Below are 144,179 nucleotides of genomic sequence, written 5' to 3'. Positions count from 1 at the left end.
CCAACAGATAACCTCCCAATTATACTCCACGCAGGAGTGCATCGGGTAATTGCAGCGGAGCAAAGAAAAGAAAAGCTCCAAACGCTCCACATCCATTTGTAGGGAGGAATACCTCCTGCTACTAAAGCGAGGAAGATCCTAAAAGGAATTCTTAAATTAAAAAAAAAAAACAAGAGAGAACGCTATAATCGAGTTCCCCGAATATCTGATACCCGCTTCTTAGCTAGTGTAAGTGTAAAAAGTAACACTTTTTTGGCTGTTTGTGGGCGTTAGAGTGAGCGTGGCAAACAGAACAAATATGTGAAAAAATATTTAAACTTTTTTCAAAAGTGTAGACATGGCAGTTTTTGGCGGTTTGCGGGTGCTAGGGTGGGCCTGGCAAAAAGTTACAGGCCTCTAATGGGCAAAGTGCGTCGGACCGACGGCCGGTAAAACCTAACCTAACCTAACCCTAATTATGAAAATTATTCTATCAAACCTTAAAAATCTATGATGTTTGCTTATCGATAACCTTCTTATCGTCACCTTCCGAAAGTGACTGGCGTCCATGCACTGTTTTCAGACCCGCAAACTGAAACTCCATTTTCTCGAAACCATTTTTTTAAAATAACAAATAAAATACTGAACCGATTTCCACCATCTAGCAATCATTTTTAAGAGCATAAAAAATCTTTTAGACAGCAATTACAACGGCATTTTTTGTGAAAATCTCGAACTATACAAAGCTTGCTTGTTTGAGAGGGTTAGTTTTCGAATTTCGAAAAGCTTTTAGTTCATAGACGACAAAAAATCCTCCTGAGTAGGAAAACATATGGTTTGCTGATTTCAGAATAAAAATTTGTCTAGCATCACTTACGCAATCGAAGATGTCACCGGCGATATGACGTACAAGAGCATTGAAAAACTTTTTAAATTACAATTTCATTTTTGTAAAAAAAATTTCGTTTTTCAATAAATAGAGTTAAAAAGAACTGTCTTCATTTCCCCTGAAAGCGATTGCAAAAAAAGGTTTTTTTGCAGCATCCATAGGTAGTTCCCCCTTATGCTTATTATGGTTTAATGGTTTGTGTCTTGGGAGAATTTTTATTATAAGGCTTTTGAAGAGTAAAGCCTTTCAAAAGATCGTTTTATGTTTTTCATTTGGAGAATGAACATGGGACTATATATATACGTTTATATAAAAAACGTGATGTTATTATACCCGTTAGAGTACAAGGGTATACTAGATTCGTTGAAAAGTATGTAACAGGCAGATAGAAGCGTTTCCGACCATAAAAAGTATATATATTATTGAGCAGGATCAATAGCCGAGCCGATCTGGCCATGTCTGTCCGTCTGTATGAACGTCGAGATCTCAGGAACTACAAAAGCTAGAAAGCATCGACCGATGCCTCAATCCTCCGCAGCCTAGCAAACATGGGTCCAATGACGGACCTAGACACATCGGACGAGGAGGGAGCCGATGCTATCGTGGCAGATGTCCGTAAGGCTTCTGCAAATAAACCTCTACCACAATAAGGCAGCTTACTGCTCCGCTGCTCTTCAACTCCATCTGGCTGAGGATGGAGTCGACATAGTCCTGATCCAGGAACCTTGGATAGTGGGAGGAAAGGTTTCAGGCTTAGGGACTAAGGAATATAAGCTTCTAACAGCTCCCAGCGAAGGTAAAGTAAGGGCCTGCATTTTGGTAAAAAAGCACCTTTCCATTTTTCTGCTCCATAATTACAGCGATGCAGATAACGCGGCAGTCACCGTGGAGAGTCAGCCATCTCCGTTACGAGTGCTGTCATCTTACATGGCCTACGAAAGGCAAAAACCGCCGGATGAACTGGTTAGGAGACAGGTAAAAGACAGCGAAAAGCAAAACATAGGCCTACTAATAGGCTGTGTTGCTAACGCCCACCATACACAATGGGAAAGTACAGACACAAACGACCGCGGTGAGTCTCTCTTGAACTTTATTTTTAGTATATGGTCTCTAGTATATTAGTCTCTTTATATGTAATAAAGGTAATGACCCCACCTTTATCATTAAGTACCGAAATAGTAATAGACCTAACGGATCCCCCTTCATATCCTTATACAATTTCTAGTCTAAACAAACTAGTATCAATTTTCACAGAAACCTGCAGCTACTAAAAAAGGCCTGCCCCAATAGCAAGCCCAAAAGAAAAAGAAAACGTCCCTGGTGGTCGGCAGAACTATCTCCCCTCCGAATGGACTGCAGAACCCGTTTTAACCGGGCCAAGGCAGGAAATTAGGAGGCCCTGTGGACCACCTACAAGATAGCCCTTACAAACTACAAAAAGGCCATCAGGAAAGCAAAGCGATTCTCGTGGCATTCTTTCTGCTCAGAAATTGAAAATACAGCTAAGGCAGCCAGACTTAGAAAAATCCTCTCCGAATCGGCCGCAACCTTAGGCTACCTGAAAAGAGCAGACGGCTCCTGGATCAGCACGAGTGAGGAATACCTAGAGATACTTCTAGACACTCACATTCCAGGAAACAGCCAAAACGCTCTCACCTCCCAACAAACAAACGCCACACTGGCAAGTATCGAACATGCGGGAAACACAACCAAAAACTGGCTTCTAGAAATTTTTAAAAGGTCCCTACTTCATGGACACCTACCGCAATCATGGCTAGAGTCCCAAATTTTCCCCAAAGCAGGGAAACAATCACACACGACCCCGTCATCTTTACACGAGATGACACAACAATTCGTAATCAGCCTTATATGGGTACCCGGACACAGGGACATAGAAGGCAACTCCATCGCAGATGAACTAGCTCGAGAAGGCACTACCGCGCCACTCGTACAAGAGATGCAGGGCATGAGTATGCCTTTAGCCACATGTAAACTACTACTTAGGGAAAACCTAAACCAAAACAAACAGACAATATGGAAAAATACCACACACTGTCGCCTAACACGCCAAATATGGCCAAAAATAAGCTTAAAAAGAACGTCAAAACTTCTAAGTTTGACCAGAGCAAACCTCAACACTGCTATGAGAGTCATCACAAGGCATCGGTTGATAGGCACCCATGCCAGAAGACTAAATGCCCCGAAAAACGATTTCTGCCGTAGCTGTAGGGTCGAAGAAGACGAAGAAACGGTAGATCATCTACTATGCCACTGCCCAGCACTGCAAGCGAAAAGACTTGCTCAACTAGGAAGCAGATTCCTGATAGACACGTCCGACCTGTCCGACACCGATCCATATCGGATACAAAAATTCACCAGCGCCTCTGGGCTGGGGAAACTGCTAACTTCACACTAACCTCGACGGGCAACGGGGAAAAACATACACAACATACACATATCACAAGGGACCTCTAAGGTCTAAGTGCGTCGGTCTCATCCGACGGCCGGCAAAGCCTAACCTAACCGAAAGCATTAGGTTTATTGTAGCCTTGTGATGCCTTTCAGCGAAAAAACGGAAAATACTGTCAGTGATATCGAAGCTGTTTGACCCCCTCGGCTTTCCGCGGTTCGTGCATGCCGACCCGTTATCACCGGTACAGTTACATGTCTTTGCCGACGCATCCATGAGAGCTTATTCGTAGAAAACCTGCCGAAGGTAATAAATGATCGTTGTTGACTTCAAAGTCGAAAGTAGCGCCGCTCGAAATCAAAGCGCTCCCAAGGCTTAAGGTATGTGCCGCTCGTCTTCTCACATATCTTTGCCTTAGAATCCAAACTCTTAGTAAAATTTTCTATCGTTCAATTTGTATACTGGTCGGATTCCGAAGTTACTCCTCACTGAACTCAATCCCATCTGTCTTCGCGTTCGACATTTGTTTCGAACAGGATAGCGGAGATTCAAGAATGGTCAGGAGAAGCTACATGGCAGAATGTTCCCACAAAGCAGAATCCAGCAGATATAATTTCTAGAGGTTGTGATGTCGCCGAAAATGGGCACTCGTTAACTGCACCACTATTTCTAAGGGGCGAAGGGCGCATTTTAAACTGGATGATAAAGTATTACGTCCGGAAAAAAGAAAGAGTGCGGTCGGACTGACCGCTAGATATTATAACCGTCAGTTACAGCGCTGTTGTCATTCCTTTTCAAAAATGGTATTTTATTGATCTTGTCATATCTGTAATCATAAAATCGTCTTTTTCCCTTTTTGTATGCGGCGTTTGACTGCAATAGACATAAAAGAGACGTAAAAGAGTATACTAGATTCGTTGAGAAGTATGTAACAGCCACAAGGAAGCGTTTCCGACCATATAAAGTATATATATTTTTGTCAGAATCAACAGACGAGTCGATAGGGCCATGCCCGTCTGTCCGTCCGTATGAACGCTGAGATCTCAGGAACTACAACAGCTAGAAAGTTGAGACTAAGCATACAGACTCCAGACACTTAGCACAGCGCAAGTTTGTTGATTCATGTTGCCACACCCACTCTAACGCCCACAAACCGCCCAAAACTGCCACGCCCACACTTTTGAAAAATGTTTTTTTTTTTTTTTTCATTTTTGTATTAGTATTCTAAATTTCTGTAGATTAGCCAAAAACCCCGCCCACACTTTTGAAAAAGGTTTTGATCTTTTTGCCACGCCCACTCTAACGTCCACAAACCGGCCCGCCTTCATCGTTTATTCAGCCGGAAGTGACAAACTAAAATGTCAATCGCTTGGATAGCTGGCAGCACATCGCCTATCTGGAACAGATCTTCTGATCCCTGGAAAATATGTAGTCGGCTGAATTGCTTTTGGGGTTCATGACGTCTCTTTTGTTTCTAGAATTCAAACTTTCTAACTTTTATTGACTAAGGACTGTAACAGAATTGAGGGCAACTATGCTTATCTTTGGAATTGTTGAAAAACAGTTTTGCTAATCGGCGTTTAGTTTTTCAGGCGCAAGTCACTCAGATTTTAGGGCTAAGGGTAATTCAGAGTTGTTCCGTTTCAATACTACTCGAGCTTTCGGAAAAATACAACGCCCATATTCGTGCTCTAAACGGATTAGTTACAACGGAACAAATTGCTGGATGCATTTCAGTCCAAGTACTTGTCCAAAAGCTGGATTCGGCTGGTCAGGCCAATTGGAAGGATCAATTGGAGAACGCAGCCTTCAAAAATATAATTCCATCGTGGGAATCCATGGCTTCATTTCTGGAACAGCGATGCAGGATTCTGGAGACTATGGATTTCGCCATGGCAAACTATGCGCCAGACGGCCAGGTGGGAAACCATCGTAATATGCGTAGATCCGTCTTTCTCGCCACAAACTGTGTTAGTGCCACCATCTTAGTGAAATACCTTTTGGGAACTTTTTTTCCTTGTCGTGCTGTACTCAACTTGGGCTCCCAGCAGCACTTGATAACTTCCCGATTTGCAAACTTGCTTAAACTTAAGAAAACAAAATCGTCTGCTTGTGTTACCGGAATATGTGACTCTAGTTTCAAGACAGATGGTTTGTCAGTTAACTTAACAATGCGATGTCGAACCTCCGAGTACTTGACTTCTATCACTGCTTCCAATATAAGAGAACATCAGCCCAACTTTACTGGAACATATCCCAAAACCGGTGTCTAGCCGTCTAGTTCACTTGCCTCGCTGTCACCAAGTTGGACTACTTCAAGTTTTTCTCGGTTGAAGAAGTTTTTGATGGATTTAAATGGCCGCCACCTAATCATCCTACAGAAGGATCACCCAGTTACTATGGCCATTATAATCACACTTTCCTCTCTGCCTTCTCAGCATAATTCAATCCCAATATTGGCCTATGGGGGAGAGGAAAACTGTAAACAGGGCAGTAAACAAGTGCGTCAGGTGTTTTTGAACGAAATCTCGCCTAATTGAGTTCATAATCTGCGAATGAGCGTCACGATGGATCTCATGCCTTTGAAGTCACTGGCACCGACTTCTGTGGACCCGCCTTCATCGTATATGGAGCCAGAGTTGACAAGCTTAAACTTCAATCGCTTGGATAGCTGACAGCTGTCGGGTCTTAACAAGCTTAAGCTTTAATCTCTTGGATAGTTGACAGCGCATCGCCTAACTGCAGCAAATTTTTTGGTCCCGATGGATGTCGGGTCTCCGACCATATAAAGTGTATATATTCTTGATCAGGATCAATAGCCAAGTTGATCTGGCCATTACGGTCTACCCGTCTGCCCATTCGTATGAAAGTCGAGATCTCAGGAACTATAAAAGCTAGAAAATTGAGATTCACCATACAGACTCCAGGGACATAGCCGTAGCGCAAGTTTGTTGACCCTTGCTGCCACGACCACTCTAACGTCCACAACCGCCTAAAGCTGCCACGCCCACACTTTTAAAAAGGTTTTGATATTTTTTTATTTTATTATTTACCATGTAAATGTATATCGACTTGCCAAAAAACTCTTTGCCACGCCCACACTTACGACTACTAACCGCCTAAAACTGCCACGCCCACACTTTTGAAAAAGGTTTTGATATTTTTTACCATTTTTGTTTTTCTTCTTTATTTCTCTCGATTTGCCAAAAAACTTTATGCCACGCCCACAAACCGCCAGATACTGTCAGTTTTGAAGTCTCTCCTTCGCACTTCCAATGATCTTCGAATATAGCGTTCTCTCTTGTTATACCCGTTACTCGTAGAGTAAAAGGGTATACTAGATTCGTTGAAAAGTATGTAACAGGCAGAAGGAAGCGTTTCCGACCATATAAAGTATATATATTCTTGATCAGGATCAATAGTCGAGTCGATCTGGCCATGTCCGTCTGTCCGTCCGTCTGTCTGTCCGTCTGTCCGTCTGTCCGTCCGTCCGTCTGTCCGTCTGTCTGTCTGTCCGTCCGTATGAACGCTGAGATCTCAGGAACTTCAAGAGCTAGATTAGGCATACAGACTCCAGAGACATAGGCGCAGCGCAAGTTTGTCGATTCATGTTGCCACGCCCACTCTAACGCCCACAAACCGCCCAAAACTGCCACGCCCACACTTTTGAAAAATGTTTTGAAATTTTTTCATTTTTGTATTGGTCTTGTAAATTCCTATCGATTTGCCAAAAAACGTTTTGCCACGCCCACTCTAACGCCCACAAACCGCCCGAAGCTGCCACGCCCACACTTTTAAAAAATGTTTAGATATTTTTTCATTTTTGTATTAGTCTTGTAAATTTCTATCGATTTGCCAAAAAACTTTTTGCCACGCCCACTCTAACGCGCACAAACCGCCAAAAGCTGTCAGTGTTGAAGACTCTCCTTCGCACTTCTACTAGCTGAGTAACGGGTATCAGATAGTCGGGGATCTCGACTATAGCGTTCTCTCTTGTTTTTAGTCTTAAACTGATCGTTGAACAACAAAGAATAAAAATCTAAACCGATTTCTTTTATTTGTCGTCCTAGTTTATAAAGAGCGTCCATTAAAAATACTTCAAAAATAATAAACGTAACTTTATAAATATACTAGAGGGGCCGATGTGCGCGTTGCCAACACATTCAATTCAGTATCAACACGAATATGAGTTGAGTAAATTGAAGGAGCGTTATTATGTAGGTATGACAAAGAACGCAATATAAATTACTGCTTCGTTCACGGGAACAAAACAACAACAACATTCGCGACTTTGCTCGCACGGGAGCGAACACAAAAATAAATGGCTCTCTTTGCAGTCGGTTCGAACTGTTTTTTCTAGCTCTCTTTCAGTTGCCCACGCTAAAATTGTGTATGTATGCGTACACACGCATTGAACGTTTTCAATGCTTGCTTAGCGAGCTTGCATTTAATGCAATTTAAATTTATGTTTTTTATTTTTTAAAATAGGTTGCAGGTGGAATTAAAAAATTAAAATACCCATACGAATATGGAATTTTTTTTTCTGATTTTTAAAAAAAAACTTCAAGTCTCTAAGACATGTAGTTTGGCCATGGCTGTGATATATCAGTCAGTCAGTGAGGACCAAGCATTTTATATATATATGTAGATATGTACATTTTTGGAGCCATGTAAAATCCCCACTGGCAAAATATGCAGTCCCTCCAAGAGGAATGTTGGAGCTGTGGGGAAGAACAAAGGACGATATACCCAAAATATGCCAAATCGTATAACGAAGCTAAAAAAATCAAATGGGCTGTGGACTTATTATTGAAATAATCGCAAATAAAATATTCGTTAAATATTTAACCCCAGTGCATAACTGTAACAATTGACTTTTTTTACATTTTGCTTCGGCATATTTATTCCAAATGATCAAATCGCTTCATATTTTCACAAGCGATAGTCAAATATAGTAGCAACAAAACAAGACTAAGATTATTATCGTACATAAAATAGGAGAGAAGATACTGACCGTTGAAGTTAGAATATGCAACTCGTGTTACAGTTTTGCTCGTCAGTGTATATATGTGTATATACATATATACTGATTTTTTGGGAACAATATTTTACAATTTTAAATCTTCTTGGGGTAAACGATTGTCCATAATCATGCAGGTTGCAACTTCCAGTCGCAATAGTGGATCTTTAATTATCTCAGCAGCACATGCGTGGTAAATGTTAGCTTGGCATTCCGTAGGTCCGTGCTGACATTCAAAAGTAATTTTACTGTTGTATCGTTTCGTTTTTGCCTTGGCATACGGTGCAAGTTTAACTTCCATAATTTACTTTGCGATCTTAAATGTTGGGAGCAGTTGCTTAGCAAGAAAATAGTACACAGTTACAATTACTTTCATTGGGACCCTTTTGCTAAGCTGATCCTATTAAAAAAGAACAAGGGAAAATGCTATATTCGATTGTATAGACAATTCAGTTGATATTCAGCTGGTGGAAGTGACTGGGAAAAATTGTGTGGGTAAGACTGGGCGTGGTGATCTTCTGATACCGAGATCTCGACGGTCAGACAGACGGACGGACGGACATGGATCCCAATCAATAATATATATACTTTTTAGGGTAGGGAAAGCGATCCCTTTTACCTCTTACTTTGTTGTAATGAACCGATTTTTATCTCCAGCATTCATTTAAAACAAAACATTTTTAGACCCTTTTTGACAGCAATTTTAACGTTAAAATTACGAATTTTGATTTTCGGAGCCTCTTTGACAGCGGTATTTTTCGAATTTGGAAAGTATTTTTGTTCGTCGATGACTAAAAACCTTCTCGAGTAAGGAAAGTTTTGGTTTGTTGACATTAGACTAAAATTTTGTCATCACTTACACAAAATATAAGGTCAGCGACATGACTTACAAGATCTTGTAAAATTTGTTGAAATACAATTTTCACTTTTGAAAAGCCATTTTTTTTATTACCTCAGGAATCTAAATAAATATTTTATGGATATAAAAGAATGGTCTTCATATCCCTACAAAGGAAATGCCAAAAAGACATTCTTTGTTATTCTTTGTTATTCATAACTAGTTTCCGATTAATTATTGATACATTTCTTACTACAAGTTTTATAATTAGATCTCTGTAACTGACAATAATAACACCTTGCGGATTTTTTTTCACTTTGAATACAATTAGGATGTCTTGTTCTATGCTGGATCCAGCAGTTTATACAGGTACTTTCACTGCCACTCGTAATTGGTGGCAATGAAGTGGGTTGTTTGGAGCTTATGGCGGCCCCGTTCTCAGACCAGGGTGCAGAGGTGGTGGGGTCTTGAGTCATCCGCTGAGGAATGCGATTCATACTATGATCAAGAACTTGCACAAATGCACAAAGTACAAGAGTTACTGGCAGCATGAGTACCATAATTTATTATAGAGGACAAAAAGTTCGGCTTTTACCTGATAAGATGCAAACAAAAAAAGAATGCTGTTCGTGGCAAAATCAGTTAACAAACTTGCACTGCGTCTATGTCTCAGGGATCTGCATTCCTAATCTTAACTTACTGGCCTTTATAGGTACTACGACGGACAAACAAGACTTTTTATACTTGGAAAAGCTTTTCATGTACAACCTTTATCTTTTCGAGTAACGAGTATTAAAATATGAAGATAAGAAATGGCTTTGCGCTTAGTATTAACGAAATTACAAAACTTTGGATCCTGTGCTAACTAGAACTTTAAGCGGTTTAAATAGTTTTTGTAACATTTAGCATTAAACAGAAAACAAAATTTAATCAAACACTTAAATATTTAGAAAAGATACACTGAGAAACCTTCCTAAAACTATCAATTGGTGCCTATTGGAAAACTTATTTTTGACTGTATGGATAACGGATTTTATTATTCTAGGAATTCTGCACCTCCTACGCCAGGAGGAACAAAAAGCGGCTTAAATTTCATTTAATTTTATTAATTTTTTCCCAATTTCTATAGATAATCTAGAAAAAAGTTTAAATTTCTCGTTCGGGCTTCAAGTAGCTGAAGAGCAGGTATTTGATAGTATCCTGTTTTTTCCACAATTTCTATCGATATGCCAGAAAACTCGTTCGGACTTCTATTAGCTTAGTGTTACTCAGTATCCGATAGTCTCGACTATAGCGTTTTTGCCGGTTTGAATTGGCTATAGGATCCCAAACTCATTTATACTGGTGCACAGCAACAATCCCAAGACCTTTTAATAATTCTACGAATCCCCATTATTGAGACTTACGAATTCGCCAGAAATTTATTAAAGTACAGTATTTCGGACGTAGTTGATGGAAGCCCTTTTTGGATCTTCTTGGAGTCCACTAGGACTAAAGATTAGATATAAGCTAATTGAATCGATGATCTCGGGCTGACGAATGACGCATTCTGTTACCTTAGTAAGTAAGAGTGACATCTCGCTGAACCGGCTTTCAGCATAATGCCTCATTTGCCTCCGTCCAAATAAAACTTAGCAAGTCTCTAAGTACGTTTGAGCCGCACACCGTTCGAGCCTTAGAGTCCGTCCTGGCTCTGAACACAGTTGCCCATGAAGCTCTGTGTCAACCCTCGCATGAACCTCACTGCTTGCATAGGGACCCATGGGGACGCTTGAGGACTACTGCACATATGCGGGGAGATAGCGGCCTAGAGTTTGGACCAACTCACACAAGATGATCAACATACAACGAAACAAGGACAATGAAGGAGACGTATTCAGGAAGAGCGGCCTTATGGCAAGAACACCGGACAACAACGTGACGACGAGACCCACCCAAGCCCTAACGATGTGGACGAGGACAAAACAGAGGCCGAAGGTGAAATAACCCCACCCGCCGCAACCGACTGCCCTGTTAACACAGACCTCGACGTCAAGCTCCACACGACGGGAGCTTATATATAAGATGCAGGCGTTAGAAAAGAAAGCCTTATAGCAATGCAAAGCCATTCTAAGGAAAATGAAGATAGCAATGCAGAAGCAACGGAACATCAGCATGAACGTCAAGAATGGCACCTCAGAAATGAGTGAGCTCTTTGATGTCATAGAAAATTACCGATCGAGCTGGAAAGCTGCTGAGCTAGACCGCTCAAAGGAATCGAGGAAGGCCAAAGAAAATACATCTGGCAATGTATTGAGCAAAACACCAGTATCGACACTCAAGAAGATGACGGCCATTAGCCCAGCTGCGCAAGTGCCGAGCAAGAAAGTTCGAAATAAGCAGGCAAATGACGGATTTCGAATGATCACATATAAGAAGGGGAAAAAGGAAAGTAACACTAAAGAAGCGGATGTAAGGCACAGTGGAGCTGAGAAAACAAAAAAAACAAGCCTAGCGCAAGAACGCGCACTCGCCCTAAAGTTGTGCTAGTCAGACCAGCAGAGGGAAAGAACTATGCCGAGCTGTTGTGCAACCTGCGAAAAAATCTGAAACGAGAGGATTCCGACAGTAATATACAGACGGTTAAAAAAACCAAGTCAGGTGATATGCTCTGACACTTTCAAAAGGAAGCAAAACGGATAAACTGTACGAACACATCAAGGGTACACACAAAGAGTGTACTACAGTGAAGACCATGAAGCAATTGGTCAATCTGAGACTTGGGGAAAACGTATAAAGGACGCAGAAGGATATAAAGACTGGACTCAAAATTAACATTTAGCTCACACATACAAGAGAGGAGGAAACGTGCAACCGCGACGACTAACTCGCTTCTGGCAAACGTGGGCGGCCCTCTACAATCAAGGCGGAAACTTTTGATGGAGGTGAATAACGCATTCATGTTGTACGGATGTGAGGTCTGGGCTAGCACCCTGAGCCGCTCTGTGTGCACAATTGTTCACGTTTTTATTCCTTAGGTCCATTACAACATTTTTACAATAGCGAAACTGTGTAGCCGGGAAATTAGCAATTAAGTCATGTTGGAAGCTTGCCAGGGTGGCTATGTCGCTGTGTATCCCATTTACGACCTCAGGGTTCACTGCTTCTTTCACTATTTTCAAAATTCTACTTTTGTCAGCGAAATTAATTATGTGCGAGTTTTGCAAAGCTTCGTGTTAGTTGGAAACGTGCTTCTTCTATAACGACTTGTTTTCTAAAGCAGTTTAATGGTTGGTCTGTCGCTTCGACCGTGTAGGTCAGTGATGGATTTTTGCATTATGATCGTCAATATAAGCTGTCCATCTGTTTATCTTCGGGTTTGGATTCCGATCGGACACCGCGAATGTCAAAGACTGATGATCAGGGTATCTGAGAACTACATCTTCGGAAGCCAAGACAACGCCAGCAACTGGGTAGACCCAACAATGACCTTAGCTCATATGGCATATGGCCGAAAGCAGATCGTAAGAAAAGTTAAATTTTTCCACATTTATATTATTGACTTCTGTTTTATCTTGTATAAAAGACAATCAGGCATGCTCCGGTAAACGTAAGATATTTTCGATTTCGATTTGGGCCAAATCGTACGATTTCGTTTTTAGGTGCTCTGGTTTTCGCAAAATTTTTTCTTGAGTAAAATCTTGAGTTGCCACCTTTTTCACAGTTTTAATTCCGATGTTCGCAATTACTTTTTAACCGCACTTTGACCATTTAAGTAATTGAATTATATAGCATTATTTAAAAAGAACACGTGTGGGCCTCCTTTTAATTAATTAATGAATTCTTTTATATTTTATAAGTACTTTTATCTGCCTGTCCACGAACAGTATGGCAACCTTCGGGATAGCTATTGCGACGTACTTCGACCCCTAACCAAATCGTAAATTGTTGTTGCCGACGGCAACATTTTGTTTGTCAAATCTGAGGTGTGGTCAGAAATATATTTTTTATAAAATAACTAAGTGGCAGAATGATTTTGTGGGGATGTGGAATTAACATCAATAGACCACTGAGTTATATATTTGTTTCCCTTAGTAAATAAGATCTGATTTGATATAAAAAAGGGCATTTGCTTTTCATTTCGGCCAGACAAAAGTGCCCGTTTTACAAATCGAAAAATTCTTACGATTTCGAAAACCGGAGCACCAATTTTACGATTTCAAATCGAAATCGTAAAAATCTTACGAATTCGATTACCGGAGCATGCCTGAATATCTATTTATGAGAGACAACAATTTAAAAAGTTCTTTTGCACAGATAAATTTATATTAAAATATAAATGGACTGGCAAGACATAAGAAATGAACATAAAGAAATTAAATTGCATTTCGACAAGTCGTACAAGTGCATGACACAAAATAGAGAAGTACAAAACAAGAAGTGAAACAAACATGCACATTTATTGGTAAGATGCTTTAATAAAGCACGCCAATTGATACATAAAAAGAGAAAGACTTTCAAAAAGTAATTTAACACAATCAGTAAAATTTCTAAACAGGACCCATGAGAACTTGTTAAACGTCAGATCCAGACACAACTTGAATTTAACTATTCCTACGATACTAAGCACACCTATAGTCGCTGATATCGGTGAGGATGTCGAAAGTTTAGGAGAATCTGAACTAGAAATCAAAGAAGAGGATCTGCACGATCTTTCAATTCCAGCGGTGATAACATTACCCGAATTGATAGATGAAAACTCAGATTCAAATAATTAAAGTCTGACAGAAAGAAGACACAAAATGACAGACTCGGTTGCAACGTCAAGGGAATATGTGCGAAAAATTTTGTCCACAATACCTGAGTTTGACGGCAAATTTAAATCGATTTCTCACCGCTGTCCGTTTAACAGATCTGACAAAAGGAAAATAACTGGTCCACTATCATACAAAGTTGAAAATGAAAGGACCATTATTAGTATAATAAGTGTATTGTAGTGTGCGCATATGTAATATTAAGAACAATAAGTATACAAACCCATGGCAACACTTTGTTGCTATGTTTATGTCAATAAGCCTCAAGACGAATGTAACATGATCGTTCACTTGAGGCTACAAACTATAAGTGCATGGTCAGCATTCCCACGCCGGCCAAGTGCACCATACATGTGTGCATAACTCACTCTCGCTATAAACATAAATATATAAGATATACATAAGAGAGAGCCGCTCCGCTGCTGGCGTAACCGGCAGCGCAGCTACGCGGTTTAGGTTTAGTTAAAATATTCTTAAGACGGAATGATCAGAGTCTTGTGAACCACTGAACGGGCAGAACCCTTTTCTGCCCAACCAAATCTCTCAATATTAATAAAGAATATCAAGAATTATAAACTTATATTCTGCCTTTTGATTTACCACGTTTGGTTATACAACAGTATTGAAGGCATCAGTTAAAGCCGAATCGCCTGATGTCATTAAAGCTGAACTGCTTAATACACAACAGCATCGCGAAACTACAGCGCAATATACAACTGAAATAAAAAACCTACCTAGGTCGCTTGACGCAGTCTACAGAGACATTGTCTAGATTCTCATAATGCAGACAAATTTGCTACTAAGGAGGTTATCTCTGCAATGACAACGAATTGTGAGCATGATAAGCTCAAGACCATAGTAGAAGCAGGAAATTTCTACACAATGAATAGTGTAAATGAATAACCGAGGAAATGACCAAAGCATGAATGAGGAAATTATAATATCTCTAATAATAATTATGATGGCCGAGGTGGTTATTGTGGAGGACACAGAGGACGCGCCGGTAACCAAAATAATAATAGAGGTGGATGTTACTCAAGAGGTAACCAAAACCAAAACAATGGTAATAGCGTCCGAAATATTCAAACGGAAAACCAACAAGTAAACAGTAAAACTGTATAAAATTAACCTCAATTTAAGAATTTTTATACAACTAAAGAATATGAGTACCAATTTACCGGTACACAGGCGCAGGAATTTCCCTGCTTAAATGCAGAAATAATAATCTAAACGATTTAAACAAACTGAATACAACTAGTATATCGGGAATAGGGCAAGGAAGAATTCAGTCTCTAGGTACTATAGATATAGAAATAGCATACCATATACCATCTCCTGGTATAATTGGTTTGGATTTCATTAAAAAATACCATTGTATTTTAGAATTCAACGACCAAGAAGATTGGTTCAATTTGAGGGCCGAAAATTTTAGGAAAATAAACATTCCTATAATACATTCACTAGATAATGAAATAGTTTTGGCAGCTAGAATGATTCTCCTAATATCTACTGACACACATGTTCTCATCCCCAATCAGGAATTAGTGCACTCGTAAACACTCAGAACGTGACAAAGATGCTATCGTTAAAAAAATAAAACATAAAAAACGAATCCAACGATACTATGATGTTTACAATGCAAATACAGAACATAGGGCACTAAGAACTTTAGAAGTATTAAAACTTCTAAATTTTCTATCGTTTTTTAAAAACGATTTAACAAAACTATGCACCGAATATGGGGCCTCGTAGTGTAGTGGATAGCGTAACTACCTGTCAAACACGAGGTTGTGGGTTTAAACCCCACACATGACGAGAGCATGGCCACACAAACTTTCCTCTCAAAAAAAGATACTTTTCTAGTTTTTAGAAAGTATTCTTCCATCCATAATGCCTAATACAACAACCTTCGGCAGCTTACTCTTGCCCAACCACTTCACCCCCTCTCCACGCTATATGGAGCAAAAACGGGGTCCTCCACATAGTTACCAAGTGCACCCTGTGTTCTGCGAACAGCAAAACACCACCCAGCAGGGCCTGACGCGCGTTACCAGACTGTTCGCTTTTCTACGACTAACAACATCAACGTAGACGCCACTCCCCGATGACGTTAGGTGGCAGGCAGCCATACTACTGGGATAAGCCACATCTGGCCAATCAGCAGATCGGTCGAAAATTTTAAACCGATTACCGAAACAGAAACTAGAGAATTAAACATAAACGGCCCCCCCAAATTCGATGACGACCATAGGCATATCAAAACGGACACGAATTGGACAATGGAATGTTAGAACTCTGAGAGAACCATCTAGATTAGCACAGTTCGAGGCGGAGATGGAGAGACTCCATATTGCCATAGCTGGAATCAGTGAGATGAGGTGTTTTGGCAGTGGGGAAACAATAACATCAAATAGCAATCTAGTCCTAAACAGTGGCAACAATGACGGCAGCAGATACGGGGTGGGGATTTATGTGTCCAAGCGCATAAAAAAGACACTGCACTCCTGGGAACCCATCTCTGATAGACTCATGACAGCCAGATTCAGTTATAGAGCTAGACATATAAACATCATACAATGCTAAGCCCCGACGGAAGACGCCAAAGACGACACCAAGGACGACTTCTACACTGCCGTCACAGCAACCCTCAGCAAGACGCGGCAAGGTGACATTAACATCCTCATGGGTGACTTTAATGCGAAATTAGGCCCCAACAACACCGGACTAAGTTCTGTCATGGGCCAACATGGAACTGGGACTCGCAATGACAACGGAGAGAGATTAGTGGAACTGTTCCAGCTATTCCAACTGGTCATCGGCGGCACAATATTCCCGCACAAATATGTCCACAAATACTCCTGGACATCTCCTAGTGGTAACACGCGCAACCAGATCGACCACATTTGCATTAGCAGGAAATGGAGACACTCACTACTGGACGTTCGGAACAAAAGGGGAGCATCTATAGACAGTGATCATGAGTTGGTCATTGGAGAACTTGAAATAAATTTGAACCGCAACTACTCAAGGAACACTGATAACAGCCAACACCGACGAGCGCCCCCCCTGAACCTGCACCTCCTTAGCGACTCCACTCTGAGGACGAGAATGACGTCCACATTGCGGGAACAACTGATCCCCCTGCTAAGGACCGCAGCTGAGCAAATAATTGGGATGCAACAACGTGGAAGAGCAGACTGGATATCTGAAGGGACCTGGGACCTGATTAGAAGAAGGAACAATCTGAAGCCTCTGGCGGACCAGCTCACACAGAATCGTGATGAATAGCGCGAACTGTGCAGAGCTGTGAAAAGAGCGGCCAGAAAGCACAAGCGAGCGCTACTGGATAGACATGCGCAGAACGAGCAGTCGGCGAGAACAACATGCGCTCGTTATACCAGCAGATTGCACGGATTGCCGGAACCCATCTCCATCCGGAGATGGCGCCAACACTTCATGGGAATTAGCCACACCACATCACCAAACGTGGCAACGGAAGCATTGCGCCACCAAGTGGGAATACCAAGATACCCTCTACACTCCCGCATATAAGAGAGATTGTGAATGCAGTAAAGAAGCTAATCCGCAACAGGGCAGCCGGCGAGGACAACATACCAGCCGAACTGCTTCAACCGCTGCATCCAAATTTCGCACGCATATGGGAAGGCGAGACTGTACCTGACTCCTGGAAAAGCGGAATCATCTTGAAGCTCCCCAAGAAAGGCGACCTTAGCGACTGCAACATCTGGAGAGGAATAACACTGCTCAACAGTAGCTATAAAATCCTAGCTACACTGCTGAACGAACGCCTCCAGGAAAAAATTAAGCCAACAATCCGAGACAAAAAGGCAGGCTTCAGACCACACAGGAGTTGCGTGGATCAGGCAAACACACTATGCATAATTACCGAGCAAACTGTGGAATGGAGAGCCCCGCTTGGGGCAGGAGATAGTTCATCGACTTCAAGAAGGCGTTCGACTCAGTTGGAAGGGCAGCAATATGGCGATCACTTGCAAGGAAAGGAGTACAAGCGAACCTCATCTCTTTCATCAAATCGATGTATGACGATGCCAACTTGGCGGTACTGCACAACGGGAAAACAAGTGAACCTTTCCAGACGAACACCGGAATTCGGCAAGGATGCCCCTATCACCTCTACTCTTCAACATCGTGGTCGACGAGTTAATGAGCGAAGTATGCTCGTCCAAGCGCGCAATTACGTGGAGCCTCACCAGACAACTTGAGGACTTGGACTATGCAGACGACATCTGTCTTATCTCTCATAGACTCGGCGATATACAGAAGAAAAGTGATGATCTCGCCAGGATAGCCAGCAGCGTTGGACTCGAGATAAACGAAGCAAAAACACAACCAAGGAAACATCATCATACATGGGAACCCAATCGAGTTCGTCAACAGTTTCCCATACCTTGGCATCATAATATCCAACAATGGTGGAGTTGATGATTATGTCTCGAGTCGCCTTGGCAAAGCCCGTTCAGCTTTTGCGAGACTATACCGCATTTGGAAAAACAAAGAAATAAGCCTGCGAACAAAGCTGTGAAATCCATACTGCTATACGGAAGTGAGACATGGCTCGCAACGAAGAAAGTAACGCAGAAACTGCAGGTCTTCAGCAACAAATGCCTGAGAATCATATGTGGGATATTCTGGCCAAACAGAGTAGCCAACACAGAGCTGTGGCGCGTTACGAGCGAGCCCCGATACACACCCAAATAAGGAAGATGAAATGGATGTGGTAAGGGCACGCTCTCAGGCGTTCCCTCCCCAAGGAAGCAGGAGGGTAGGAATGCCAAGAGCAACATGGAGAAGAACCGCTCAACAAGAACTGGCCCAAATAAACATCGCATGGGAAAATGCTAAACAGACAGCACAAAACAGAGTTAGATGGAAGGCTCTCGTAGAAGCCCTAAGTTCCCGAGAGGAATAAGAAGGAATTAAAAAAAAAAAAAAAAATGCACCGAAGGTTCTCTTGAAACAGAAACCATATCAGCTAATATCTTTTATAAGTAAAAATTTAGATTAAATGACATAACTCCAGTCTACATTAAAAACCATAGAATGCCAGAAAGTCAAAAGCCAGAAATTCAAAAACAAGTTCACAGACTAACAAGAGACGGGATTGTCGAGAATATAATATCCAACTTTTTTTGGTACCCAAGAAATTACTGCCTAACTTGCCAGAAAAAAGATGGCGGTTAGTAGTTGACTATCGTCAAATCAATAAGAAACCGTTAGCAGACAAATTCCCACTTCCAAGAATAGAATTTATTCTTGATAAATTAGGTCGAGCAAAATATTTCTCGTGCATAGACCAGATGTCATGATTTTATCAAATCGAATTAGACGAAAGGTCAAGAAATATAACATCATTCTCAAATTCAACAAGAGGATAATTCTCCGCACGCGATTACCATTTGGTTTAAAAATACTATATAAATATAAAAATTTATAAAAATAATATATATAATTAAATAATAATAAATAATCTAATACGTCTGTTTTTCGGGATTGCGAGTCCGAGCTTTGAACGTGGGAACGCAACGATGATGCGAGGGCTTAAGCATAGATTGTTTAAATTAGACAACGGATGTTTAGACTACCAGTGGGTGACTTATCAGGTATCTGGTATCTGTTGGGTACATCCAGAGTTGTGTAGGGTGTGTGGGTGTGTTTGGGTGTACATGTTGTATGTGTATTAGTGTGTAGGCATGTGCTTATGTTTTAGGGACTTATGGATATGTCACTCCCCCAATCATTGAATTTGGCCTGTCCTCAGGTCGTTAAATTTGGATATATTGACATTAGTTTCAAGGTGCGGATGTTCTTCTATTTGTTTACAGTATTTGACAATAATTTTCTTAGGTATATTTTTAAACTTATATGCTAAATACAGAGTCAAACTAATTATCATGATGACAAAAGTTATAATGCATATAATTTGGAAAAGGTTGTAGTGTTTTACATGCAATTTTATAATTTCTTTTGTTTCTAAGTGATATATTGGTTCTAAGCGTGTAACATTGTTGGTGATATAAATCGTTTGTCTAAAATCTGCTAAATTATTAGAAATTAGGAATTCATCTATTTGCATGGTACAATTTTTAATTTTAATGATGTTGTTTCCTGATATTAATATTTTGTTGTTTGTACAATCTTGGTTGACAACTGTTTCAGGAATATTCCATGTTAAAAGTATATTTGGTTCTATATAATTTATTTGGAAATTTCTTTGGGTTTTAATGTATTTGCATTGAGTTTGCTCTTGTTTAATAAGTCCAACAATACATTTGTCGAATATTAATTTATCTGTATCTTTATGAAATACTTGGTTATTGAATACATAAAACTTATCGAATATTTGCTCGATTAGAATATAGTTATGTTCATCTGGGTATGGAACTATTTGAAATATCGGAACTTTAGTGACCTCGCTAGGAACGTGGGATAGAATCAAAATTTCGTTCGTGTCTGTCTTGAGCCAAGTTGATGTTTTTATCTTTAGCATTTTCTCCGAATTTACGTGTTTCAAATAATAATGTTTTAGTAATTTTGGGTTAAAGATTCCTAATCTGGTTAATTGCATACCTAACTCGATGTCTTCTATGTATTCTGTAAGCTGCTGTAGGTTGAATATCAGTATCGCAATTTGTTGTTTCTGTTCTTTTTCCACCTTGAGCCTATTAACAATGTCTATACCGCTGTTGATTATGTCGATAACCATGTTTAGATCATGGGTTTTAACGGAGTCTTCTGACATGTTATTAATTTTTTCCTCTAACTCCTCCCTGTCGTCTTCATCTAATGTACCAAATAAGTATTTATATGGCTTCCCTACTACGTTCAAGAGACCTCTTTTGCTTCTGTTAATAATTCTTAATCCATTTATTTCCCGTTTTAGTTTATAGACTAAATATTGTATCTGAGGTACATTGGGGTAGTCATTTGCTTCAATTACTAGATTTTCGAACATAAGCATTGTCTTTGTTATGCTTATACTCAAATAGTGGTATTCGAAGCTTGTTGGAATTTCCATCGTTCCGGTTTGGAATATAAGGTATCCATTTTTCGCACTTATTGGGTTTACTTTGATGTTGCTGCATTTAACCATAGTGATAAGTGATAACATGCAACATGGTCTGGAAGTATCGTATTTGCTCTTATTAATCTTTTTTTGTTTCTTGAATTTTGATTTATAATGAACGATTTTCCTGCCGCGGTTTGTTTCCTCAAAATGTTTACTGTCTACTTGTTCAATCCTTCCTGTCCTTTTAAATGGATTGGTGATTTTACTCTTCACGAGTGGAGCCTGTCTATATTTTATATCAACTTCAAAATCATGCCTATTCTTATTAAGATATTCGATCTTATCAATTTTCTTTTGTTGTACATTAAAGTCTGGGCTGCCTGCATATAGAACAAGAGAGAACGCTATAGTCGAGTTCCCCGACTATCTGATACCCGTTACTCAGATAGTGGTGTAGTCTATCTTCCCCTTAATATGTAGAGTAGAGTTAATATGTAAGTAAAGTATATACATTGTGACACTTTGTCACATAAATTATAATAAACACAAATAATATCAAAAGACCACCAACACTTACATAAACACTCCAGCTCTTGAAATACGATCTAACGCTTATACATAAGCCGATCGCGGAGAGTGAGAATGCTGAGCATGCACTTTGCAGCTCAAGTGGTCAAGCTATGTATGCCCTCTGCATACACATGTATTTGTATATAATATAACAAACACATAGTCTTAAGCACACCATGTACGGGTAGCTGTACCCAAGAACAGCAATATGATTTCATTCGAATAAACCGATTCAAACAGAGCAGATGCTCTGAGCTCTGTCAACCAATTCTATTACGACTAAAAAGATATCACATGGCGACCGTGACTCGGTCTCGAGTCTGTCTCTGTGTTGTGTGTGTGTGGATAAAAATTATTGTGAATTAAAATGTACATTGTGAATTAAAATGTGCAAGTTGTTACTTGTTGGACGATTTAAATGCAAAATTAATGCACAACAACAAATGTTTTATTAGAACAAACAACGCACAGCCAAACGCACAAAAACACACAAAGCACACAGACACAAGCGGCAATTGATGGCAGACGAGCCACAATTGACCGAGGCGCAACCAGAGGTAAAAAGGGACCGGCCAACGCTGGAGGAAGCGCTGGAATTAAACCCCGCCGATGGACCACGCCCACTCACGATAGCTGAGTACCGGGCACGTCAGGAGAAGCGCCAACCCAGGAAACATAAACGCTCTGGACGTAGAGTGAAATTACTACAACAACGCCGACTGGTCAAGGAAATGACCCAGTTGGCCAAGGAGGAATCAGCCCGGCAACGCTACAAAGAGCGTTTGGAAATTATAGAAAAAGAACTTCGCCAAAGTGCGAAGACACGCAAACGGGCTGCTTAAATGAAAATGCCCCAATTTGCCATAGATTTAAACTAAACCCAAGCCGAGGCGGGAAACCGCTGCTTGGAAAAAACTAACAACAAAACTGTCAGGCTATATACTAACAAATGTGGTTGGAGATTTTTTTTAATTCTAATGAAATGTAAACTTTGACTTGTGAGCCAACCACATTAAAACTATCAAATTTCCATGTCTCTGGCACTTGTATATATTTAATACAAGTTGCAAATATTTAAGGTAAATTCATTAAATTTCAATATTCACTATAAAAACTTTTCAAACTTTATTTCCAATAAATTGAGAGATTAAACAGATTTCATTTTTTCTTTATTGCAAATTAATATTTCCAAAATGGGTTCTACTGAATCAAAAGTAGATCACCCTACAGCCAATGTAATTAATGAAGTAAGAATAATTGATCACAAAGATGAACTACAAAATATATCCATCTTGTTATTGATTATGACTGTCATATCAATTTTGAGTTTGACCCTTAAGATTTATCAGGAACATAATAAACGACTTAAGAAAAGATATCAGAGCCGTGCAGATGGCCTAGACAAGATATAAACTGTACTTACGAAATAAAACAATATAGATATGACTTAGAAGACTATACAGAATATAAACAACAGTATAGAATACCATTTTTATCAAGGAAAAACACAATAGGTAGACATCCTTCTTGTCAAATACATTTATATGATTCCGAATTCCACTTTAGTAGACAAAATTGTTGCGAATATAAAAGAAACTCCAAATGAGTTTTTCGCAGTGGGTACACCTGAAATGGCCCAAAATAGCAGCGTCAATAAACCATAATAAAGCAGTATTTGACAAATCATATAAATGTGTAAACAAAGAAGTACCTATTAATGTAGAGACTCTAGGAATACACATAAAGATAATAATAAAAGAATACAATAACATATGTAGAATAGTCACATCTATAGAAGATAGATTAACAGAAACACATAAGAAACATTGTCATAAAATGCTAAGATCTCTCAATAAAAGATTGATCAATATTAGCATCAGACATAATCTAGATCTTCAAATACCTGAAGATTTGCATTCATTGGTTAATATAAATGAAAACCAATTACAAAATCTTGAGGAGTCTAAAGGTAATATCGACATTGAAATCGAAAGCGATATTGAGTCGTTACCAGAAGACATTGAAATAAAAAACAACGAAACCAAAATGCCAGACCAAATTGAGAAAGATAGAGAATATGTTCGACAATTGTCGACAACAATACCGGAATTCGATGACAAAAAGTCATCATTGACACGCTTTATAACAGCGTTAAGAATAACAGATAGAACAAAGGGAACTCAGGAAGATCTAGCAGTAGAGATAATAAAATCAAAAATAATAGGACCAATTTTATACAAAGTAACAAATGAAACAACCATCAGAGGCATCATTGACATACTAAATAGTAATGTAAAAGGTGAATCAGCTGAAGTTGTAAAAGCAAAGTTACTAAATATTAAACAGAAAGGGAAGACAGCTTCCCAATACACCACTGAAATTGACAATTTGCGTAAGCAATTAGAAACAATATATATTGACTTAGGCCTTTCAGCCGAAATGGCGGATAACTTCGCAACTAAAGAGTCAATACAAGCAATGACCAAAAATTGTGAATACGAAAAGCTACGAATAATACTCGAAGCTGGTAATTACAATACATTCAGTGATGCAGCAGGAAAATACATACACTGCTCCACTGAAATGACAGGCAGTCCCAGTAGCGTCCTATATTTCAACAATGGACAACAAAACTACAGGGGAAATAACAACTATCGCGGCCATTACCGAGGCCGAGGCCGAGGTAACCGCGGTGGTTACAATACCAATTACAACAACAGAGGTAATTTCAGAGGAAATTACAGAGGAAACAACCGAGGAAGGAATAATTCCAACCGAGGTAATAGACAAAATCAAAATAACAACAATAACAATGTCCGAGCAATCGAAACTGCTAGTACATCACAAAATGCTACAGCTTCGGAAAACTAAATAAGACGGTTCACACAATCAATCTTAATTTCAACATTTTTATACATGTGCATAATAATAATACGAATACAAAATTAACATTTTTAATAGATACAGGAGCAGATATTTCACTTATCAAAAACAGCTCAGATAATTTCCAAGACATAGACCAAAATACAATAACAAACATTTTTGGAGTTGGAGAAGGTTCAACAACCTCTCTAGGTCTAGTAAACATAGAACTAGCAACAAATAATTACATAATTCCACATAATTTCCACATAGTTAATTCTAATTTCCCAATACCCACCGATGGAATCATCGGAATAGACTTTATAAAGAAATACAATTGCAAATTAGATTTTAATACAGAAGAAGACTGGTTAATTTTGCGACCAGACAATATCACCTGTCCAATAAACGTACCAATAACACATACAATAGGCAATAACTCAACGTTATTACCAGCCCGATCCGAAGTAGTCCGACTAATTAAATTAAATACATCCGATGAACAGATCCTCATTCCTAATCAAGAAATAGACACAGGCATCTTTATTGCAAATACAATACCGACTAGTAAAAACACAGTATTTCGTATAATAAACACAACCAAAAGAAACCAAATAATAAATATTGATAAGATACAATTTGAAAGTCTTAACAAATATGAAATAGTAAAAACAATAGATAACGGAAGAAATGAACATATTTTACAAAAATTAAACAAAAATTTCCCACCATTGTTTAAAAAACAACTAAATAAATTATGCACAAATTACACAGACATATTCGGACTTGAAACCGAATCTATAAGTACCAATAATTTTTACAAACAAAAATTAAGATTGAAAGATGATGAACCGATATACATCAAAAATTATAGAATACCAGAATCACAGAAAGAAGAAATACACAGACAAGTTAACAAATTAATTGATGATAAAATAGTAGAACCAGCCGTATCTGAATACAACAGCCCATTGCTACTAGTACCGAAGAAATCATTACCAGGTTCCGCAACAAAACGATGGCGACTGGTAATCGATTATAGACAAATTAATAAAAAGCTCTTATCAGACAAATTTCCACTTCCAAGAATAGACGATATTCTTGATCAATTAGGACGAGCAAGATACTTCTCGTGCCTAGACTTAATGTCAGGATTCCATCAAATAGAACTAGATGAAAACTCAAGAAACGCAACGTCATTTTCAACGAGCAACGGCTCCTTCGCTTCACGCGATTACCCTATGGTTTAAAAATTGGGCCCAATTCATTCCAAAGAATGATGACAATGGCATTTTCTGGATTAGAACCTTCACAGGCATTCCTGTATATGGATGACTTAATAGTCATCGGTTGTTCCGAAAATCATATGATCAAAAATTTGACTAACGTCTTTGACCTATGTAGGAAAAATAACCTAAAACTACACCCAGACAAATGTTCATTCTTCATGCAAGAAGTGACTTTTCTAGGTCATAAGTGTACTGATCGTGGTATTTTGCCAGATGATAAGAAATACGAAGTCATTGACAAATACCCCGTCCCTACGGACGCAGACAGCGCAAGAAGATTCATTGCATTTTGCAATTATTATAGACGTTTCATCAAAAATTTTTCTGACTACTCTCGTCACATAACAAGGTTATGTAAAAAGAATGTAAAATTCGAGTGGACTGCAGATTGCCAAAATGCATTCACATATCTCAAACAATCATTAATACAACCCACGTTATTACAATACCCAGATTTCAGCAAAGAATTTTACATAATAACAGATGCAAGTAAACAAGCTTGCGGGGCAGTATTAACACAAACATACGATGAGATACAACTACCAGTAGCATATGCCTCTCGCAGCTTCACTAAGGGAGAAAGTAACAAAAACACTACAGAGCAAGAATTAGCGGCAATACACTGGGCAATTAACTACTTCAGACCATTCATATATGGCAAACATTTCGTTGTAAAAACAGATCATAGGCCTTTAACATACCTCTTCTCAATGAGAAATCCTACTTCCAAACTCACTAGAATGAGACTTGATTTAGAAGAGTATGAGTTCACAGTAGAATATCTTAAAGGAAAGGATAATCATGTAGCCGATGCGTTATCAAGAATAACCATCGATGAATTAAAAAATATGCAAAAACAAGTCTTGAAAGTCACTACAAGACAACAGAGTAGACAAAACAACTGCGCAGTAAATGAAAAAGAACAAGAAATTTTGCCAAGGCAAATACTTGAAAACGCTTCTAAGCCCAACGTATATGAAGTCATCAATAATGACGATGTACGAAAAATAGTGACCTTGCATATAACTGACACATTATGTTTCTTTAAACATGGTAAGAAAATTATTGCAAGAATTGAGATTAGCGATCTATATACTAAGGGAACTCTCGACTTAGGTCAGTTTTTCCACAGGCTTGAAAAAGAAGCCGGTATACTTGGTATCAGCCAACTCAAAATGGCACCGAGCGGAAAGATCTTTGAATTAATTTCAACTGAAACTTTCAAAAATATGGGCAATGAATTTTTAAAACAAATAAGAGTAGCGCTACTCAAGCCGGTGACCACAATATCTGATGATATTGAAAAAGAAGCAATACTGTCTTCATTTCACAATGATCCTATTCAAGGAGGTCATACTGGCATTTCAAGAACGCTAGCGAAAATCAAAAGACATTACTATTGGAAAGGGATGATAAATTTCATATCTCAGTACATACGTAAATGTCCAGAATGTCAGAAAGCAAAAACAACAAAGCACATAAAGACCCCTTTGACAACTACAGACACACCAACTAAAGCATTTGACAAAGTCATTATTGACACAGTTGGACCATTACCCAAATCAGACAATGGTCATGAATACATAATTACTTTAATATGTGATCTGACCAAATACCTTGTTGCTATCCCTATAGCAAACAAAAGTGCTAGTACAGTAGCCAAGGCTATATTCCAATCATTCATTCTCAAATACGGTCCGATGAAGACGTTCATCACCGATATGGGAACAGAATATAGAAACACAATCATGAACGAACTTTGTAAGTATTTGAAAATAAACAATCTTACATCAACAGCTCACCACCATCAAACACTTGGTACGGTGTACGGTAGAGAGAAGCCACAGAACACTAAATGAATATCTACGTTCATACATATCAGTCGATAAAACTGATTGGGACGTATGGCTTAACTATTTCGTATACCACACCATCAATGGCACATAACTATTGTCCATATGAATTAGTATATAGTAAAACACCTAATTTACCTAGGGAATTAAGCATTAAAAATAACATAGACCCTATATACAACATAGATAATTACGCAATAGAATCTAGATACAGATTAGAAATGGCATACAAAAGAGCCAGAATAATGTTAGAAAACCATAAACGTAAAAATAAGGAATACTACGATAGGAAAGTACTAGATAAGGAAATAATAATTAACGATAAAGTTCTTTTAAGAAATGAAACAGGACATAAATTAGACAATAGATATTTAGGACAATATATAGTAGTAGGAATAGAAGAACCGAACAATATAATAATAAAAGACGATAAAAACAAAACTCAAAAGGTTCATAAGGATAGATTAAAAACTTTTAATGAATAACGTAATTTTTCATTTAATAACAAGTAAATACGAAACATTTAAACTCTCAATTTTATTCAAAAGAAAACACACAAATTATTCTTATCATCATCATGCAACCGATTGGTCTGATCAACCACATCAGCAGAATATGGTAATGATGACAATAATATACAAAAAATTAAAAAATACAAAAATTTCATGAATTTACGAATTTACAAAGAGACACAATATTTTTAAATCTACACAATACATATAATAAATAACAAATAAATAAATAAATAACAAATACAATCTTATATACACAAAAATAAAAATAAAAAAATTTTATAGGTATATTATATTATATTAAAAAAAAAAAAACAACACAAAAACAAAAATAGCAACAATATAAAATAATGAAAAAAAAAAAAAAAAATTTTAATGACTACATATATTACGTCATTTCTTTAAAAAGGGAGGTGTAGTGTATCTACCCTCAATATGTAGAGTAGAGTTAATATGTAAGTAAAGTATATACATTGTGACACTTTGTCACATAAATTATAATAAACACAAATAATATCAAAAGACCACCAACACTTACATAAACACTCCAGCTCTTGAAATACGATCTAACGCTTATACATAAGCCGATCGCGGAGCGTGAGAACGCTGAGCATGCACTTTGCAGCTCAAGTGGTCAAGCTATGTATGCCCTCTGCATACACATGTATATATATATAATATAACAAACACATAGTCTTAAGCACACCATGTACGGGTAGCTGTACCCAAGAACAGCAATATGATTTCTTTCGAATAAACCGATTCAAACAGAGCAGATGCTCTGAGCTCTGTCAACCAATTCTATTACGACTAAAAAGATATCACAGTGGAAGTCCGAAGGAGAGTCTTCAACACTGACAGTTTTTGGCGGTTTGTGGGCGTTAGAGTGGGCGTGGCAAAAAGTTTTTTTGGCAAATCGATAGAAATTTACAAGACTAATACAAAAATGAAAAAATATATAAACATTTTTCAAAAGTGTGGGCGTGGCAGCTTCGGGCGGTTTGTGGGCGTTAGAGTGATCGTGACAAAACGTTTTTTGGCAAATCGATAGAAATTTACAAGACCAATACAAAAATGAAAAAATATCAAAACATTTTGCAAAAGTGTGGGCGTGGCAGTTTTTGGCGGTTTGTGGGCGTTAGAGTGGGCGTGGCAACATGAGTCGACAAACTTGCGCTGCGTCTATGTCTCTGGAGTCTGTATGCCTAATTGTAACTTTCTAGCTCTTGTAGTTCCTGAGATCTCAGCGTTCATACGGACGGACAGACAGACAGACGGACAGACGGACAGACAGACGGACGGACAGACGGACATGGCCAGGTCGACTCGACTATTGATCCTGATCAAGAATATATATACTTTATATGGTCGGAAACGCTTCCTTCTGCCTGTTACATACTTTTCAACGAATCTAGTATACCCTTTTACTCTACGAGTAACGGGTATAAAAATGTCTGCCGGAGATCGGTTTGTACTATTATGTTTAGTTTTATGATTATAGACGTATAAGATTGTTTCGAACCTTGTAAACCTATCTTCGATATTTTGTTCGCTACCGATGATTCTTAGCTTTTCGTTTACGGTCTTGTGAAATCTTTCAATATCGGATACACCATTTTTGCTGGTTGTTACAGAAATTTGTACGCCTTCGGATCTTAACCAATTTTGCAAAGCTATGCACATAAAAGCTGAATCTTTGTCTGCTTTAATTTCTTGTGGCTTTCCCATATCATTGAATATTTTAGTAATGGCTCTTTTCGCTTCTAGCCAATCTCTACTTTTTACTTCAACTATTGATGCAAATTTTGAATAAATATCAATACTAGATAAGAAGATCTGGTTACCCGTGAGATAAAAATCTATCACGTATTTTTCCCTTGTGTTAAATATTTCTGGTGTTGTTTCAAATGTCAATTTTGTGTCTCGATGTTCTGTTTTTGCCAGATTACAGATTTCACATTCATTAATAATATTTTGAATTAGCTTTTGACTATTTGGGTAATAGTATTTTTCTTTAAACCAATTAATGTTTTTTTCTATACCTGGGTGTAAAACTTCCTTATGTCTTTTTAGGATTAAATCCTTAAATTCCGCATAAGTTAGTAAATCAATTAGCTTCGTGGTACATCTCAATAGTTTTGTGAAATTGTTAGGGCTTATGGTTTCGGTAAATGCCCTCTGGAAGATCAGAAAATCCTTATCATAAGGGAAGTAAATTGCGCTTTTCTTGGTGCACACATATTCCTTAATGAGGGTTTTGGCGAGTTCAAGTGTCATTTTTTTATAGATTATTTTATTTTTAACACATGTTGTGTCACTGTCGCCTTTTTCTATCTCTATTTGTCTAGAGAAGAAATTAATTGGTCTTTCCGTTATGGACATATAATTTAAATTATCTTCATTAGCACAATGTATAGTTGCGTCTGCGCTGTTTGCGTCTTCGCCAACCATGACTTCTTCTGTCTTTGTGCGGGAAAGAGCATCCGCGACATAGTTTTCTTTGCCTGGAAGATATTTTATTTTATAATCGAATTCATTAAGTTTGATTTTCCACCTTTGTAGTTGTCAGTTGTAAGAGAAAAAGGCTTTGAAAAATCGGGGTAGATTAATATCGGATCTGAAGTTATCAAAACCTTTAGTCTTTCAAATGATTCGATGTAGTCTTTAATTTTAATATCTATTACAGCACCTTTCTTTAGTTTGAGGGTCATGGGTATAACTATCTTGGCAAAGTTAGGAATGAACTTGCGATAGAACCCACATAATCCCAAAAATGATTTTATCTGTTTAGGTGTCTTAGGTAACAGAAAATTTGTGATTGCATTAGTTTTGTTTGGGTTTGGTTTAATTCCATTTATTGTGACAATATGTCCCAGGAATTCAGTTTCTTTTTTCATGAATTCACATTTGTCTAGCTGCAACTTCAAGTTGGCGTCTCTCAGTTTCTCAAAGACTTTCTTTAAAGATAAAATATGTTCCTCCAAGGATGTGGAGTAAACAATAATATCGTCCAAATAAACTAAACCATCTTTGTAGATCAAATCTTCCAAAAGATTATTCATACATCTCTGAAAAGTAGCTGGAGCATTCATTACGCCAAAAGGCATACGTGTATATTCGTAATGCCCATGTTTAGTTGGAAAAGCTGTTTTTGCAATAGAATTTTCGTCCATCTGGCTTTGGTGATCCAATATCACATCCATTCGAGGAATGGGGAATTTGTCATTAACTGTTATCTCGTTTAGATTCCTGTAATCAACTACCATCCTAAATTGTTGTTTCCCAGAGGCATCTGCCTTCTAAAGGACCACCCAAATAGGAGAACAATAAGGGGATAATCGATTTGCGAACGATCCCTTGCTCTATCATTTCTTTGATTTGTTTGTTGACTTCTTGGTCAACACTTTGGGGGTACTTTTAGGGTTTACGGTATACTGGATCCTCATGCTGAGTCTGGATGACATGTTTAATAGTACTGGTGAAGGTCAAATTTTCGCCTTCCTTGTACTGAATGTCTCTATATTCGTATAGAACTTTCTTTAAACATTCAATATTCTCTACATTTAGATGTTCGAGTCTGTACTCGTTACATTCGCGTAACTCATTGTTGATCGCGAAGTTGACTATATCGTTGTCAACGGACATGGGATCGAGATGTGTTACATCATTGTCCACTGTGTCACTAACAACTTTTGAAGTAAGGCATTTTGGTAATGCGGTCTGCTTCTTCTGTTGTTGATACTTTGGTTTAAGGCACTAAGGTGCGGTCTTAACCTTTTGCATCTTTGGATTGATTTCCTCCACTGGAGCAGAATCATCCTTTTGCTGTGGGTCGAGGCATTTAGATGCGGTCTCGCCCTTCTTTTCTCCATACACAAACTTAAAGGTTCTTGAACCTAAAGTTACCGTCTCGTTATCATAATCTATCTTAGCTTTCGTATCCTCTAGATACTTTCGACCTAACAGGAAATCATAATTGTCGGAAAATTTGAGGATATAGAATTTCTGAACAGACGGACATACTGAAGTGGGTTTCATTATCATGCTTTTCTTTAATTTTATTGCCCCTTTAATGGTATACACTGTTAGATCTTCTTTTTTTTTCTTCTTAATTTTCAAAATTTTCCCTTATGATATTGATGGATGAACCTGTGTCGATCATTCCCTTGTAAATTTTGTTATGATAACCTATTTTTACATGGGGACTGGTACGTCCTCCTGTGTCACTTGAGTGTCCGAGGCAGTTTGATGAAAATTTACATCCATTCTGCTTTGGTCACTTTGACTCTCTCGTTGTCTTTTTACCGGCATCTGACCGTTAGTATTATTTGAAGTTGAAGGTTGGAAATTAAGGGAATTGTTAAGAGGATTGTTTTGTTGGCCTTGTGTTAACTCCCTTCTAAACGTGTAATAATTTCCCCTTTGATTAACCGGTATGGGACGAGTGGAATACTGATTTTGATTTATTGTAGGTTGATTCGAATTTTGATGTTGCGTATTGTTATTCTGATTCGTTCCAGGATAATAATTGCTGTGATTGTAATTTCTATTATTGCAATATCTTTGATTATTGCTTTGACTATGATTTCCCCTGTTCCTGCGTCTGTTCTCTTCTGATCTATTAGAACTCTGATTTTCTGGTCATAGAGGCCTAGCTCCATTGAAGTTTGTTTTAATTTATAAATAACATCAATATCTTTGCGTGCCAATGACATATAAATTCTATCCGGCAGTTTTCGATCTATTACAGATTTAACAGTTCTTTTTAACATTTCAGTGTAATTTGATTTATCTACAGGGTCGCTTTCTAATTCTAACTTGTCAAACATAATCCAATATTGTGATTCGAGCTTCTCGATGAACTTACAGATGCTTCCGGGGTATGATGTATCCTCCAATTGTCTTATAAGTTTTATGTAGGGCCTGTGATCCTTGAATGCCATCGCCAGGACCGTCTTAGTATCTAGCCATGTGTTTACTCTTTCTTGGGTCACGACCTCCAATGCTGCATCCACTAGTAACCGTTTTACTGCTCCGTAGATAACGTGTGCTTGTCTGGCATCTTGGGTAGGGTATAAGTTGAGTAGCTGCTCGACCAGGTTAACAAACACAGACAGCTGGCCAGGTGTGCCATCGTAGTAGTTCAGTTCTTTAATTTCATTTAATAATTGATTTAGGTGGGTTTCCGAAAGTTGCGTAACTGCCATGGTGTATTTGTATAAGTTTCTGGATACACGGTGTTTATTTAAATTTTTTGTTTTAAGTTACGGAGTTCAAAATTTTAATTAATTTTGTTTCCGACCGCACGGGATTTTAAATTGTTTTGCAGATGTTACTGACCACACGGGATTTTTTCTTGAATACTATTTTCACGTAGATTCTTTTGCGGATCTCAAAATAATTTTAGAATCACTGTTTTAATTCGCCGATCCTGGATAGCTAGTTGTATAGCGTATCCTTCAATGGATCAGTACGGTACTAAAAGGACTCTTTATTTAACAGATCCTACCGACTTCGCCAATTAAATAATCGCAATACTCATATGTAAAAAAAATATAATTTTATTTTACTGAATGATTACAATATTTTTATTTGAGAAGAACACCGACCGATTATAATTAGGTCTCAAACTGAACTCTGATAATTACTCTGATTTGATAGACGTTCAAGCCTCGGTTTCGAGCTTTTCTAATATGGACTTTAGACTTTAGGGTTCTGATCAAATGAAGAGAGAAAGCTTTGGAGTTGCTGACTTTAATAGTCTTTGCGTTTCTCTTGGTGTATTCTAAAGTGTATTCGCTCTTGGATACAAGTGCTCTTAGATTCCTATAATTTTGTTTATTGAAATCTAATACTTCTGTTTTCGGGATTGCGAGTCCGAGCTTTGAACGTGGAAACGCAACGATGATGCGAGGGCTTAAGCATAGAGTGTTTAAATTAGACAACGGATGTGTAGTCTACCAGTGGGTGACTTATCAGGTATCTGGTATCTGTTGGGTACATCCAGAGTTGTGTAGGGTGTGTGGGTGTGTTTGGGTGTACATGTTGTATGTGTATTAGTGTGTAGGCATGTGCTTAAGTCTTAGGGACATTGATATGTCACTATATATATATTTTAAAATAACTACATATACCCACCCAGTACATACAACATAAATAAAAATATTTTTAATTTTTCTTTGTTAATTAATTATTAAACATTTTTGTATTTTTGAATATCAATATATATTACACTTAACAATAAAAAACAAGAGAGTGCAAAGGAGAGTCTTCAACACTCACAGTTTTTGCGGTTTGTGGGCGTTAGAGTGGGCGTGGCAAAAAGGTTTTGGCAAATCGATAGAAATTTACAAGACTAATACAAAAATAAAAAAATATTAAAACATTTTTCAAAAGTGTGGGCGTGGCAGCTTTGGGCGGTTTGTGGGCGTTAGAGTGGCGTGGCAAAACGTTTTTTTGCAAATCAATAGAAATTTACAAGACTAATACAAAAATGAAAAAATATTAAAACATTTTTCAAAAGTGTGGGCGTGGCTGTTGTAGGCGTTAGAGTGGGCGTGGCAACCTGAATCGACAAACTTGCGCTGCTTCTATGTCTCTGGAGTCTGTATGTTTAATCTCAACTTTCTAGCTTTTGTAGTTCCTGAGATCTCGACGTTCATACGGACGGACAGACGGACATGGCCAGATCGACTCGGCTATTGATCCTGATAAAAATACATATACTTTATATGGTCGGAAACGCTTTCTTCTGCCTGTTACATACTTTTCAACGAATCTAGTATACCCTTTTACTCTACGAGTAACGGGTATAAAAATGTATTATATTTAACAAAAAATACATATATAAATATAGTATATATATGTGTATTTGAAAATAACTTCATAATATTAAGTTATTTTTCAAAATGAGGGAGATATTGTATGCACATTAAACACATATAATAAACACATCTATAACATGCATACAGTCCTTGCACATTGTAAGACTTTGTTGCAATATAAGGCATAAAAGCCTGTTTATTGATATAGTTAGACTTGTTGTAGTAGTTAGTAGAATAGACTTAACAACTTGACAACTTGATGACGATTGATCCTCCGACACACCAACTTCTATGCTCGGACTTCTTTTACTACTTCACAACTTGACTCTATCTTCACAATCCTAATTTTCCAGCACATGTAGCTTGAAAAAATTGTATATACTTAGCGGAAACAGGGGCGACTACTGGATTTCAGCGCTCTTGAGGTGTTTCCGCACCCACCATCTGCATTTCACCATTTCCATTATCTCCATTTCAGTGAGTTCTGTTTGGCTTGACTAATGCCAACGCAATTCAGCTCAAGCCAAACTGTCAGCTGTAGTTAGCTTTCACATTAATATGTCGCCAAACCCATTCCTAGAAGCATCAGTATGTAGTTCGGTTTGTTGCTTCCCTGTTATACAACTGCAGGCCAGGTTTATTCGACAGTATATCCTTTAGCAGTTTGGCTTCAAAAATAAACTCGGTGTCTTTCTGTAACAAGTGTGTCAGCGGTTTGGCTATTATTGCATACCCTCCTACAAATTTTCGAAAATCCTGTTAATCCTAAGAACGCTTGGACATTTTAATGTTCTTGGGTCGGGTAAACTTCTTTTTTTCTTTTCTGGCCAGGTTTTGCCGTCCTCCACTGTGTGACGCAAAAAGATGATCCTCTTTACCAAGAAAGATAATTTGTTTCACTTAATGCGCAATCCATTTTTAACTCCCTCCTCCATGACTTTCTTTAACTGGACTATGCTGGACTATGTGCTTTGCAAAACTCAAATAAATCCTCCTTGGTTTTAAGAGCAGTGTAGCTACGACCTTGTTCGGCTACGGGGCCCGGACACCTCCAACTTCAATAGTTGGATATGCAGATCCTGGAGCTGGACCTCTCCTTCAAGGACTCTGTCCTGATATCCTCCCACGCACTCTTGCGTGTTACCCAATTGGGAGAGGATTTGCCGTAGCTGTGTCCTGACTAGCTGGGACCGTCTCATGAATCTGGATCCTCAGGGCTTCCGATGCTACGTTGCTCATGTTGATAGTTGGTTTCTGGTGCCATGTTCCGTGCTCCGCCCGTTATATATGGAGTTTCTGAACACGGTTGCAAATTCTTAGGAAACATATAGATCTTTTGCATGGAACACCCCGACGCTCTTGCCCTGAGCGTTACCCAGCTCATATAATGCTTTGCCCTTACGCTGTAGAATAACGCAGCGCACGCGATTTGGACCGAGCTTGGCATTATACCCTTCTGCCTTGTAACTCTGCCGGTAGTTTTTCCGATAAACAACTTGTTCAACGGAAAATTCTACTAGCTGACTGCTAGTGTTATATGACTTTTCCGCCCTTTCATAGGCTTTGTCGAGCCCCTGGCTAACTTTTTGACGGATAAGTTCCATCTTATCCGGTAGGCTTATTTCGGGGTCAGAGAATTGTATGCCTCCTAACCTCCTTAGAACCGTGTAAGCGGAACCGTGAGTGATCATTTGGACTCCGAACATGGCATAAAAAGGCTCCATCCCGATCGACTCATGATAGCCACAGCGTAGGGTACACTCAAGTCGGCTGAGTTGCAAATCCCAATTTTTTTGGTCGGTAGTAATGGCAGCCCGTAGAATTTGTAACACTGATCGGTTTACTCTTTCGGCGGCATTGGCTTGGGGGGAATACAATCCGGTTCTTATATGACTAATGTCGTAACGATCCATGAGGTCAGCAAATGTTTGCGAAACAAACTGTTTTCGTTGTCGGAGTGAATGAACTCGGGTACAACAAACTGATGAAAAATGTTCACATCGAGGAATTTGACCACTTTGGTGGCTACTGCCTGTTTCATAGGGTGTAGCCATACGAATTTTGAAAAATGATCAAGGCATACAAAAATGACAGAGTTTCCGGATTTAGTTCGGGGGTATGGTCCCATGAAATCTATAAAAAGCCTCTGGCCTGCCCGTTCCGTTACACACTGTTCTCCCATGGGTGGGCGTTTTTTTTGTTGGTTGTCTTGCTGACCTTACACACTTCGCAAGCCTTCACTAGTTTTTGAACATCCACCGACATTCCAGGCCAGTAGTAAAACTGTCGCAGTTTGGCTAAGGATTTGTGTAAACCCCCGTGTCCTGCTGTCATGGCATGATGTGCTCTCCAAGTTAGCTCTGATCGTAATTCTGCGGGCACCCTGAGCTTCCAGGCTCGGTCGTTGTTGATGGTGTCATTTTGGCAAAAACCCATTCGTTTGTAAACATACCCTTCGAAGGTCTGAATGTCTGGGCATTTATCGGCATTGGCTTCGGCAGCCTCTATTAGTGCCAGATATTCTGGGGCTTGGAAGAAAGGGGATTTAAGGTCGATGTGTAGGTCTGGCGTGGTGACCTGAACTTTTTGTATTGCATCCATATGAACCCTCGATAGTGCATCTGGAACTACGTTCAGGGACCCTCGACGATGTTCGATAGTGAAGCCGAAGGCCTGTAGTTTGAGGCTCCATCTTGCTAGCCTCCCCGATAGGTCTTTTTGGCCCATCAGCCATTTCAAGCTGGCATGGTCCGTTAATACTTTAAAAGGCATTCCCTCCACATAAGCTCGACATTTTGTGATGCTGAGGATCGCAGCGTAGCATTCCAGCTCAGTTATGCTGTAATTCATCTGTGCTTTGTTTAGTTTGGCGGACATGTATGCGATTGGGTGTTCGCCGCCTTCGTCATCATTTTGAAACAGTACTCCTCCAACGCCAGTGGTAGAGGCGTCACATTGAATAATGAATGGTTTCTTGAAATCTGGAGTGACAAGTACAGATGCTGCTGCCATGTCGGTTTTCAGCGGCTTAAAGGCCTGGATGGCCGCTTCGGATAGCTCGAATTTCTTGACGCGATCTTTCTTAAGGCAGTCATGAAGCGGGGAGGCAGTCTGAGCGTAATTCTGAATGAATCTCCGGTACCACCCTGTCATGCCGAGAAACCTACGCATTTGCTTAGCGGAACTTGACCTAGGGAACTCTTGTATTGCTTGTATCTTGGCATCATCTGTACGGATGCATCCTCCTCCTACAACGTATCCTAGGTATCTGGCCTGACTATAACAGAACTTACTCTTGTCGACATTGATGGTAAGTTGAGCCCGTTGTAAGAAATCACTCACCCGGCCTAAAATTACTAGGTGTTCTTCAAAGGTCGGGGAGCAGACCAATAAGTCGTCGAGGTAAACAAACACCTGCTCACGTAGTGCTGCTGGGACAACCTTATCCATTAGGCGGCACATTCGTTGTGCCACGTTACACAGGCCGAATGGCATAATGGTGAATTTATATAGTGGCCTGCCGGGAACTGTAAAAGCCGACTTCTCTCCACTTTTGGGTTCAAGCGGTATATGCCAAAAGGTATATTTTAAATCAATCGCGGAAATATAATAGGTTTCCTGCAGTCGACTCAGTAGACCGTCAATGTGTGGCAAAGGGTATGCGTCCTTAATGGTTCGAGCGTTGACTTTTCGAGCGTCTAGGCACAAGCGATTCTTAGTACCCTTCTGCACTAGGGTTACTGGGGAGCTCCAGCTGCTGTTGCTTTCTTCGATTACGCCCAGACCTAACATACGATCCAGTTCACCAACTTTTGTTTTGCCGGAGATATTGGATAATGGCGTTGCTTTATAGGTGTTTAGCTATTGAGCTTTTTCAATAGCTGTTGCGAAGAATAAATAGCCGAAGAAAGTTTGTTTATTTTGCGAATTGTTTACGGCAGCTAGGGCCGACAAAGCGCCGTACAGATAAATGCGTGCGAGAACAGCGGTTTGCACTATGGGCATCGCAACTGCTTCCACTGAATACTTCGGCTTACAATATTACGAGCACGAGATTAGTCTACTGCACAGTTTTGGCGGCTGCATGATCCAACATCCTCCCCCCGTTAGAAGCTTGGCTTCCAACAGAGTCCTCAAGGGGAAGCAGACACAGCTTGTTCACTGCCCGCCTTATTACTCCAGACGCGGTCCTCAATTCTGCAACTCGAGCGACGCCGTCTTTGCCAGGAATCAACTGCATGACTCTCGCCAAAGGCCATCTCATTGGGGGTAGATTCTCGTCCACTTGGAGCGCTGCTGGAGCAACGTCAAGTACTCTTCCTTCCATCGCGACCAAAATATTTGCTGAAGAAAGGAGATGCGCTGCCAAGAGTCAAGCCGATTATAGTTTTGACCCGTTATATCTGGCTCGTCAAACGACGAAGGCGGACCACTATTGAGAAAATGCGCCGGATTGAGGACGTCCAGATCGGCAAGGTTCTCTGAAATGGGAACTAAAGGTCTGGAGTTAATAACTGCCGAGATGTGGCACACCAGCGTCCTCAGCTCGCGAAGGTCAGAACCGCCGTACCCACAGCGCGGTAGAAATGATGTTTGGCCGTTTTCACCGCTGCTTTTTAAAGTCCACCGAAATGGGGCGACCGTCGAGGGAAAGGCAAAAATTCTGAACGGAGCCTTGACGCTCGCTGCTGAGAAATAACCTTCGAAGTTCCAGAAGTTCATTTTTGGCGCCGACAAAGTTGGTGGCGTTGTCTTACCAAATTTGATTCGGCTTCCGCCGGGTGCATATGAACCTCTTGAGTCCGCACAGAAACTGACGAGAGATCCTTGATCAGCTCCAGGTGCACTGCCTTGGTTGCAAAGCATATAAATACGCAGACGTAGCATTTAACCGCGGGCTTGTTGCGAGTATCCGACTTGTGAAAGAAGGGTCCACAGAAGTCAATACCAGCAACCTCAAAAGCGTGAGATCCTTCCAAGCGCTCCTTGGGTAGGTCCGCCATTATGTGCTCTATCAGCCGCGGCTTAATCCGAAAACTTCTGATGCATCTGTTTACGGCCTTGGTAACCGTCTTCCTCCCCCCAATAGGTCACCGGATGGGACCTTGGAAGGATTTTCGGGTGGCGGCCATCAAAGTCCAATGACGAATTCCGGAGGCGACCGCCTACTCTAAGAAGTCCAAATTGATCCAGGAACGGCGAAAGCGTGGATATGGCACTAGACGAGGAAACTCTTCCCAGCGTTTTTAGGGACTGCATGTCCTCCCGTAACTGCGCGCGCCGCACAAACCGCAGCACCATCTGAGTACCCTCTTGAATACGTGCGACGGTGAGCCCAGGATGACGAATTCCATTACAAAATTTGTAAATGTATGCAAACACTCGTTGCAGTGAGGGGTAGGAATTTGCAAATTTGGAGCTAGCAATCGCATCCACGTACGGCGACTTTACGATGAACACACTTCGACGAAGCTCAAGCACCGGTTTGCCATGACAAACAGCTGTTGGCCAATCTCTTTCAGGCTCCGTAAGATAGGCGGGTCCATGCGCCCAGAGTGACGATTCGCTAAGCTCAGACGGCAGGGATCCTCTGGATAAGATGTCAGCCGGATTTAACGCTGTTGGAACATAACGCCAAGCCGTGACATCTGTCAGCTCCTGAATGGCAGCAACCCTATTTGCCACAAATATGTTGAACCTGCCGGGCTCATCTCGGATCCAGGAAAGTGCCACCGTCGAGTCGCACCAACAATAGTAGCGTCCTTTAAATACTTTCAAGCCAACTATTTCCCTCATGATTTTAGCCAGAAGATCCGCACCACAAAGCTCCAGCTTTGGTACTGTTATGGTCTTCAACGGAGCTATGCGCGACCTCGATCAAAGCAAATGGCTAAAACTTTGATTCCCTTTAGAAACCACATAAACGCAGGCTCCATAGGCATCAATGCTTGCATCACAAAAACCATGCACCTCAAGACCAGACTCTGCGCTAAACACGAACCGAGGGAAACTAACATTACTTATTATTTCAAAACTGCGACATATATCAAGCCATTTCGTGTTATGAGTTTCCGGGAGGCTTTCATCCCAGGACAGCTTTTCCTTGCAGAGCTGCTGCAAAAAGATTTTACACCTTGTGATTACCGGACCGACCAGGCCGAGAGGATCGTAAAATTTATCAATCGCAGACAAAACAGAGCGCCTACAGGGTCTCGATGGCGACTGAAAGGCAGAGAACGAAAACAATAGCTGGTCGGAGGCGGAATCCCAAGCGAGACCTAAAGTTTTGCTGAAATCGCTACCATCTTCAAACTTCATGAATGACTCCTTGTCCTCGGCGGGCACACCCTCCAGCACAAGCGGAATGTTAGAGCACCATTGCCTTAGCTTGAGCTTGCCCTTCGCAAGAATGCCAGCCGTCTGCTGCATTATGCTGATAGCATCCTTTACCGTGCCGGAGCTGGAAATAAGATCATCCACGTAAAAATCGCGCAAAAGGATTTCTGAACCAATGGAACGATGCCTGCTCATCGATTGACAACTGCTGCATAGCCCTTACGGACAGGAAGGAAGGTGGTTTGGTGCCGTAGGTAACTGTGTCGAGTTTGTATACTTGAAGGTCATCGATCGGGGAGTCCCTCCATACAATGCACTGCAAATAGCTATCTTCTTGCGAGACCCTTACACATCGGTACATTTTACATATATCTCCTGTAACGGCAACTGGGTGTGATCGAAATCGAATTAGGATGTGAAATAGCTTGGACTGGATGACCAGGCCAGCTATTAACACATCGTTAAGCGAGTAACCAGTGGAAGTGGCAGCTGATCCGTCAAAGACAACGCGAAGCTTGGTGATAGTACTATCCTCCTTCATGACGCAGTGATGTGGTAAAAAATATCGGCACGAGCTGACCTCGGAGGCAGGCACAGGCGACATATGTCCCAGATCACGATATTCCTTTATGAACGCCGCATATTTAACCCTCAAGCCAGGGTGCTTTGTAAGCTTCCTTTCCAGCGACAGGAATCTCCGCAAAGCCTGAGGATAGGAATCTCCTAAAGAGTCCAGTTTTAGCGGCAACCGTACCGAGTAATCGCCAGCTGGCAGTCAGGTGTAATTTTTAACAAAGTGGGCCTCGCAATCTAGCTCCTCCTTAGTGGCTTGAACTATTGGGCCGGGACAATTTTCTACCTCCCAAAAGCGCTGCAGAAGTGAATCAAGTTCAACATCAATGTTGTTTTCCTTGCTGGCTGAAGAAGGAACGCGTGAAGCTATTAAGGCGCTACCGCAAGGGCGCGCGCAGCCTCCAGACACAACCCAGCCCAGACGAGTTATTTGAAGCAGTGGCAGTCCTCGCAACAACTTTATCTGACCTACGCACAGCAGCTCATAAAACAGGCTAGCTCCTATTAACAGGTCAACACGCTGAGCTTTATGAAATTCCGGGTCGGCGAGCTGCAGGTTTTCTGGAATCTTCCAGTCCCCAATGTCCAAATTAAAACTTGGCTGGCGATCCGTGATATTGGGAGCGATAACTGCTGTTATGCTCGTTGAGAAATCCGAAGTGACAGACCGCATCGCAATTCCTACCGAGAATCCATCAGTCGCGAAATTGGAATCCCCGATTCCAGTGACGGAGCCGGACGACCTCGACCTCTTAAGTTGCAGTTGATTTGCAAACCGAGAGGTGACCAAGTGCAGTTGAGAGCCAGAATCTAACGAAGCCCTGCAGGAAACGAACAGTCCCGACCGATTCTGCACTAGAACGGTTGCAGTGGCTAGCAGCACAAGGTCACTACCGAGATCCTGGGCAATTAGAGTAGAAGAAGTCGAAAGCGGGGCAGAAGGCTCAGCGTGGGAGCTTGAAGACACCGGAACATGTGGCTGCGAGGAAGGCGGACCATCTAGATGGAGCAGCGTATGATGCCTGATTCCACAGGTGCGATAGCGGCTCGAGCTACATTGCGGTAGCTGATGACCTGCCTTTAGTCAATTTAGGCAAAGTGCTAGTCTCTTTGCCTCGCGCAGACGATTTACTGGCGCTAAGTCTCTAAATTGCGGGCAATAATATATGGCATGCTTTGCACTATGGCAAAGCATGCAACCAAAAGAATTTTGGGTGGTAGCAACTAGCGTCGAACGATTTCTGCCCACCTGAACGCCTGGCGCATAGGTTGCCATGGCGCAATCCACGGCCTCCAGCACGAATGTGAGCGTTAAACTTGTCCGACAATTCCCGAAGCGATGCCACTGAACCATTCCGTACTACCTTTAGAGCCAGAATCTCGGTGACACGAGACGCCGATTATCAAACCTTTTTGAAGCAACTCTAGAGCCGCTTCGTAATTGCCGTTTGAGATCTCCAATGATCGGATAGTTTCCCTGAATCCCTCAAACATGACCGCAGATGTTGAAATTTCTCAATGTTGGAGAGGTCCGGATGGCTGTCGATTATGCTCGTGAACACGGAGTAAAAATCCGTTCAGTTTGCGAAGCCTCCGCCAAATGTTGGCAGCTGCACAGGCGGCAACGGCATCGGCCGCGGCTGCGTCTGATGACCATACACTGGTGGGGCACAACACCTTCCGCAAGCGTCGAGTGCAACTCGAAATGCACATTGCGTTTGGCTATTTCCGCGCGCACACTAGCCTTGAATTCTACGATGAATTCATCGAAACTCTCGCTCATTTCACTGCCAATTTCATCGAAATCGAATTCCTCCAGTTCTGTATGCAGAACATTGAAGGCACTTTACAGCTCATCAATCTGCTCCAGCCTCACCATAAGAGTGGGTTCGTCGTAACCGCTTAGCGTCTCATTAGACAGCGACGTTTGTAGCCTCTGCAACCTGCTGAACAACGCATTGGCTTTGCGCAATGTATGTATGTATATAATGCTAGCTCGCTTAAACACAGCCACTATCACATAAATCACCACCAACTTGTCCAACCGATTGGGTTTTAATATATTGATATATTTATTTATAAACGGGATAAGTGCATTAATTAATGCATACAAATTAACACTATCACGTCGGGGTCACCAAATGTTTAGCTATTGAGCTTTTTCAATAGCTGTTGCGAATAACAAATAGCCGAATATTTTCCGATACTGTTTATTTTGTTTATTATACTGGCAGCTAGGGCCGAACAAGAGATATATCGAAATCACAAGTTGAGTCTTTGCCGATTAACGAAGAAGTGACAATTGGCGGGACAGACAGCCGAAATGCAGCGCCCGAGCTTAATGTAGGTAGATAACAAAGAGAGAGTAGATAACAAAGATAGACAGATTGCGATGCACTATGGGCATCGCAACTCCTATTAATGACTATTTCGGCTTACAATATTAAGAGTATAAAATTAGTCTACAGCACAGTTTTAGCGGCTGCATGACCCAACAATTTTCTTTTATACATTTTAAATGGAATACCAAATGCAGCTTCTTGAAGATTATCCTGAAAATGCAATGGACATTGAGGCAGACATCGATGTTCTATGCCCAAATAATAATTTAAAACCAAAGATGAGCCTTCCCAGGTTTACTGGAAAACATGCTAAATTTAAAAACCTAATGAGTCTATTCGAGAGTTTAGTTCCAACGATTCTTCTTTAATTGAAATTCTCTAATAATTGACAAATTCAATTTTTTGATTTCATGTCTAAGTGATGATGTGTTAGGAAGTGTGTGTGTTTCAAATTTCAGACAAAAATTTTGAAAAGGCGCTGGCCAGTTTCAATAACGTTTTTGATAATAAATGTTTCATTTTTTCGAGACAATTTTACAATTATTTGATTCATATACAAAAGCCCTCTGCATCAGGTTTGAGATGCCCACTTCATCTAATTGATGAAATATCGGCTTTTTATGCATCCATACAGTCACTGGGAACTGAAGAGAATATAAATAATGCTTTTTTTATTCACATCGCAATGTCAAAAGTAGGTCATACCACCAAATCTCGGTTTAAAGAGCAGGTAGATTACAATAAGTTTCGTGTGACTAATCGACTAAGAATAATAAGAAGCCTACCCAAGTTTCAAATAAAGGCTATTCAAAATCGTCGTTTTCTTGCAGAACAAAAACAGATCTCCAGAACGAGTCGAAATGTAGATACTGCTCAGCGTCGAATCATAAGTTAGGCAGTTACCAAGCTTTCGCGGCTATTCCTGTGATTCAACGTTTCGATTTCGCCAAACACAATCGTTTGTGCATCAATTGTATAAATCAAGGACATACACTAAAAAAGTGCAAGGTAGCAAAATGTTGAGTTTGTTCGAAGACCCATAACAAACTTTTCACAGATAAGGGGTAGAACAACAACAAACTGTTTCGGGCTCAGTGTCTCAACTGCAATCACAAGAACAAGCAATAGCTTTTATGATGATCATAGCCATGCCATGTTACTAGTAGTGATCAAGTTATTCTTGCAACTGCAGTAGTAAAAGTAAGAGATCGCTTAGGATCGTTTCAACTAGCACGAGCAATCCTAGATTCTGGGTAAATCGTACTTAAATATTACCACTGCACATTGGGCCAGCGATCCGATTTTTCGACGAAAATTAAAATTTTTCATAGAAAGTAAACCTGTTTTAATAATAAAATTTGAACACTATATACTTCAACTAAAAAGAATCAAAAGATTTTAGTTGTTTTGATGCATCTCTGAAATTTTGGCAGCCCTTCTAAGTCAGCTGTTTGATTGCATGCGTGCGAAACTAAAAAGCGCAGGAAAAATTTGGTTGACTTGCGAGCGTGCCAACATTTTTGTGGTTTAACCAATTTTCACAAAAATTATGGAAAAGAAGGACCAAGGTATGTAGAATATTTGAATTAAAAAAATTTCGTTCATGTTTGTTAATGTGTTTTTTGTGTGCTTTTATTTGTGTTGTCCAAAAGTAGAAAAAAGCTAACCTGCTAACCCGTCTTTTGTGGAGTATAACTAATTTTGTGCCAAAAAGTAATTATGTGTCATTATAGTGCAAAGTGTATATAAACTAATTTTAAAAATCTTGTCTGCTCCTTTTTGCTCCGATGTGTATAATCCTTAATATAACAGCTGTGGTTAAGTTCGCCTATGAGCAACTGCTTGATATCTACATACAAAACAATCGTAGCGCATCTTCCGTTTCGAGTTGGATTTATGATAAACTGAAAGAATTCAACTTAAGCAAAGAGAAAAAGGTTGAAATCAACACCAATGTTGGGTCACGCAGCCGCCAAAACTGTGCAGTAGACTAATCTCATACTCTTTAATATTGTAAGCCGAAGTAGTCAGTGGTCGCAGTTGCGATGCCCATAGTGCAAACCGCTGTTCTCGCACGCATTTATCTGTGCGGCGCTCATTCCTTGTTCTCTTTGTTATCTACCTACGTTAAGCTTGGGCGCTGCATTTCGGCTGTCTGTCCCGCCAATTGTCACTTCTTCGTTTTTCGGCAAAGACTCAACTTGTGCATTTGAAATCGCTCTTTGTCGGCCCTAGCTGCCGTAATCAATTCGCAAAATAAACAGCATCAAAAAATAAACAAACTTTCTTCGGCTACTTATTATTCGCAACAGCTATTGAAAAAGCTCAATAGCTAAACAACCAAAGTGAGAAGCTTTCACCTTTTCATTCAAAAGAATTTGTCAAATTGTACTAGAAATATGGCCAGATTTAAGACAAAAAATACCAAATGGCTTTCGTCCAACATGGTTATAACAGTAAGTTCATTTTTGTCTTCAAATCCAAAGCTGTCTACATCAAGACGAGTTGGACGCCCACCTAAGCTACTAGCTGAAATTTTAGGTCTTGATGAATTCCTCATTGCATATCTTAGCAATATTTTAATTGCTATTTCTTGTGACCTACCAATTGATCCAACACAATTTAAAAAATATTACCAGAAAACCATAACTCAATAGATGTCCTTGTATCTATGATTTCCAACAACGGCAACGGTCCATAAAGTGTTAATAAACAGCTACCAAATAATAGAAGCATCAATCTTTCCTCAGAGGCTCGCAACAAATACTATAAGAGTGACAGGAGGTTACATGCTCGAAAGAGTACACGGCAAAACAACATGGCAGACGTTTTCCACAGAGCAATGGATTCCTCAGATCCTCTTGTGTCGAGCATCTATCTAACAAAAAGATTGGGCCAGCAAAATAAACTACCCATACCAGTAGACGTAATCAATCTTTTAAAATTACCAAACTTGCTAAATTTTTTTGACATGAACAATAATAACAATGTTCCCGATTTTGATGCTAACAAAAGTAAAAGTGATTCAGATTCTGACTCTGAAAATCCGTTTTCAATAGATCTTGATGTAGAACACGACTTTTATGAACATTTTTAAATGTAAAATACTTATTTATAGTCATTTTGAATGCATTGTTATTTTTTAGTTATTAATATTAAGGTTGTGTTAAAAAAAATTAGTTAAAAACACTGGCTAAATTTAACGAGTGAATTTAAGAATTTAAGCATAAGAGGAACCTATCTCATATGGGCGGCTAGGGAAGGCGTGGTCAGTTTTGGTCAATTTTGATATGTTTTTATATGCATCGACAGTATCATATGTACGAAATTTCAAGAACCTAGCTTTAAAACTTTAATTTTCGTCGAAAAATCGGCTCGCTGGCCCAATGTGCACTGTTAGGAAGAATGACTCAGTAGTACGGCACAAAGTCCATACGTCTATACATTCTCGCGTTAATTCTCATAACTTTGCCACTGATTTTTGGGTCTTAAGATCGATTTCAACATATCAACCCGACCCGGGTCAGCAAATCTAAACTCACAGCAGACGAGTTGAGTACCCACCTGGTAAAGGTAGAGGCTCTGCAAAATTCTCGTCCCATCGCGTCGCTTGGCAACGACCCCAACCATGGAAAGGCTCTGACAGCAGGACTGCTGCTGATTGACCAGCCTCTTCTTACACCAGAATCCGAATCAGGAGGACAGCGAAAGCTGTCCGCTCTCAAGAAGCAGTTTTGGCAGAGCTGGTCCAAGGATTACCAGGCCAGCGCCACAGATGGAGCACCAAAGTCCACAATCTGGAGGTCGGTTGTTTGGTTCTGGTCCACGAGAAAAACCTCCCCCCACAACGGTGGCTTACAAGACGCGTGGTGGCAAAAACGCTCGGAGAGGCCGGTAGATCGCGTGTTGCAGAAATTCGGTCGTCTAGAGGCGTCATTAAACGGTCCACCCACAAACTTACGTTGCTGCCAATTAGCAGCGATCAAAAGGTTAAAGCGCCAGAGGCCTTTTTAACGGGGCCGGAAAGTTGGAGCAGTAGTTTAAGTTAGAAAGAAATACTTATTGAAATTTGTAAACTTAGATAAGAAATGTAAACATAGCATAACAGCTTACATACGAGCTTAATTGTAGTTGGGCTCATTTGATTACTCTTCTACTGAGAAGCTTTATGCTTCATTCAGAAAAAAAAATTGGTATGGCCCCTGGGAGCAGTCGTATCGTGAGCATAGAACCGTGAAGCTGCGAAAGCGCAATAAATCTGAAGACAAATTGCAACACCTGATTTTATATTGGAAAATTCCCAGCTAGGGTGCTAGATCGGAGTCGCATTTTTATAGTTTTTTATTTGGGAAAGCTCTCTCAGATTTTTCAGCCACTATGGTTGTAATATTTTTATATTAGACCCAAATTTATTTTTTAGTACTTCCAGTTGGTGCAAATTTCTTCTTTAATAACATAATAATAAGTCTCTTATTTTACGATATATGGTCGGTGTAACACATGTGCTAAACTAAACTATTCTAATGGAATACACATTGTGGGATTGTGCTATTAATGGTATAGCCTGTTGTCTGATGCTCTGTGGGAATCGGATATAAATTATGTGCGCTAATGAAGAGAATCAATTGTTTCGTTGGTTACGGTCAAATAATTACTACTGTATTTATGATGTGCAGTAACAATATATTTAACTACCAGCTGTTAGAAATACTTAAAAATGAAAAAATCAGAACGGTTTACAAAGCAAAAGATTTAAACAATAAATGTTTGGCTATTTTAAAAATTTCTGCAGATCAGTCAATGGAAAAGCTTACACTTTTGTGCAATGAAGTTTTAACCATTCGTCGGCTAAAACATAGAAATATAAATAACATCGTCAGTTGCTTTTTGTACAAGCAGAATGTTTATCTGACTTACAATTTTATGTGTTTTGGAGATTGTGAAATGCTGCTTAAAAACGTGTATACTTCTGGTAAATTGCATATTTGTACTCAAAATAAATATATACTTATATTATTACCCTGCACACCATTCACCGCCCTTTCTGTAATGAATCAATAGTTGTAAATTGTCTGTGTTTTTCATACATAATATAGGGTGTTTTTTTTAGAGGTATAGAACTTTAAATTGCAATAAAACAACGATGGATTATTCGATTGACATGAATTTTATTGACATGAAAGATAATCTTGTGGCATTACATTTTAAATATGATTTCTGGCATATGACCGCCACGGCTGGCTCGGATGTAGTCCAATCTGGACGTCCAATTTGCAATGACTTTTTCCAACATTTGGCCGTATATCGGCAATAACACGGCGAATGTTGTCTTCCAAATGGTTTAGCGTTTGTGGCTTATCCGCATAGACCAATGACTTTACATAGCCCCACAAAAAGTAGTCTAGCGGTGTTAAATCACAAGATCTTGGAGGCTTATGAAAAATCGGGAACAACAGCAATCTCGTTTTGGGCCCATTCGACGAATCTACGCCTTGCTTGATGATCGTTTGGTTTCAATTCTTGCACGAGTTGGATTTTGTAAGCACGCATGACGAATTGCCAAACCAAACTGAGAATAAATCACTTGACAGCTGTTAAATCGGTCGCCATCTTGAACAGTAATGCCAACTTAAAGTTCTATACCTCTAAAAAAAACACCCGTTACTTAAACGAGGGTAGCGTTGGTCCGTTTTTTGCGACGGAAACTAGATGGCTTGGTTGGTCCCCATACAAAGATAGTACATCTCCGCTTTTAGCGACAAACCTCTTATACCGACGAGATTTTTCATAATTCAACCGGATATAGAAATCGACGCTCTCCTACCAAAAGATTTACTGTAAAAATTATAATTGTTAAATTAAACTCCATAAATAAGATATCATATTTCTGCTAATAATTTTATTTCATATGAATTTGCTTTGCAGCTTTCGCGGTCAAAGCATAGGCAAAAATCAAGAACGAAAATCAAAAATCCGCTTCAGTCGCCTTCTTTCGTTTTTTTATACCCGTTACTCGTAGAGTAAAAGGGTTTACTAGATTCGTTGAAAAGTATGTAACAGGCAGAAGGAAGCGTTTCCGACCATATAAAGTATATATGTACATATATTCTTGATCAGGATCAATAGCCGAGTCGATCTGGCCATGTCTGTCTGTCCGTCCGTATGAACGTCGAGATCTCAGGAACTACAAAAGCTAAAAAGTTGGGATTAATTCTGTATAGACTCCAGAGACAGACAAAGCTGCCACAACCACATTTTTGAAAAATGTTTTGATATTTTTTCATTTTTGTATTAGTCTTGTACATTTTTATCGTTTTGCCAAATAATTTTTTGTCACGCCCACCTTAACACCCACAAACCGCACAAAATTGCCACGCCCACACTTTTGGAAAATGTTTTGATATTTTTTCACATTTTTGTGAGTCTTGTAAATATCTCTTGATTTGACCAAAACACTTTCTCCGCGCCCACTCTAACGCCCACAAACCATCAAAAACGGTCAGTATTGAAATTTGTCCTTCGCACTTTTACTAGCTGAGTAACGGGTATCTGATAGTCGGGGAACTCCACTTTAGCGTTCTCTTTTGTTTATTTCGGTCGCTTTCGCTCTAGAGGGCTGCATAACACCATTCAAACCGGCAAATGAGACATTCGTGTTGAAACGAACGAAGTGAATTCGGCGCGTTTGCAAATGAACGAAGTGAAGTCGGCAACGCGCGCCGACTTCAATTCATTCAATTCAAACGGCACATTCTGAAACGAATGAAGTGAAGACCGAGTAAAGTGAATGGGTGATTCGAATGTCTTGTCTGCGTATGTGTGGTGTGTGTGAGTTTCAATAAAAGATGCTAAATTCGTGTTTTAATATTATTGTTTATTATTACTTAACTGATAATACATTATATCCTTATCTTATAAATATATATATTTTTTTTCTTTAATTTTCAATGTTATTGTGTAAAAACATAATTTTATTAATATTTTCTGAGTTAAGCGAAATGGCAGAACGTTTATCTGTTATTAAATTGCGAGCATCTGAGAATGCTCTTTCAGAGGCAGCGCTAGTTGCTGGTATACAAAAAATTTTGCAGCTGGCTTTATACAAGTTTGGGAACATGTTTTTATGCTCGTTCCACCAAGCCAGACAATTAAATCCATCAAAATATGTAGTGTTTGTATTAATGTACATATTAATTTCTTGATCGATATGATCACTGTTGTTGTTGTCACTACGTATTTCGATGAAGTCGTCAAATGTATCATCATGTACTGGTACATTTTCTTTATTTTCCATTTCGAAATTTTCAAATTCAAAACGGGCCAACAGTGCCTTGCAATTCTGAATAACATTTTTTTTTTCTTCTTCAGCAAATTGAAGCAACTTATTTGTTGGTGGAAATAGAAATAAAGAAATTTTGAGGAATTTTGTAACATAGGGAAGAATTGTTTGTGTTATTTGTTGGGAAAGAGTTAACTTAATATCGGAGACAAGGTCACTATCGGACAATTGTGGTTGACAGGCTTTTTTTAATTTGTTAATATAAGGGATTGTGAAATGAATAGTAGGAAATTGGCTGCTTTCAAATTTTTTGGATAAGTCGGTAAATGTTTCAAGAACTCCTGTGATACCTGTCAGTTCGTTTATATGAATGCTTTCAATTCTAGCAGTTTGGTTTTTTTCTTTTAATGTGTTCGAAATCTCCATCCAATTTCCCTCTATAGATTTTAATAGAAAAAAAACTATGTTCCATCGAGTTGGGAACAAGCACTTCAACGTCTCATTTAAAAAAAAATTTGAGCCTGACTTCTTAAAAAACTTGACTAACTTACTGCAATTATCAACCAGTTTAGAGAATTCTGTAATATGTTTAACCGTTGCCTCTACAATGTTGTCCAATAAATGATTGACGCAGTGAATATGATCGTAATTTTGGAAAGCCGCAATCATGTTAGAACCTCTATCCGTAACAATCACAGGCTGGTCCTCATCAAGGTTGCACCCAAAATGTTGTAATATATCCATGAGTTTGGTACGAATATTTACACCTAAAAAATAATTAAATAACTAGCATTAATCATTTTGTCATTCAATTTATAGTTAAATTCAATTACCTGTGCAGGATTCTCCTTTCATACACTTTACTGCTAAAAGTCGGTTTACCAAAACGCCCTCTTTTATATAATGAATGGTACAGGACAGATACGACAATCTTAAATGATTGTCTGTCCATACGTCACTGGTGACTGCATAGCCAACCCGCTTGAACTTTCCAATTTCAGCTTTAACTGGACCAAAGCGCTCTTCATATAAAGATGCCACGTTCCTTGAAATTGTTGTCGAATGGGGCAAAAGATTGTCGACATCTACGTTAGCACCGTACGTTGCTCCCACGCCGATCAAGAACGTGGCAAATTCTTTGAGGCCAGTATCGCCAATCATTTTAAATGGCCGACAATTCCTTACTATCCACTTCGTAGCGATTGCGGTGGCTTCCTTTTTTGTTTCAGAATTGACATTGGTTAGGACATGGTTATTTCGACAGCTTATAATATAGCACTTATGTTTAACTAAATTCGAGGTGTTGCCGGAAAATTTATAAACACTTTTACAGATCTTGCAGGCCACAAAATCTTTTATCTGATTTCCATCTTCATCATTTACTTGAAAAAAATATTCCCAGACTTTGCTACGACCTCTTTTCCCCTTTAACGAATATACACCGTTCTCCAATTTCTGTTTTATTTCAGTCGCCGACTCCTCGATAAACGATGCGTCGCCTGACGTTAGCTATATAAACGATTTTATTATTTTTTTTTACTATTCTTTTTTAAATATTTATATTTGACAACACAATTTATATATTCGTATTAGACAAATGCTACAATATTATTAAATAAGACGCACACGTACATAATAATACACAAACACAGAAAACTTAGACTTACCTCCGCGCTGTCCGAACTCATTTTACACAATGACAACATAAAGTATTCAGAGTACTCTGAATTTCTATTGAAAATTCATTGGCTTCATTTAGTTTTCGCGCGCATTCATTGAGTTCATTTCGCTCGGGTACCCAAAACTCCGAACGCATACGAAGTGAACGCAAAGAGATCGCGACAACTGAATGGTATGTATTCTGAATACATACTAAAACGAATGAGTACTCTAAATGCAATCAAAGAGAATGGTGTTATGCAGCCCTCTATTTCGCTCCAATGCAAGCAGCGTTAGTCAATTACATATGAATGAAGAGAACTTCGTTCTATATGCCACGTTTTCGGATTTTATTAAAACATTGCAATGTTTTCAGTCCCTGGCAAAAAACGATTTAACAATTTGAAGAGGAGCAATTACAATATAGTACTTCTTACTCCCAACGGTTTAAACCATATCTACGAAAAAAAGAAAAGGAATCAAAACACATTTTAACGAAATCGATTAGAAATAAAATTTTCAATTCAATAAAAATACATAGAAAAACATTGTTAAATAAAAAATTCGTAGTTTCTTGCCTGTTTTTGTATCCCCGCAACATACACTTACTGTCATCGCAACAAAACAGAGACGCAATAAGTCATTTGAAATTTATTTGGGATATATGTATATAGTCAACCCTTCTACAATATGTGCTGAACTACGAATTCCACCATTAATCAAATGGACAACTTTTTGTCTGATGAAGAAGACGAAGGGTTAGAATTATATTTTCGCGAGACGTTCAATCAGAAATTCACAGTTCAGTTGACGTATGTATATACAAAATTTTAGTCATAACCTATCATATTAAAGGATTGACAATAGGATCTAAAATTGTACAGATCAGGACCTACATGTAGTTAGTAATGTGTGTTTTGCCGTTCCGCCAACTCAGGTAAATGAATATGGTAAAATAATTTAATAAATTTAGTTTCTTATTTTAAAACAGGTTGATTTAACGAGCATTCTCCACTCTTCAACTGGTGCTTACTGACTACCGCAATCGACTAAGTCAGGATTTTCTTGAAAACATATTGTTTGAATATGGCCATTGATAGCTTGCATTTTCTTTGATAATGAAGAGCTTCTTCTGAGGAATAATAACTACGCTTCTGCACTATTGAGGCTGCGTAGTGCTGGATACAATCCTTTCCAGTGTATGGTGATGGTCACGACGCCGCTGCACTGATCGCTTGTAAATCTTTACTAATTTCATATTGCCAGAAACACCAACACCGCGATGAAATCAAGGGTATGCTGTACGCCTAGGCTCTCGTCCTTGTAGTTGATGACTTCAACAGTGTTGTAGGGTTGGCGGATACCTTGGCGCCGATCTTGAGACTTATTTTATATCTCTTTGGATTGTAGGTTGTAGGATTCCTTTTGCCGGCCTTTGATAATTCCAGTTCAAGACCTGTTGTCCTAGGATTTTGCGCAGGATCTTTGCTCTTCTCGACACTTTACTTGGACCGAACTTCTTGGCCCTTAAGACGGTCTTCTCCCGAGAATGACACCGCCCGAGAATAGACCTCCCGAGAATGGCTTTCGGAGAATTGATCTCCCGAGAATGGCACCTCCCGGGGGTAAGCCTCCCGGGAATGGGGAATTGAACACTTTATCGAGGCCGTTTATCGAGGCTGTTTATTACTGGCTTAGAGCTTTTTTTTGGACTACTACGGTCATCGTGTTCCCACCTAGGAGTCATATTTTCATATTTTGAGTGGTTATCGGACACTTGTTTATTGTCGAACGGCATTTTCTTTGTTGCATTCCGTCTGGCTGTACCCCTTTCCCTGCTTTAGATTATTGCTGCTTTTATATTCAAAGTCGTATGATCTCACAAATAGGGTGTACGTAACACTTCTTGAATTATTGACTTACAATGATCAAAAGCAACGAACCTCCATTTTTTTCTATTAACTATGCAGTTATTTTCGGGCAGCTGAAGTCGAATTAAAATCAAATGAAATCTGGTTTTTAATGAGTTACACGATGTATGATTAAAAACAACAAAAAATAATTTAATAATATAGCTCCTCGACTATCTATTTCCCGTTACTCAGCTATTGGAAGTACGAATGAGAAATGCATGTAAATTAAAATTGGCATAAAAAAAACATATTTCCAAAATTTTGAATGTGACGGCGGAAGCGTGGCCAATATGTTTTTGGTATACCGATAGAAAGTGGCAAGTCAAAGGCTGTTTGGTGGCAGAATGAAATAAATTTAAAAAATCAAATCGTATTTCAAAAACGTTTTTTATTATATATTTTTAAAATTTATTTTTCGATTTTATTATTCCAGCTACTTATGTAAATAAACACATTGGAGCGTTATTACAAAATGATTATTTATTGAGCCAACTGCGCTTGTTTTCGGTTCTTACGAACAAGCTTATAGCGCTAACTTATTTATCCCGCGGAGTCCTCCCTTGAGGGCAGGGGACCTGGCAGAGAGCTTACTCCTCTTCGGTCCGTCTTTTGCAAGTTGGAGCTTCATGTCTCCGTCGAACACTTTTAATTGTAATAATAAGGTTTAACACCAAAAAAATATATCGTTTATAACGGGTTATTTTGCAATTTATTATTGCAAACAATTGTGAAGCGTAGGCCAACCAAGCTACGCTTGTGAAAAATTTGCCAATATTTGTATAGAGGTTATATTCTGAAGCTTCACAGTACTATCACAATTGACATTAGCTCAGCTTTTTTCTTTAAATTGGTTTTTGCTTTCAAGATGATGAACATCTTGGTTATATATCTTACTTATATAGCACTTTTAAAATTTTCACCGTTCAGAAAATGGTGTCTAACTCTCTCTCCACCCTTTTAAAACATTTTCATCAAAGTTTGTTAGCATCCGTAAGCCCAAAATTTCCAATTCACTGTTTATAGTAAACCAACTATTTCGTAGAAAAGTATGTTACAGGTAGTAGGTACGAAGTATATTTATTTTTGATCAGGATTACTCACCGAGGGAATTTGCCCATATCCGTCCGTATGAACGCTGTGATCTATAAAAGCGAAAAAGCCAAGACTGTGCGAGTTTGTTTAGAACGTCCGTATGAACGCTGTGATCTATAAAAGCCAAAAAGCCGAGGCTGTGCGAGTTTGTTTTAGAACGTTGCCGCGCCCAATCTATCTCAAACAAGCTGTCCAGAACTGTTACACCCAAACTTTAAAATGTTTAGATATTTTTTTTTTATTTTATTTCCAATCCAATTTCAATCGGAAAAAAATATATTTGTCCACCCTAACTCCACAATTTGCAAAAATATCCTTGAGCTAATAATTTTTTTTAGCTATATTTGCAAAAATAAAACATTATTATGTTTATTTCTTTTATAAGCGATGCTCATGCATATGTAGGCTGAGAAAGCAAGAGATGAATTGATTGCAGTGAATAACAAAACTGCAAGCCAAAGTGTAGCTGCGAGAGTAATAAAGAGTTATCCAATAGGGACTCTCGAACCTGAAAGCGGCCATGTTGTTTGATTGACAGATGTCAAATGCAGGGTGTTATATTCATTCCGTTCTCCTAAACCACGGTGGCAGGTTACAGTGTCGAGCAGCACTTTTTTTTATGTTTTGTTTTATGAAAATGGGTCCTCATTTCGAGCAACGTTTAGCGCACTTCACCCGTTTTACAGTCGCAATGATGGTCCTGCCGAGTCGACTATCCGTCGATTGGTGGACTAATTCGAGTTAACCGGATCAGTAAGCAATAAGGCAGTTCCCGTGCGTCAACGTAACTCGAGATCTGCTGAGAATATCGCCGCTGTGCGCGACAGTCAATTCTGCGTCGCACGTACTCATCCTTTCTTAGACGACAAATTGACGGAAATTGGTGGAACGTTGCACCCGTACAAGATCCAGCTGACTCAGGAGCTTAAGGTTAATAACCATAGACAGAGCCGTGTGTTCGCTGACTGGGCCTTACAGCAGCTGGAAGTTTATGCCGATTTTGCGAGGCGCATTTCTGGATAAATGAATATGTCAACAAACAAAATTGCCGTATTTCGGAATAATTTTGGGCATATTTTTTCGAAAACGATAATGGTGTGGCCGTCACCGCGAATGGTGAGCGATATCGGTCGATGAAAACCTTTTGGCAGGAAATCGAGAGTATGGAACTAGACAACATGTGGTTTCAACAGGACGGCTCCACGTTCCACACAGCACACGCTACGATGGAAGTTTCGCACGAGCAATTTCCGGACATGATCATCTCTCGCGGAGTCGACGTGATCGTACGAGATGACCCCGCTGGACTTTTTGTTGTGGGATTTTCTTAAGTCGCAGGTCTATGCCAACAAACCGCAAACCACCGATGCCCTCAAAGTCAACATATGCCAGGCCATCGATCAAATACAGCCCGATTTGTGCGGCAGAGTCATCGAAAATATGACCTTTCGTGTGCGCGCAACTAACCGAAACCTTGACGGTGATTTAAATTATGTCATATTCTAAATAAATAATGGGGTCGATGGATCTTTCGCAAATATCTCTTCTACATTTTTTTGTATTTTTTGCATTTCAAAGATCAAGCGCCTCCAATGAAGCGAGAGGGAACCTGTGTCTACAAAGTTGGAAAGTTCTTCTCAAGTTTAACTTATAGTATTTATGTAAGGACAGACGTTATGGGTTGTGATCTGTTATTCAAGAATGCTTTTGCCCCCTTTTTAATACAATAATGACGAATTTCCGGCCTTGCATTGCGGACTCCGTGGAAATCCCGTGTGTTTATCGTCATTACCTGACGACAAGTAACTTCATGGAATCAAGACATGCATGGATTCTTGTTCGCAGGTTGTTGGCGGTAGAAATCCACTCCGTATCCACACACTTAGCAAACCACATCGTGCAAAGAGTTTCTGCACTCAGGCGCTGTTCTGTTGGACTCGCGGCTTTCGTTGGAATTCTTCCAGAAGGACACCATCGGGAATACCTTCTTGCACGTCTGAGCGTTGGATCTCATTTACGGGTCTATTTCGTATCGGTTTACCATGGTGTTTCAACCATCGATTCACTCTGAGCCCCTCCTTTGTAAGTTTTGCGGGAGATCTTTTTTGGGACTTCAACAGTAAACCACCCATTTGGACGTTCATGTTATCCGTTAAAAGTTCTACAAATTTTTCCTCAGCGATCTTGTGTTAAAATTTAAAGTGCATGTTGTACATGTCGGAGACATAATCGCTGAAGGACTCGTTATACCCTCCTTCCTCTCTTTCAATTTTTTGACCTTCACTAAGTCACATCAAGTTGTGGAAGTTTAATTTTCCTAGGGAGTGAATAGTAGTCAAAATCGTAATCTTCAGCTCGATATTTTATTAGCTTCCAATACAATTTGCTAGCTGCGCCTGCCAGCAGACTATGGAATTCTTGCTGTCGACTTATTCCAAATAATTCTTGTAACCGTTCCACACGGAATAAAAGTGTCGTCTGGGCTCCCTCAACCGATGTAACTAGCTGTTAAAACACTCTTGCGGCTCTTGTTTTGGTGTCGGGATGTCTTAATGCCTTAGAAAGCTATTTGTGGGTTTTCTGGGTAGTCCAGGCGGTGTTGCCATTCTTGGTTGCTCCGTAAAGGTTAGTGCGGCTTGTTACTCAGCCACTTTCTTCACCAGAGCGATTATTTGAGCGCTCATTTCCAATAACGTAACTCTACTTTGTTTCCCCAAATCTATGAGTTCTTTTTTCCGCCTGTCGGTAGCATCCGACCGGTTTTCCGAATTTGCCTGGTGCCGCGGAGACATTCTGGAGCGACCCCTAGGAGGTCCTAGTGGTAAATCCATTCCTCCGGCTGCTTCATTCATTGTAGTCTGTCAGATGTCCAGCCCTCTTCTTACGTGCGTGATCGGGTTACTCTCTCAACGGGGGATTGAAATATCACTTTATTTGTTGCCCCCTTCATTTATGTTTTTGGGTTTCTGAGAAATTGTTTTGAATATTCTCCTGGTATGCAGCTAAATATATGAAACGATCTACAATGAACGTTACTGACCACAAGATTTGACCACAGCCTGCTGCTATTTGACCGATACGTTCGGAATCTGCATCCCGACCAAGAATAGTCATAGAAAGCCGGAATGACTCTAACCTCTCAAACAACCTGGCTCCTTAGCCTAGCACGTCGCCAGCGTCGATTTTACGTTTTCCGGTCAGTTCCGCCATCCCCTCTGTACTGGATCGACTCACAACCCCACAAGCTAAGCTGTAGCTTGATCGTAAAAGGATCGGGCAATGTTTTGGCCACATTCCCTCCCCTTCACGCGTCTGCTTGCCAAATGGATCGTCGCGTGCCGCGCAAGACGATACCCTTTTGTCCAGGCTGTCCGTCAAACATTATGTCATCATTTCTGACCTACTCTTCTTCTCGTATCAGCACCCCTTATTTTATTGCAGTTAAATTTATATCATACTTTATTGATTAATATATACATATATAGCGGAGAGTATCGAATTCACCAGATACTCGCCGCTGGTAACTTTGCTGGAATAAAAAAAAATGCAACGGTTTAATATATTTGTGTTTGCTTGTTTTGCCAGCTTTTATTTATGCCTGGCCTTAGGCGTGCGAGTTATAATTAGCGGATTGTTATTGTTATTGTCACTTCACTGCTCATATATGCTCCGTCTTTCAAGGTGTACTTTATTGAAGCTGCGGGATGCTGGACACAATCCTTTCCATGGCATAATGATGGTCACGACGCCGCTGATCGTTTGTAGGTCTATACAGCCAGAAATATAGTCAGAAACACGCTGTACATGTACGCCTAAAATCTCGTCTTTGTGGTCAATTACTTCCACAGTGTTTATCACATTGGTTGTATTGTATATTCTTGTACATTTGCTCGGATTGTAGGTCTTCCTTTACGAGGAGTCCTTTAGTTGGCCCTTGATCCTTCTAGACCAGGACTCTGGAATCCTAAGATTTTCTCTCTGGATCTCTCTGGATTCTTCGAACTCTGGACGAAATCCTTGCTTTTAAGACGGTCTTCTACCGAGAATGGCACCTCCCGAGAGTAAATAATAATAGTAATAGTAATAATAAGTCAAATAATATAAAATATTAAAACATTTTTCAAAAGTGTGGGCGTGGCAGTTTTAGGCGGTTTGCGGTCGTTAGAGTGGGCGCGGCAACATGAATCGGCGGACTTGGAGTCTCTGGAGTCTATGCCTAATCTCAACTTTCTAGCTTTTGTAGTTCCTGAGGTTTCAGCGTTCATACGGACGGATAGACAGACAGACGGACATGGCCAGATCGACTCGGCTATTGATCAAGAATATATATACTTTATATGGTCGGAAACGCTTCCTTCTGCTCGTTACATACTTTTCAACGAATCTAGTATACCCTTTTACTCTACGAGTAACGGGTATAAATACAAAATTTCACTCTTTTAATATAGTGTCTAGCGTAACTGTTCAGAAAATATCTCAACCATGATGATAAATACGAATATTTTGATCTGTCAAATCGTTTTATCCTAAAAAATCGTAAAAACGTGTAAAATTAATTTGTATGCACATCATGATATCTTTTTTCCATATGTTGTCCATTTTGCAACACCCTCCCCTTTGTTTTATGCACTATTATAATTCAAATAACACTATTATATTTGAAATCAAAAAACTTATGGCATGTATAACTTTTCTCTTTTTTTTATTTTAAATGAACGTCTTTTTGTTTAATATATAGTTCAAAATATAGTATTTGCAGAAGCCATGAGCTATGCACACATATGTCAAAATTACACTGATGAGACCCACGCCACGTAAGTCCAGCTGTCAATGAAGCTGAGATCCCTCCGGGAGCTAAAAAATGGCCGACGTTCAAACAGCTGAGAGCTCATTTGATGGAGCTGAAACATGGCTGACCTTTCCCGTTTCAAATTTTGTTGAGAGGGTGAAAATGGACGGTAAAACATAGGGGTTGTTGATAGAAGAGAGAAAATTTAGGGTGAAAAAAAATGGAAAACAAAAAAATTTTGACGAAGTACAAAGGGTTATACCCATTTTCTAGTCCCACATGAAAAAAAAATTTAAAACAAAAAATAAAAAAATATTAGGGGTGGACAACCCTTAGGGGTACGAAAAATAGATGTTAGCCGATTGCCAGGCCTACAGAATATACTCTCCAAATTTCATCAAAATCGGTCAAGTAGTTTCGGAGGAGTTCGGTTACTAACAGTGTGACAGCAGAATTTTATATATAAGATTATATATGTATATATGTATATATTACCGTCCATTATATACCTTATATTACTTTCCAGTTAACTCTTACACTCCACGGCACACCCCTTAGAAATCTCGTTAGAACACACAATAAGACATATACATAAATACACCAGCACTTTAGACCGAATAATAGACACATGTCAGAAACTCTATATCCTCTTTTCACCAATAAAAACCATCCCAAGTAGAAAATACAACACAGAAATTATACATAAAGCTACCAACACAACTATCAAAATACAATAAAACCAGCACACCGGTCACTGTCTCCTCCTCCCTTTCTCCTCAGTTCTTTTAAGCGAGATAATAGCTACAAACAAAGCAGTTAAGATTGCACTAAAAACCTTGGCAAACATGCTATGTATCTGCTCTGATCTGATTTTTTTCCGCCCTTTGTGAGGGACCAGTACCAACAATAATTCATACTACCCGTCAATCATAAAAAACCTTGTCTCATCAACTTTCCTAAGTTCCAAAGCAACATATAAAAAATAACTGCACAACAACATAACTCCATAGAACAACCTTATCCTTCAAACTTCTACAACACCCAACAGAAAAACTCAAAACCTTATGAAGCAGGTTTTCTTTGTAGAAAACTCGGATTTTGCGGTCAATTGGTCTCTAAAAATTGGTCTCTAAAAATATAAAATAAAAAAAAAAAAAATTAAAATATAAAATAAAAATATGGTCTCTATAGAAAGGGTCATTAAATCTCGGTAAAACCAAGGTAGAATAATAGAATAGGAAACAGGCATACCTGTTTTACCGATGTACTAATTTTGACATATTTTTCAACTTTGATGGAATAAAGAAAGCGATCTTACACCCACTTAAAGGTTTGGCGTATGAGGTGTTGTTCTTGAATATTCTTTATCATATTCAAAAGAGTTCGGGTCCCCCGAAGTCCCACCACGCATTTTTCCTGTATTGGCGGCTTGTTTTTCAATCCCCGACTTTGTAATAATTTAAATGAATGTATTATGATTAATTATTATTCAAAAATATTAAATGAAATAAAATATTGTAGAACAAGATAAATTATTTGAAAAAAAAAGTTAAAAATAGATTAAAAAAATTGACTGAAATATCTCAACTGGTTCAAGTTATGATTTTTGTAACCCTAAAGTACCTAAGGTGCCACTGTGCGCCGTCTTGTTGGAACCTCAGCTCCTGGACATCATAATTGATCAACTCAGGAATGAAAAAGTTAGTAATAAAGGAATCGTGGCTCAATAGTAATCACCATTGACTGTAACGATGCAAGTTATCAATAAGAAAAAACGTGATGCGAAAAAGGTCAATGGTTAATCGAATTAACTGCTCTGATGGACGATTTTGTAAACGATAAAATAGATGTAGTGCGCTATTTGTATTCCGCACAAGGCCAATATTATATCCGTTGTTCGTAGGAAAAAGAGTATATTAGATTCGTTGAAATGTATGTAAAAGGCAGATGGAACCGTCGATCATGCCAGGTCCGTCTATGTGTCCGTATGAACGTCGAGATCTCTGGAACTATAGAAGCTAGAAAGTTCAGATTAAGCATACAGTTTCCAGAGACATAGACGCAGATCAAGTTTATTGACCCACGATGCCATGCACACTCTAACGCGCACAAACCGCCAAAAACTGTCAATTGTCTTATACTCACATCCACTAGCTGAGTACCGGGTATCAGATAGTTGGGGAACTCGACAATAGCGTTCTGTCTTGTTATACAATATTTTTATAAATATTGTTTTATAACTTATATAATTACGAGTGTTGAGACGTCGGGGGCCGGAAAAGCTGGTGTCGCAAATATTCCCAGAGTTTAGTAACACAAAAGGTGTTGGAGTTCGTCCTTCTCGTTTGGGGTTTTATTTTCAAGTAATTTTCTCACATAAAATAACGGCTTCATATCCCACTTTCGCAACATTCCGCCAACAGCGATGCTCTGCTGGCGGGATACCGGACTCAGCTGTTCGGCATGAACATTCTCCCCCCCTTGCAAGAGGAATACTTGCACATTTAGGACAGAGAACAGCGTCCCGAAAGAATCCATCCCAGCTTGGAATTTTGTGCCATGGGCAGGCCGTCCTGGCTCGCGATGATACCCGGCAGCATCAGGTCGGCGTAAACGTCTGCTCCAAGGACAGCCGAGACAAGCGCTGGGTGGAACCACCGGTCATCCGCTAGCGTCATGTTGTGGAACATGTCCTGCACCTTCGGATCCAGGGGCTGTGCCGGCGTCCGGCTCTGCATCTGCTCGTCCACCACCATCAGCAGCTGTTTGCTCATCCGGGACGTTTTCGAGCGAATCTCGGTGGTGCACAGCCGTTCGTTGCCCACGCCCGTGACGGCCAAGTTGAGGGCCTTCACCAGCGAGACGTGGATGCGACTCACGGGGCTGCACGGATCCACCAAGACTCGCACATCGAATCTCTTCTGCTCGGACCCAATGAGCACGGCAGCGGTCGGAAGGATGCTGACGCTCGTCCGCACCAAGCTAGGCGCGCCCGTCGGCGTTGACAATGAGCTGTGGGGTGGGGACCTATCCATCGGCGAGGCTGAGCGTCGTGACCCGGTCGAACCCACCTCCTGACGCCGTTGAGGCTGAGGCGCTGCTTGTGGCTCACGCTTCCGTTGAGGCCTCGAAGAGCCTGGCTGTTCGCCGCGGATGTGCAGCAGAGTGTGGTGGGCCTCTCGGCAGATGCGGCACCTCGCTTTGCTGCGACACGACCGGCCCGAATGCTCGTGGGCCAGACAGTTAGCGCAGTACTTGTTAATCAAGACTGCCCGGAGCCGCTTCACAGCCGGCAGTTGCCGGAATCGCTGGCAGCTCCTCAATGGATGAATCCCCCTGCACACTCGACAGCGGTATACATCGTGGCGGATCGCTGGAGCCATTGTATATGCGGCTACATAAGAAATGGGCAAAATAAAAAATTAGATGAGATAGATGCGGATGATCATGACACATGGACGACGTAGGACGACACAACTTAGGACTCGTCAGTAGCAGGTTTTCAAATACTTAAAGTATGGAGGAGTCTTTCGACTCATTCGGGCTGTCCATTGGAAGGCGGATCATTTTTGCCACTGGTCTTCGGACGACCCCCCGTGCTGTGAGCACGTCTGCCACTCTGACCTTGCCGTCCACGCCGGGACAGACCACTTGGATACGCCCAAGTCGCCACTCGTTGGATGGCAAGTTCTCCTCTTTGATCACCACCATGTCTCCAGCCTGGAGATCTCGCGTTGGGAACTTCCATTTATTCCTTTTGTGGAGTTCCTTTAGGTATTCCTCCTTCCAACGCATGCAGAACTGCTGATTCAGGGCTTTCAACCTCCGCCACCGATTGATAATGGAGCTGGGACCTTCTTTAACCTCAGGTTCTGCTACCGCAAGTAATGGTCCACCGATTAGAAAATGCCCAGGGCTCAGAGCGATAAGGTCCGTGGGATCTTCGGACATTGGCGAGATGGGCCTGGAGTTCAAACAGGCCTCAATCTTCGCCAGGAGGGTAGTCAGTTCCTCGAACGTGTATTTCCCAGCGGCTGTGTACTTGTAAAAATGCGACTTGAAGCTCTTCACACCTGCCTCCCAAAGCCCTCCCATATGAGGTGCGCCAGGAGGGTTGAAATGCCAGGACACATTCTGAAGACTGTGCTGCGATTAAACCGATGTTCTGGTAGCTTCAATGAAATCCTTTGATAAGGACGTGGAAGCTCCGACAAACGTTTTCCCGTTGTCAGAGTAGACGTGTTGTGGACACCCACGCCGAGCGAAAAAACGGGAGAATGCGGCCAGGAACTTCTCTGTAGTCAAGTCCGAGGTCGCTTCGAGGTGGATAGCCCGGGTAGTAAAACACACAACAACGCACACGTACCCCTTTGTGATTTTGCAGGCTCGACCGACATAACTCTTGACGTCAAATGGTCCTGCGAAGTCCACTCCCGTATGGGTGAACGGTCTGGAAAACGTGGACCTCGCACGGGGCAACTGCGTCTGCAGTCTCTTCTTGTGAATAACACACACTCGGCACTAATGTATTGTTCGTTTCACCAACATTTTAAGCTTGGGAATCCAGAATTTGGAACGGATCAGTCGGATCATTAATTGATTCCCCCCATGCAAGGATATGCGATGGATAAACAAGACTTGAAGTTCGGCGAACCTACACCGTGCAGGAAGGATGATCGGATGTTTTTCATCATAACTAAGCATTTCAGATGCTTGTAACCTGCCGCTTGCTCTCAAGACCCCATTCCCGTCAAGAAAGGGGTTTCGGTTCGAAATTGCACTTGCGGGTGGAACTGGTTGCTTGTTGCTCAAAACCTTATATTCGGCGGAAAACTCATTCTTCTGAGTGAGCACAATTAGCCGCTCCTGCACCTCCGACAACTCCGCCGCAGTGAGTTCTGCCGATGAGGCTACACCTTCCCTCCGGAAACTTTTCACAAAACGAAACACATAAGCAAGAACTCGCAGAGCTCGGTCAAAGGCTGAGAACCTCTCTAGGATTTCAACTGCTGAGGGCACTGCGACCGTGTGGCATTTGACGAGGCGCTGCTCAAGCTCAGTCTCCGGATGGACCAACAACTCACTCGGCCACTGCTCCTGTTTGAGGTGCAACCAAGCTGGCCCACGCCACCACAGTGCGCTGTCCTTCAGCTCTTGGGGTGAGACGCCCCGGCTTGCCAGATCAGCTGGATTGTCTTCGGATCGTACATGTCCCCACTTGCTTCCGTCGGTACACTGTTCGATTTTTGCGACCCTGTTGGCAACGAATGTTGTCCAGGTGCACGCTGGCTTACTCAGCCATGCAAGAACGATCGTGGAGTCGGTCCAGTAAAAGGTCTCATAAACATGAGGAGGCATTTCAGAAATTACTAGAGCTGCCAGCTCCGTGAGCAGCACTGCTCCGCACAATTCCAAGCGTGGTATGGAGATGGATCTGACAGGAGCGACTCGGGTTTTGGATGTAAGTAGATGAGTACAACAGCCTTCCTTCGTTTCGATTCGGACGAAAATAACCGCCCCATAGGCGTCCTGTGACGCGTCGCAAAACGCATGGTACTGAAGTTTCGCAGCTGGATGGAAACGTACCCATCTCGGAATACGAATCTCCTTCAGGGCAGGATACCCTTCTAGGAACTCCCGCCACTGGGTCGCGAGATCCCTGGGGAGTGGCTGATCCCAGCCCAGCTCCCGTAGCCAAATTTTCTGCATAAAAATCTTGGCTCGGACTACGAAAGGTGATAGCCATCCTGCTGGGTCGAACAGTTTGGCTATCTGAGATAAAACCTCTCGTTTTGTGTAAGCAGTTTGGAGGTGGATCACCATTGGAATAAAAAAAGAAACTATCGGATGTAGCTTGCCAACGGATCCCAAGAGTTTTCGCCGTACTAGCCTCTTCAAGCTCCAGAAAGTCTGCACTAATCAAGTGCTCCTTTGGAACCTCTTGTAGGAGTTTTCTTTCGTTCGAGGTCCACTTCCGTAATGGAAAACCAGCACTCTCAAGAGCCAGCCGAAGCTCCTCGATGGCTAAAACTGCCGACTGCTTAGTGTGAGTGCCTGCGAGCACATCGTCAACGTACATGAAGTTCGAGATGATGTCACTTGCCAAAGGATATTGGCCTCGGATATCCTGAGCCAACTGTTGTAGAACGCGGATGGCTAGGAAAGGCGCACAGTTTACGCCGAAGGTGACTGTATCGAGTTCATAGTCACAGAGCTCTCCATCCTTATTGCGAAAGAGGATTCTCTGAAAGCGCGTATGGGTTGAATTTACCCGAATTTGCCTGTACATTTTTGTGATGTCCGCATTGAACACATACTTGAAGAAACGCCATTTTAGAATCTGGATAGTAAGATCGGACTGCAGTACGGGCCCCGCATGAAGGATATCATTGAGGCTGTTCCCGTTTGATGAAGGATTGGAAGCATTAAACACAACGCGAACCTTCGTTGTGGTGCTGTCTGGTTTGAAGACAGCATGATGGGGCAAATAAAAATTATTAGAGTCGTCCGGAGAGACTTGGTGCATATGACCTAAATCTAAATACTCTTGAATGACTGAGTCGTACTGCTTTTTTGACGCAACGTCTTTATTCAGTCGAATCTCGTTTCGGAGGAACTGAGCCAGTGCGATCGACCTGGAGTGCCCAAGGTTGATATTGTTAGGCTCTTTAAAGGGCAACGAAACCACATACCTCCCATCCTCGTTCCTTTTGGTAGATTGGACAAAGTTTTCCTCGCAAATCGAGGTGGATTCCCTAACCCGCTTCACTGGAACATCCTCCACCTCCCAAAATTTTGTGAGAATGTTGTCCAGTCTGGACTCGGTGACAGCTAGTCGGGACGAAAATGAGCATATTCTGCTTGTGGGATTCGTTGCGATCGGACCGCAAAGAATCCATCCGAATATGGTCTCCTGGCCAAGAAGCGTGCCACAGATATTGGGATGGGAGCCGCTGAGAATGATCGATGGCAGGATATCGGCACCGATCAGAACGTCGATCTGCGAACTCCGGTAGAAATTTGGGTCTGCTAGTTGCAAAGGCGGCAGATGCTTTAAAGAGTCCTCAGGTAAAGTAAAGGATGGGAGACTCCCGGCCAGTTGTGGTAGTACATATGCAGAAGTCTTAATTTGGATGTGGGGCTTGACCGGAGAACCTATGCTGAGTTGACAGCGCTTACGGGGCTGAGCCGCAACAGTGAGGTTGAGCCCTGAAACTTGAGCATGGATGGATTCATAAGGCAACTTAATCAAGTTGAACAAGCGTTCTGAAATAAAGGTTGCCTCAGAACCCGAGTCAATAAGTGCCCGTGCTGAGTATTTGATGCCTAAATGGCAAATCTCTATTAAAGCTGTACTCAGGAGGACCCCTTGAGTGTTTACAGCCAGAAACGTTTGCACATTCGGTTGATTCGTTAATGGAGTGGACTGTATATCTTGCTGGTGGTTAAATGTGGATACGTGGGCCTGGTGGTCAGGATTGACCGCTGACTGGACTGGTGGAGTGCCGCTTCGGTGTAGGAGAGTGTTGTGGCGCCCTTTACAAGTATTGCAATTATGCGTGCTAGTGCAATCCCTAAGCAGATGCGTTCTAGCAAAACAGTTTAAGCACAACTTCTGCTGTTTTATATATTTCTCCCGCTCTCCGACTGGCATTCGTAAGAATAACGGACATACTCGTATAGGATGGTTCTCTTGCGAACAAAGTTTACAGGATTGTGGAGTTACCGTCACTCTATTCTCAAAGGTCTGGATCGCCCGCGGGCTATTGTCAGTCCGCAGTGCTCTGGATTGAGCGTTTGGCTTAAAATCTTCGATCGCCTCGAGCGTTCGATGACGATCTTGTAAGAAAGCCTGGAATTCAGCCCACAGTGGAATATCTGTCTTACTCATAAGGGATTGTTCCCATAGAGACAGCGTTAGCTTTGGCAACTTGGCAGAGCACAGAAAAACGAGCAGGCAATCCCAGTTAGAGGTGTCGATTTTTGCTATTTTCAAAGCTGTTAAACAACCTTGAATTGTGCTCTCTAACTGTTTCAAGGAATTGCCGCATTCAAGGCCAACAGAAGGTAAATTAAACAAAATCTTAAGCTGACTGTTGACCAGTAGCCTCTTGTTTTCGAAACGATTCTGCAAGTTTCTCCAGGCTGATTCGAATCCATCATTGGTTAAGGGTGATAAGGCCACAATGGATTTAGCCTCACCACTAGTTTTAGCATTGAGATGGAACAACTTTTCAACTTCTGAAAGCCGAGGGTTGTGTATGTAGATGGCTGAGAAAATATCCCGAAACGTGGGCCAGTGAACATAGTCCCCACTGAAACTGTCGCACTCGACTGGGGGTAAGCGACACCCTCCCTGAGGAGGCGCCGGAATGGAGGCCTGAACGGCCTGTTGCGAGCGTGAACCTTCTTCAATGATCTCGTTGAGGCTCGCTGCGCACCGCTCGTAAACGGCATAACAGTAGTCATACTTGGACTGCATGACTGTTATTGTGTCTGTGGATCCCAGACCGGACAGAGCTTCGGAGCACGCCTCGTATTCGTTCTCCACCTTGTCCCATAGGGCCCTGATCTGCTCGAGTCGCACCCTACTTGTGTGGATTGACGGACTTGTGACTGCTGGGGTGTTGACTCTGGCCTCGAACTGACCTACTCTATCGGTTATGGTCATGAATTTCATCAAGGCCCTGTCTGCCTCAGCTTGCGCCATTTTTGCGGTTGCTCTCGTAATTTGGGGTGAGAAGTCTAAATTCGGTTTCGTGTTCGGTGCTGACCGTGGAACTTGGAGCGACGTGCTCGTGGATTTCCGTGGAGTTGTCGATGGGCTTTTGCTTCGAGTGGGACTTGGGCTTTTGAAGGGCACAGAGGACTCGCTCTTGGCTCTAACTCGTTGAGACGTTTTGGAAACAGTCAAACGGGTTTTTACCTCCTCACCGTGGCCAATTGGCATATTAAGCTCTCGGAGGAGCCGAAAACCGTGTGGGGGCGAAACAGTCTGTCCACTTGGACAAATACGGGGACGCTGGATAAAGCGTGCAACCAAGCTCGAAACAACTTATATATTGGGACGCTGGATAAAGCGTGCAACCAAGATCGAAAGAACTTATATATTGGGACGCTGGATTAAGCGTGCAACCAAGCTCGAAACAACTTCTATATTGGGACGCTGGATAAAGCGTGCAACCAAGATCGAAAATAACTTATATATTGGGACGCTGGATTAAGCGTGCAACCAAGCTCGAAACAACTTATATATTGGGACGCTGGATAAGCGTGCGACCAGTTGGCTCGATCGGAATGTTCCGTATTTGGAAAAAAAATAACTGGAGTCGCTAGATAAAGCGGACACCCAAAATAATTGAAAGCTAAGGATTGTTGATTTGGAGTTATACTGGGTCGCTCGATAAAGCGCACAAAAGTAATTAAGAACCAAATTATCGCATCAATTTAGACAGGGTGTGGGGGCGCAGGACAACGCGTGAAAAAAGATGTGACAATCGGAACAAAAAAAAAACACCGGGGTCGCTGTATTGAGCGAGAGACAAAATCAAAAGAAAAATGAATAATCGGAATTAATCGATTTAGACAAAGGTAAGGGGGCGCCGGATTGCGCTTGAAAAACAAATGGTAATCGTTACAAATTATGTTATCGTTTTATATAAAACCTGGGGTCGCTGGATTAAGCGCGGAATACACAATAATCGGAATAAATGTTGCTATCGATTGAGAAAAAAAACAGATATGAGGGCGCTGGATCACGCTGGACTATAATTGTTGATGTGGGACGCTGGATAAGCGTGGATGTTCGGCCAATTTTTTGAGACGATATATGCGAATCGGATATGCGAATAAATCAAGAACGGAGTTAAAAAAAAAGTATTAAAGAAACAAAAATAAACACACACTGACACTTTCTATGGGAAACTAGAAAAAAGTAGTGTCAGTGTGAACGGTCCCTTATTGGAATACATATACATACATACATACATACACACATATATATACAATATGTAAATGTGAGCGCCGATGGTTGTTTTTAAAATTTGTTTTTTTGTTATTCTTTTTTCTCTTACTGCGTTGGAGGTTGTGTTCGTGGATGTGTTCGTCGTAGTGTTGGCTGCAGCCGGTTCTTATCTGCCGGTCCAACAAAACGTCTGTGCTTGTCGTGTGTGTGGAAGGTTTCGTGTATGTGAAAAAGTAAACAATAACATTAATATATGTATGTACATATGTTGGATGATATGAATGTCTGTTTGAATGTTTTGAGTGGTTTGGCAATTAATGAAACACCCTATGACCATGCAGATGTACGACGTTGCGTATGTGCCATGTACGCAATGTATGCAGATGCAATGGACATATGTATGTACATCGATCGGCCAACATACATGGAATGTCTGTATGTTTTTGTGTATGTGAAAGTTTGGGTGCCGAATTTAGTTTTTTATTTGGTGTTTTTATTGGAAAGTTGATGATTGGTTGATAACATAAAAGGGAAAGGATGCATACAGAATATACACACGAACATATATTATTGCGCAGGTGGCCACTAGTTGATAGTGAGCGGATTTTGATCGCAGCAATATATATGCGTATGTATATACATATATGGTGGGGATTTTGGCACCGTACTTATCTCGGCAAAGCGCTGGATGATCTCGGGCGAAGAACCAAAATGTTGAGACGTCGGGGGCCTGAAAAGCTGATGTCGCAAATATTCCCAGAGTTTAGTAAAACAAAAGGTGTTGGAGTTCGTCCTTCTCGTTTGGGGTTTTGTTTTCAAGTAATTTTCTCACATAAAATAACGGCTTCATGTCCCACTTTCGAAACATTCCGCCAACAGCGATGCTCTGCTGGCGGGATACCGGACTCAGCTGTTCGGCATGAACAACGAGTATGTTAAAATGTATAATTTTGATGATAGGACATTCTAAAGTAATATATATAGGGTGTTTTTTTTAGAGGTATAGAACTTTAAATTGCAATAAAACAACGATGGATTATTCGATTGACATGAATTTTATTGACATGAAAGATAATCTTGTGGCATTACATTTTAAATATGATTTCTGGCATATGACCGCCACGGCTGGCTCGGATGTAGTCCAATCTGGACGTCCAATTTGCAATGACTTTTTCCAATATTTGGCCGTATATCGGCAATAACACGGCGAATGTTGTCTTCCAAATGGTTTAGCGTTTGTGGCTTATCCGCATAGACCAATGACTTTACATAGCCCCACAAAAAGTAGTCTAGCGGTGTTAAATCACAAGATCTTGGAGGCTTATGAAAAATCGGGAACAACAGCAATCTCGTTTTGGGCCCATTCGACGAATCTACGCCTTGCTTGATGATCGTTTGGTTTCAATTCTTGCACGAGTTGGATTTTGTAAGCACGCATGACGAATTGCCAAACCAAACTGAGAATAAATCACTTGACAGCTGTTAAATCGGTCGCCATCTTGAACAGTAATGCCAACTTAAAGTTCTATACCTCTAAAAAAAACACCCGTTATTTAAAAAATGCTAGTATTTTTATAGAAACTGCGTGTAGGCAAAATAGGTTTCGGCTCGTACCCAAATATGCACGATCATAAAATTATGATTATCGGCAAACTTCGGGTTTTTTATTTTCCTTGACATAAGCAAATTTCCTTGGCATATTCTCATTTTAAAGACCATTATTTTGAATTAGTTTTTTTATACACTATCAATATAAAATGCTAAAAAAACTGGTCAGTCAAACTACTAAAGACAGCAGTAATACTACCGGTTAATATATTATTATATATTTTGGATAAGAAAGGTCATGTTGATCCGCCATTTTTTATTTCTTTCTTGATTTCCTTCACAGCGCAGCGGTTCGCAATGTAACATCTTTTCAATAGTTCGAACTGCCTTACTATATTTAACCTCTTGTTGACTATCATACATTGCGCTACGCCCAGCAAGGACTTCGCTCCCCTTCCGTTCCGCGTTTTCATTTAGAAGCTCTCTCATTGAAAAAGTTTTACGAGTTTTTTTTTATTTATTATTAATGTAACGATACATGTAAATTTATATTTAATGACACAAATTATTTTTCAGGTTTTCCGGAGGTTGTAATTGCACTCATTTTGAAGGATGTCTTATCAGCGCTTACCTATATTCACCATGAGCATTATATTCATGGATCTATGAGGGCTAAGTACATACTTTTAAGCCCCAAAAAAGCTGTTATATCAAATTTTAGCTACTGTCAAAGTTTTATTAGTCAAGGAGAAAAAAAGAAATTTATATATGGATCAACGGTGGGAATAGAAAAAGCGTTGTATTGGACAGCTCCAGAAGTTTTATATCAAAACCTTTCTGGTTACACTGAAAAAATAGATATTTATTCCATCGGAATTACTTGTTGTGAACTGGCAAACGGGTTTCAACCCTTCAAAGACACAGAATTAACATACATGTATATTGAAAAAGTACGTGGAAGTCCGCACTTGCTACTAGATAAAAACAGCTTATTGGAAAATCAAGGTAATTTGTATCATATTGCTAATAGTCAAATACGGCAGGGATCTGAGAGCCTTTGCTTGGTGGAGCCTTAGATAGCGTAAAATATATTTTTGGTATATCGATAGAAATCGGCAAAACTAATAAAAAATACACGTTTCCCTTTTTCTAAAATACTAGTAACAATTATGACAATTTATGTCAATTATGATAGCTGGCAGGCATGGCATCGTTCAACTCGTGCATCTCAGAAAAATTATCCGCTCCTCTATTTCTTTTTATTGCCGTTCTTTGTTTTTATCACAGTGGATAATATTCTGGTGAAGCGGTAGAAACTACAAGAATCGTCATTTTCGTTTTGCGTTGTGCCTGCTAACCGGGCGTGGGTTTAAAATATTGAAGGGTTCATTCCCATTTTTGAATAATGCGCCCTTAGGCAAAGCTCGTGCGCCCAATTTGTGTTAGTCTGTGACGCTATTATTTAATGAACAGTTACCGCCAATATTGAGTGGAACTTGGTGGGCAGAACTTTGGCTATACGCACAATTCGTAGACCGGTACATGTATAGATTAAAGATGTGCCCAATATGTAATGAGCAACATTTAGTGAAAGACGATGCTTATACTACTTTCCGAATTAATTATACAAAAAAGCATCGGATCTGTTTTCTATGCATGGAAGAAGGGACGGTTGTGTAAGAGAGACGGGTGCTGCAATGTCTACGGATGGCAGACATGGCGTCAACACCTTCTGTTCGATGACCTTATACATACGGTAAGGCACTGAGGTGGTGAGCTTATAAATTTGCGGAAAAATAGAAAGAGAGAGTATTTTGCCTAAATTATGAGATTTATTTAAATTTTGTTTGAAAATATTTTTTTTCAGGGTAAGCAAACGAAAAAATAATATTTGAAGGGTGGTCAAACGATAGAATGCAATTTTAAAGGATGATCAAACGATTTTTTTTTTAAATATTTAGTTTTAAGAGGTGGGAAAACGTTTTTATTTTTTTTTAAGGCTAAGCAAACGAAAAAAATAATTTTTGAAGGGTGGTCAAACGATAGAATGCAATTTTAAAGGATGGTCAAACGATTTTTTTGAAAATATTTAATTTTAAGAGGTGGGAAAACGTTTTTATTATACCCGTTACTCGTAGAGTAAAAGGGTATACTAGATTCGTTGAAAAGTTTGTAACAGGCAGAAGGAAGCGTTTCCTACCATATAAAGTATATATATTCTTGATCAGGACCAATAGCCGAGTCAATATGACCATGTCCTGCTGTCCGTCCGTCCGTCTGTCCGTCCGTATGAACGCTGTGATCTCAGGAACTACAAAAGCTACAAAGTTGAGATTAAGCATACAGACTCCAGAGACATAGACGCAGCGCAAGTTTGTCGATTCATGTTGCCACGCCCACTCTAACGCCCACAAACCGCCCAAAACTGCCACGCCCACACTTTTGAAAAATGTTTTGATATATTTTCATTTTGGTATTAGTCTTGTAATTTTCTATGGATTTACCAAAAAACTTTTTGCCACGCCCACTCTAACGCCCACAAACCGCCCAAAGATGCTACGCCCACACTTTTGAAAAATGATTTGATATTTTTTCATTTTTGTATTAATTATGTCATTTTCTATGGTTGTACCAAAAAACTTTTTGCCACGCCCACTCTAACGCCCACAAACCGCCCAAAGCTGCTACGCCCACACTTTTGAAAAATATTTTGATATTTTTTCATTTTTGTATTAGTCTTGTAAATTTCTATCGATTTGCCAAAAAACTTTCTGCCACGCCTACTATAAAGCCTACAAACCGCCAAACACTGTGTTTAAGACTCTCCTTCTCCCTACAAATAGCTGAGTAACGGGTATCAGATAGTCGGGGAACTCGACTATAGCGTTCTCTCTTGTTTTTTTTTAAGGGTAAGCAAACGAAAAAAATAATTTTTGAAGGGTGGTCAAACGATAGAATGCAATTTTAAAGGATGGTCAAACGATTTTTTTTGAAAATATTTAGTTTTGAGGTATGAAAAATGCTTAATTGCTTAAGTGCTTATATTTTCTAAACTAAAAGTTTTTTCAAAATTCTAAAGGGTGGTCAAACGTGGTCAAACAAAGTTATTGCGATTTAAAAAAAAAAAAGTTCAAAAAAGTCAACTTTTTGAAGTTCGAAAATTTTCGAAAATGTTCGAAATTCCATATCTTCAAAACTGGTCAAAAAAAGTAATTGGTGGTCAAACATGGTCAAACGATTCCACCTTTCAAATTTCAAAAATTCGATTTTTGCGGACCCAGCTTCTTTGAGCTTCTATCTATATATTATGTGTATTTAGAGTTTAGTATAATCAACGGTCTTTAACGATCTAAAAGTTTTTGGAACAACTTGGCTTATATGGTCGCGCCTAGTGAGAGTTTAGTTGAATGTAGTTTGGGGTTTATGTAATGGGCTTTACATTACTAACCATAGTTCGTAAAAAGATCCTTGTTACATATTCATTTACTAGGGCATATGATTTTTAGTACGCCCTACAACTACATTTTACAACAGTTCGAGTATAACTTGTCATTAGTTGGTGAGTTATAGCATTTTGAGTAAAACTACATTTGTTAATAGGAAAAAAATGGATGAAAAAAATGTAGCGTGTTGGTAAAATACTGTTTTTTGAACTGAAATAATACAGTTGTCCAAAACGTGGCTTGATAATAAGTTTCCGGATACAGCCCAAGAAAAATCAACCATCAGTATGCTAAGTTGTTACCGAAGAAAACATCAAAAGAAATCCACAAAATTATATTGAATTACCATAAACTGAAATTGAATGATAAAACTGGGACTTTAAAGATATCAACGGATCGTGTACATCGTATGATTCACGAATTTTTGGGTATGAGAAAGCTCTGTGCAAAGTGGGTGCCGCGCGATTTCACTTTTGGCCAAAAACAACGACGAGGAATATCTTTTATTGATTACCTTAAAAAAGGAGGAAAATCAACTGTGACTATTACATAGGGTTATTAGACCGTTTGAAGGACAAAATCGCTAAGAAATAGCCACATTAAAAAAAAAAAAGTGCTGTTTCAATAAGACAATGCACCATGCCATGAAAATGAATGCAACAATTCATGAATAGCGTTTCGAATTGCTTCCGCATCAGCGCAGTCTCCAAATCTGGCACCCAGCGACTATGCCCTGTTCTCGAATCTCAAAAGAATGCTCTCTGGGAAGAAATTTTCGTCTAATGAAGAGGTGATTACCGATACTGAGGTATATTTTGAAGCAAAGGAGAAATTGTACTACGAAAATGGTATCGAAATATTGGAGGTATCCCTTAAGGAGACTATGTTGAATAAAAAAAGCAATTTTGCTAAAAAAAATATTTTTTACTATGCTAGGCCGGTGAATTTTTCAATTGACCTGTTACCTTAAAGAATCTTCACATTAAAAATGGTGCAGTTCGTTAATAAGAGGGCATTGTAATGTTTGCTTGTTCGATGATTCGGATTAATTGTATCGATGTCCCCCTATTCATCCGTGGCCATCAGTTTTTGACTCTTTGTATAATATAGCCAGTTTATTTATTTTTTTATGATTATATAATTAATTAATGCTTACTCAAATCCCTCGGTGTTAACTCATTCCGCTGCAGATCTCCAGAGTTGATGTCCTGTCGTCCGGTGTTTGCGCTGCAGCGCGCTGTCTGGAGTTGATCTTTAGTTGTTAGTCCCTATTCTTCGAGACCACCTCCTGTGTCGCCAGTATCGCGTCGGGAGACCCAGCTACCCATTTCCATGCAGATCCGAATTAATTTATCGAGCGAGGTTTCCTCTCGAGTCAGTTGCGTCTTTGAGGTTGTTGCCGCTTGCCAAGGTAGCGCCTTCTTCAGCGATTTCCTCCATATGTTTCCCAGGTCAACGACGTGAAGACGCTCTTGATTCTCCATATATCGCCGTTCTGAAGCGGGACTATCGGTCCTTCGTACTTGTAGATGTGGGCGGCTTCCACTACGCAAGTGAGAACGAAGCCTAAAGAAAATTTGTTATATGGAGGTCTTAATGTTTTTAGGTGTTTATGTGGTGCTCGTTTGTTACTTGTTAAGTTTCATATTCCATATTTATACCCGTTACTCGTGAAGCGTTTCCGACCATATAAAGTATATATTTTCTGGATCAGGATCAATAGCTGACTCGATCTGGCCATGTCCGTCTGTCTGTCCATATGAACGTCGAGATTTAAAAACTTGAAAGTTGATATTCAGCAAGCAGACTCCAGAGGCATAGACGCAGCGGAAGTTTGCTGACCCATGCTGCCACGGCCACAAACCGCCCAAAACTGCCACGCCGACACTTTTGAAAATTGTTTGCGTTTTTTTTTTGTCAGTCTTGTAAATTTCTATAGATTTGCTAAAAACAATTCTTAAAAACCATCCAAAGCTTCCACGCGCACACTTTTTAGAAATGTTTTAGCCTTGTAAATTTCTTTTGATTTGCCGAAAATTTATTTGCCACGCCCATTCTAAGGCCCACAAAACCGCAAAAACCGGTCCGTGTTGAAATTTCTCCTTTGCAGTTCCACTTTCGCACTTTTGCTAGTGAAATGTATCGCCTATTTTCTTTTAAAATGGTAAAAAGGGTGAGCCCTGATTTCTTGCTTCACTTCCTTAACATTTTTCCGGACTTTGTTTTAATTGTTAATGTGTTGTTCTCCAAGTACTCTTCGGTCCCGAACCGCGGCTTCTCCTCGGGTTTAATCTGCCAATAGCTATGTGAACTTTCTCGCCTGGATTTTAGGTGTCAGGTTCCTGCCCTTCTTTAATAAAATTGTAATTTAACAGAAGTGTTATATCGGTCTACTTGGATTTGGACTATTACAGCATCCTTGAAGGTTGTTAAGTCGTATTTTAAACACCTGTAGATTTCCAAAAAGGTGGAGTGAAACTTTTTGACTTGGCCATTCACTTCGAGTTTCTGGATTGAAGTGTGGTATAATTATATTTCTAGCGTTCGCAAGTAGTTCAGGAGTGTTGTGCACCAAAGGCCCCTCCTCGTTGTCCGACAGTACCATTTTCGGGACGGTAAAATAGTGGAGAGGGTCTACCGGTCAAATGAACCGAAGTCTTGGATTCTAAGGGAAAAAGCTTGGCAAATTTTGTTTGCTTATCTATACGGCTTAAGTAGACCTTTTCCTCCAACGTGAAAATATCAATGTAAAGTCACGGTTACGTTGGCAACTTAAAATTCTCGAAGTAGTGCTCTTGAAAAACCTGCAAATATGCTTCAGGGATTTTAAGTCCATTGATGACTACGGGTTTTACAATTTTCTGCAAGGCAGCTTTCCAGAAGGCATTTGAGCCTTCCAAAGGTCTTTGGCACTGGAGTCGTTCCCTTGGTGTGCGCTGAAACCTGACCGATTGTCCTCATGGGTTCAACTCCATTTTTATGGCAGGTCTTGGGGCATGGGATCTAGGTGCATTCTAATAGCCTCCTCCCGATCCCGGATTATAGGATCCCGGATCATTGGTTGCCTGTCGTGCAATTGGAATGGGCCTGGAAATCGGGAAGCACCTGGAGATTGGTAAGGTCGGGAAGAAAGAGGGATCGTAATTATAATAGGATTAGTTCCCACCCTAGAGACAACATTCTGCAATTCAATGCAACAGGAGTATGTCTCCGGAAAAATTGTTTGATTGCAAATCAATTAACACTTGGACAATCCCCATTGACACCGCGGATAAAGACATCCAAAGTTAGTTTTCTCTGTAAGTTTTAATTAACGCGTGCACGACCTCACCGGCTTGTCTTTCATTCCTTAAATTCCTTAAAATCAGCGAAAGGTGGTTATTTACCTCTATGGCTCCAAAGTCCTCTTCCGGGGTAACTACCCTATCGCTAACCTTGCTATTATCGTCTCTGATACTAGCCACCTGAGCGGTCCATATCTAAAAGTGGTATTGAGTTGGGTAAGGGTCTCAAGAGCTAGCCCCTTTAATTTGGAATTGAAAAAGATACGTTTCAATCACCCGTGTTGGTACTTGGTGCGTTATGTTTTGTCGTGGTTATCTTCATTGTTTCAGTGTAATTTAAGGGTTCATCGCCAAGTAGGTGGTACTCCTTACAATATGTGCATTCTAGCGGGATAGAATAAAAACAAATGTGTTTTATTATTCAGGAAAGGTGAATTCAAGACACTGTATTTTTTTGTCGTAAGTTTTGCGGCCGGCGTTTAATGTTTTTTGGGCCAAAATTTGTTTGCAAGACCATACCGAAGGCTATCATGTTGTACCACATTTTGTATTGATTGCGTTCTTGGATTGCCTTGAGGGAAATCGTGCACTGGTTACGGTGGCCTGTAGGTGTTCGTTTTGGGATTGCCTACGGGTTTTTACACAATCCAGCAGGCAGCTTTTTTAGACGCATTCCACTCCTCTTACCGTTTCTGGGAGATAACCGGACGTTGAGGTTTCCACTCACGCTCGGTGGTTCTCACATATCACAGTGTTTTATCATATCACCGGCAGCACGCACTTTCCTCTTTTTCTTTTAAATTTTTTTGTTTTGAAAAGGCATAGTTGTAAATTAAACGTGGGCCTACTCTCGTGATGAGACAACTGTTCGGCCGCCAGTTAAGTCAGTTGATAATACTATCTGGAATAACTCCCTGCATTCTTTAAGTTTCGATCGCATCAAAACTAAACGCTTTGACTTGCTTGAATTCTTAGTTAGTTTTATTTTCTATAATTAAATACAATTTTAGAATTGAATATTGACTCCGCTCAGCTGCCGAAACTCGACTACCGACCCAACGCTTAGCCGAATCCCACGGTGTCACTTCGCTGCAGTCACACCCGCAGCATATGCTTATTCGCCAGCACAACGCTTTTTATTATTTTGGTCCAAAAATTCTGTGTATTGTTGCCCTTCTCTTTTCGTCGGAATTTGCTCGTACCTCGACTTCATATCTATCGTCATTATGAACTTTTCTTCCCTTATTTGGTTCAAGGTAAAGTGCACTCTTGGTACAGATTTTTCAATCAGTAGTCTAAGCAGCCCCAGTTTATATATCTTCTCGTTGATTATTGCTTGTTGATTTGAATTACAGCTTTTATTTTGATTTTTATACTTCATTTTGTTTTGATATAACTAAATATCGGATATTCGAATTCCACGACTTTTTTCACTCGTTTACTGCATTGCAATCTCAAAACCCTAATGAAGTTGACCTTCGAGTGCCTTAAAATCGTATCCGATAAGTACATTTTATATATTTTGTTTTCTACATACCATGAGGTTTTGCCCAAAACGGTGAAGCTACAATTTTTTATTTCGAGAAAAACACTATTTTACGTCTACACTTTTGCCGCTGTTTTTCTTAATTTTTCGTATATTTCGTTATTATAAAACAACTATATACATATGATTTTAATTTTTTGGTGTATATATGTATAGTAGACTGCTGAGCACAGTGATAGCTGTCCGATTTTGATCAATTAAAAACCAGAATTAAATGTTCTTAGGTAATATATTATTTTTTCATTATTTCTGTGGTGGCATTGTTCTGTGGTGTGGTATATACTACCTGCCATAAAGTGAAGTCTTTTTGGAAGGGTATATCGACACTGCGTGCCAATGAGTATCAATATTTAATATAAAGTATCAAAAATGTATGTACTTCATTTGATCAAAAATTTCTTCTTCACTGCGTTACAAGCTTTTGACCAAAATCCATATTTTCTATGTAAGGGTATAAAAATTGGGTTTTTATTTAATAGCAAGGCACAGAAGCAACTGTGTCTCGGGACCTAGCTAAGTTAGTTCAACAAATACAATACTGTAGTAGTAGTAGTACTAATAATTGCCCTTCAGTACCAGTCCCTAAGGATTCCCTAACGAATCCCTAGGGAGTCCCCAGGACTCCTAGAGGAATCCTAGGGGAAGTCCCCATACAAATCTGACAGGAATTTCCATACAACAGGCGTTCGTGGCGAGGAATTCAAAGTTCCCGAGGAAATCCTCTGGAATTCCTCAGGTATTCCTCGGGAATATCGAAAAATAAGCAAGGGTTTTTTCCCAGGAATTCCTAGACGAATTCCCAAGGAATTCCTGGACGAATTCCCAAGGAATTCCTAGACAAATTCCCGAGGATTTCCTGGATGAATTCCCAAGGAATTCCCAAGGAATATACCTGTAAATCCAGAAAATTTTCCAAAAAATTAAAAAATTTACTTTAATTGTAAATTAATCTTGTTTTTTTTTCCTTTATTCGACTATTTTTTTCCTTTTTTTGTTTGCATTATTTTTAACACATGCCAGTGCGTGGGCCAAGGCCTTCTCCTGGCTGCTGGCCTTCTAATGTGCTTATGCTATCTGTAACGAAAAGTATTTTTATAATAATATTATTAGATTATAGCAAAATAACAAATATACATACCAATCAGAACGGAAAATAATTTGGGAAATGCTTTTAATGACTTTTTCCCGTTTAGGCCGTCTATGTTGTAGGCGCACAACAGCGTTTCTGACAATACGCCCTTTATTGCCTTTAACAAATTGTTGCTTTTTAAAATTTTTGTTATTGCTTCCATCTAAAAGAAAAAATTAAAAATACAGAATGAATTTTACGATCACTTAGACCATATATACTTTACTTACGTAGCGTTCTTTGGACCCTGAGCTTATGTTCTGATCTAAAGCCACCAGGTCTTCCTCCGATGTGACTGGGAACGCCACATCCACAGCCACATTCTTCGCCTTCCCCTATACGAAAATCTCCAACAAGGCCGTCATCCTCGCAACCTGGTTCGTGGTCTCCGCAAGCTGCTTCGTGTTCTCCGCCAGCTGCTTCGTGTTGGCCTCCAACACCGTCTCCAATGACCGAATCCTTTGGCTGATCTCGGCCATTTGGTCGTTTATTGTCGGGGGTTGCCGGGTTTCCATTATCAGATCATCCTCTATTAAATAGAAATTTTACTGATATAAAAATGACTGCAATAACATTTTATATGGTTCACTTACCCTCAAGGGAGAAAACAAATTGGGTTAGCTTTTGGCTAGTTGTCGGCTCTTCGGACATCTTAAAAGAACTATAAACGTATTAACATACGAGTATTATGTACTTTTCGCAAAATCATGCACTTTGGAATGCAATTAGCTATGCTAACTTATCAACACGAATTACTTTACTTACCGGATTTATATTTTTTTTGTTGAAAATAAATTGAATTTTTTCACAAACACGACGTGTCACTTTCACAATTAATTGCAAATGCAAAAGAAAAGGGGTGACGGAAAACGAAACCGAAAATTCTGAAAGGCGCGTGCCAGGGTATTTCCGACCATAATGATCCCGTGTAATTAGAATTACATAGATAAATAATTAAAAACGGACGCATTGACGTTGCCTATAGCGACAGTTTAATTTCTTACAAAATCGGCTTACAATATAAATCAACAAATATAAATTAAATATACACTTTAAAATATAAAAATATCCCACCAATAATTAGAACGGTATTCAGAAGTCTATACATCGCGTTTTTTCTCGACTCTGATTTTGTCTCCTCTTATCTCTCACTCTCATTTTCAGTCACTGCTCCGAACTACTTCGAAAAAAAACCAACAAATATGAACTGCGGGCAGAGGCAGCGGCAGTGCCACGACAGAATTTGGCTTGACTTTGGTGTTTGAAACTTTGCTAGAAAAAGCATGTGAGATTTGTTTTTGTTTTTCGAACTGTGGCGAGGAAAAATACGGGCAAGGAATTTTGGTACTGAAGGGTGTATATAAGTATAGTAGTATAAGCCCCATTGCAATATTAGAATGTAAGAACTAATTATAAGAGTCGCGAATGTAAATAGTATACACACACGTGCTGGATAAATGAAGAGTCAGTCGTCGCTGAACTTTCACAGAGCGCACACTAAAATACAATAACAATCCTTGTTTAGCTATTGAGCTTTTTCAATAGCTGTTGCGAATAATAAATAGCCGAAGAAAGTTTGTTTATTTTCCGATACTGTTTATTTTGCGAATTGTTTACGGCAGCTAGGGCCGACAAAGAGCTATATCGAATGCACAAGTTGAGTCTTTGCCGAAAAATGAAGAAGTGACAATTGGCGGGACAGACAGCCGAAATGCAGCGCCCAAGCTTAACGTAGGTAGATAACAAAGAGAACAAGGAATGAGCGCCGTACAGATAAATGCGTGCGAGAACAGCGGTTTGCACTATGGGCATCGCAACTGCTACCACTGACTACTTCGGCTTACAATATTATGAGTATGAGATTAGTCACTGCACAGTTTAGGCGGCTGCGTGACCCAACAGCAATCTTCATGCCGGACCTCGAGCTCTTCTAGGTGCAATTCGATCCCAATATTGGCCTATTGGGGGGAGGAAGACGGTTACCAAGGCCGTGAACAGATGCATCAGATGTTTTCGTTACCTTTAGACTAAAAGTGTAAACTAGACTCGTTGAATATTATGCCGCAGGCTGTGAAAAAACGGTCCACACCGTATAAAATGTATATATTCCAGATCAGGATCGGATCACTAGCCTAGTCTTGGAACGATGCATAAAATATTAAAAAAAATTAAGAGAACCAGGCATGCTCTTGCTATCGGATTCGTAAGAATTTTATAATTTCGATTTGAAATCCATAAATTGGTGCCCCTGTTTTCGAATTCGTAAGAATTGTAAAACGGGCACTTTTGTCTGGCCGAAATGAAAAGTAAATGTCTTTTTATATCAAATCAGATCTTATTTACTAATGGAAAAAAATAGTTTACTCAGTGGACAAAATCATTCTGCCACTTAGTTATTTTATAAAATACTTATTTCTGACCATGCCTCAGATTTGACAAACAAAAGTGGCCATCGGCAACAACAAATATAAAAGTCATTTTTTCGCGTTGCTTGATTTTGACAAAAAAATATAACAGTTGTTTGAGCAGCAAGAAGCGATGAGAAATGAGATAGCAAAACGAGAGCAAAAATCGAATTCGACAAAAAATTACGATTACCAGAGTCGCTTGTACTTATGCAGATTCTTGTAACGCCTTTGCGGTGTCAGCAATCTGTTACACATTTAAAAAATGTTTTTTTTTTCATTTTAATGTAAGTCCCACCGATTTGTATTGATATGCCAAAAAAAATTTGGCCCACGTCCACAAAACTGTCACACCCCTTAATTTCTAAACATGTTCTTATATTTATTTTTATTTTATTATTTATTTTGCCCATTTGCAATTAGCTTTTCAGTACTGTCCAATTAAATCTTCTATTAATTTTAGGATCTCTATCAACGAATCACAAAATTAAACGAATTGCTCGTGATGTAATTGTAAACAAATCATTTTCGGAAGACTTTCATCAATTCGTTGAAATCTGCTTGAATAAAAACCCTTTGTCTCGATGGTCTGCGTCAAAATTAATGACACACTCGTTTCTTAAGCAATGCCGGAATACCAGTCTTTTACACCAATTAAAAGGCGAAGATATATTAAATATTAAAACAAAAGAACGTACGTATGCTGACAATATATATTTATGAATTAAATATGGTTTACATTGTTTTATATGAAAATAAACCCTTTAATAAATTTTACTTTACACGCTTTTTAGCTGTCAGACTTCCTTTCTACAACAAAATACTCTTTACTTAAGGTAAATCGATTTTATTAAATTGGTTTAGTTGATAGGTCTATTGTCTCCAAGTTTTAAAAGCTTATTTTCGAAACTGTGGAATAGATTTTTTTAACTGTGCGGTTATTCTTTTTATATTCTTTTATAATCAGTCATGCTCCGGTCATCGAATTCGTACGATTTTTACGATTTCGGTTTGAAATCTAGCCGAAATGAAAATTAAATGCCTTTTTTATATCAAATCAGATCTTATTTACTGAGGAAAAAAATATTTTACTCAGTGGTCAATTGATTTTAATTCCACATCACCAAAAGATCTTTCTGCCACTTAGTTATTTTATGAACAATTTATTTCTGACCCCACCATATATTTGACAAACAAAATGTTGCCGTCGGCAACAACAATTTTCGATTTGGCAAGGGGTCGATAAGTACTTCGCTAAAAGCTATCGCGAAGGTTGCCATATACCATTGGTAAAGCGAAACAGGCAGATAAAAATACGTATAAAATATTAAGAATTTATTAATTAATTTAAAAAAGACGCAAAGGTGCAGTTTGTAAATAATGTTGTTTAATTTAATTACTTAAATGGTCAAAGTGCAGTAGGGAGTAATTGCGAATAGCGGAATTTAAACTGTGAAAAAGGTGGCAACTATAGATTTTCTCAAACCCTCCAATTTCTGCCTTCTCCTGTTTTCAAAACAAGCAATTACAAATATAAACGGCACTTTTTCACGTTGTTGTTTAATGACAAAAAAAATAAAACAGGTGTTTGAGTAGTAAGAAGTGATGCGAAACGAAACATTCCGATAGCAAAACAAAAGCAAAAATTTTACGAAAATCAAATCGAATTCGAAAAAAAATTACGATTACCGGAGCATGCCTGAATTTATAATAGTTTATTTTGTCGACAGTTTATTTTAAACTGTTCTTTGATGAACGTCCCTAAAAAGTTTGTTCGTTGGGCATGCAGCTGCTGAGATGCGTCAGACTTCTCGCTAGGGTGTTGGTGTGCGATATAAGCCTCTTTATTTCGGCTATTGCATTTTTGACTGGAGGCATGTTCATGTCTCGTTAAATGTTTTCTTTTCGAACATACCGCTTTGCTCCGATGATAGTTCTGATGATCTTTGATTGAGTTCGTTTGACGATGTCCACATTGCTATTGCAGGTATTTTCCCATAGCGGAAAACCATAGGTCCAAATTGGTTTCAGTACAGAGTTTAAGAGTAGTACCTTATGGTTCACACTTAGCGGGGAGTCCGCGTTAATCAGCCGGTGCAGGGTGTTGGCTTTGAGTGGGAGGACCCCTGCTGCAATTTGATGGTCATTGAATGTAGCAGTATTGCTTCTCACTGCAAAATTTTTTTTCGTAGAGGTATGAATAGATGACTTACGGAAGTTACTGGCGCCGAGCCAGTTTTTCCTTTAACCGGAATTTGCAAACTTTAACCGGAATTTTATCGAAAGCTGGTTAATTAAAATTGAGTAAGTAGTAATATAAAAATTAGCGAACAGACCTTAATCATTCTAGCATTAATATTTTTAGATTTTTAATATTATTTTTTTTTTGGCAATTCAATAGAAATTTACAAGACTATTTAAGAAACATTTTTTTTTTAACGTTAGACATGATATATACAATATTAAGTCTAATAGTAGTTGTATATGTATTTTGTTGCTAGTATCAGGACCGACGACTCTATTTTTTATAGTTTAGATTTTATGTGCTAGATTACTTAATTTTACAAACAGATTAATATTTTCGGTTGTAGGGATAGGAAGAGCTGATATGGGTGATGTCGTAACAAAAATTCGGGTTCTGATGCTATCAAATTGTTCCCCAATTATGTGTTGAACTAAGAGAATACGGCTACAGTAGCATGAAGGCGGGTTTGATCTTAATATTAGATGTTCATGTGTAAGGTGTGCCCTATTCGTAGACGAATGTATATTGACCATTTGGGTTTGGTTATTTTGGGATCGTTATGCCACAGGGATCGTTGTTGAATTGCTTATGTTGAATTGCTTGAATTGAGTGAAAGGTGTCCAGCTGATACATTTTAATTGTTTTATGTATTTACGAATTTTACGTTTTTGACTTGAGTCTTCTAATGCTGGTGTAACTAAAATAGTTGCCAAAGCAGCATATTGGGCCGCTCCATCTGCATATTCGTTCCCCACTATACCCACGTGGCTAGGTACCCAGAATCTGGTTATGTGTCGATTTTTGTTGGTGAGCAAGCCACGGATTTGGGAAATTATCTGGTTTTTGGAGTTGAGATTTTGGATGGCCATAATTGTTGACAGGCTGTCTGTGAATATCACATGACGTTCCCTGACCGATTCCGCTATTTTGTAAGCATTTAAGATGGCAAGGACCTTGGCTGTGAATACCGTAGATTGTGTGGGCAGGACCACAACAAAGTGTGAAATTGTTTGAGTCAACTACTGCAAAGGCAGCTATGTTGTCCCTTAAGGTCCCTTAACTCATGGTAGGCATGAGTTTGCATAAAGAATAGCTGGTAAAGAGTTTCTTTATTAGTATCAGTTTTGTTATGACTGTGCAAGGTTGTGTCAAAAAAAGAACTGTTAAGCAACCAAGGCAAATTGCTCGTATGATCGGTGGAGTACCGATGGAATTTATTTCGTTTGCAAAGGTTGCGACTTGACGGATTGTTGAATTGACTCTGTAGGTTCCTTTGGACTTAAGAGCGTTGATGTAAAGTTTGCAAAGGATCCTGGTTGGTGTGTGTTTTAGTTGAGGTAAAAAAAGTTAAGTTGTTTCCAGAAGCCTGTCAGGAATAGATGGAAGCCCTGCCTCTGCTAAGATACATTTGATTGGCGAACAGCTGTGTGATATGGCGCTTAGAGAGTCTGTGTGTTGGCGTTTGCAGACCATCCGTATATGGGCAACGCGTAGTCGATCTTGGATAGCATCAGAGCCCGAGTGATGTTTATTAGTGTATTAGTGCGTAAATATGACAATTTTGATGAGAGAAATTTAATTACATCTAGTCTTTTGTTTAGGTTTTGCCGGAGATGAGTACAATGTATTTTTAAGATAAATTTTTGGTCGAAGGTCTTTAAGGATCCTAGGATCTTTAAATTTTCAACGTAATTGATAGTCATACCCGTTACTCGTAGAGTAAAAGGGTATACTAGATTCGTTGAAAAGTATGTAACAGGCAGAAGGAAGCGTTTCCGACCATATAAAGTATATATGTATATTTTTTATCAGTATCAATAGCCGAGTCGATTTGGCCATGTCCGTCTGTCCGTCCGTCTGTCCGTCCGTCTGTCTGTCCGTATGAACGTCGAGATCTCAGGAACTACAAAAGCTAGAAAGTTGAGATTAAGCATACAGACTCCAGGGACATAGACGCAGCGCAAGTTTGTCGAATCATGCTGCCACGCCCACTCTAACGTCCACAAACCGCCCAAAACTGCCACGCCCACACTTTTGAAAAATGTTTTGATATTTTTTCATTTTTGTATTAGTCTTGTAAATTTCTATCGATTTGCCAAAAAACTTTTTGCCACGCCCACTCTAACGCCCACAAACCGGCAAATAGTGTCAGTGTTGTAGACTCTCCTTCGCACTTTCACTATCTGTGTAACGGGTATCAGATAGTCGGGGAACTCGACTAAAGCGTTCTCTCTTGTTTTATTATCTAGGCTTAATTGTAGCAAGGTACATTTGTGTTTACATTTGTGCAAAATTTAACATTTTTCTAGTGACAGTGTTGCACCCGAAAGTGATCCCTAGTTTGTAATATCAGTTAATATTTTAGATAATGTTTCCACTACAAGTTTCGAATCTTTTCGTTGTGTATATTATGTCGTCTTCTGCGTAAACGTATAAGTTGACCATTTTTTGTGCTAATATAATGGAGTTCAATTTTTCGAAAGCGATTGGAAATAAGACTACGGATAGCGGTGATCCTTGGGGGATACCGTTATAGAGTTTAAAGGATAATTTGTGAATTATTATTTCCCTTTGGTTTATAATTCATTGCTTTTAAAGTAGTTATGATAGTTTATTGTCGACGGCCCACGCCGTTGCGTGAGTTTTTAAGCCCAGAATGACATGCTTTGCAGGAATTTATATTCCTAATTTTGAGTGCCCTACAACTTAGTGTTTTCAATGGGATTTGTGAAAGATTATACTCGATTTTACATTTTTTGACTGACTCTTCTTTTTAAAGCTGTGAAGTGATGGATGAGTCCGGCAATGTTTCGCTAACGTGAACTGCGGGCTTTGATTGTAAGGGAAAAAGTTAGGCCAATTTAGAAAATTTATCAATGCAACTTATGTATATATATTTTTTTCCAGTGTAAAAACACCGATGTTTAATATCTTACAGGAGTAATTCGGTTTATTCGGTTTACTTATGTAATTTATAGGTACGGCAAGAAGATAGTTGGTTACGAATAATATTGAACATCCAGGGCTTCTGTGAGCTCTGCAATGCTCTCTTTCTCAATTAACACGAATCTTAAAATTTTGGAGACTGCAAGCTTGAAAGAATTGATGGCAAGATTTAACAATGGATTTAAGTATTGTTTCAGAAAATGTAGTAGATTGGATATTTACTGTATAAGCTTATATATATGTCGAAAAAATGAGCATCCTAGAGGTCGCTATGTATGGTGGCTATGGAGTAATGGAGTCAGATTCGGAAGCAGTAGCAGTATCGGGGCTCAGTTGTTTGACATATGTACGTTGCGACCCGTGAAAGTCAGTCGGCCACTACATTGCACTCTATTGGCTTGTAACGGGTGTTTTTTTTAGAGGTATAGAACTTTAAGTTGGCATTACTGTTCAAGATGGCGACCGATTTAACAGCTGTCAAGTGATTTATTCTCAGTTTGGTTTGGCAATTCGTCATGAATAGACTCACGCCTGAACAACGCTTGCAAATAGTGCAATTTTATTTCGAAAATAATGGTTCTGTGCGGAATACGTATCGCGCACTACGTCCATTTCATCGTCGACAAAATCGTCCATCAGAGCAGTTAATTCGATTAACCATGGACCGTTTTCGCACCGCGTTTACTCTTATTGATAACTCGCATCCCCAGAGACGCCGTACGGTGCGTACAGAAGAAGCTATTGCTGCTGTAGAGCGTAGCATTGAGGAAGACCCGAATGAGTCCATCCGCCATCGAGCACAGGAATTGGATCTGTGTCCATCCACTTTATGGAAGATTTTGCGGAAGGATCTTGGTTTGCGTGCTTACAAAATCCAACTCGTGCAAGAATTGAAACCAAACGATCATCAAGCAAGGCGTAGATTCGTCGAATGGGCCCAAAACGAGATTGCTGTTGTTCCCGATTTTCATAAGCGAATTTTGTTTAGCGATGAAGCGCACTTCTGGTTGAATGGCTACGTCAACAAACAAAACTGCCGCATTTGGAGTGAAGCTAATCCTCAAGTGTATGTCGAAACACCGTTACATCCAGAAAAACTGACTGTTTGGTGCGCTGTATGGGCTGGTGGAATCATTGGTCCGTACTTCTTCAAAAACGATGATGGCCAGAACGTTACAGTCAATGGTGATCGGTATAGAGCCATGATTACTAACTTTTTCATTCCTGAATTGAACGACCATAATGTCCAGGAGCTGTGGTTCCAACAAGACGGCGCAACGTGTCACACAGCTCGTGCCACAATCGATTTATTGAAAGACACGTTTGGTGACCGCCTAATTTCACGTTTTGGACCTGTGAATTGGCCTCCAAGATCTTGTGATTTAACACCGCTAGACTACTTATTGTGGGGCTATGTAAAGTCATTGGTCTATGCGGATAAGCCACAAACGCTAAACCATTTGGAAGACAACATTCGCCGTGTTATTGCCGATATACGGCCAAATATGTTGGAAAAAGTCATTGCAAATTGGACGTCCAGATTGGACTACATCCGAGCCAGCCGTGGCGGTCATATGCCAGAAATCATATTTAAAATGTAATGCCACAAGATTATCTTTCATGTCAATAAAATTCATGTCAATCGAATAATCCATCGTTGTTTTATTGCAATTTAAAGTTCTATACCTCTAAAAAAAACACCCGTTAGATTATTACGCAATTTTACTCTTTAATGGGCTTTAATTTATTAAAATTTCTATTCCCAACGTTAAAGTCTGATGATCAATGTAAATTTTGATAGATGTCAAACGATATAATCGGATATTGGCGTAACTAGTCGGACTTTATGAGCAGAGCTCTGAAAATAAATTTGAATTTGTATTTGTTGGTCAGATTTTTAACAACTCTTTCTTGTGTTTGGTGATCTGTGACCCTGCCACTCCTTCGTAGTCGTTTGCAAGGACCATCTGTTAAATTTCCCAGTTGGTTCTGTTGTGCTTAGATTATGCGTGTGTTTCTGTTGGTTTTGAGGTCTTTGCAGCTCTAAATAGTGTTGACTTAAGTATTCCAGTCAATTTATCAATATGCGCATTATTTTATATTCCTGTAGATGGTTCAATGTACATGGTTTAGTTGGTTCTATAGCTTATAAGCTTAAACATTCGCTCGATTTGCTGTGGCTAGTGAATAAGCTTAAGTAAGACCGGAGAGTGATCAGATGATAAATCTTAAAAATTACTATTATTGACAATATCTAGACAGTTGTGACAATTATTAGACTTCGAGGAATCCTTTTAGTGATATTGTCATCAATTAGGCCTGCAGCTTTTTAGGATCTGCTGGCAAGTATGTAGACGCCCACGGAGAAACTTATTTTGCGGCTTGATGATTACATTGTACAGCTGCTTTCCTTTTGTGGTTACAAGTCGAAATCCCCAGCCGGCTGTGGTAGCCGGCTGCAATAAATCTCTCAACTAGTGAATTGTAGAATTCCAAGAATTTCTCCTCAGATATTAGAATGCGTGGTGGGCAGGTTTTACATCAACAACTTCCCACTGTGGTATCGCTATTTTCTTCTTTAATTACTTGTTTACTGCACTTGTTTGTTTATTGTATCGAAGTACCAAACTACGTTTTTTTTTTCGTTTGCTCTCCGTCGAGTTTTTCTTATTGTTCTTCAGGGTTTAGTTGTTCTTCGGTAGGTGCCTTCCTTTGGCTTGTACTTCGCTCTGACTTAGACCTTCAATGAGGTCTGATATACACTAGCTCTAGTGATGCAGCTTAATTTCTCCCAATATTCAGACTAGTCTTTCCTTTTATACCAAACGGAGGTTTTATATACCGGACTAGAGCTTTAAGCCTACTCTTGTAATTGGTTGATGGGTATTCAATATGTTCGATATTTTGGGAGTCAATGCCCGACTGATGATCCTCGTTAATCGCCGGAATAAAATTGCCAATTGCTCACATGGTAATACCAGTACCATTTGCTAGCTGCTCCTGCCAGCAGACTGCGGAATTCCCTACAGACTTGTTGATTTATTCCGTATGATTTTTGGAGCCTTTCCATGGTCATACGGCGGGTAACATAGGCTTTAAATTCAATTTGTCCAGACGGACTCTTTTTGCTGCTGGACCTGAAAATGTTAGGTCTAGCTCGGGGTGAAATTGGTGCCATGTTATAGCTTTAATAGTTTGCGGGGGCATTTACTGAGATGTCTCTGTTAGCGGTAGGTGCATCTGGTGTTTGCGACACTTACCGTAGCGTCGGCTTATACTGATGCCTTAAAAAGCTATATGTCGGTCTTCTGTAAGATCTTGATGGTGGCAACCTGTATTTTACTGGTATGGGTGCTTTATCCACTGCGGTCCCACGGCCACTCCTCCCGCCTAACCGACCGAGGGGCGCTGCCGTGTATCGTACGGCTCGAATCGCGGGAGGATAGACGCGATATAGAAGACAGTAAAGGACGAGGAAATATATATCAACTAGTAGGATCAAAGAATTTGTTTAATACTTTAGTATTGATCGCTTTAGGAACGGCAGAGATTCAAAATTAGAGATAATAGGATACAATCTATTATAGTCAGAACATAATACTCTGTAGGGATCATGCAACTCATAATTAGATCGACAATGATTTAAAATTAGAGGTACGTAATTTCTAGTAAATCTGCTTGAAACAGTGAAGTTTAGCCGACTAACCAAGTCGGGGCTATCAAGTTCACCACGAATAAGATTAAAAATAAAGACTGTTCCAAGCATCGTTCTACGGTTAGCTAAGGAGGGTAAGTTAATTAACATTAATCTACTTGAATAAGGAGGTAATCTAAGGTTTGCATCCCAATTATGGCGGCGTAAGGCAAAAAGTAAGAAGTTCTTTTGAACCGAGAGTAAACTTCATATTTTGGTCAAGTAAGGATCATCAAATTCCTTTGACCACCGTTTTATAAAACCAAGCACACCCCTGGCCTTATTGACAATAGACGAAATACGGTCTGAAAATTAAAGTTTAGGGTCCAGAAGAACACCAAGATCATCAACATGTGTTATTCTGTCCAAAGAGGTCCCATTTAGAGTGTAAGTCGCGTGCATTAAGTTGGCACGACAAAAGGTTATAACTTTACACTTGGAGCCATTTAAGTTTAATACGTTATCACGGCACCAGGTTTGAAAGCTATCTAGATCGGATAGTAACTCGAAATGGCGAGAAATGTTCTTATACTGAAGACATAATTTAACATCATCAGCGTACATAAGTACTCGCGAATCAAGTTTTTTTTTAATGAAAGTGAATGATTAACAGAGTCGAATGCGTATAGATGACATCTGTGTGAAGATTATTCTTGAAGCCCTGTACTAAGAAGGAGGCTTGCTCCAGAAGGTTAGTAGTTGTTGATCTGCATTTCATGAACCCATGCTGACATGGTGATATAATTGACCTACAAAGGTGCTGCAAATGAGGAGTGATAACGTTTTCAAAAAGCTTAGGGATAGCAGACAATTTGGAGATTCCTCTGTAATTGCTTGCATCCGATTTGCTACCTTTTTTATGGAGAGGGATCAGAAAGGACTCCTTTCATATATGAGGGAACTGTGAAGATTTCAGAGATAAGTTAAGCAATTTCAGTAGAGGTTTGCACAAGGCTTTCGCACATAATCTAAGCGCACAGCCAAGAATTCCTGAAATACTTAAGCCTCAAGAATTAACAATTAACCGGAGGAGTTGGTCGTTTCCTAACATGGATCCGCCTGGCCAACATGCCACTCTTTTCCATTGTTATACCTAAAACCAAATGGAACTCGCTCATCTAGAAACAGTGTTGGTCAAAGTCCCATTCCCGCTAGTCGTTGGAAAATCAGGTTGTTTGACCGATACATTCGGACTCCAAGAGCTCCTGCTATGTTATCGATAAGTTCCGGGATCCTCCACCCATTGTATGCAGCTTGGCTGATATGGTCGGGCTCCACAACAGTTTTCCTAAATCCGTGGACTCGAGCCTTCCAAACGACATGGCTTCGCGGGCTCGTACTCGAGCCTCACAAACGACATGAACGTCGGTAGCATCAGCCAAAGAAACTAAAATTGTCCACCGCCCCAAATAGTCCTAGAATGCCATAAAGAGGCGAAGCTCTCAACGACCAAGCTTTTTAGTCTAGACCGTCGACAGCGTCGGCTTTACGTTTTTCGGTCAGTTCCCCACACCCTCTGTCTAATGCGTCAAAACAAAAGATAAACATATAAAAACATATATTTACATACGGTGCGTATATATATATATTTATTTATACTGTGCGTATATATATATATTTATTTATACAGTGCGTATATATATATATTTATTTATACGGTGCGTATATATATGTGGGATTGGTTTTTGGCTGTATACCCTAATCCCACTAGTATGAAACATCCCTAGACAACGACAACGACGATAACAACGACGAGATGAAGATGATGGCGAATTAGCGAGGTGGCGAATTCGCAAACACGACGATCAACGAGGAGCAAAAGCGCAACGCTACGAGGGCGAAATGCTTTACGACAGCGGTAGAGAGTGGAGTTGTTTTTTGCTCGGAGAAGAAGGAAGTTGTGCGTTCTGCCTGTGTGGCTACGAGATCGACAACAATACGACGACGGTGACGATTAATTTCAATATCCTATATTATTTGTTACAAAATTCAAATAAAACTTATATTATAATAATAAAACCCCACATTTTGGGCGCTCGTCCGGAATTGAGCAAATGTGAACGGAATTGAGCAAATGTGAACGGGATTGAACAAAATTGATGATATTAAACAAAAGTTGAACGTGTAAAACAAAAAAGTACAGTCGCAATTTTTTTTTACCATAATGGCGTGTTTAAATAATTTCATAAGTGCTAGTTTACGCTCAAGTAAGAAGGAGAGCATTACTGCATTGCATAAGTTTGTGTTCGAGAGTGAAGGAAACAGAAGGAATCGCCAAAGACTACGGGAATTTACTGGTTTCGATTTTGCCGAAAATGACCAGAGATATGGTGCAAAGAAGGAATACGCAGAAGATAATTTGACGCAGGCTGACCTTGTGGCAATATGTAACGTGCTAGGCATAGGGTACAGAGACGAAGATTTGCATATACACATTTTCCGCAACTTGAAGAAGAACAGTTTACTGTCGTCAACCGAAGCCGACGAAACAGACGATGAAACAGACAGTGAAGCAGAAAACGTTGTATTCCAGACGCCGAACAGAGCAACGAACGCCGAAAGAAGTGATGAAAATGTACAAGGAGTAGACGATATGAATACCAGGCGCAACGTATTTACTGAAAACGACAGTATGTCGACGCCACGCTTTGCGATCAGTTTTCGCGACGTTGAAGAGAGCATACGCAGTTATGATGGCACTAACACTATTCCAATCGAAGTATGGATAGAAGAGTACGAAGAGCAAGCGACGCTTATGTATTGGAATGACTTCCAGAAGTTTCTGTTTGCAAAAAAAACACTTAAAGGAATTGCAAAATTTTATGTGTTGAGCGAGAGAGGTCTAAATTCGTGGAATTCTCTCAAAGTAGCATTGCTATCCGAATTTATGTCAAGTGTCAGCAGCAAGCTAGTTCACGAGCAACTCGCGCAAACGAAACGTGGCAACAACGAGTGTGTTTTCGAGTACTTTTATAGAATGAAAAATATTGCTTCTAGAGGTAAAATTGCAGATGACGCTTTCATACAGTATTTAATTGACGGCATCGACGAAAAAAGTGTAAACAAATCAATATTATATGGTGCCAAAAATATGAGTCAATTTAAAGACAAACTAAAGTGTTTCGGAACAATAATAGCAAAAATCAGAGTGAGAAAGACAGAACGAAGCGCAATGAGAACATTGTGAAAGAGAAAGACAGAAAAAATCAGAATGTAAACAAAGACGCGAAAAAAGAGCTGAAATGCTACAACTGTGGTGAAAAAGGACATGTGTTGAATAACTGCCAGAATAAAGAAAAAGGCAGAAAGTGTTACAAATGTAATCAGTACGGACATATTTCTAAAGAGTGCGCAAATATTGACAAAAATGTTTTAAACACGAACACTCGCAGTTTGATTTCAAAAAACGATTTGACCAGCAAAGAAGTTTATATTGCAAATAAAAAGTGTACGGCGTTATTCGATACGGGTAGTAAATTCAATATCATACGGGAAGATTTTTATTGTGATATTGGAAAGCCGAAGCTGGAGAGCTGCAATGTCGTTCTAATTGGATTCGGGAATGACCGCGACTCCAATAAAATAAAACCAATTGCATATTGTTGACGAACAGATTAAAGAGTGGCTTGAGAATGACATAATTGAAGAGTCAACATCCGAGTTTACAAGTCCCATAGTACTTGTAAAAAAGCACGACGGTTCTGTAAGGCTGTGTGTAGATTATCGCAGAATTAACAAAGTAATTGTTAAAGACCATTTCCCATTACCGCTCATTGAGGACCAGTTGAATCGTCTGCAAGAGGCAAAAATATTCAGTACAATCGATTTGAAAAACGGATTTTTCCACGTACCAGTTGCTGAACCCAGCAGAAAATATACGTCATTTGTGACACACCGAGGACAATATCAGTTTTTGAAAGTACCCTTTGGATTTTCAAATTCGCCAGGCGTTTTTCAGCGCCACGTTAATGCGATATTTCGGGATCTGTCACGCAGAGGAATCGCATTGCCCTACGTAGATGATATTATTATCCCCGCTAAGACGGAACAAGACGCTGTACAAAACTTGAAGGAAGTTATTGCGACGTGCAAAGATTATGGTCTGCAGCTTAATTTGAAAAAATTCAATTTTCTGAAGACGCGCATTCAATTTCTGGGCCATGTTATAGAAAATCGCAAAATTTACCCCTCACCAGAGAAAATCGAAGCTGTATCCAAATTCAAGATGCCACAAACTATTAAGCAAGTAGAAAGTTTTTTGGGCCTGACGGGCTATTTCAGAAAGTTTATACCAAATTACGCAGGAATAGCTAGACCTTTAACTGAGTTGACAAAGAAAAACACTAGATTCAGATTTGATTTGGACGAAGAGAATGCAGTTAATATTTTGAAAAAGTTACTAACTGAGAAGCCTGTTTTAAGTATTTATAATCAGACTTACGAGACGGAAGTGCATACAGATGCGTCTATTGATGGATTCGGAGCAGTTTTATTACAGATGAACGTCGACGATGGTCAGCTGCATCCTGTGTATTTTATGTCAAAAAAGACCACAGATGCACAGCGTAAATACAGCAGCTATGAGTTAGAAATATTGGCAGTCATAGAAGCTTTGACTAAGTTTAGGGTGTATTTGTTAGGCATTCATTTTAAACTAGTAACAGACTGCAACGCTTTTACGAAAACTTCAGAAAAACAAAGCTTATGCACCAGGGTGGCTCGCTGGATTCTTTTTCTACAAGAATATAACTATACAGTTGAACATCGATCTGGCGTGAGAAAGAAGCATGTCGATGCTCTCAGCCGGTATCCAGTGATGCTCATAAAAGGAGATAGCATAAGTACTGCTTTGAAGGATGCGCAAGCACGCGACGAGAAGATAAGAGCCATCAAAGAAGATCTAAGCGATGAAAATAAAGTATACGATGACTACTTTTTAAAAAGAGGTGTGCTGTACAAACTTGTAGGTGTCGATGAGCTGGTAGTAGTGCCAAACGAAATGCAAAAGCGAGTAATTAGCAGTGCCCATGACAGAGGTCATTTTGCTGCTAAGAAGACAAAGGAGTTAATCTGCCGAGAATTTTTTATACCACACGTTGAAGACAAGATTAAAAAATATATCGAGTGCTGTATTCCATGCATTTTAACGGATCGCAAACGAGGCAAGCAAGAAGGACTACTACACCCACTCCAGAAAGAAGACGTCCCATTGTTTACCTACCATATTGACTTTTTGGGTCCGCTGGAGTCAACGCATAAAGACTACAAACACATTTTGGCCGTAATCGATTCTTTTACGAAATTTTGCTGGCTCTATCCTACGAAGTCAACCACAGCAAACGAGGTGATTGTGAAGCTCAGCAACCAAAGTGTTAACTTTGGCATCCCAGCATTCATTATTTCGGATAGAGGCTCAGCATTCACATCGCAAGACTTTGTGAAATATTGCGAGGACGAGGGAATAAAGCTAGTGAAGACGACTACTGGCTTGCCAAGGGTAAACGGACAGGTTGAGCGACTAAATTCTATTATCATTTCAGTACTCTCAAAGCTAAGTGTCGATGACCCCACGAAATGGTACCGCAATGTCAACAGAGTGCAACAGGCGATCAACTCAACATTTACCAGAAGCATTAACACGACGCCTTTTGAGCTACTGGTTGGTATCAAAATGAGAACGAAAGATGATCTTCAGATACGAGACTTGATAAACAAAGAGGCCGTAGCAGTTTTCAATGAAGAACGCAACGAGTTACGAGTAAAGGCTAAGACTCAGATATTGAAGCTGCAGAACGAGAACAAGAGGGACGCAAGCAAGCAAGACGATATGATATTGGCGACCTAATTGCTATTAAACGTACCCAGTTTGGTAGTGGCCTAAAGCTGAAACCTAAGTTTTTGGGGCCTTATAAAGTTGTAAAGGTGAAGTACAACAACGCCTATGATGTCCAAAAAGTAGGCAACAGCGATGGACCAAAGAATTCTGCAACGTGCGCGGAATATATGAAGCCATGGCCAATTGGCAACGATGACAGCGATGACGATGAAGCATTCGGGTCGAAAGCTTAGTCAGAATGGCCGAATGTGGGATTGGTTTTTGGCTGTTTACCCTAATCCCACTAGTATGAAACATCCCTCGACAACGACAACGACGATAACAACGACGAGATGAAGATGATGGCGAATTAGCGAGGTAGCGAATTCGCAAACACGACGATCAACGAGGAGCAAAAGCGCAACGCTACGAGGGCGAAGTGCTTTACGACAGCGGTAGAGAGTGGAGTTGTTTTTTTGCTCGGAGAAGAAGGAAGTTGTGCGTTCTGCCTGTGTGGCTACGAGATCGACAACAATACGACGACGGTGACGATTAATTTCAATATCCTATATTATTTGTTACAAAATTCAAATAAAACTTATATTATAATAATAAAACCCCACATATATATATTTATTTATATATAATTAAATTATCGCAATACTCATATGTAAAAAAATATAATTTTATTTTACTGAATGATTACAATATTTTTTAGTTGAGAAGAACACCGACCGATTATTATTAGGTCTCAAACTGAACTCTGATAATTACTCTGATTTGATTGACGTTCAAGCCTCGGTTTCGAGCTTTTCTAATATGGACTTTAGACTTTAGGGTTCTGATCAAATGAAGAGAGAAAGCTTTGGAGTTGCTGACTTTAATAGTCTTCGCATTTCTCTTGGATTCAAGTGCATTCGCTCTTGGATACAAGTGCTCTTAGAATCTTATAATTTTGTTTATTGAAATCTAATACTTCTGTTTTCGGGATTGCGAGTCCGAGCTTTGAACGTGGGAACGCAACGATGATGCGAGGGCTTAAGCATAGATTGTTTAAATTAGGCAACGGATGTTTAGTCTACCAGTGGGTGACTTATCAGGTATCTGGTATCTGTTGGGTACATCCAGAGTTGTGTTGGGTGTATGGGTGTGTGGGTGTATTTGGGTGTACATGTTGTATGTGTATTAGTGTGTAGGCATGTGCTTAAGTCTTAGGGACTTATGGATATGTCACTCCCCCAATCATTGAATTTGGCCTGTCCTCAGGTCGTTAAATTTGGATATATCATAACATTGTTTTCTGGTTGAATATTTTCTTTGACATTAGTTTCAAGGTGCGGATGTTCTTCTTTTTGTTTACAATATTTGACAATAATTTTCTTAGGTATATTTTTAAACTTATATGCTAAATACAGAGTCAAACTAATTATCATGATGACAAAAGTTGTAATGCATATAATTTGGAAAAAGTTGTAGTGTTTTACATGTAATTTTATCATTTCTTTTGTTTCTAAGTGATTTATTGGTTCTAAGCGTGTAACATTGTTGGTGATATAAATCGTTTGTGTAAAATCTGCTACATTATTAGAAATTAGGAATTCATCTATTTGCATGGTACAATTTTTAATTTTAATGATGTTTAATAAGTCCAACAATACATTTGTCGAATATTAATTTATCTGTATCTTTATGAAATACTTGGTTATTGAATACATAAAACTTATCGAATATTTGCTCGGTTAGAATATAGTTATGTTCATCTGGGTACGGAACTATTTGAAATATCGGAACTTTAGTGACCTCGCTAGGAACGTGGGATATAATCAAAATTTCGTTCGTGTCTGTCTTGAGCCAAGTTGATGTTTTTATCTTTAGCATTTTCTCCGAATTTATGTGTTTCAAATAATCTTGTTTTAGTAATTTTGGGTTAAAGATCCCTAATCTGGTTAATTGCATACCTAACTCGATGTCTTCTATGTATTCTGTAAACTGCTGTAGGTTGAATATCAGTATCGCAATTTGTTGGTTCTGTTCTTTTTCCACCTTGAGCCTATTAATTATGTCTATACCGCTGTTAATTATGTCGATAACCATGTTTAGATCATGGGTTTTAACGGAGTCTTCTGACATGTTATTAATTTTTTCCTCTAACTCCTCCCTGTCGTCTTCATCTAATGTACCAAATAAGTATTTATATGCCTTCCCTACTACGTTCAAGAGACCTCTTTTACTTCTGTTAATAATTCTTAATCCATTTATTTCCCGTTTTAGTTTATCGACTAAATATTGTATCTGAGGTACATTGGGATAGTCATTTGCTTCAGTTACTAGAGGCTTTAATTGACCTGTTCCTGAATAATATTAAATAAAGATGTTAATTAATTTAAAAAACTAGATTTTCGAACATAAGCATTGTCTTTGTTATGTTTATACTTAAATAGTGGTATTCGTAGCTGGTTGGAATTTCCATCGTTCCGGCTTGGATTATAAGGTATCCATTTTTCGCACTTATTGGGTTTACTTCGATGTTGCTGCATTTGACCATAGTGATAAGTGATAACATGCAACTAAGCATTATTAGAAATATATTGCGTACTTTGCGCTTCTCTGGCTGGTCTGGAATTATCGTATTTGCTCTTATTAATCTTTTTTTGTTTCTTGAATTTTGATTTATAATGAACGATTTTCCTGCCGCGGTTTGTTTCCTCAAAATGTTTACTGTCTACTTGTTCAATTCTTCCTGTCTTTTTAAATGGATTGGTGATTTTACTCTTCACGAGTGGAGCCTGTCTATATTTTATATCAACTTCAAAATCATGCCTATTCTTATTAAGATATTCGATCTTATCAATTTTGTTTTGTTGTACGTTAAAGTGTGGGCTGCCTGCATATAGAAAAATGTCTGCCGGAGATCGTTTTGTACTATTATGTTTAGTTTTATGATTATAGACGTATAAGATTGTTTCGAACCTTGTAAACCTATCTTCGATATTTTGTTCACTACCGATGATTCTTTTTTCGTTTACGGTCTTGTGAAATCTTTCTATATCGGATACACCATTTTTGCTGGTTGTTACAGAAATTTGTACGCCTTCGGATCTTAACCAATTTTGCAAAGCTATGCACATAAAAGCTGAATCTTTGTCTGCTTTAATTTCTTGTGGCTTTCCCATATCATTGAATATTTTAGTAATGGCTCTTTTCGCTTCTAGCCAATCTCTACTTTTTACTTCAACTAGGGAGGCAAATTTTGAATAAATATCAATACAAGATAAGAAGATCTGGTTACCCGTGAGATAAAAATCTATCACGTATTTTTCTCTTGTGTTAAATATTTCTGGTGTTGTTTCAAATGTCTATTTAGTGTCTCGATGTTCTGTTTTTGCTAGATTACATATTTCACATTCATTAATAATATTTTGAATTAGCTTTTGACTATCTGGGTAATAGTATTTTTCTTTAAACCAATTAATGGTTTTTTCTATACCTGGGTGTAAAACTTCCTTATGTCTTTTTAGGATTAAATCCTTAAATTCTGCATAAGTTAGTATATCAATTAGCTTCGTGGTACATCTCAATAGTTTTGTGAAATTGTTAGGGCTTATGATTTCGGTAAGTGCTCTCTGGAAGATCAGAAAATCCTCATCATTAGGGAAGTAAATTGCGCTTTTCTTGGTGCACACATATTCCTTAATGAGGGTTTTGGCGAGTTCAAGTGTCATTTCTTTATAGATTATTTTAATCTTTAGTTTTTGAAAGTAGTGGATTACACTTGTTGTGTCATTGTCGCCTTTTTCTATCTCTATTTGTCTAGAAAAGAAATTGATTGGTCTCTCCGTTATGGATATATAATTTAAATTATCTTCATTAGCACTATGTATAGTTGCGTCTGCGCTGTTTGCGACTTCGCCAACCATGATATCTTCTATCTTTGTGCGGGAAAGAGCATCCGCGACATAGTTTTCTTTGCCTGGAAGATATTTTATTTTATAATCGAATTCATTAAGTTTGATTTTCCACCTTTGTAATTTCATGTTTGGCTCTTTGATATTATTCAGCCATACCAATGGCTTGTGATCACTCATTATTTCAAATGGCCTGCCGAATAAGTATGACCTGAAATATTTTGTCGCCCAAACTATAGCTAACAATTCTTTTTCAATGGTAGCATAGTTGATTTCGTGTTCGTTCAGCGTTCTGCTGGCATAACAAACGGGCTTATGATTCTGTGAGAGCACTGCACCAATAGCTACATTACTCGCGTCAGTTGTTAGAGAAAAAGGCTTCGAAAAATCGGGGTAGATTAATATCGGATCTGAAGTTATCAAAATCTTTAGTTTTTCAAATGATTCGATGTAGTCTTTACATTTAATATCTATTACAGCACCTTTCTTAAGTTTGAGGGTCATGGGTTTAACTATCTTGGCAAAGTTAGGAATGAACTTGCGATAGAACCCACATAATCCCAAAAATGATTTTATCTATTTAGGTGTCTTAGGTAACGGAAAATTTGTGATTGCAATGGTTTTGTTTGGGTTTGGTTTAATGCCATTTGTTGTGACAATATGTCCCAGGAATTCAGTTTCTTTTTTCATGAATTCACATTTGTCTAGCTGCAACTTCAAGTTGGCGTCTCTCAGTTTCTCAAATCAAATCTTCCAAAAGATTATTCATACATCTCTGAAATGTAGCTGGAGCATTCTTTAGGCCAAAAGGCATACGTGTATATTCGTAATGCCCATGCTTAGTTGAAAAAGCTGTTTTTGCAATAGAATTTTCGTCCATCTGGATTTGGTGAAAACCCTTAGCTAGATCAATGGTGGTAAAATATTGGCATCTACCTAATTTATCCAATATCTCATCCATTCGAGGAATGGGGAATTTGTCATTAACAGTTATCTCGTTTAGATTCCAGTAATCAACTACCAACCTAAATTTTTGTTTCCCAGAGGCGTCTGCCTTCTTGGGGACCACCCAAATAGGAGAACAATAAGGGGACTTTGATTTGCGAACGATCCCTTGCTCTATCATTTCTTTGATTTGTTTGTTGACTTCTTGGTCAACACTTTGGGGGTATTTATAGGGTTTACGGTATACTGGATCCTCATGCTGAGTCTGGATGACATGTTTAATAGTACTGGTGAAGGTCAAATTCTCGCCTTCCTTGTACTGAATGTCTCTATATTCGTATAGAACTTTCTTTAAATATTCGATTTCCTCTACATTTAGATGTTCGAGTCTGTACTCGTTACATTCGCGTAACTCATTGTTGATCGCGAAGTTGACTATATCGTTGTCAACGGACATGGCATCGAGATGTGTTACATCATTGTCCACTGTGTCACTAACAACTTTTGAAGTGAGGCATTTTTGTAATGCGGTCTCCTTCTTTTGTTGTTGATGCTTTGGTTTAAGGCACTTAGGTGCGGTCTTAACCTTTTGCATCTTTGGATTGATTTCCTCCACTGGAGTGGAATCATCCTTTTGTTGTGGGTCGAGGCATTTAGATGCGGTCTCGCCCTTCTTTTCTCCATACACAAACTTAAAGGTTCTTGAACCTAAAGTTACCGTCTCGTTATCATAATCTATCTTAGCTTTCGTATCTTCTAGATACTTTCGACCTAACAGGAAATCATAATTGTCGGAAAATTTGTGGATATAGAATTTCTGAACAGACGGACATACTGAAGTGGGTTTCATTATTATGCTTTTCTTTAATTTTATTGCCCCTTTAATGGTATACACTGTTAGATCTTCTTCTTTTTCTTCTAAATTTTCAAAATTTTCCCTAATGATATTGATGGATGAACCTGTGTCGATCATTCCCTTGTAAATTTTGTTATGATAACCTATTTTTACATGGGGACTGGTACGTCCTCCTGTGTCACTTGAGTGTCCGAGGCAGTTTGATGAAAATTTACATCCATTCTGCTTTGGCCACTTTGACTTTCGCGTTGTCTTTTTACCGGCATCTGACCGTTAGTATTATTTGAAGTTGAAGGTTGGAAATTAAGGGAATTGTTAAGAGGATTGTTTTGTTGGCCTTGTGTTAACTCCCTTCTAAACGTGTAATAATTTCCCCTTTGATTAACCGGTATGGGACGAGTGGAGTACTGATTTTGATTTATTGTAGGTTAATTAGAATTTTGATGTTGCGTATTGTTATTCTGATTCGTTCCAGGATAATAATTGCTGTGATTGTAATTTCTATTATTGTAATATCTTTGATTATTGCTTTGACTATGATTTCCCCTGTTCCTGCGTCTGTTCCCTTCTGATCTATTAAAACGCTGATTTTCCGGACTGGCGTCATAGAGGCCTAGCTCCATTGAAGCTTGTTTTAATTTATAAATAGTATCAATATCTTTGCGTGCCAATGACATATAAATTCTATCCGGCAATTTTCGATCTATTACAGATTTAACAGTTCTTTTTAACATTTCAGTGTAATTTGATTTATCTACAGGGTCGCTTTCTAATTCTAACTTGTCAAACATAATCCAATATTGTGATTCGAGCTTCTCGATGAACTTACAGATGTTTCCGGGGTATGATGTATCCTCCAGTTGTCTTATAAGTTGTATGTAGGGCCTGTGATCCTTGAATGCCATCGCCAGGACCGTCTTTGTATCCAGCCATGTGCTTACTCTTTCTTGGGTCACGACCTCCAATGCTGCATCCACTAGTAACCGTTTCACTGCTCCGTAGATAACGTGTGCTTGTCTGGCATCTTGGGTAGGGTATAAGTTGAGTAGCTGCTCGACCTGGTTAACAAACACAGACAGCTTGCCAGGTGTGCCATCGTAGTAGTTCAGTTCTTTAATTTGATTTAATAATTGATTTAGGTGGGTTTCCGAAAGTTGCGGAACTGCCATGGTGTATTTGTATAAGTATTTGGATACACGTTGTTTATTTAAATTCTTTGTTTTAAGTTACGGAATTAAAAATTTTAATTAATTTTGTTTCCGACCGCACGGGATTTTAAATTGTCTTGCTGTTTTAATTCGCCGATCCTGGATAGCTAGTTGTATAGCGTATCCTTCAATGGATCAGTACCGTACTAAAAGGACTCTTTATTTAACAGATTCTACCGACTGCGCCAATTAAATTATCGCAATACTCATATGTAAAAAAATATAATTTTATTTTACTGAATGATTACAATATTTTTTAGTTGAGAAGAACACCGACCGATTATTATTAGGTCTCAAACTGAACTCTGATAATTACTCTGATTTGATTGACGTTCAAGCCTCGGTTTCGAGCTTTTCTAATATGGACTTTAGACTTTAGGGTCCTGATCAAATGAAGAGAGAAAGCTTTGGAATTGCTGACTTTAATAGTCTTCGCATTTCTCTTGGATTCAAGTGCATTCGCTCTTGGATACAAGTGCTCTTAGAATCTTATAATTTTGTTTATTGAAATCTAATACTTCTGTTTTCGGGATTGCGAGTCCGAGCTTTGAACGTGGGAACGCAACGATGATGCGAGGGCTTAAGCATAGATTGTTTAAATTAGGCAACGGATGTTTAGTCTACCAGTGGGTGACTTATCAGGTATCTGGTATCTGTTGGGTACATCCAGAGTTGTGTTGGGTGTATGGGTGTGTGGGTGTATTTGGGTGTACATGTTGTATGTGTATTAGTGTGTAGGCATGTGCTTAAGTCTTAGGGACTTATGGATATGTCACTCCCCCAATCATTGAATTTGGCCTGTCCTCAGGTCGTTAAATTTGGATATATCATAACATTGTTTTCTGGTTGAATATTTTCTTTGACATTAGTTTCAAGGTGCGGATGTTCTTCTTTTTGTTTACAATATTTGACAATAATTTTCTTAGGTATATTTTTAAACTTATATGCTAAATACAGAGTCAAACTAATTATCATGATGACAAAAGTTGTAATGCATATAATTTGGAAAAAGTTGTAGTGTTTTACATGTAATTTTATCATTTCTTTTGTTTCTAAGTGATTTATTGGTTCTAAGCGTGTAACATTGTTGGTGATATAAATCGTTTGTGTAAAATCTGCTACATTATTAGAAATTAGGAATTCATCTATTTGCATGGTACAATTTTTAATTTTAATGATGTTTAATAAGTCCAACAATACATTTGTCGAATATTAATTTATCTGTATCTTTATGAAATACTTGGTTATTGAATACATAAAACTTATCGAATATTTGCTCGGTTAGAATATAGTTATGTTCATCTGGGTACGGAACTATTTGAAATATCGGAACTTTAGTGACCTCGCTAGGAACGTGGGATATAATCAAAATTTCGTTCGTGTCTGTCTTGAGCCAAGTTGATGTTTTTATCTTTAGCATTTTCTCCGAATTTATGTGTTTCAAATAACCGTGTTTTAGTAATTTTGGGTTAAAGATCCCTAATCTGGTTAATTGCATACCTAACTCGATGTCTTCTATGTATTCTGTAAACTGCTGTAGGTTGAATATCAGTATCGCAATTTGTTGGTTCTGTTCTTTTTCCACATTGAGCCTATTAATTATGTCTATACCGCTGTTAATTATGTCGATAACCATGTTTAGATCATGGGTTTTAACGGAGTCTTCTGACATGTTATTAATTTTTTCCTCTAACTCCTCCCTGTCGTCTTCATCTAATGTACCAAATAAGTATTTATATGCCTTCCCTACTACGTTCAAGAGACCTCTTTTACTTCTGTTAATAATTCTTAATCCATTTATTTCCCGTTTTAGTTTATCGACTAAATATTGTATCTGAGGTACATTGGGATAGTCATTTGCTTCAGTTACTAGATTTTCGAACATAAGCATTGTCTTTGTTATGTTTATACTTAAATAGTGGTATTCGTAGCTGGTTGGAATTTCCATCGTTCCGGCTTGGATTATAAGGTATCCATTTTTCGCACTTATTGGGTTTACTTCGATGTTGCTGCATTTGACCATAGTGATAAGTGATAACATGCAACTAAGCATTATTAGAAATATATTGCGTACTTTGCGCTTCTCTGGCTGGTCTGGAATTATCGTATTTGCTCTTATTAATCTTTTTTTGTTTCTTGAATTTTGATTTATAATGAACGATTTTCCTGCCGCGGTTTGTTTCCTCAAAATGTTTACTGTCTACTTGTTCAATTCTTCCTGTCTTTTTAAATGGATTGGTGATTTTACTCTTCACGAGTGGAGCCTGTCTATATTTTATATCAACTTCAAAATCATGCCTATTCTTATTAAGATATTCGATCTTATCAATTTTGTTTTGTTGTACGTTAAAGTCTGGGCTGCCTGCATATAGAAAAATGTCTGCCGGAGATCGTTTTGTACTATTATGTTTAGTTTTATGATTATAGACGTATAAGATTGTTTCGAACCTTGTAAACCTATCTTCGATATTTTGTTCACTACCGATGATTCTTTTTTCGTTTACGGTCTTGTGAAATCTTTCTATATCGGATACACCATTTTTGCTGGTTGTTACAGAAATTTGTACGCCTTCGGATCTTAACCAATTTTGCAAAGCTATGCACATAAAAGCTGAATCTTTGTCTGCTTTAATTTCTTGTGGCTTTCCCATATCATTGAATATTTTAGTAATGGCTCTTTTCGCTTCTAGCCAATCTCTACTTTTTACTTCAACTAGGGAGGCAAATTTTGAATAAATATCAATACAAGATAAGAAGATCTGGTTACCCGTGAGATAAAAATCTATCACGTATTTTTCTCTTGTGTTAAATATTTCTGGTGTTGTTTCAAATGTCTATTTAGTGTCTCGATGTTCTGTTTTTGCTAGATTACATATTTCACATTCATTAATAATATTTTGAATTAGCTTTTGACTATCTGGGTAATAGTATTTTTCTTTAAACCAATTAATGGTTTTTTCTATACCTGGGTGTAAAACTTCCTTATGTCTTTTTAGGATTAAATCCTTAAATTCTGCATAAGTTAGTATATCAATTAGCTTCGTGGTACATCTCAATAGTTTTGTGAAATTGTTAGGGCTTATGATTTCGGTAAGTGCTCTCTGGAAGATCAGAAAATCCTCATCATTAGGGAAGTAAATTGCGCTTTTCTTGGTGCACACATATTCCTTAATGAGGGTTTTGGCGAGTTCAAGTGTCATTTCTTTATAGATTATTTTAATCTTTAGTTTTTGAAAGTAGTGGATTACACTTGTTGTGTCATTGTCGCCTTTTTCTATCTCTATTTGTCTAGAAAAGAAATTGATTGGTCTCTCCGTTATGGATATATAATTTAAATTATCTTCATTAGCACTATGTATAGTTGCGTCTGCGCTGTTTGCGACTTCGCCAACCATGATATCTTCTATCTTTGTGCGGGAAAGAGCATCCGCGACATAGTTTTCTTTGCCTGGAAGATATTTTATTTTATAATCGAATTCATTAAGTTTGATTTTCCACCTTTGTAATTTCATGTTTGGCTCTTTGATATTATTCAGCCATACCAATGGCTTGTGATCACTCATTATTTCAAATGGCCTGCCGAATAAGTATGACCTGAAATATTTTGTCGCCCAAACTATAGCTAACAATTCTTTTTCAATGGTAGCATAGTTGATTTCGTGTTCGTTCAGCGTTCTGCTGGCATAACAAACGGGCTTATGATTCTGTGAGAGCACTGCACCAATAGCTACATTACTCGCGTCAGTTGTTAGAGAAAAAGGCTTCGAAAAATCGGGGTAGATTAATATCGGATCTGAAGTTATCAAAATCTTTAGTTTTTCAAATGATTCGATGTAGTCTTTACATTTAATATCTATTACAGCACCTTTCTTAAGTTTGAGGGTCATGGGTTTAACTATCTTGGCAAAGTTAGGAATAAACTTGCGATAGAACCCACATAATCCCAAAAATGATTTTATCTATTTAGGTGTCTTAGGTAACGGAAAATTTGTGATTGCAATGGTTTTGTTTGGGTTTGGTTTAATGCCATTTGTTGTGACAATATGTCCCAGGAATTCAGTTTCTTTTTTCATGAATTCACATTTGTCTAGCTGCAACTTCAAGTTGGCGTCTCTCAGTTTCTCAAATCAAATCTTCCAAAAGATTATTCATACATCTCTGAAATGTAGCTGGAGCATTCTTTAGGCCAAAAGGCATACGTGTATATTCGTAATGCCCATGCTTAGTTGAAAAAGCTGTTTTTGCAATAGAATTTTCGTCCATCTGGATTTGGTGAAAACCCTTAGCTAGATCAATGGTGGTAAAATATTGGCATCTACCTAATTTATCCAATATCTCATCCATTCGAGGAATGGGGAATTTGTCATTAACAGTTATCTCGTTTAGATTCCAGTAATCAACTACCAACCTAAATTTTTGTTTCCCAGAGGCGTCTGCCTTCTTGGGGACCACCCAAATAGGAGAACAATAAGGGGACTTTGATTTGCGAACGATCCCTTGCTCTATCATTTCTTTGATTTGTTTGTTGACTTCTTGGTCAACACTTTGGGGGTATTTATAGGGTTTACGGTATACTGGATCCTCATGCTGAGTCTGGATGACATGTTTAATAGTACTGGTGAAGGTCAAATTCTCGCCTTCCTTGTACTGAATGTCTCTATATTCGTATAGAACTTTCTTTAAATATTCGATTTCCTCTACATTTAGATGTTCGAGTCTGTACTCGTTACATTCGCGTAACTCATTGTTGATCGCGAAGTTGACTATATCGTTGTCAACGGACATGGCATCGAGATGTGTTACATCATTGTCCACTGTGTCACTAACAACTTTTGAAGTGAGGCATTTTTGTAATGCGGTCTCCTTCTTTTGTTGTTGATGCTTTGGTTGGTGCGGTCTTAACCTTTTGCATCTTTGGATTGATTTCCTCCACTGGAGTGGAATCATCCTTTTGTTGTGGGTCGAGGCATTTAGATGCGGTCTCGCCCTTCTTTTCTCCATACACAAACTTAAAGGTTCTTGAACCTAAAGTTACCGTCTCGTTATCATAATCTATCTTAGCTTTCGTATCTTCTAGATACTTTCGACCTAACAGGAAATCATAATTGTCGGAAAATTTGTGGATATAGAATTTCTGAACAGACGGACATACTGAAGTGGGTTTCATTATTATGCTTTTCTTTAATTTTATTGCCCCTTTAATGGTATACACTGTTAGATCTTCTTCTTTTTCTTCTAAATTTTCAAAATTTTCCCTAATGATATTGATGGATGAACCTGTGTCGATCATTCCCTTGTAAATTTTGTTATGATAACCTATTTTTACATGGGGACTGGTACGTCCTCCTGTGTCACTTGAGTGTCCGAGGCAGTTTGATGAAAATTTACATCCATTCTGCTTTGGCCACTTTGACTTTCGCGTTGTCTTTTTACCGGCATCTGACCGTTAGTATTATTTGAAGTTGAAGGTTGGAAATTAAGGGAATTGTTAAGAGGATTGTTTTGTTGGCCTTGTGTTAACTCCCTTCTAAACGTGTAATAATTTCCCCTTTGATTAACCGGTATGGGACGAGTGGAATACTGATTTTGATTTATTGTAGGTTGATTCGAATTTTGATGTTGCGTATTGTTATTCTGATTCGTTCCAGGATAATAATTGCTGTGATTGTAATTTCTATTATTGCAATATCTTTGATTATTGCTTTGACTATGATTTCCCCTGTTCCTGCGTCTGTTCTCTTCTGATCTATTAGAACTCTGATTTTCTGGTCATAGAGGCCTAGCTCCATTGAAGTTTGTTTTAATTTATAAATAACATCAATATCTTTGCGTGCCAATGACATATAAATTCTATCCGGCAGTTTTCGATCTATTACAGATTTAACAGTTCTTTTTAACATTTCAGTGTAATTTGATTTATCTACAGGGTCGCTTTCTAATTCTAACTTGTCAAACATAATCCAATATTGTGATTCGAGCTTCTCGATGAACTTACAGATGTTTCCGGGGTATGATGTATCCTCCAGTTGTCTTATAAGTTGTATGTAGGGCCTGTGATCCTTGAATGCCATCGCCAGGACCGTCTTTGTATCCAGCCATGTGCTTACTCTTTCTTGGGTCACGACCTCCAATGCTGCATCCACTAGTAACCGTTTCACTGCTCCGTAGATAACGTGTGCTTGTCTGGCATCTTGGGTAGGGTATAAGTTGAGTAGCTGCTCGACCTGGTTAACAAACACAGACAGCTTGCCAGGTGTGCCATCGTAGTAGTTCAGTTCTTTAATTTGATTTAATAATTGATTTAGGTGGGTTTCCGAAAGTTGCGGAACTGCCATGGTGTATTTGTATAAGTATTTGGATACACGTTGTTTATTTAAATTCTTTGTTTTAAGTTACGGAATTAAAAATTTTAATTAATTTTGTTTCCGACCGCACGGGATTTTAAATTGTCTTGCTGTTTTAATTCGCCGATCCTGGATAGCTAGTTGTATAGCGTATCCTTCAATGGATCAGTACCGTACTAAAAGGACTCTTTATTTAACAGATTCTACCGACTGCGCCAATTAAATTATCGCAATACTCATATGTAAAAAAATATAATTTTATTTTACTGAATGATTACAATATTTTTTAGTTGAGAAGAACACCGACCGATTATTATTAGGTCTCAAACTGAACTCTGATAATTACTCTGATTTGATTGACGTTCAAGCCTCGGTTTCGAGCTTTTCTAATATGGACTTTAGACTTTAGGGTCCTGATCAAATGAAGAGAAAAGCTTTGGAGTTGCTGACTTTAATAGTCTTCGCATTTCTCTTGGATTCAAGTGCATTCGCTCTTGGATACAAGTGCTCTTAGAATCTTATAATTTTGTTTATTGAAATCTAATACTTCTGTTTTCGGGATTGCGAGTCCGAGCTTTGAACGTGGGAACGCAACGATGATGCGAGGGCTTAAGCATAGATTGTTTAAATTAGGCAACGGATGTTTAGTCTACCAGTGGGTGACTTATCAGGTATCTGGTATCTGTTGGGTACATCCAGAGTTGTGTTGGGTGTATGGGTGTGTGGGTGTATTTGGGTGTACATGTTGTATGTGTATTAGTGTGTAGGCATGTGCTTAAGTCTTAGGGACTTATGGATATGTCACTATATATAAATAGTAACTCGAAATGGAACTGTGTTTCAAAAGACTTATTCCTTACTCCTGGGTATTTGGAAATACTAATTTGTATATATGTATACATATACATGTAATGTATACGTTCTTCACAATGTAATTTATATTTTGAATTTATTATTTATTATTTGAATTTACTGTGCCTTATATATGAAGCACTTCACTGTTTATACTCTTGTTCGGAGTTAGACTTTTGGTTCTGCTTTTCCCTTTCAGTTTTATTTAAGGCACGGGATTGGAAACACGATAATTTCTATAAGATTTCACCACGGAAATGAAATAAAGAGTACGGTGCCTAAGATCTCGTCCGTGTGATCGTGATCTATTACTTGATCTATAACATCGATCACTTTGGCGGTATTATCGGGCGCTTTGGATTCATTTCCGCATATCTTAGAATTCTCATTGGACTGGTTTCAAAGTAGGGATTTCTTAAGGGTTTGGTTTTCTTTCAAGTGACGAATGGTCACTAGTGTGTTTTTGACACGGGTCTCTCCGTTGTCTAGTCATTCTCGAAGTACAGTATCTGCCGACTCGTGATCCTTTAGGACAGGACGACTCTGTACTTTATTAATTCAGCTTATCTTTTCCAATGATCCAGACTAGTCTTTCATTTCATTTTTCATATTTCATTTGCACAACAGATGAATAAAAACGAAAATATGACAGACTAAAGACCTTAACTTTTAACTTCTAACTTCTGCTTATGTTTCCATGAAAGTCGGGTGTCTAATGGCCCAATGCTCTTAGGGAATGCGGTCATTATTAGGGCTGGGTATTCTGCGAAGACAAGTGTTTCTTAAAAACTATTTCAGAAAATGTTTATTTGATCCTTCCGATTTTGCATACTAACTGCCATATTTATACCCGTTACTCGTAGAGTAAAAGGGTATACTAGATTCGCTGAAAAGTATGTAACAGGCAGAAGGAAGCGTTTCCGACCATATAAAGTATATATATTCTTGATCAGGATCAGTAGCCGAGTCGATCTGGCCATGTCCGTCTGTCCGTCCGTCTGTCTGTCCGTCTGTCCGTCCGTCTGTCTGTCCGTATGAACGTCTAGATCTCAGGAACTAGATCTCAGGAACATAGACGCAGCGCAAGTTTGTCGATTCAGGTTGCCACGCCCACTCTAACGCCCACAAACCGCCCAAAGCTGCCACGCCCACACTTTTGAAAAATGTTTTTATATTTTTTCATTTTTGTATTAGTCTTGTAAATTTCTATCTATTTGCCAAAAAACGTTTTGCCACGCCCACTCTAACGCCCACAAACCGCCAAAAACTGTCCTTCGCACTTACACTAGCTGAGTAACGGGTATCAGATAGTCGGGGAACTCGACTATAGCGTTCTCTCTTGTTTTCTTTTCGCAAGTATGCCTAAATTGTGATCTTATGATCATACCCTTTTAAGCACTTAATTGTGTACAACTATATCAAAAAACTATTTTTCGGTCATGGAACCATGACGTTGTTTCTAAAAAATACTAAATTGACTTTTTAAGGTTGACATGCATGACATATAAAATCACGCAAATATTTTATTTTGAATTTTGCAATTGATATGTTTTGAGATATTATATTATATTTTATATTATTATATTATATTATTTACTTATTTTTAATAAATGTGTTTTATCAATATATTGTGTTATAAAGGCTTTTGTATGTGGGCCTCCACACAGAAAAAACATTTGGAAAAGAGTTTAATTTTTGCAGGCAAATAACCAGCATTTTAAAAACAGTTTTCCGCGTAACTATAGAGATCACTGGAGAACAGTGTACATCATCCTTAACATAATAAAGTGAACTCCCCCTAAGACGAAAGAATTGGCTCTGGAAATGAGTTAGCACTCCATGGAGATTGCAGAAAAGTCTTAGATTTTGTGACAACTGGGTTTATTAGACCAAGTGGATCACTGGGTTTGGCTATTGTTGACAATGCAATCCGCTTGGTGGGTCGATGATTGTACGGTGTTTGAGAGAAATTAAATAGAAGCTGATCTGAAGCTGGACAACAGACTAATTCCAATGCTTTGGCGATGTCCGATCCACTGCTCCTTGTCGCAGTCAGACTCTCCTTCCAGGGCTGCTGACTCATTTGGACACCATTTACGGATAGGAAAGTGGCATCGCGACAATAGTTCCTTCACATGACGATGACTTTCTATCACCTCCTCAACTCAGAACCCGCCAGAGATTAAATCGTTAGCATAGAAATCTCTACGAACCATTTTTGCTCAAACAGGAAATGATTTCTCCTTATCATAAGAGAGCTGGCTTTTATAGCGAAGAGGACAGCTGGTTCCATAAGTCACGGTGTTAAATTTAAGAACACTATACACTTTCGTGGAGTTCTTTCGCCGAACGATACACCGTACTAAGTCATCCGGGTACGAAACACGCACGCAACGGTACATTTTGCAGATATCTCCACAAAGGGACACTTTAAAAAATCGAAAGCGAAGCTGTATATTAAAGATTTTTTGCTATATTATAGGACCTGCAAGAAGTATGTCCTTAAGGGGGCTACCAAAAGTTGTTTTAGCGGATCCATCAAACACCACACGAAGCTTTGTGCTCGTACTTCCTGTGCCTTTACGCAATGGTTATTCAAAAGAATTAAGGTACCGATATTTCCTTTGTTACAAGATACATATATACTCCCGTAAAAATGCTCTAAGCCCTTAGGGCTGCGTTTTTATCCAGCTTTGGTTTCCAATTTCTGAAACGACGACGAGCCAGGCACTAGGAATCACCTAGAGATTCGAATCCTGAATTAAACAAGAGGCGAACAGAGTATTGACCACTACCAAGTCGAGTGCAATTTTCATTAAATGGTTTTAGCAACAAAGGTGGCTTTAACGAAGTTAAGTCTTCAATATCCCAGAATCACTTTACTATTGTGGTAAGTGTTTCATCATAAGAATGATCTGTAGGGTTCTGGATGATGGCTGCTAAAACCGTTTTTTGTTGAAACTATCCAACCAAGTTTGGTCTTTTAAAGAATTAGCAACGTCCTGTCCAAAACAATTTGTCCCAGAGAAATTATTTCGAAAACAAACGAACGCCAATTAAAAGATAAATTCGTTGTGATTGATTGAAATAAGGATCAGCGAGCGAAATGTTTTCTGGTTTCTTCCATCATTTAAATGGGGCTGGTAATCCGTGATACTGTGAGTCACAACAGCTGCGAATTAAGCACAATAGCTTGCATCCCGTGATTGCGCAAGAATATCGAATACCTTATCAGAAATCCGAAATCAAGTTTGCGATCTTCTATAATTCACATTCAGTTAACTGGCTAAGCGAGAAGTTATGAAGTTTAGCTGAGAGACAGAATCTAAAATCAGGTTGCGATGATGAATGAGAGCATACTACTAATGCTGATGAAGTAGATGGCAATGGCTGAGAGCTCCAATTTGGGCCACATGACGGTGTTGAAAATGAGGTGGATGGTACGGATGGGTCATAATTCATATGCAATAATGGGTGATGCTTTATGCGGCAATATCTACAGTAAGACGACATGCATTGCTGTAAACTATGTCCCTTGCGCAAATAGTTAAGGCAAAGGTGCAACTTCGAAGGTTCGGTCTCAAATTTAAAAATCGAGAGCACTTTGGTCAAAAAAAAATTATTTGAGTTATTAGCAGAAGTAATAAGTGTATTTTGGTTATATTTGTGCAAAATTGTATTATACCTGGTGGCCTGTCGTTTAAGTTCCAAGTTTTACATCATCCTGCCTGTTCTCCAAAAACGACTCCATAGTGTCACAGGTAGACAGCTTATTGATTGATAAATCCTCTTCCCATTTTTTCCGCCGAATCAGAAGTCCATCCAAAATCAGTTACGTAGTGATTGGCCAGGGTTCGAATTCAATGAAACCGAATTTAATGAAACGTTCAGGCATATTTATTGCATGAAATTGATTTATCAGTAAATTCATAGCCCTTTTATACCCGTTACTCGTAGAGTAAAAGGGTATACTAGATTCGTTGAAAAGTATGTAACAGGCAGAAGGAAGCGTTACCGACCATATAAAGTATATATATTCTTGATCAGGATCAATAGCCGAGTTCATCTGGCCAAGTCCGGCTAGAGAGAGATTAAGCATACAGGCTCCAGAGACATAGACGCAGGGCAAGTTGTCGATTCATGATACCACGCCCACTTAAACGCCCAGAAACCGCCCTCACCTTTTAAAAATGTTTTGATATTTTTTAATTTTTTTATAATTTTATAATTACTGTAAATTTATATCAATTTGCCAAAAATCTGTTGCCACGCCACACTTTTAAAAATATATTGATTTTTTTTGGCATTTTGTCAGCCGTAAATTTATCTCGATTTGCTAAAAACCTTTTTGCCACGCCCACTGTAACGCCCACAAATCTCCAAAAACTGTCAGTGTTGAAGTTGCTCCTTCGCACTTCCACTAGCTGAGTAACTGGTATTTCTATTGGTTTTAATGAATTTAAGATTTTATACATACCAAATACTTTAAAAAGGGTTACTGTATTTGATTTTTTATTAAATATATATACATTTTCCCTCTCGTTCCAGATGAAATATTCTGTGATGCTCAGGGCACCCACAACCATCAACCAAATGATACAATTTGGATATTTTAAGAAACTTTTATGTTGTTATTTGATATATATATTACTTTAATCTAAAACGTTTTTTGGATCACTGTGGTGCCCTTGCTGAAGGCCCAAATACTAAAATTTAGTGTACTATATTTTGACAATAAAATTATAAGCAACCAAAAAAGAATTAATAAAGTTAATTATCAGAAGGCCACATTGAATTTTATTTATAGTCCCGTGCCTATTACGTAGATGAGTAAGATTTATAATTAATGCAAAAAAAAAATTAAAAGAAAGAACGAAATTCTGAGAGCTTATGGGTGTATGCTGCCGCTATGCCAGTATATCTAATGGAAATGGGGTTACACTGATGGTGTAGTAACCCGCCTCTGTAGCCACCCTTTATGATTTACCTTTGGCACTATATGGTAAATCCCTAATTTAGGTGTTACCCTTTTATCTTTTCGCCTTTTCACATAAGGAAAACTATATTTATTTATCCAAACATTATAAAAATTTTATTCATTTATTAATAAGATAAAATATAGTATATAAGGCCAAGTTTTATAGTTGATAAAAGCAAAAAAAAAAAATTAGAATTTAATTTTCGTCAACCTAATTTCATTTTTATTCTTTTTATCGTTAAGTAATTACGTTCACTATAGGTTATTTCGGTGGCTAACTTTAATTGAATTTATTTAATATGTTGGGTCACGCAGCCGCCAAAACTGTGCAGTAGACTAATCTCATACTCTTTAATATTGTAAGCCGAAGAAGTCAGTGGTCGCAGTTGCGATGCCCATAGTGCAAACCGCTGTTCTCGCACGCATTTATCTGTGCGGCGCTCATTCCTTGTTCTCGTTGTTATCTACCTACGTTAAGCTTGGGCGCTGCATTTCGGCTGTCTGTCCCGCCAATTGTCACTTCTTCGTTTTTCGGCAAAGACTCAACTTGTGCATTTGAAATCGCTCTTTGTCGGCCCTAGCTGCCGTAAACAATTCGCAAAATAAACAGCATCGGAAAATAAACAAACTTTCTTCGGCTACTTATTATTCGCAACAGCTATTGAAAAAGCTCAATAGCTAATCATTGGTGACCCCGACGTGATAGTGTTAATTTGCATGCATTAATTAATGCACTTATCCCGTTAATATAAATAATATTAAATTAATATAAATACATTAAATCGCAATCGGTTGGACAAGTGAGTGGTGATTTCGGTGATAGTGGCTGTGTTTAGCATTACATATATACATACATACATTGCTACATAGCAATGCTGTGTTTAGCATTACATATATACATACATACATTGCTACATATGACTGGACACTCGTTGCATTTGCTAAAATCGGACGTGTTTCTTATACGCTGCGCGGAAAAACCTATTATCACGAAGACGGCTTGGCGAGTTTGGCGGAATAACTGCCCAAAGCCACTCGGTGCTAATGTGCATCATTTCGGCGCGATTAAAAGTGAAAAAACGCGAGCGATTGGTAAATTGCCAATATTTATGACATTGCAATTCGGTGCAGCTGAGAACAACAGCTGACAGCGCTGCCAACTTACGTCGGCAAGTGATCGGAGCTTAGTGGCGTTGCCAGACCATCGGCACTGCCAGGGCTGCTCCAACAGCCGAATCGTGTACCGGTACCTAAACAATAATATTCAAACAATATCTAATTTGAATTTCGTTTAGAAGTGGACACTTGATAGAAATTGCGAGAAACCAACAATTATATACTTATATATAAATTTGTGTGGAGTTGACCAATATTTAGCAAGGGAATCGGCATAAAGGTCGCGGCAGACCAATCATCAACCTCTCACCATCTCGGTGCCCAAGTAGAGGCTCTGGTGTCCGAGAAGAGGCGGAATAACCTCCATCAGCCAACGCCTAGGAGAAATCCTTGGCCTAAGTGGGACCCCTGCTAAATTTGGTGCTCCAAGTTCGCAAAGGGTAAACTAGGGTTGAAACCCGTCAATCAATGGACGTTCCAGCGGGGGGCACTGCCCCCGACGACGTGGTGGACCCATTCAAACGAAGCGCCAGAATGTCCAGGTCCCCTTCCAAAGGAGTGGGAAACACGGTGATAACGGAGCGAGCTGTAATGCCAGTTCCAGCGACTGTGAGCGTAGCGCAAGCCGTCCCTCAGACGCTTACGTCAACTCCCAGCATCGGAGGAGCTACTGCAGCAGAGGACTTGGCCCCATCCCAGATGACTAGGAAGAAGATCTCCGACCTCATCAGTGTGCCGTCCCAATTTGCACCAGCAAGAACACCGTCTGTTTCGCCGTCTAGGCCACTAGACCTGTCGGCATACAAAAACGAGGATCTGAGCAGCATCCTTGGCATGATGAGCTCTAGGGGTATTGCTATCAGCTTTCGAGACGCAGCGCCACGTTACCCGGGAAACCAAGGGTGTTATCTCGGAGCTGGCAGCTCTAAATGCCAGAGCTATACAGCTGCAGGAGGCCAAAGCCAAGGAGGCCCCCGCAAAGAGTACGGCAACCCAGACGGAAGCGCAACCCAAACCTGCGAGCGCCCCGGCAGCCAGCAAAAGGAGCGCCCCGACGAAGCCTCCACAGAAGAAGCTACTGGTTAGCAAGGACACGATTTTGCAGACGCATAAGTCGAACGAGCCTGCTCCGCCCAGCTTTGCGTCCGTTGCCAAAGAGGGTAACAAAAATTCGGAGTGGACCAAGGTGGCACCTAAGAGACTACGGAAAAAACCGGAGGCCATCATAATCAAGAAGACTGGAGAGGCCTCGTACACGGACATGCTCCGTAAACTTAAAGCAGACCCGTGCCTGTCAGAACTGGGCAGCCACGTTAAAAAAATCAGGAGGACCCAACAAGGAGAGCTGTTGCTCGAAGTGGAGGGGAAAGCTGCTGCAAGTATGTCCGAATACAGAGGAGCTATCGAAGAATCCCTTCGGGAAATGGCTGCGGTCCGCACGGGCGCGCGGAGAATGGCGTTAACCTGCAGTGGCATGGATGAGGCGACGATTGCAATGGAGCTTTATAGCTGTATGGCCTCCCAATTCGAAGGGATCCAGCTGAATCCAGAAGATGTGCATGGGTTGCGCAAAATGAGAGATGGGACCCAAGTGGCGACGGTTACGCTCAGCGTTAACGACGCAATTGGCGTCCTGAATAAGGGGTCAGTAAATGTTGGCTGGTCTCGCTGTCGCATCATCCAGGACACACGCCCCATAAGATGCTATAAGTGCCTGGGCTACGGCCACAGGGCACTCAACTGCAAGGAGCCTGATCGCTCGGACTGCTGTCTCCGGTGCGGCGAAAGGCTGTGTCAACCCGCCGAATTGCCTGATCTGCAACAGCGACATAGACAGGAATCACCCGACAGGTATCTTTACATGCCCTACATTTAAAGCGAGCACAACAAAAGGAGCCTTAAGACGCCGCATCCATGATTAACATACTACAGCTTAATGTTAATCACTGCGCAGCTGCACAGAGCCTTCTGTCCCAAACAGCGATAGAGCGCAATGCTGACGTCATGCTACTAAGTGAACCGTACGTCCCTGGTGTGGAAAATGCAGAAGCTCTTTTCGACTCTACTCGTAAGGCGGCAGTCATATGCTGCAGAAACCTCTACATAGAGGATTAGGAAAGAGTGCCAATGCGCGGCATTGCGTACGCTAAAGTGAAGGGTGTCCACTTATACAGCTGCTATGCCCCGCCAAGTGACAGCCCGGACCTGTTCGAGGACTTTTTAGACAACCTGATACACCACGCTAGAGGGCGCAAGCCGGCAGTCATTGCAGGTGACTTCAACGCCTGGGCAATAGAATGGGGAAGCCGGACATCTAACCTCCGAGGTAGGGCCGTTATCGATGCCATGAACCAGCTGGATCTGGTGCTGCTGAACGATGGTGGCAAGCCCACGTTTAACAACGACAGAGGTACATCATTCATCGACGTCACTTTTGCTAGCCTCCACTGCAAATTGGATGGTTCAGGAGGACGTAACTCTGAGCGATCATGCCCTAATCACATTCAGCGCCCGCTGGTCGTGCATCACACAACGACATGCAAGGAGCACCCTTGGGCAAGCATGGGACATCAGAAAGCTGGACAAGGACATGCTGGCCTTTAGCATCGAGCAAATGGAGCAAACAACTGGGCGTGCGGAATCCATGGTGGCGTCGCTCATGAAGATGCTGGAAGCTGCATGCGATGCAGCGATGCCGCGAAAGAAGAAAAATGGCAAACGCAAAACTCCGGTCTACTGGTGGAACGGCTCCCTCAACCACCTACGCTCGGAATGCTTCAGGGCAAGGAGACAGGCGCAACGAGCCAGAGGACTTCCTCAGCACGCGGAACTTCACGAGGCTTTTAGATCGAAAAGTGCAGATCTTAGAAACGGCATAGCTGCTGCGAAAGCAAAGGCTTTTAAAGAATTGTTGGCAAGTGTCGACGAAGACCCCTGGGGTATCGCCTACAAAATGGTTACTCCACAGGACCCAGTCCTACTGTCAACCATCGTGCAAGAGCTATTTCCAAATCAGGATACCCTATGGCAACCCGCGCAAGAAATCCCTGCCCCGGATTTCCCGGGTGTCACTGCAAGTGAGGTCATCGAAGCGGCAAAAAGGATAAAGCCCAACAAAGCCCCTGGTCTCGATGGCATCCCAGGTGTCGTAGTTATGGCAGCCGCAAATGCTAGGCCAGAAATCTTCAGGGACACCTTCCAACAGTGCCTGATTGATGGTGTCTTCCCATCCCGCTGGAGGAACATGAAGCTGGTACTGCTGCCGAAAGGAAAGGGTCCAACCAACGCTGCAGGCAGTTTCCGCCCACTTTGCCTGCTGGACATCGTGGGAAAGCTCTTCGAACGCATCATATACGCACGCATTGAGGTGTTCACTGAGAGCCCCGATGGCCTACAAAGGCACCAGTATGGTTTCCGGAAAGGTAAAAGCACCCTCGACGCTCTCACTGCCTTAAGAGATCTGGCCAAGTCCGCCCTTGATGGAGACCGATGGCTAGGTGGCACCAAGAAGTATTGCGCCATCATCACGCTTAATGTAAAAAATGCGTTTAACACGGCTGGATGGCCAAAAATCCTCGGGGCCATGCGCAACATGGGTATTCCTCGATACCTCAGGATCATCATTGGCAGCTACTTCAGGGATCGTATACTTTGGTACGATACTGACGCCGGGCCAAGAAATCACCACGTCTCTGCAGGTGTCCCACAAGGGTCGGTTCTTGGACCAATCCTGTGGAACATAATGTACGACGGGTTATTGTCCATTAGCAAGCCCACAGGAGTGGAGCTACTCTGCTTTGCAGACGACGTGGCAGTAGCAGCGGTTGCCAAAACAATACCGGAGTTACAGGACAGGAGCAATGCAGCGATTAGCACAACTATTAGCTGGCTGGAAAACGCCGGTCTAAGTATCGCTGCGCACAAGTCCGAAGTGGTGTTGTTGAGCAGCAGAAAAGCCGTCGAGAGTATACGGGTCTCGGTCAAAGACGCCCAAATAGAGTCAGCTGGATTCCTTAAGTACCTGGGAGTTATTGTAGACCACAGACTGTCATTCAAGGAGCATGCGAGATACGCCAGCAGGAAGGCAGCGATGACAGCAGCAGCACTGGCAAGACTTATGCCAAATATAGGCGGACCCAGGATGCCGGCCAGAAGGCTGCTCGTGGCGGAGGAGTGTCACAAATAAAGTGACGTACTTGGACAACGCGCGTGCAGTATCACGGACTCTGGCCCTTAGACTGATCAGAGGATTCAGAACAATCTCGGAAGATGCGGCCCATGTTCTTGCGGGCATCCCCCCGATCGATCTAGAGATTGAGGCTCAATACCTAAAGCGAGAAGGTATTTCCGGAGAAGAGATCACAGACTGGCTGCATGGAGTGTGGCAGACTAGGTGGCATGATTCGCTACAAGGGAGATGGACCTACCAACTGATCCCAGATCTAGTTGAGTGGGCAGGATGCGAACACAAGGAGGTGGACTACCACTTGACGCAATTTCTCACCGATCACGGCTGCTTCCGGGGTTACCACTTCAGGTTTCGCCATGTGGACTCAGCCCTGTGCCTGTTCTGTAGCGACTCAGCCGAAACAGCGGAACATATCCTGATGCACTGTGTAAGGTTCCGTACAGAGAGAGAGATACTGGAGACTCTTGCTGGATCTCCGCTCAGCCCGAGGAACTTAATGCGCACAATGCTGGCGGACAAAACCGAGTGGGTAACGAGTTCGCATCGATGAGACGGCCAGCAGACCCGTTGGATAAAGAGCACCCCCGTGTGGTGGCGGGGCAAGAATACCACCTCAGCGGGCTCGGCTTGTCGTAAAAGGCGACTAAAGAGTTAGCGAAGGAGCGTTTCGCAGCAACGCAACAAAAGACGGGTTGCGATCTGGCATCACATCCTGCTCACCGAAGTAATACCTTGACTGGAAGTCCCGGTGAGCGTAGCAAGGACTGGAGAGCGTTCGGAGGTTTTTGTTTAGTACGTAGGCGTAACTCTACTTGGAGAGTTATGAATCGTGCATGCCATTCACGGACGGTGGATGGTATCTTTTGAAGATTTTATTTTCCTGCCGTATTTGTAATAAAAAAAAAAATAAATAAATAAAATAAAAAAAAACATTGCTACATATATCGTTACGTGCATTGACTCCGCTTGCATTTTCGGCATTTATTTTGTGCTCATCTTCCCGCTGAACCGAATTAAAAGCGATTTGTTGCTATGCCCGCTGAAAGTGACAAAAACATGGTGACCTTTTTAAAGCGCAAAGCCAATGCGCTGTTCAGCAGGTTGCAGAGGCTACAAATGTCGCTGTCTAATGAGACGCTAAGCGGATACGACGAACCCACTCTTACGGTGAGGCTGGAGCAGATTGATGAGCTGCAAAGTGCCTTCAATGTTCTGCATACAGATCTGGAGGAATTGGATTTCGACGAAATTGGCAGTGAAATGAGCGAGAGTTTTGATGAATTCATCGTTGAATTCAAGGCTAGTGTGCGCGCGGAAAACGCAATGTGCATTTCGCGCCGCACTCAACGCTTGCGGAAGGTGTTGTGCGGCCGAGGCCAATGCCGTTGCCGCCTGTGCAGCTGCCAACCTTTGGCGGAGGCTACGCAAACTGGGCGGATTTTTACTCCGTGTTCACGAGCATAATCGACAGCCATCCGGACCTCTCCAACATTGAAAAATTTCAGCATCTGCGGTCATGTTTGAGGGATTCAGCGCTGGAAACTATCCGATCATTGGAGATCTCAAACAGCAATTACGAAGCGGCTTTAGAGTTGCTTCAAAAAAGGTTTGATAATCGGCGTCTCGTTTTTCAGGCGCACATCACCGAGATTCTGGGTTTAAAGGTAGTACGGAATGGTTCAGTGGCATCGCTTCGGGAATTGTCGGACAAGTTTAACGCTCACATTCGTGCGTTGAAGGGTTTGGGCACCACTGAGCAAATCGCTGGCTGCATCATATTGCAAGTGCTGCTGCAAAAGCTGGATGCGGCGAGCCAAGCTAAGTGGGAGGAGCGCTTGGAGGATCCGGTCTTTGTCAACCTAATTCCGTCGTGGGAATCGATGGCTGCATTCCTGGAGGCCGTGGATTGCGCCATGGCAACCTATGCGCCAGGCGTTCAGGTGGGCAGAAATCGTTCGACGCTAGTTGCTACCACCCAAAATTCTTTTGGTTGCATGCTTTGCCATAGTGCAGAGCATGCCATATATTATTGCCCGCAATTTAGAGACTTAGCGCCAGTAGATCGTCTGCGCGAGGCAAAGAGGCTAGCACTTTGCCTAAATTGCCTAAAGGCAGGTCATCAGCTACGGCAATGCAGCTCGAGCCGCTGCCGCACCTGTGGAATCAGGCATCATACGCTGCTTCATCTAGATGGTACGCCTTCCTCGCAGCCACATGTTCCGGTGTCTTCAAGCTCCCACACTGAGCCTTCTGCCCAGCTTTCGACATTCGACTCTAATTGCCCAGGATCTCGGTAGTGACCTTGTGCTGCTACCCACTGCAACCGTTCTAGTGCAGAATCGGTCGGGACTGTTCGTTCCCTGCAGGGCCTTGTTAGATTCTGACTGCAACTTAAGAGGTCGAGGTCGTCCGGCTCCGTCACTGGAATCGGCGATTCCAATTTCGCGACTGATGGATTCTCGGTAGGAATTGCGATGCGGTCTGTCACTTCGGATTTCTCAACGAGCATAACAGCAGTTATCGCTCCCAATATCACGGATCGCCAGCCAAGTTTTAATGTGGACATTGGGAACTGGAATTTCATAAAGCTCAGCGTGTTGACCTGTTAATAGGAGCTAGCCTGTTTTATGAGCTGCTGTGCGTAGGTCAGATACAGTTGTTGCCAGGATTGCCACTGCTTCAAAAAACTTGTCTGGGCTGGGTTGTGTCTGGAGGCTGCGCGCGCCCTTGCGGTAGCGCCTTAATAGCTTCACGCGTTCCTTCTTCAGCCAGCAAGGAAAACAGCATTGATGTTGAACTTAATTCACTTTTGCAGCGCTTTTGGGAGGTAGAAAATTGTCCCGGCCCAATAGTTCAAGCCACTAAGGAGGAGCTAGATTGTGAGGCCCACTTTGTTAAAAATTACACCCGACTGCCAGCTGGCGATTACTCGGTACGGTTGCCGCTAAAACTCCATTTGGATGAGCAGGCATCGTTTCCACTTGGATCAGAAATCCTTCGGCGCGATTTTTACGTGGATGATCTTATCTTCGGCTCAGGCACGGTAAAGGATGCTATCAGCATAATGCAGCAGACGGCTGGCATTCTTGCGAGGGGCAAGCTCAAGCTAAGGAAATGGTGCTCTAACATTCCGCTTGTGCTGGAGGGTGTGCCCGCCGAGGACAAGGAGTCATTCATGAAGTTTGAAGATGGTAGCGATTTCACCAAAACTTTAGGTCTCGCTTGGGATTCCGCCTCCGACCAGCTATTGTTTTCGTTCTCTGCCTTTCAGTCGCCATCGAGACCCTGTAGGCGCTCTGTTTTGTCTGCGATTGATAAATTTTACGATCCTCTCGGCCTGGTCGGTCCGGTAATCACAAGGTGTAAAATCTTTTTGCAGCAGCTCTGCAAGGAAAAGCTGTCCTGGGATGAAAGCCTCCCGGAAACTCATAACACGAAATGGCTTGATATATGTCGCAGTTTTGAAACAATAAGTCATGTTAGTTTCCCTCGGTTCGTGTTTAGCGCAGAGTCTGGTCTTGAGGTGCATGGTTTTTGTGATGCAAGCATTGATGCCTATGGAGCCTGCGTTTATGTGGTTTCTAAAGGGAATCAAAGTTTTAGCCATTTGCTTTGTTCGAAGTCGCGCATAGCTCCGTTGAAGACCATTACAGTACCAAAGCTGGAGCTTTGTGGTGCTGATCTTCTGGCTAAAATCATGAGGGAAATAGTTGGCTTGAAAGTATTTAAAGGACGCTACTATTGTTGGTGCGACTCGACGGTGGCACTTTCCTGGATCCGAGATGAGCCCGCCAGGTTCAACAAATTTGTGGCAAATAGGGTTGCGACATTCAGGAGCTGACAGATGTCACGGCTTGGCGTTATGTTCCAACAGCTTTCAATCCGGCTGACATCTTATCCAGAGGATCCCTGCCGTCTGAGCTTAGCGAATCGTCACTCTGGGCGCATGGACCCGCCTATCTTACGGAGCCTGAAAGAGATTGGCCAACAGCTGTTTGTCCTGACAAACCGGTGCTTGAGCTTCGTCGAAGTGTGTTCATCGTAAAGTCGCCGTACGTGGATGTAGTTGCTAGCTCCAAGTTTGCTAATTCTTACCCCTCACTGCAACGAGTGTTCGGATACATTTACAAATTTTGTAATGGATTACGTCATCCCGGGCTCACCGTCGCACATATTCAAGAGGGTACTCAGATGATGCTGCGGTTTGTACGGCGCGCGCAGTTATGGGAGGACATGCAGTCCCTAAAAACGCTGTGAAGAGTTTCCTCGTCTAGTCCCATATCCTCGCTTTCGCCGTTCCTGGATCAATTTGGACTTCTTAGAGTAGGCGGTCGCCTCCGGAATTCGTCATTGGACTTTGATGGCCACCACCCGAAAATCCTTTCAAAGTCCCCTCCTGTAACTCTGGCAATTATTTCGCATTACCATGAAAGCAATCTTCATGCCGGACCTCGAGCTCTTCTAGGTGCAATTCGATCCCAATATTGGCCTATTGGGGGGAGGAAGACGGTTACCAAGGCCGTGAACAGATGCATCAGATGTTTTCGGATTAAGCCGCGGCTGATGGCGGACCTTCCCAAGGAGCGCTTGGAAGGATCTCACGCTTTTGAGGTTGCTGGTATAGACTTCTGTGGACCCTTCTTTCACAAGTCGGATACTCGCAACAAGTCCGCGGTTAAAGGCTACGTCTGCGTATTTATATGCTTTGCAACCAAGGCAGTGCACCTGGAGCTGATCAAGGATCTCTCGACAGTTGCGTTTCTGTGCGGACTCAAGAGGTTCATATGCACCCGGCGGAAGCCGAAGCAAATTTGGTCAGACAACGCCACCAACTTTGTCGGCGCCAAAAATGAACTTCTGGAACTTCGAAGGTTATTTCTCAGCAGCGAGCATCAAGGCTCCGTTCAGAATTTTTGCCTTTCGGAGACGATTGACTGGCGGTTCATCCCTCCACGGTCGCCCCATTTCGGTGGACTTTGGGAAGCATCGGTGAAAACGGCCAAACATCATTTCTACCGCGCTGTGGGTACGGCGGTTCTGACCTTCGACGAGCTGAGGACGATGGTGTGCCACATCTCGGCAGTTATTAACTCCAGACCTTTAGTTCCCATTTCAGAGAACCCTGCCGATCTGGACGTCCTCACTCCGGCGCATTTTCTCAATGGTGGTCCGCCTTCGTCGTTTGACGAGCCAGATATAACGGGCCTAAACTATAATCGGCTTGACTCTTGGCAGCGCATCTCCTTTCTTCAGAAAATATTTTGGTCGCGATGGAAGGAAGAGTACTTGACGTTGCTCCAGCAGCGCTCCAAGTGGCGCACCCCAAAGCCTGGCGTAGCCGTGGACAACGTCGTTCTTGTTAAGGACGAGAATCTACCCCCTATGAGATGGCCTTGGCGAGAGTCATGCAGTTGATTCCTGGCAGAGATGGCGTCGCTCGAGTTGCAGTTGAGGACCGCGTCTGGAGTAATAAGGCGGGCAGTGAACAAGCTGTGTCTGCTTCCCCTTGAGGACTCTGTGGGAAGTCAAGCTTCCAACGGGGGGAGGATGTTGGGTCATGCAGCCGCCAAAACTGTGCAGTAGACTAATCTCATATTCTTTAATATTGTAAGCCGAAGTATTCAGTGGTCGAGTTGCGATGCCCATAGTGCAAACCGCTGTTCTCGCACGCATTTATCTGTACGGCGCTCATTCCTTGTTCTCTTTGTTATCTACCTACGTTAAGCTTGGGCGCTGCATTTCGGCTGTCTGTCCCGCCAATTGTCACTTCTTCGTTTTTCGGCAAAGACTCAACTTGTGCATTTGAAATCGCTCTTTGTCGGCCCTAGCTGCCGTAAACAATTCGCAAAATAAACAGCATCGGAAAATAAACAAACTTTCTTCGGCTACTTATTATTCGCAACAGCTATTGAAAAAGCTCAATAGCTAATCACTTTATTTAATTTTTTTTTTTTTTTTCCTAATTCATGGTTTTTTTTTTTCTTATTTCTTTCTTACATTTGGGTAATTTTGTTTAAATTTATCTTTTAATTCTATTTCACTAATTTAATTTCACTAAACTTTTGTTTAATGTAACATTCATTTTCCTGTCTTTCACACATAAGCATGTGTAAATAAAAAGAAAATAATAAATTCACTTACCCAAATCCATCCTATGGGCCCAGAGGAATTGTTGTTGGGATTTAATTATCCTGATTTAATTGATTAAAAAATTTACACTTGTGCACATATACATTATATTTACCCATGTAGGGTGTATTACCAAATAAAATGCCTTGCCTCCCACAAAATAATAACTAATAAAAATGATGAGTGGCAGTCGCCCACAAAAATTAGCAGATTCAGAACTAAAAATAAAAATAATCAACAAAAAAAAATGAATAGAAATGGGCCGGTTAAATTAATTATATGGTTCCTCCTTGTTCTTATTTGCTCACGCTAAAGCTACTTCTGGGTTTCTTTTTTCCTTTTTTTTCTGCATTCGAATTTTTTTGTTTTTTATCTTGTTAAATGCTAATGTATTTATAATGTGGAACTGTGTGTAAGTTGGGCAATACGGCAATATGGATGTTTCATTTTTGATAAGTTCTTTAACTATAGTTGCTCTGCAGTGGCACTGGTATATAGCTGTATATGCGTGCATATGTAATGCTGTATGCTGTATATGTAAGAATAAGATGTAGATGTAGAGTATAGATGTAGAGGTTATATTTCTTTTTTTTTTCTCCCCGTTTTGGTAGGGCGAGTCCGCGAGGTTATGTGTTCGCAGCTCGCCAAGGTATTTTTAGTTTTCCACAGGAAAGGTGTGCAGATAAGCCGTTCAGGCCGGCAAATGGCTTGAAAAAGGAGAAGCCCTGATTTTTCGTCAAGATGTAACAGGTTATCATTGTTTGATATCTTTGGCATGATAGGTACCAAGTTCTCGTCCCTGTAGGTCTTCTAAAACATAATAAGAACTCCCAAGCTTCGCTTTTACGCGTGACTTTAACCACTGTGGATTTAACTTGGCATTTATTTATTTAGAAAAATTACTGTGAGAGAAATTACGACGAAATACTTCCTGACCGACCTTGAATGAGATTTCTCTTGTTCTGAGATTGTATTGCCTTACATTTTGATCGTAGGCTTTAGCAATGTTTGCCTTAATTTCTTTTCGAATCAAATTTACCTGATCTGCTCTGGCCAATACATTTTCAGATTCGCCTAACAGCTGAAAATTCTTTAAAAGTTCGTAATGCTTACCATGAGTAGCCATATCGAATCCGTATAAGGCAAAATACGGAGAACAACCAATGCTGTGATGGTGATATATCGTCGTTTGCTCCTCGGATAGGGACCTAAAATATCTACATATAAACGTTCAAATGGCCTGTAAGATATGGTTGGCTTACCCAAAGAAGGCTTTAAGGATTGATTTGGGGCCTGAGGGGATTTACACACATCACAAGCGCGAACATACAAGCGCACCTGTGACACCATGCCTGGCCAATAAAAGTTTCGCCGTATAAGCTCCAAAGTCTTAGCCATGCCACCATGGGCGGTCACTACTGACTCGTGAGGCCGACGAATGACACTTTCTGTTAATCCTTTGGGTATTTATAACTTCATGCCTGCTGCATACCTAAATCTGTGCCATCTTCAAATATATAAATATTTACCAAATATTTTTATATCTGGATAATTTCCTTCCGAAGTTTCTGATTCATTTCGCATTCGTACAACATTTTTCGCATCAAAACATGCAAAGTCGAGATCAATTTCTGGCTCAATCAGTTCAATGGCTGACACCTCCTCTACGTGCATTCTTGAAAGGGCGTCTGGCACTATATTTTCGCTACCTCTCCTATGGCTTATAGAGAACCTATAGCCCTGCAAACGCATAGACCATCTTGCCAACCTGCCTTTAAGATTCGGCTGTCGCATAAGCCATAGAAAACTAGCATGGTCTGTTATGAGCTCAAATTTTTCTATATTATATTATTAACATATTTTTAATACATGTATTTTAGCAATATATTGTGTTATTAAGGCTCTCCTATGGCTTATAGAGAACCTATAGCCCTGCAAACGCATAGACCATCTTGCCAGCCTGCCTTTAAGTTTCGGCTGTCGCATAAGCCATAGAAAACTAGCATGGTCTGTTATGAGCTCAAATTTTTCTATATTATATTATTTACATATTTTTAATACATGTATTTTAGCAATATATTGTGTTATTAAGGCTTTCGTATGTGGACCTCTACACAGAAAAAGCATTTGAAAAAGCGTTTAATTTTTGCAAGCAAACCAACATATTAAAAACAGTTTTCCGTAAAACTATAGAGGTCACTGGAAAACAGTGTACATCATCCTTAACATAATAAAGTCAACTACCCCCACGACGAAAGAATTGGCTCTGGCAATGCGTTAGCACTCCATGAAGATTGCAGAAAAGTCTTAGATTTTATGACAACTGGGTTTATTAGACCAAGTGGATCACTGGGTTTGGCTATTGTTGACAATGCCGATGATTGTACGGTGTTTGAGAGAAATTAAATAGAAGCTGATCTGAAGCTTCGATCCATTGTAAATTTAAATTAACTGCTCCTTGTCGCAGTCAGACTCTCCTACCAGGGCTGCTGACTAATTTTGACACCATTTACGGGTTGGAAAGTGGCATCGCGACAATAGTTCCTTCACATGACGATGACTTTCTATCACCTCCTCAACTCAGAGCCCGCCAGAGATTAAATCGTTAGCACAAAAATCTCTACGAACAATTTTTGCTCCAACAGGAGCGTGTGCCGCAGCTAGGCAGTGACCTGTAAGAATTCCCACTAGCAGTCTGCAGTCTTTTCTTGGAAGATGCAGCACGAGTTTTAGTGACTGTGACTGAGTTTTACGCCGCGCTCTTTGCACATGATTTTTGAAATTTTACAGGTGGTGGAAGTTCTTCTCCATCTGCTTTTGGCTCGTGCGTCTGCCCGCCCGACAGGAACGTTTTCTGATCTTTCATTCGCCAGTCCAACGCCTTCTTTTCCTAGTTCGTCTGCCGTCTCATTACCGTCGATGCCCTGGTGGCTGGGAACCCAGTAGATCCGCACTGGCTTGGTCGTGCTGAGGATATCTTGTGCCTCCCTGCTTGCCAGTACACTTTTGAAACTGACCGCTGACGATTGCTTGGATCTTATCGCCGCTTGACTGTCTACGAACAAGTTGACCGCTTCATGTGGGCGGTCAATGCCAGGCGAATACTTCCGCCTGAAATATGCTGCATTGGCTTGGTAGCTAATACGACAGCCTCATTTCAGGGTCTGTACAGTATATGCCCGCTCCAACTCCTCCTTCCATCTTGGAGCCGTCCGTGTATATATTGATGTGTTGGGCATGGTCCTGACCCGTTTTCCAGTCCATCCGGACACGTTCTGGTGACTATGTAGTCAGATATGCTGCTCATGTCTCGACCAATTGAACTGTGCCCGAGCCTTTCATGCAATCATTTGCGCTTGGATGTCTAAGGGATCAACTCCAACTATAGTTTCGAGTGCTTTTGTGGGGGTTGACCTCAGCGCCCCTGTTATGCAGAGCAGTGCCTGCCGCTGGGTTCTCTCCATAAGATTGTTGTATGTCTTCTTTTCCATAGCCTGCCATCACACTAAGACTCCATACATCAGAGTTGGACGCACCACCGAGATGTAAACCCAGTGCATTAGAGCGGGTGAGAGGCCCCATGTGCTGCTAAGCATCTTCTTGAAAGCATATAGCGCTATGGTGGCCTTTTTATTCCTTATTGGGCTTCCATGTCAGCTTGCTGTCTTACACAATTCCAAGGTACTTGACTTGTGTCTTCGGGGCTAGCCTGGATGAGTTAATCTTCGGGGGGAACCATAGTGGCAACTTGTATCTCTTGGTGAAGAGAATGAGGTCCGTCTTGTCCGCGTTTATAGTGAGTGCTAATCGAGCTGAGTGTCGATGGACAGACTCCCGTAAAAATTAAGCTTATGTCGTCAGCATAAGCTGTTATCTTTGGGTTAATCAGGTCATCTACCACCAGATTCCACAGGGGAGGCGACAGGACCCCGCCTTGCGGCGTGCCTCTGAGTGCTCCTTTCACCATGGAGGCGGTGCCCCAATCGGATTGTACCCGTCTACAGCTTAGAAGATTTCTTATCCACAAACTTATAGCGGGGGGCGTGTTGGCCGCTTCTAGGCGGTCAATAATAGCGTCTGTGGTCACGTTGTTGAATGCTCTGGATATATCCACAAACACTCCGAGAGCATATTCTTGGTTATGCAGGGCTTTCTCAATGGTGGCTACTAATGAGTGTAGTGCCGTCTCCACTGATTTACCTTTCGTGTAAGCATGCTGGTTGGATGACAGTAGTCGTCCTGCATCATTTCTGATGTATACGTCCAGCAGCTTTTCTAGCGCCTTGAGTAAGAAAGAGGTGAGACTAATCGGCCTGTAATCTTTGGGCTCATATGGGTGCACTTCCCTGCTTTTGGCAGGAAGACAATCCTAGAGGTCGTCCACTGGATAGGGATATAGCCCGTTCTAAAGCAAGCTGTGAATATAACGTGTAGCCATGAGGTGATCACTTCTTTGGTCACATGTAGCATGGCTGGAAATATTCCATCTAATCTCGGTGCTTTTATTCCCGCAAAGGAGCTATAGCCCATTGGATTCATCTAGAGGATATTAGATCTGTTGGGAGATGCTCTTCTCCAGTTACGAGGTCCTGGTGCTTGTTGGCATCGGATATCTCGGTACATCCTGGGAAGTGAGCATGCATTAGTGCTGTTTGGGCCTCTTCGCTGCCCTCAGTCCACTGTCCGTCCTCGCGTTTGAGCTGACTCTGTATGGTTGGCTGCTTCGATAGCACCTTCCTGAGTCTAGCCGTTTCTGGGGCCGTCTCGATTTTTTTGTGCCATGTAGCAGGAAGCTACCAAAAGGCGATTCCTCTCGCTCTCCAGCATCACAACAGTCAGGTCATCCGTGCTGTAATGAGACATAATGTTAGCATGCAGGCCCTTCCGCACAAGTACGGCGGCTCTGTTTCTGCTTACCGATGGTGTGTAGAAGAGGTTGTAATTGGAAGACTTTAGTCCGGCGACGGCATTGCCCGAGGCAATCCATGGCTCTTGGACTAAAGCTATGTCGGCGGACCCTTGCTCCAGGGCGATGAGGAGTTCCGCCGACGCGACCTTGCTTTTATGAAGATTGAGCTGTTGCACCCTCAGTGGCATGGGTACTGAGCTCATCTCCATTCGACGGGTTGACTGTCAACGTCAGGTCTCCCTCCGTCTTCATCATCCGTCTCGCCTACCGAGAGTCCCTGGCGGCTTCCGCGATGGTTTTCCGCCTCCTTATTTATCTGGAGGACTGCACTCTGGCCACCCTCCTTGGGTGAAGGGGTCGCAAGGTGCAGAACCTTCCAGTCCGCGGTTGGTATGTCTGGATTCTGCCGCTGCAGTAGCTTCAGCGCCCGGTCCATTTGGATTGCGATGGGAAAGAGAACCTTCGCCTTAGGAATGGACGGGATTAGCTCCCTGTCCACCACCTCCAGCTGGTCCCCCTCCCACAACGCCTTCAATTGCCAGACCGTTTGCGTCAGCCACTTTCTCGTCATCTATGCATCTTCCATGCACTTCAGGGTCATCCATGCACTTCAGGTTTTTCACCCCGTTCAGCCACCCGGCACCATCAAAAGTGGGCATGAGAGGCTCCGGAGCTTCCTCCATCCGTGCAAACAATGACTCAACGAGTCGCGCATGCACCAACTTCCACCGCGGCTCGGTCATCTTTCCGGCTTATCCGCTTCTGTCGATGAGTGCCACGATCAAGTGTCGTTTGGTCGCCTCACTGACTTTAAGCCTCTTTTTGGGCTTCTTCGCTTTCTGGGGGGAGGGCCTGCCTCCTTCGGCCGGCCCGCGTCGCCGCTTGCTTCCCGGTGCGTCCTTATTGGCGCTCTCGGTTGAGCGTTGCCTCTTGTTGGCAAGCGACTCCTCCACCTTGTTGGCGAATCCGCCCGTTGATGCCATGTTGGGGAGATTGGCGAAGTGCAGCCTACCCTCTGCGACCCTTTGCTCGGCCCAGGTAAGCTTTTCCTTCTGTGGGGATAGGATGGTTTTTTTCTTGAGCCGACTCAGGATGCTAAGGGCGGCTTTATATTGCGCCTTTGCCTTCATCCCCTCGCTTGAATGCTTCGGCCAGTCCCTGCGCGGGGAGCTGGTGCCTGATTTCGGCGAGCGGAGGAGGATTTCCTCCTCTTCTTTGGAGAGCTGCACGCTCTCCAGTCTGTATCGACTATGGCACCTGAGCGGCTTAGCCTCCCTTCCGTCGTTGTTGTTGTTGTGGCAGTAGCATTACAACTGACATGCCCTGCTCCCGTCAAATCAGAGGTGTGACCGCTGGCGACACGCAGAGGGGGTTGCTCCCCTCCGTGCTTTCAAATTAATTCTAGTCAGGCAACTACAATTGACCGAAAACAGTTTCCAGTGGTTCCTGCAGAAGCAATTACTATTCATAAAAGTCAAGGAGCTACATACAGTAAAGTGGTCGTTCACATTAATTCCAGCATGCAGAGATCTGCTCTGTATGTAGCCTTTAGTAGAGCCGCAACTGCGGAGCTACATTGTTGGACCTTTTGTAATCCCCAGGTTCCGCTCAGGATTCAGCTTCAGAAGCAGAGCTCCGAGAATTGCGTTCCACTAAGATACTGAATACCCATTTCGATTGTTTAATCAATAGTCCGAACTTCACTGCCACATTAGCGATGTTTGTTCCAATCGTCTAATGCTTAGGTCTTCTCTTTTGTGCTTCGTTGAAGCATCAACATACTCAAATGAGGTTTATGAAATTCCTGGCTTCACCACAGCAGTGAGATTAGATTGCCAGTCAGGCATTCTCGTTTTTATTCGAAACGAACTATTTGAGAATGTTGGTCTTTGCTCAAGTGGTCGATTTTTTTCAGCTCTTTCAAATTTAGCCTCTCCAGTGTTTGAGTTTGCTATCTTTAAGTACCGTTCTTTAGGGCTTCTTGTTTTATATAAAAGTCCGACCTATCCCTTAAAGAAGTTTGAAACTGAATTTAAGGAGCTATTTCAGCAGCACACATTTTTATATAGTAATTGTATAGTGTTAGGAGATTTTAACTTGTGCCTCCACTCCATCTCTGGCTGCTGCAAGCAAATTTTCGAATTTTTAGTAGATATAAAGGGTTTTAGTTTGTTGATATATTTGGATTCGTCTACAACCAATAGCAATACGCATATTGATTGGGCGTTTTCAAATATTTTCGATAATCGGGCCACTGCGCGCACATTTGAGACCACATATAGTTACCACAGTGGTATATTAGTTAGCGTTAGGGAGGCAGAATAGGTAGTGTATAGTTATTTAATTAATTGTAAACTAAATGGTTATATATTTTAGATTTTTTTAAAATATTTTAAGTTAAAAGATTTCTTATTAAATAAAAAAAAAACCCAAAAAAAATCCAATTAAAAAAACAAACAACAAAAAAACTTAAAAAAATAAGTCTGATAATTTAATTTAACTTTAAAAAAAACAAAAAAAAACCAAAAAAAAATAATTAATATTTTTAAATAAGTTTGCTAACAATATCTTTGCCTCCGTATGCTACGGACAAACAAAATTTTTGTGGAACATGGAGTTTTAAAAATTTTTCAAAGTTTGAAAACTCAAGTCGTCTCGTAGGTCCCCAAAATTGATATTGGATTAAACGATCCCGTTGTAACTCAACGGCCTCCACGTGGTGTTCCCTGGGTACCGATTTCAAAATTTTAATCGTCGTCTCGTATTTGACGACTGCTGAAAGGATGTTGTATGCAGTTCGAGTTCGTAGTGCCTACAAAAATCCTTAAAGAGGTTCGACGAGAACTCTACTCCCTGGTCGCAGACTATCTTCTTGGGTATACCAAACAGAGCCATGAAGTTTTTCATTGCCTTGACAATGTTAATGCTCTCCTTGGCTGGAATAGTTACCCCCCATGCATATCTCGAAAATTTGTCGATAATCGTGAAAACGTTTTTCTTATTAACAAAATATAAATCGATATGCACTATTTCTAAGGGTCTGTCTGGGGTTTCCGTCACACTGTATTTAATTTTGTGAGGCAATTGTTAATTGTTTGCGCTATCACCTGTCTCATATGAGGGAAAAACACCTTCCTTTTTAAGTGGTCATCCTAATAAACCCGAAATACAGAGGACACCTATACCCCAATTTCCTGGTCATATTGTCCACATCGACTTGTACTTGACTTCTAAACAAGTTGTCCTAACCGCGATTGATAAATTTTCTAAATACGCGCAAGCGAAAATCATAAAATCTAGGGCGACCCAACATGTAAAACAACCTCTAGAGGAAGTACTAAGGAATTTTGGTATACCAAAAATCGTAGTAATAGATAACGAACAAGAGAGATCGCTATAGATCGCTGTCGCATTACCTATGTGAGTTCAAAAAACATAAAAGGACTCCACAGATACGATCCAAATATAGCAATGTATGGATCATGTGACGGGGCCAGAAAGATCCAGCGATCACATACGGGCCGCAATTGTCTAAGATCGCCGAACACGATAACCGAAATACCTCTGAAAGGAGTTTCAACATTAGAAAAAATTGGCTTGAGGCGACAATCCAAATGAGAAAACATTCTTGCACCGACCATAAAAATTTCGTCTATTATAAGAATTTTAAGATCAATAAATCTTGAACGAAGTGTATTCAACAAATCAGGGCTTAAACTTCAAAATGCGGACCAAGCCTGATTACAGGAAGAGAGAACATGTAATCAAGAGTGGATCCTGCGATTCATTTCAAACTTGAACTGATAGCAAAAATGTAGTCCTCGTAACTGAGGCTCACATGGTTGTGAGAAAGAAAATTTTCAAATATGCTTAAATGGCTAATCATGTCATATCCATGATTGCGAAGTAGAAAATCTCGAATTTTTTTAAAGTTTTCGTGAAGAAGAAAATTTTGAGTTGCTTCGAGAAGTGGATTTAATATTTTCGTCACGGGTATTGGAGGGTATGGAATAACGAAACGACAAATAGATTGTCCCCGCACCTTTTTAAGACACGAATGCCCGTGCCTATGTTTTTGATATTCAATATACGGAGCCAAATCTGGGTTTGTAACATCCACAGTTACAAAATGATCAATGAAGTCTTTTACACTACAAATAGACTCTTCATTGTTTAAATACACTTTTGGGGCATCTTTCAGACAAAACATGCCGTGAATATGAGGCGAACCTGTTGTTGAAAACTCTGTTGAAACTCAACTCGCCAGTAATAGGTAGTAACAAAACTGCAAATTTAAAGCTTCTTCTTCATTTATATTAACCCTATCTACATTGCGCTTGAGCAGTACTAACAGCTCTGGCCACCTAGTTTCAGCGGCCGATAAAGTTATGAAAAAAGTTGGCAGCCCAAATTGCCGAATCATGGCCATGACCTTTTTCTTCTCAAATTCCCAGTCATTCCCAGTATCCCTCATCATGACAAATGAGGTTGCCCATAAAGTCTTCATTCAGGACGTTAGCAGCTGTAATGGCGCTGGAGGCACTCCGCTTACGTAAGCAAGTTGAAATATTATTTCGAATTTTTATTAATTCCAACTTCTTGTAATTGAAGAATAACTTATAAGTTCGACAACCTCGTCTATCTACATTCCTAAGTTCAGATCTAACTATGGTTGTATAGCTTTCTGAAGATGGTCTTTGTATGCCAGCATATATGCTAGGGAATGCCAGTTCTTCAGAATCAGCATCGAGAATTACGTCGAGAGGCTTTTGGGCCTCACCTGGAGCTATTCTAATCCTCGTCATTCCTCTCAAACAAGAAAACTTTGTATAACAGTTCGCGATTTTCACAAAAAATGTCGTTGTAATTGCTGTCAAAAAAAGTCTAAAAATGTTATCTTTTTTAAATCTTTAGTCTATATAGTCTCTAAAATGAATGATAGATGATGGAAATAGTTTCAGTATTTTGTTTGTTATTGTAAAAAATATGGTTTCGAGAAAATGGAGTTTAAGTTTGCGGGTCTGAAAACACTGCATGGAATCCAGTCACTTTCGGAAGGCATATCATCACAATTTGAAGAACCAGCTTCGAATTAACGTTGACACGATATTTAAAGCCAATATTAAAATCAATACGAAAAAGAGTTTATGTTATTAGTGTCTAAAAGAAGTTTTCCCGTTCAGTTATCGATAAGCAAACATGTAAAGCTTCATAGATAGAACATAAGAATAATTTTCATAATTAGGGTTTGGTTAGGTTAGGTTTTACCGGCCGTCGCTCCGACGCACTTTGTGATACCGTGTATGTTTTCACCTTTTTCCGTCGAGGTTCGTGTGAAGCTAGCAGTTTCCCCAGCTGGAGGCACTGTATCAGATGTGGATCAATGTCGCAAATGTCGGACGTGTCTATCAGGAATCTGCTTCCTAATTGAGCAAGTCTTTTCGCTTGCAGTGCTGGGCAGTGACATAGTAGATGCTCTACCGTTTCTTCCACTTCTTCGTCCCTACAGCTACGGCAGAAATCGTTATACGGGGCATTTAGTCTTCTGGCATGGGTGCCTATCAACCAATGCCCTGTGATTACTCTCATAGCAGTGTTGAGGTTTGCTCTGGTTAACCTTAGAAGTTTTGACGTTCTTTTTAAGCTTATTTTTGGCCATATTTGGCGTGTTAGGCGACAGTGTGTGCTATTTTCCCATATTGTCTGTGTATAGCCATTGAGCTCTCTCAATTGCTGTTGCGCATAATAAATAGCCGAATATTTTCCGATACTGTTTGTTTTGTTTATTATACTGGCAGCTAGGGCAGACCAAGAGCTATATCAAATTCACAAGTTGAGTCTTTTCCGAAAAACGAAGAAGTGACAATTGGCGGGACAGACAGCCGAAATGCAGCGCCCGAGCTTAATGTAGGTAGATAACAAAGAGAGAGAGAGAGTGCGATGCAATATGGGCATCGCAACTGCTATTAATGACTATTTAGGCTTACAATATTAAGAGACTAAAACAAGAGAGAACGCTATAGTCGAGTTCCCCGACTATCTGATACCCGTTACTCAGCTAGTGGAAGGGAGAAGGAGAGTCTTAAACACAGTTTTTGGCCGTTTGTAGGCGTTATAGTGGGCGTGGCAGAAAGTTTTTTAGCAAATCAATAGATATTTACAAGACCAACACAAAAATGAAAAAATATCAAATTATTTTTCAAAAGTGTGGGCGTAGCAGCTTTGGGCGGTTTGTGGGCGTTAGAGTGGGCGTGGCAAAAAGTTTTTTGGCAAATCGATAGAAAATAACAAGAATAATACAAAAATGAAAAAATATCAAAACATTTCTCAAAAGTGTGGGCGTAGCAGTTTTGGGGGGTTTGTGGGCGTTAGAGTGGGCGTGGCAACATGAATCGGCGTCTATGTCTCTGGAGTCTGTATGCTTAATCTCAACTTTCTAGCCTTTGTAGTTCCTGAGATCACAGCGTTCATTGGGACGGACAGAAAGACGGACAGACGGACATGGTCATATCGACTCGGCTATTGGTCCTGATCAAGAATATATATACTTTATATGGTCGGAAACACTTCCTTCTGCCTGTTACATACTTTTCAACGAATCTAGTATACCCTTTTACTCTACGAGTAACGGGTATAATTAGTCTACTGCACAGTTTTGGCGGCTGCATGACCCAACCTCCTCTCCCCGTTGGAAGCTTGGTTTCCAACAGAGTCCTCAAGGGGAAGCAGACACAGCTTGTTCACTGCCCGCCTTATTACTCCAGACGCGGTCCTCAATTCTGCAACTCGAGCGACGCCGTCTCGCCAGAAATCAACTGCATGAATCTCGCCAAAGGCTATCTCATTGGGGGTACATTCTCATCCTTAACAAGAACGACGTTGTCCACGGCTACGCCAGGCTTTGGGGTGCGCCACTTGGAGCGCTGCTGGAGCAACGTCAAGTATTATTCCTTCCATCACGACCAAAAGATTTGCTGAAGAAAGTAGATGCGCTGCCAAGAGTCAAGCCGATTATAGTTTAGGCCCGTTATATCTGGCTCGTCAAACGACGATGGGGGACCACCATTGAGAAAATGCGCCGGAATGAGGACGTCCAGATCGGCAGGGTTCTCTGAAATGGGAACTAAAGGTCTGGAGTTAATAACTGCCGAGATGTGGCACACCAGCGTCCTCAGCTCGTCGAAGGTCAGAACCGCCGTACCCACAGCGCGGTAGAAATGATGCTTGGCCGTTTTCACCGCCGCTTCCCAAAGTCCACCGAAATGGGGCGACCGTGGAGGGATGAAACGCCAGTCTATCGTCTCCGAAAGGCAAAAATTCTGAACGGAGCCTTGAGGCTCGCTGCTGAGAAATAACCTTCGAAGATCCAGAAGTTCATTCTTGGCGCCGACAAAATAGGTGGCGTTGTCCGACCAAATTTGCTTCGGCTTCCGTCGGGTGCATATGAACCTGTTCAGTCCGCACAAAAACACAACTTTCGACAGTTCCTTGATCAGCTCCAGGTGCACTGTCTTGGTTGCAAAGCATATAAATACGCAGACGTAGCATTTAACCGAAGGCTTGTTGCGTGTATCCGACTTGTGAAAGAAGGGTCCACAGAAGTCTATCCCAGCAACCTCAAAAGCGTGAGATCCTTCCAAGCGCTCCTTGGGAAGGTCCGCCATTATGTGCTCTATCAGCCACGGCTTAATCCGAAAACATCTGATGCATCTCACGGCCTTGGTAACCGTCTTCCTCCCCCCAATAAGCCAATATTGGGATCGAATTGCACCCAAAAGAGCTTGAGGTCCGGCATGAAGATTGGTTTCATGGTAATGCGAAATAGTCGCCAGAGTCACCGGATGGGACCTAGGGAGGATTTTCGGGTGGTGGCCATCAAAGTCCAATGACGAATTCCGGAGACGACCGCCTACTCTGAGAAGTCCAAATTGATCCAGGAACGGCGAAAGCGAGGATATGAGACTAGACGAGGAAACTCTTTCCAGCGTTTTTAGGGACTGCATGTCCTCCCATAAATGAGCGCGCTGCACCAAACGCAGCATCATCTGAGTACCCTCTTGAATGTGTGCGACGGTGAGCCCAGGGTGACGAATTCCATTACAAAATTTGTAAATGTATGCAAACACTCGTTGCAGTGAGGGGTAAGAATTTGCAAATTTGGAGCTAGCAATTACATCCACGTACGGCGACTGTTCGATGAACACACTTCGACGAAGCTCAGGCACCGGTTTGTCAGGACAAGCAGCTATTGGCCAATCTCTTTCAGGCTCCGTAAGATAGGCGGGTCCATGAGCCCAGAGTGACGACTCGCTAGGCTCAGTCGGGAGGGATCCTCTGGATAAGATGTCAGCCGGATTTAACGCTGCTGAAACATAACGCCCAGCCGTGGCATCTGTCAGCTCCTGAATGGCAGCAACCCTATTTGCCACAAATATGTTGAACCTGGCGGGCTCATCTCGGATCCAGGAAAGTGCCACCGTCGAGTCGCACCAACAATAGTAGCGTCCTTTAAATACTTTCAAGCCAACTATTTCCCTCATGATTTTAGCCAGAAGATCAGCACCACAAAGCTCCAGCTTTGGTACTGTTATGGTCTTCAACGGAGCTATGCGCGACTTCGAACAAAGCAAATGGCTAAAACTTTGATTCCCTTTAGAAACCACATAAACGCAGGCTCCATAGGCATCAATGCTTGCATCACAAAAACCATGCACCTGAAGACCAGACTCTGCGCTAAACACGAACCGAGGGAAACTAACATGACTTATTATTTCAAAACTGCGACATATATCAAGCCATTTCGTGTTATGAGTTTCCGGGAGGCTTTCATCCCAGGACAGCTTTTCCTTGCAGAGCTGCTGCAAAAAGATTTTACACCTTGTGACTACAGGACCGACCAGGCCGAGAGGATCGTAAAATTTAGCAATCGCAGACAAAACAGAGCGCCTGCAGGGTCTCAATGGCGACTGAAAGGCAGAGAACGAAAACAATAGCTGGTCGGAGGCGGGATCCCAAGCGAGACCTAAAGTTTTGGTGAAATCGCTACCATCTTCAAACTTCAGGAACGACTCCTTGTCTTCGGCGGGCACACCCTTCAGCACAAGCGGAATGTTAGAGCACCATTTCCTTTGCCCTTCGCAAGAATGCCAGCCGTCTGCTGCATTATGCTGATATCATCCTTTACCGTGCCGGAGCCGGAGATAAGATCATCCACGTTAAAATCGCTTCAAAGGATTTCTGATCCAATGGGAAACGCTACCTGCTCATCGTTTGACACCAAACCAGCCTCCTTCTTATCCGTAAGGGCTATGCACCAATAAGAAGGAGGCTGGTTTGGTGCCGTAAGTAACTGTGTCGAGTTTGTATACTTGAAGGTCATCGAGCGGGGAGTCCCTCCAGACAATGCAAATAGCTATCTTCCTGCTAGACCCTTACACATCGGTACATTTTACATATGTAACGGCAACTGGGTGCGAGCGAAATCGAATTAGGATGTGAAATAGCTTGGGCTGGATGACAGGGCCGGCCATTAACACATCGTGGAACCGGTGGAAGTGGCAGCTGATCCGTCAAAAATAACGCGAAGCTGTGTGGTAGAGCTATCCTCCTTCATGACGCAGTGATGTGGTAAAAAATATCGGCACGAGCTGACCTCGGAAGCAGGCACAGGCGACATATGTCCCAGATGACGATATTCCTTCATGAACGCCGCAGGCCAGGGTGCTTTGTAAGCTTCCTTTCCAGCGAAAAGAATCTCCGCACAGCCTGAGAATAGTAATCTCCTAAAGAATCCAAATGGAGTTTTAGCGGCAAACGTACCGAGTAATCGCCAGCTGGCAATCGGGTGTAATTTTAAACA

General features: G+C 40.6%; 3 protein-coding genes across 4 annotated transcripts; 1 reads left to right on the top strand and 2 right to left on the bottom strand.

Moving 5' to 3' along the window:
- Positions 1–48,768: 48,768 nt before the first annotated feature.
- Positions 48,769–117,782, top strand: LOC120457473 (putative serine/threonine-protein kinase STE20-like). The gene is made up of 4 exons (XM_039645023.2): positions 48,769–49,110; positions 72,959–73,387; positions 84,653–84,883; positions 117,548–117,782. Exons 1-4 carry the CDS (start codon positions 48,804–48,806, stop codon positions 117,613–117,615), a joined length of 1,035 nt encoding a protein of 344 aa, XP_039500957.1. The 5' UTR covers positions 48,769–48,803; the 3' UTR covers positions 117,616–117,782.
- Positions 63,219–64,268, bottom strand: LOC120457474. The gene is made up of 2 exons (XM_039645024.2): positions 63,682–64,268; positions 63,219–63,422 (listed from the first exon to the last, which is right to left on the bottom strand). Exons 1-2 carry the CDS (start codon positions 64,251–64,253, stop codon positions 63,230–63,232), a joined length of 765 nt encoding a protein of 254 aa, XP_039500958.1. The 5' UTR covers positions 64,254–64,268; the 3' UTR covers positions 63,219–63,229.
- On the bottom strand, positions 76,623–80,636 carry LOC120457475. 2 transcript variants are annotated; one of them, XM_039645027.1, is made up of 2 exons: positions 77,458–80,636; positions 76,623–77,391 (listed from the first exon to the last, which is right to left on the bottom strand). In XM_039645027.1, the coding sequence occupies exons 1-2, from the start codon at positions 77,469–77,471 to the stop codon at positions 77,094–77,096; spliced, it is 312 nt and encodes a 103-aa protein (XP_039500961.1). In that variant the 5' UTR covers positions 77,472–80,636; the 3' UTR covers positions 76,623–77,093. The 2 variants fall into 2 exon arrangements, with proteins under 2 accessions (XP_039500961.1, XP_039500960.1); XM_039645026.1 differs by having other exon boundaries at positions 77,487–80,636.
- Positions 117,783–144,179: the final 26,397 nt, after the last annotated feature.

Source organism: Drosophila santomea, unplaced genomic scaffold (assembly GCF_016746245.2).
Source record: "Drosophila santomea strain STO CAGO 1482 unplaced genomic scaffold, Prin_Dsan_1.1 Segkk101_quiver_pilon_scaf, whole genome shotgun sequence".
Taxonomy (NCBI): domain Eukaryota; kingdom Metazoa; phylum Arthropoda; class Insecta; order Diptera; family Drosophilidae; genus Drosophila; species Drosophila santomea.
Note: the sequence above shows the minus strand (reverse complement) of the source record. Positions and strands in the feature narration are given on the sequence as shown.

Coding starts and splice junctions, on each gene's coding strand:
- LOC120457473 (XM_039645023.2), top strand. CDS start 48,804: ATGATGTGCAGTAACAATATATTTAACTACCAGCTGTTAGAAATACTT. Junction 73,388..84,652: donor CAGCTTATTGGAAAATCAAG/GTAATTTGTATC, acceptor TATTAATTTTAG/GATCTCTATCAACGAATCAC. Junction 84,884..117,547: donor AAATATTAAAACAAAAGAAC/GTACGTATGCTG, acceptor CTCTCGTTCCAG/ATGAAATATTCTGTGATGCT.
- LOC120457474 (XM_039645024.2), bottom strand. CDS start 64,253: ATGGCTCCAGCGATCCGCCACGATGTATACCGCTGTCGAGTGTGCAGG. Junction 63,423..63,681: donor ACGGGCGTGGGCAACGAACG/GCTGTGCACCAC, acceptor CCCATGGCACAA/AATTCCAAGCTGGGATGGAT.
- LOC120457475 (XM_039645026.1), bottom strand. CDS start 77,584: ATGGACAGACAGACGGACATGGCCAGATCGAGTCAGCTATTGATCCTG. Junction 77,392..77,486: donor AAACGCTTCACGAGTAACGG/GTATAAATATGG, acceptor AATTTTCTTTAG/GCTTCGTTCTCACTTGCGTA.